Source organism: Carassius gibelio, chromosome A18, assembly GCF_023724105.1.
Source record: "Carassius gibelio isolate Cgi1373 ecotype wild population from Czech Republic chromosome A18, carGib1.2-hapl.c, whole genome shotgun sequence".
NCBI classification, from domain to species: Eukaryota; Metazoa; Chordata; class Actinopteri; order Cypriniformes; family Cyprinidae; genus Carassius; species Carassius gibelio.
Genome location: NC_068388.1, coordinates 21944202 through 22084431, shown reverse-complemented (window position 1 = coordinate 22084431; position 140230 = coordinate 21944202). Strand labels below are relative to the sequence as shown.

At 37.9% G+C, this 140230-nt stretch overlaps 3 protein-coding genes, 1 long non-coding RNA gene and 1 pseudogene across 8 annotated transcripts; 3 read left to right on the top strand and 2 right to left on the bottom strand.

The window, feature by feature from the left end:
* Positions 1-23791: 23791 nt before the first annotated feature.
* Positions 23792-80702, top strand: LOC127933820 (B-cell CLL/lymphoma 9-like protein). 4 transcript variants are annotated; one of them, XM_052530835.1, is made up of 9 exons: positions 23792-24167; positions 63466-63530; positions 64683-65088; positions 72476-72598; positions 75198-75369; positions 75707-75791; positions 76145-78563; positions 78688-78945; positions 79140-80702. In XM_052530835.1, exons 3-9 carry the CDS (start codon positions 64773-64775, stop codon positions 80321-80323), a joined length of 4557 nt encoding a protein of 1518 aa, XP_052386795.1. In that variant the 5' UTR covers positions 23792-24167; positions 63466-63530; positions 64683-64772; the 3' UTR covers positions 80324-80702. The 4 variants fall into 4 exon arrangements, with proteins under 4 accessions (XP_052386795.1, XP_052386793.1, XP_052386792.1 ...); XM_052530833.1 differs by having other exon boundaries at positions 23793-24167; positions 79137-80701; XM_052530832.1 differs by having other exon boundaries at positions 23793-24167; positions 72473-72598; positions 79140-80701.
* On the bottom strand, positions 42347-59831 carry LOC127933822 (uncharacterized). The gene is made up of 2 exons (XR_008147575.1): positions 48747-59831; positions 42347-42810 (listed from the first exon to the last, which is right to left on the bottom strand). It is a non-coding gene; the product is annotated as an uncharacterized LOC127933822 (long non-coding RNA).
* Positions 80703-82564: 1862 nt separating the features above from the next.
* LOC127933821 (C-X-C chemokine receptor type 5-like) lies at positions 82565-87282 on the bottom strand. The gene is made up of 2 exons (XM_052530836.1): positions 87119-87282; positions 82565-86496 (listed from the first exon to the last, which is right to left on the bottom strand). Exons 1-2 carry the CDS (start codon positions 87173-87175, stop codon positions 85423-85425), a joined length of 1131 nt encoding a protein of 376 aa, XP_052386796.1. The 5' UTR covers positions 87176-87282; the 3' UTR covers positions 82565-85422.
* A 1948-nt stretch (positions 87283-89230) lies between these two features.
* LOC127934599 (probable ATP-dependent RNA helicase ddx6) lies at positions 89231-100776 on the top strand. Of its 2 annotated transcripts, none has more exons than XM_052532086.1 (14): positions 89231-89349; positions 90982-91557; positions 91636-91699; positions 91795-91899; positions 92436-92565; positions 92686-92832; positions 92933-93027; positions 93132-93254; positions 95271-95399; positions 95519-95635; positions 95835-95898; positions 96767-96868; positions 96996-97180; positions 97289-100776. In XM_052532086.1, exons 2-13 carry the CDS (start codon positions 91361-91363, stop codon positions 97169-97171), a joined length of 1449 nt encoding a protein of 482 aa, XP_052388046.1. In that variant the 5' UTR covers positions 89231-89349; positions 90982-91360; the 3' UTR covers positions 97172-97180; positions 97289-100776. The 2 variants fall into 2 exon arrangements, with proteins under 2 accessions (XP_052388046.1, XP_052388045.1); XM_052532085.1 differs by lacking the exon at positions 89231-89349 and adding an exon at positions 90070-90209.
* Positions 100777-105896: 5120 nt separating this feature from the next.
* On the top strand, positions 105897-112709 carry LOC127934414 (trehalase-like; annotated as a pseudogene).
* The last annotated feature ends 27521 nt before the right edge of the window (positions 112710-140230 follow it).

The following is a 140230-nucleotide window of genomic DNA, read 5'->3' as shown; positions in this document are numbered from 1 at the left end:
CTTTGAAGTTTCCCACAGCCTCCCATCCACACCTCCTCTGTGCTCTCTGCGTCTCTTTTTTGTTAACCATAAACAAACATGCAAGTGTTTGAATGACCTTTGACCCTCCCAGGCTGGGTTGAAAGGCATTGATTGTGTTGACATCACATGAGTGTTCTTGTTTAGTTGCTTAGTGGAGCTCATTGCTGCGGTCTCCTTATTTCAGCTTAGGATGTGGTTTGTGCTCAAGTTGACCGTCTACATAAGCAGATTGCCAAAAAGTGTATGGTGCATTGTCATGTTTCCCAGTCTTTTTAACAGCTGATTTCAGGCTGGCTGAATTGAGATGTGTTTTCATAATAATTCCATCTGTCAAGGGATATCATATCGTTGTTTTCTTTTTTTCTTTTATTTCTTTTTTTCTGGAGATACGAGAGCTTGATGTACTAGGGAATTATATTGTAAATTTCAGACCCCAAACATCCTCCACCATCCATAAAGAGCATTTACTGACACTAAGCTTCAAAAATGTCTCCTCCTGAACTTTTGCTCTGATCACTGACAACTACAATGATGATAAAAATGTATATTTTCCCTTAAAATGATCTTGATCTAATGTTACCTTATCCTGACTACACCCTTCCTGTAAAATTCAATTCAAGTTTATTTGTATAGCCCTTTTACTATACAAATCATTGAAAGCAACTTTACAGAAAATTAAGCTATAGAATAATAATGTGCATTTGATCAGATACAACTGCAGGAAGGCTATTCCAGAGTTTGGGAGCCAAATGCGAAAAAGCTCTACCTCCTTTAGTGGATTTTGTATAGGAACTACCAAAAGTACAGCGTTTTGTGACCTTAGGGAGGATGATAAGCGTAGCGTGATGAAGGTATGCAGGAGCTTAACCATTTAGGGCCTTATAGGTAAGTAATAATAATTTGTAACTGATAAGGATCTTAATAGGTAGCCAGTGCAGAGACTGTAGAATTGGGGTAATATGATCATATTTTCTTGACCTGGTAAGGACTCTAGCTGCTGACTACCTGTAGCTTGTTTATTAAAGATGCAGGACAACCACCTAGAAGTGCATTACAATAGTCCAGTCTAAAGGTCATGAATGCATGAACTAGCTTTTCTGTATCAGAAACAGGTAACACGTTTTGTAGCTTGGCAATGTTTCTAAGATGGAAGAATGCTGCTTTTGTAATATGGGAAATATGGTTTTTCATAGACAAGTTGCTGTTTAATGTAACACCCAGATTTTTGACTGTAGAGGAAGTAGCAGTACATCCGTCTAGTTATTATTTTATGTTTTTTCTTGTATACATTATGAGTGATTTACAAGTATGTGCCTTTTCAGTATTTCCATATGGGGCAGTAGCAGGAATCGGTGCAAATTATTTATTTTATTGTCAGTTTTCGCTGTTGTCATGCTGGGCCACTTTATTTTTATTAATAAGTCATTGATGTCCCCATTTCAACTTGTGAATCAGAGTATAAATTAGCTAAATGTTATAAGAAAAGTTAATAAGATATTTATTGTACATGGTCTAACTTAATGTTCATGAGCTAAGACTGACATGTCACGACATCATAACTTGTCTAACCATGACTGAGACGTTGAACCTCTGAGTATTTAGCCCTGAGTTCTAAATAATGTAGGCTGGTTGGAGTACTGTAGATGGTGGCTAACAGAGATGGCCATTTTAGTCTCACAGTCCTCAGTAAACCCAGTCACTGACTTCCAATTACAGTGCCAACACTGCCACCAGACATTCAGGCCTGCTGGTTTTTCCCTACAAACCCTTTCGACATCATGATGCTTCCATCTGTCATTCTTGGTTGGAAAGAAAAATGAAGATGGAGGAAAGACAGGAGGTCTTGCTGTTGCCAGATTGTGGTGAACCGTTTAGCGCACTATCCAGACCACTTAAAGGTGGTTTCCTGAATTTTGGCTGGACCTACGGTGTCTGGATTAAAAAAAAATGTCCCTTCTGCTCCACTGGGCTTCAGCTGGAAAACCAAAGCCAGGATCTAAATAACAGGAAAAGGTTGGCTCAGAGACCTGAAGTATAAGAGACCACACAATGATATTGAAGATTATTCTCTTGGACCTGCGAATTTTCTTCATTATTGTGAAGATGACTTTTAGAGCGGTGGCCAGTATAGATTGAGCCACAAAAGCATTCTTGTAGTCCCTGATCAACAGAGTTTACATGTCAGGTTTTGGAAATGGTACGGTTCATTGGAACCTCAAACAAGGTGCTACTAAAAAAGTACCAGGTACCATGTACTGTACCCAGTAAACCGTATCAAGCCATACCATGCATTGGAAAAGTGTCATAATAATGTTCAGTTCCGTTTCCACGGAATAGAAAAACTAATCAAATGTATGCCTTGAATGCAGTGCGCTTTGGATAAATGTGTTTGTAAACTGTATAAAAGTGGCCAAGAGAATCAGAACCTTTTGGCAAGGTGCTAAATCTACAAGCAATTCTAAAAACATACATTCTCAGAAAAAAAGGTACAAAAGCTGTTACTGGTGCAGTATCTTTTCAAAAGGTACACTTTTTAGGTAGTAAAATGTACCTTTAAGGTACCAGTATGGACTCTTAGGTACAAAGGTGTACCTTTTGAAAAGGTTCTAGCCCAGTGACAGCTTTTGTAGTGTAGGCAAATGGTTGATTAGGGATGGAGCTAAACTCTGTAGGTCTGTGGGCCTACAGGACCAAAACTGCCCAACCCTGCTCTACTGAGAAAAGCCAAGAAACATTGAATGGGAAGAGGATACTGAAGAAGAAATAGTGACTATGACACAGAGAGAAAGAAGAGAGATGTTGACAGAGGTCTCAGGTCATTTGATGAAATGAAGATAAAGTTGAGGACCTCCTGATAAAGACCGGCTTCTTTCTGAAGTCGTTTTCTACTTACCCAGCCTCAACCCTGTCCTGTCTCTGAGAGGACCTGTTAGCACCCTGTCCAACCCCCTCCTCCGCCCACCATTCTTTGCCTGTCTCTTTGGCACCCCCTCAATGAATGTAACACTCATGAATTAGTCCGCATTTCTTTCTCTTTTCTTGTCTCTTGTTTCGGAGAGTGGCCTGATTTGACTCCGCTTCTAAGCCACTTATCCAGGACTCTGGCCCTGTCCCAGACCTCTATTATTTTAAGCAAATGTCAGCCCCATAATCAGCGTTGTACAAATAAACTACCATTTTCTTGACCAAGATCTCCACTGCCGACAGGAAATGTATGCAAGACTTAGCAGATCAGCTGACGATTGGTTTGTTATTCCATATGAGGTTTGAATTATGTATGGCTATCACTATATTTCTGTTGTGTGGAAAGAATAAAGGCCTCGTAAAGTTTATTTACAAGCTTTCTTTTAATCCTGAGGTCTGACCTGCATCTGTGTTTCTGCTCTTAATTAGACCAATGATGACAAGTCACTTATACATGCTGACAGGACAAGCTGTTACCTCAGTCAACCATCACAACATCTTCCAATCGCAACTGGTGCTGTGTGCAAGTCAATTTCATTTTTATCCTTACCTCGAGGGGTGGGAGAGGAGCGCAATGCCAGTCAGTATGGTCACTTAGATTATTTTTGCCAGGCGTGATATAACTGTTTTTCCTGGAACAATATTCCTATCAATCAAACATGTATTTACAAATGTGCATTACTTATTTTTTTCTGTGGCAAAGAAAAGGAGACAATTGACTGAATATACTGATGGATGAATTCCATACAGTGGTGAGACATACAGTTGTGGAGTACTTCAATTACTTAACACTATAAAGCAAATAGGAGGGTCAGCAAAGACATGTGATTCACTGACCATTTTCAAGTGCTCCAACTGGTTTTGGTAAAAACAACCCAATATATAACACATTTGAGAGTAAAACTGTGGCAGCTACCATTGCTTTCCTGAGTGTCATTAAGTGCCTCACACTCCAATCCAGGATGTTGCAGATATGCACTCCTCTTTTTGCATTTTTCTTCCTCTTTCTAATCAGGCATCAAAACGTTTTACTTTAAGCCCACTTGAAAATTATCTAGTGCATGTACCTTTTTGTTGACAAATGTGGGTGCTTTTTTAAGGATCTCATTGTACTGCCACTGTCCCGAATTTACCAAAACCATATATTATGGAAGAGTTTGGAATGACATGATGGTGAGTAAATGATAACATAATTTTCATTTCTGGGAAAACTGTCTAAGGCATATCATCGTATCATTTCCTCCCGATTGTGGATGGGTTGTGGTTTGCAATAGGGTTAGAACTATGTTTGTAGTTCCAGAACCATTTCCCACAGTACCTGGCAAAATCACAGTCATCAGTATGGTGAGTCATATCAGAGGTAGCAAAAGGACTGAACAATTGAAAGCATAACATTTTGGATGTGCTACAATTGTGGTGGAATCACAGTGCCTTAGCATAGCGATGGTCAAGGCTGAATTTCCCATCATAAAAATAATGTGACCAATATTTATATCGGTAGTTCTGGTTTTCTGACTGATCTATTGCAGCATGGAAGCCCAGACATGGTGGTTTACAGATCCGTTACTCAAGGCCAAAAGCTGTTTATTTCCCACACTAAGTTACTCTATGTTCCTGATGGTAAGCTGCAAACAAAATATTTAGCTATGCAGATATTCAGAGACAGTTTGACTGTGTTACTTGTACCTCAGATGGAATGATGGAAACTTAATGATGGCTGTGTCAGTTGGATGTGAATATCAGATGTTTTGAATGAAAAATGTGATTACAGAATTCAATTACAAAGTCAATGACTACGTTTACATGCAGCCAATAACCCATTCAAAACCGGAATATTAGCAATAACCCGGTCGCGCACGGCCATGTAAACACCGGCAAAAACCCGGATATGCTCATATTCCGTTTTTAAAAAACCGGGATATTATACCTGGGGTACCCCTTTTCTAACCCGAATATTTGGTCTTGTAAACGCATTTCGGCATATCCCAATCAAAATGTGTGTTCGGCGCATGTTCTATTCGCAAGGAATCTTGGTCTTTTGAGTAGAGACGGCGCATAAAAAAACCTGCGTGCAGTATAGCGGAAGTAAACAAGTCGAGGTTAACATGGCGAGACGCAGCACAGCTCCACACATTTGGAGCGAGGAGGAGACCAATTTTGTTGTTGTTGTTGTTGTCTTTGGATACAGGAAGAAGAATCGGAAATGAAGCATATTGCGTCTTAATGTTGTCCGTACATCCAGACGCTAACCGTGCGTCGCAGTTTACATCGGGATATTGGCGACTGATTACACATTCCATGTATACAGGAGTAACTCTCTCTGCTCACGCATGTAAACGGGTTTTTTGTTTTGTTAATGTTTCAGAAACCCGAATAGTGACCTTAACCCGACCATAACCCGAATTTTAACAGCTTGTAAACGTAGTCAATGTGACCAACACAGCAATGAACAGCAGTTTATTTGCATTGAAAAGTCATTTAATTCAAATGTGAATATGTTTATCTTAGGGAGTTTCCTAATTAAATCGCAGTGAAGTTATACTAACTATAACAGCTGGGTGTAGTAAAACCGAACCTTAGGCAGTTCATACATGTCGTATAAAGCCTTGGCCTCATCCAAAACCCCCCAAATCACCAAAGTGGTTGAGTTGGTAACCAGGGAAAGCTCTCCGAGGATGCTGGCTAAGGCCGGGAGTTTGGACCCCCAGACGTAGTTGTAGGCTAGAGGCTCATCTCACTCCCGGGCCTGGAGAAGACCCAGATGGACAGTTTGGGCACATCGGATCCACAATGAATGTGTACAGTGCTGTTTACTGTCGCCTCCACAAGTTGCCTGATGTACTTGATTTCATCAGGGTCTGGAATATTCTAGACCTAAGCACACACAAAATAACTTCATTTGTCAGAAGTTCCAGAAATCATATAGCCTAAAAGTAACCTGTTTTGTACCTAGTATTTTTAACAGAAATGTAAAGAATTATGCAGACTCAATGAAAAAGAAGTTTTCTTAATACAATGAATGAACCCTTAATGGGGTTTACCATATTAAGATGAAACAGCTAGCCATTTACTATGCCATTTATCTTAATAACCCCCTATGATCAGACACTTTTAAATCTTTAACTTTAAACTTAAACCTTTACAGGTGTGAGTACCATACTTAATATTAAATAATAGATATAGAAGACATCCAATCCAATTAAGAAAACAAAACAAAAAACAATCCAGTGATGTTCTAATTGTCTGGGTTTGGTTTAATCATAAACAACATATGACTGTGTTAATTACTTAAAGGCATATTCAGAACTTCCTGTTCAGCACATGTCTACTTATGTCTCCCCTTTACAAATGAACTCTCTGTCCCTTCTGCTTTAGATCGAGAATGTTCCTGACTGATTTCTGCACAGAAACCTAAAACAGACATTATCCTCCATCATTGCTGCTTCTTACCTTCTACAAAAACAAAGAGGAACTGTGCGATCCCCATGGTGCCACAAACTTCAGGAAATTCTGAAAGCAGACCTACACACAACAGGCATTTGGAAAGTTTCTCTTCTGTCCCATCTAAACCAGAACCTTCTTATGAAGAGACTTCTGGGATTCAGGTAACTGACAGAGTACTCCATCTCACTTACTTTAAATAATTTATTAGTGCCTCACACTGCCCTGGTGTATCTCGTATGGTTTCTTTCATTCTCTGAGGCAGAGAGAGCTATAGAGTATCTGGAGGTGACACTGCACCATTCATTATTGAGCAGGCCGAGGGACAGAATGATTGCTACCTGCTCAAATAAGAATAAGTTCAGAAAAGTTCAATGAGAAGAACAAACATTGCAACATACTATTTACTTTGGTAACTAGGTAACAATCCCTTCTGGGAACATGGATTACTAGAAGTGTGAATGTTCACACTGAAACCAGTTCACACTGAAGGCAGGAAGTAGAATTACAATGAATTCAAATTCAAAATCATATAACTGTAATCAAAAGAACATTTTTCAAGACAAATTCCTTGTTGAAAAGACTTGAAATCAAAATGTTTCTAGATAGATAGATAGATAGATAGACAGATAGACTGTAATCCTCATTTACTTCATTAACTGACTTGTTTTCTTTCTTATAATACATGTTTTACAGGCCTGTGGGAAGTTCTCTTTCCTCCCTTTTTCAAAGATGTGAGCTAGAGGCTTTCCATCGTTACACCAACACTCTAATTAAAAGGGGCTTGGTACTGCACTTCTTCAGGAAAAGTTGGCCACTGTATTTTTAGAAAAAAAAAAAAAATATGGATGAGAAACACTTTCTAAAAAAAAAAAAAAAAAATGAAAACCAACATGGCTTCTGAGGTCAGTGAGTTATCCAAATGGTTGAGCAGAGGTGTATGCCACATGGTTGGGATATTACAAATTATAAGCCCACACCCATCCATCCACCCATCCATCCATCCATCCATCCATTTTTAAGGTCTAAAATGTTCAAACTTCTAGGCTTTTAAGTGAGTTTGTCTATTTATCATTCATTCTATTGTTCAATAAAAAATTTTTTATCACTGCTTAAATTTAACATTGCAAGTCTGATGATTCACATATATTGCATTGAACAGAATGTTCTTTGAGCATAACACCACAATTCTGCAAGTTAAAAAACAACCCCTGCTATTTTATTTCAGCAGATGCTGCATCACACAGCGGCAATGATGAAAGCTAGATAAAAGGCAGAGATTCCAAAGCGGAGTTGATTTGTGATGAGAAGGATGAGTGGGCCTGCTTTTGATAGGGCGGACTGGTCGACCAAATTCCTTACCGGTGAAACACATCCCTTATTAAAAGCAGTCTGAGACTGCGGAGGCCAGACACATCTGCTCCAGCAGACCTGAAGCCCTGGGAGGGGAGGAGAGTTAGAGGGAGGCTGGAAAATGTTAGCAGTAGAAAAACAAAATGTTTTGAGGGTGTTTTTTTTTTTTTTTCGAGAGGGGGGAATGCTGATGAGAGGAGATATGATTGCAGAGGTCGGAGTGGAAGGTATTACAAGTCTCTGAGTCTTATCTGGGGCCTGTTTGCTGGGTAAAAGCTTTCAGGTGTAGTGCCCTTTCAACACAGATCCGACTGTGCCTGGCAGGGGATTGGCAGCACTTTAGAGTGAGGCCCAGATTTCGATGAAGAGCACAGGTCTGTTGGAGTGTATTAGATGGCAATAACCTTTTGAGAATAGTGTTTCTAGTAATTCTAGTAAACAAAATAGTGTTTCTAGTAATTATCTAGAAACTCCTACATCATATCATTTTTGATACTGCACAGCAGAGGCAATAATCACTTGAATACATTTAATTTAAAATGTATGTGTGTTTTAATATCGCTGGACCAGTGATTTTAATAAATGATTTGTTTTTAAAAGTTTGCCGTGTGAAACCGTATAATGAATTTAGCGTGTGGCCTCAGCTAAAACGATTGCAGAAAATGTTGAGTATGTGCAGATAGTCTGTGTGGCATTGATGTATCAGGCTAAGCTCTGCGTGTAGTTATCGTGCAGCGCTGCGTAGTCTCCTTCTGGGTTCTTAAATATTTAACCTGGCATTTCCCCTAGCCGAGAGCTCCTCTGCTTTTTTTGTGTTTTCTCCTTCTTTCTAGTGTCCCACATTTGGGACTGCAGTCTGCGTTCACACAAGTGCACACTTTTTTTGGTCTTCTAGCTTATAATTGTGTTAGATAGGGAAGAGGTCAGGTCTGTTTTATTCAACATCACTGCATGAAGAACTATTCTCTATTCTCATTGTCTAATTTTCCCTTGCTTCCTCTCATCTGGTCTCCTCCTCTTCCTTTTTTCTTCTTTATCTCATCATGTCTTCTTCTTATATAATCTCACCTTCTCTCCCTCTTTGCTCGTCACCTCTCAATTTATCTCCCCTGGTCTCCTCGTCTCCTTTCTTAAATTGTCTCATCTTGAACTGCCTTCTTTCATCTTGTCTCCTCTCCCTTGTATTATCTCATTTATTCTTCGTCTCATCTCATCTCCTCTGTTGTCCTATTGTCTTACTTTTCAATTTATCTCATCAACATTGTCCCCATATTGTTTCTTCTGCTCTTATTTCCAATTCTTCTCTTTCTCATCTCGTTTTCTCATTTCGTCTCTTCTCTTCTTTTCTAATCTAAACTATTCAACTCTTTCTTTTGTCTAACTTTTCTCCTCGTCTCACAGTCTTTTCTTGTCTTCCTCATTGACTCATTGTCTTGTCCTCTTGACTTGACATGTCTTCTACTCTTGTCTCATCAGTCCTCTTCTCTCATCTCATTTAGTTTTCCCCCGTCTCTCCTTGTGTAGTTGCATTTGTCTGTTCAGCGTTGGTTTGGTCATCTAGACCCTGTGTCTGAAGTTAGAGACAGATGCCCGAAATACAAGCATGATGAGAAAAGAGAGGACGCCTGGCAGCAAAAGTGGATGGCATCGCAAAGACATTTTCATAACTTTCAGCCACAGAAGGATTACAGTGGAGCCCAATGGCTGATGGGAAATTCCAGCAGCATCGGATTTATCCAGACTAGCTTCAAGGAGGGTGGAGGACAGGCCCTGCTTATTCATTCCTAATTCTGTCATTACCATAACTGCTGACAGCTCTGTGTTTTGTTCGTACTGTACTCACAGACCACATATCCCAGTCATGCTCAGAGTTACAGTAGACTGTTTACTAATATCTTTGGCTGCCACTCCAAGGGCAATAACGCAATACTTCTCACAGGCCCACTCCGGCTCTTAATGATGGAGAGGGGCTTGTGGCCTGTCAACAAAGTGTGTCAGGCTCTGAATGGACGAGCTTAACTGCTTCTCAAAGTGCCGTGGATGTATTTGTGGCCCTGCCAAGCAGTGGACACACTAGAGTGAGCTTTACAGCACAGCTGACCAACCATCGAGGGAGCGAGAGACCCGTGGCATGGTGGGACCGGCCTGTGTGCGTATATGCGCCAACCACAAAACCCTGGAGAGGGTTCGCTTGTGTTTCGGTGGAGTGGTTGTGAAGCGGAACACAGGTTCACGTCAGGGATCATGCACACCAATGTGTGTATAAGAGAAGAGGGCGGTCCGCCTGACCTGAAAAGAGACAGATGGGAAAAAGGCACCACAGAGGCCTTCTGCAAACAACATGTGGAAAGGCTTTGGCCTCTAATGTAGCGTGGAGCATTTATGTACTGCATGCAGACAGCTCTACTGTCCATCAGAGAGAAGACACTTCGGCACTCGCAACTATGTCTGCGGTTGAGAGGTTCCTCTTAATCTTACCGACCCCCAGTCGGATAAAAAGACTCCTTCCGGGCCGTAGCCTCAGCGACTCTGCTTCAGCTGTTCACTGTGTGCAAGTGCTTACCCACAATCCTCCCTTAATAGGCCTCGTTGTTTTCCCGTATCTTGCCAAAGGAAGCTGAAGGGAAGGAGAAGCTTGTGAATATATATATATATTTTTTCTTTTGGTTTTACATCTTGGCGCTCTGCTCTTGGCTCTAGCTGGCCCAAACATATATGAAGCATTCACAGGCTCCACAGTAGGATTTCCTGCACTTGTGTGATGTCATTTTTCTCAGGGTCCGAGGAAAAACTAGAAGCTCAATTTGCACTCTGTGGAAAAAACGCTGGGTCCGTTTAGACGTTTTGCAAGTGTGGCCAGTTTGCTTAATCTTTAGTACGCTCCACACACTCTCCTCACATTCTCATTGACCCCTCTGTGATCCCACAAGATTTAAGAAGAGTTTTACAATCCCTCATTCGGTCAGTAGGAAAATATGGTATCATTCTCTAAATGACTTCCTGAACTCTCTCTGATGTCTATCTCGTATCTCCTCAGCTCAGTGCAGCCGGCTCTATTTTGCTCCCAGAGCTGCTTGTTTGGGTCTCAGAGCCAGTGAGCAATTATGTGCAATTAGCCTTTACAATCCAGTGTTGCTTCTGATGATCTCATGGATAAATGGCGTGGGGATAAAGAGAGGATTTTAGGCTTTGCGTTGAAATCTGAAGGATAGCTGGACGGAACAGGCTTCAAAGAGATCAGGCTGGTGCAGTCCTCTCAACACCTGGCTAGATAACAGATGAAGGACACCATGAGGAGACAATGCTGAGAACAACTGGCACAGGACTACAGCGACTGGCCTTGAGCCAACGTGCATTTTTACAGGTTACTGTGTATGTTTCTGTCCTTTATTGTAGTAAATCATTTTCAATTTGTCCCTCATTTTGTAAAAAGCTGTGTATTTACAACAGAAGTCCAGGGGACAAGTATAAAAAACTGTGAATGAATGTATAAAGTAATAGAACAGTCACATTTTTGTCCATATTTACTTATACTTTGGAAAATGTGATTATGTACGCAGAAAATTTTTATGTACTGTAGACTGAAAATGGTCTGTCATTTCTCAGTTCTTCACATGCAGACTGCATTTTGTCATTTTTATTTATACTTAGTCAGATATAATTAATACTTTTGTTTAATACTTTTGTACACACTACTGGCCACCGTGAGTATGTGATTTTTTCAATCATAACTGCACTATGTGGGTGGGTAAGTATCCTTTAAAATATCTAAATCTTTAAAACATCTGATCGCTGTCTTTTTCACTTTTTTACATTATTTATTATAAAACCATTGTAGCAGTATAAGTTGTTCATAACACATTTTGAGAGACACTTTAGTATGAAGAAAACTCCACCAACAGAAATCAAAAACGGTAACATACAAGCAGAAATTCTTTCTCCTAGAAAAGTAGTCCCACTTCAAAATGACAATTTAGACAACCCTTTACAGTAGCTCAAATATAAAGCATTTACACTGAAGTATTCATGTAAATATTTAAACAAACATCACAGTTTCGCTTTGAAACCCTCCACTTGGCTCATACACTTACAGTGTGGGTGTAGCATGACACCATGAAGCTTGCTCCAGATTATTCCTTCCACTTAAAACTGTACAATACTTCTGAAATAATTTTTGCTATACTCTAATTTGGATTTTGAAGGTAGGCTTTTCAATACAACATTATATTAGATTTATTTATAGAATTTGGAGCTTTGGAATGGTTTCTTGAGGCAATGTACAACAGAAGATCCGTCTTTTACTTTTACCATATTCGCTTGCAATCGAAGAGTGAGATTTTCACATCAGCTTCTTAGGCTGCCACTATTTCATCACACACACACACACACACACAACGAACACCAACGGATTTGCCCTGGAAAGCCACCATTGCAAAGTTTTCTCTCTCAATGGAAACCAAACCACATCGATTCCCATGACAGTGTTTGAAATGTACAAGGATAATAAGCTTTCTTAACACTTAGAAGAGCAAACAAACATTGGTGCACAGACGAACAGATGAGTAAACAAATTATCCTTAGGAATGCCCCTCAAGAACGCGGCCACAGAGAAAAAGGACGTCTTATTTTCTCTCACACGCTTTCGCTCTTTCCATCTGTCCGTGGCTGGAGGTACTGGTTTACCGACCTGTTGCTTATGCAGCTTTTTTGTGGGAGTCAAAGATATTATAGCATTACATTTTTTTGAAAAACAAACTTGAACCCTGTTGTGACTTCTCCATCTGGGAACGGTAGAGGGCTTGTCTGAAAGATAAAAACGATATGAATGGCTTCTGGCAATGCCAACAGACAATCTGGGATCAATTACAGGGACAGCGTTCTTAAAGTAAAAAAGGGAGGAGGGTAGGAACAGACTCAGTGCTACAGTCTCACCCACACACACACACACACACACACACACAAGACTGCTAATGCTATCTGTGTCCTGTAGCTTAAATAGTGTGTCTAAGGCTGTGGATTGGTTGGTCTGTGGGTAGTTGCGGACCCTCCCCGTGACATCGGTCCCCATAATGAGGTTCTGCAGGGAGTTTCAGAACAAGGCATCCCAGGCCAGCTGTATTAGTTTGTTGGATCATTCTCACTGTTTTTCAGTGTCTCATCGCCCATTTTATAATATGTACAGCTATAAATAAAAGCACAAATATGTGTACAGTATGTAAACTTACAGATTTGCAAATGAAAGACATTAATGCTTTAATGAAACACTCACATTCATCCCTAAAATCTAAAAGAACACACTTACACTGATCTAACTTACACTGGTGGTGTCACAAACTGTGGAACATATGCCAGGCAGCCCAGGAGCAGTGCATTGTGGGAGCAGCAACGCTTAATGAAAGGAATACGAAAAGCACAAAGTAAAAACAGAGGGAAAAGGAGGAAAAGAAGAAGAAAGGAGGAAGACAGAGAGAGACAAATGAATCTAATGCAGTCCAGATTGCTAGGAGCGCTCCGTTCCAGATAAGACATGCTGCGACAATGTTCATAAGTGTGAAACCTGGTAACACAGCGATTTAATTTAACACAATAAAGATAGTCATCACGATGGAGTAAAAAAACAACAACAAAACAAAAACAAACAAAGAATATATATACAGGTGCTGCTCACATAATTAGAATATCATCAAGAAGTTGATTTATTTAACTAATTCCAAGACACAAGGACAAGACACAAAAGGTCATTGCAAAAGAGGCTGGCTGTTCACAGAGCTCTGTGTCCAAGCACATTAAAAGAGAGGTGAAGGGAAGGAAATGATGTGATAGAAAATAGTGTACAAGCAATAGGGATAAGCGCACCCTGGAGAGGATTGTGAAACAAAACCCATTCAAAAATGTGGGGGAGATTCAAAAATAGTGGACTGCAGCTGGAGTCAGTGCTTCAAGAACCACTATGCACAGACATATGCAACACATGGGTTTCAGCTGTCGGATTCCTTGTGTCAAGCCACTCTTGAACAACAGACAGAGTCAGAAGAGTCTCGCTTCAAAAAGGACTGGACTGCTGCTGAGTGGTCCAAAGTTATGTTCTCTGATGAAAGTAAATTTTACATTTCCTTTGCAAGTCAGATTTCCAGAGTCTGGAGGAAGAGAGGAGAGGAACACAATCCACGTTTCTTGAGGTCCAATGTAAAGTTTCCACAGTCAGTGATGGTTTGCGGTGCCATGTCATCTGCTGGTGTTGGTCCACTGTGTTTTCGGAGGTCAAAGGTCAAAGCAGCCGTATACCAGGAAGTTTTAAAGCACTTCATGCTTCCTGCTGCTGACCAACTTTATGGAGATGAAGACTTCATTTTCCAACAGGACTTGGCACCTGCACACAGTGCCAAAGCTACCAGTACCTGGTTTAAGGACCATGGTATCCCTGTTCTTAATTGGCCTGCAAACTCACCTGACCTTAAGCCCATAGAAAATCTATTGTGAAGAGGAAGATGTGACCCGAGAATGCAGAAGAGCTGAAGGCCACTATCAGAGAAACCTGGGCTCTCATAACACCTGAGCAGTGCCACAGACTGATCGACTCCATGCCAAGCCGCATTGCTGCAGTAATTCAGGCAATAGGAGCCCAACTAAGTATTGAGTGCTGTACATGCTCATACTTTTCATTTTCATACTTTATGTTGGCCAAGATTTCTAAAAATCCCTTCTTTGTATTGGTCTTAAGTTATATTCTAATTTCCTTAGTTGTCAGTTATAATCATCAAAAAATAAAAGAAAAAAATAAACATTTGAATTATATCAGTCTGTGTGTAATGAATGAATATAATATACAAGTTCCACTTTATGAATGGAATTAGTGAAATAAATCAACTTTTTAAAGATATTCTAATTATATGACCAGCACCTTTATATATTAGGCTTATTTGGCACCTTTATGTAGGTTTGGTGCTGCCATATGTTTAAGCCTACTGAACCATAATTTAAAAACAACATTGTCACATAGTTGCATAATAAATATAATCTGAAAAACTGTCAAAAATACTTTTCAGAAATATGACATTACAATCATCATTCATTGCATCTAAGTAGCACCATTTATAAATACAGTGCGTCTAGAGTTCTTGTTCCGAAAAAGTTTGAGCCGTTTTAGGAAAGTCTCTAGCGCCATCTTGTGCTTATACGTGTAATTTGGGCGAGATATTGGGCAACATTTTTACCCCCAGTTTATGCTGGACTCCACCTATGCTGGAGAAATGTCTGACATATATAAATGCATAAAAAAAAATGACACATAAAAGTTACATACTATCTACAAACATAATATGCATTTCGACTATAAAAGTATATATATACATATTAATACATATATATATATTAAGAAAATACTTTTATAGTCGAAATGCATAATATGTTTGTAGATAGTATGTAACTTTTATGTGTCATTTTTTGATGCATTTATTCCTACTTCAATAGAAAGACGACTATTGTCTTGTGCTTATGCAAAATGTTGTTTGATTATGTGACTGTTATGATAACACATATACTGTATAGGCAGTTTATTTTAATTAGTGATGTGGTGGACCAAATAATTCATAATAATGAGCAAAATGCTGTTATACCACATCACTTGTTAAGACAGCTCCCCATTATTATTCTAATACTGCTCTGGTGATTTCTATTTTAAAATATTTAAAAATGTGTCACATTATCCTTCAGAATTCATTTGAATATGCTGATTTGGTGCTCAAGAAACATTTCTTTTTCTTATTGATATTAAAAACAGTTGCACTCAATATCATTTATACTGAGATAAAGTATTTTCAAAGGAATTTAATAATTTGATTCAGCAATTGATAAAAAGTGACAGTAAATACATTTATAATATTACAAAAAAAATAAATGCTGTTCTTGTGAACTTTCTAAATATCAAATATTACTAAAAAACACTGTTTTCTACACTAATAATAATAAGAATCATTATTCATAATTAAGCACTAATAATAATTGATAACAGCTGAGCAGCAAATCAGTATATTAGAAAGATTTCTGAAGGCTCATGTGACACGGAAGACTGCAGTAATGATGCTTTGCATCACAGGAATAAATTACATTTTTAAAATATATTCAACTGGAAAACACTTCTTTAAAATTGTAATAATCTTTCACAATATTACTATTCTTACTGTATTTTTGATCAAATAAATGTAGCCTTGGTGCATAAGAGACTTCTTTCAAAAACATTAACACATTTTATTATTCTAAATTTTGCCTGAGTATAATTTAATTTGGCAAAAGTTTTGACAGTCCCTCACAAATCAAATCCTAATGTATTATTCATTGACAAAATAACAGACTCAAACAGCATTATGTTATTCTAGTAAACACACTTATATGCACATGCAGGTGGCAGAACACTGTCCACCTCCAATAACATCGACTGCTGGGATATTCATCAATTATTTAGTGCTGCATCAGCCCTGAAAAACCTTACATTAGCCCAGTTAACACTAGAGTGCATGAGTGTTAACGTGCTAATCAACAGGTAATTTCACCACAACTGGTCAGAAGTGAAGAACATGAACCATTCTGCACACCTGCACGTAGAACGCTTCTCGTTTAGATGTGAGATTCAGATGCTTTTATATGGCAGTGGATGAGAGCAGTAGCAGGCTAATGCGGAGTGCTTTCAGAAATGAGGGTCACTGATGGCGAGAAGCAGGTTAAGATGACTTACACACACAATGGCAGGGGTATTGTTGTCACCACGGAAACCATTAGTTGCCAGGCAACTGACCTATCAAGGCAAGACTGTGAGCGTGTCAACTAATGATGGGATTCCAGCAGCTCAGAGTGTTAATACATCTGCGTGATGTTGGAGTGTGAGAGAGAAGGAACAAACAAATGAAAGAAAGCAAGGAAGGTGGGGGGAGAGTAAAATTGCTTTAAAAATGTAAAAAGATCAGAGATTTGGAGGCACTGAAACTTGAAGCATGCACAAAATCTGATTTCAGATATTGAGAAGAATGCATTTAAAGGAAGTGACTCAGTTTGCCTTCAGCAAGTGTTATGACTGAATGTCCATTAACGCCAGTCTTTGTATGAAGTGTACCTGGCCTTGGAAGTGTTCCAGCCTTGAATGAACCCTGTCATCAGTGACATGTCCTTCACTATTTGAGGACAAACTGCGGTGAGTGGCTGCTATTTCTCATCAATGAAACAACCACAGAACAAAGACAGAGTGGCAGAAGAGATTCTATACGAAGTCTTTGTGAGGTCTATGGAGTAGACTTCCATAGAGTCAACATGAAATCAAAATGGATGCTATTTACTCTCTTAAATGCATGGATATTCATTTGCTCCCTCATCTTACAGCTGCGACGCACCAAACTGACCTCAAAAGCAGAACTAGTGCCGACAAAAGCTGACTGTGTGAACGCCACCACAAACTTAATTACGATTGGGAAACTCTGAACTTTCTTTAAAACCAGAGTTTCCAAGCTGGGGGAGTAAACATGTCAGGTGCAATGAATGTAGCATCCTAATTGATGGTACATTTGTTAAAACCAATGAAAGCGCATTACAATAAAACTACTTTACATGTACAAAATATCATTGTATTGTACAATTACAATAGCAAAATATTACGATTTAATTGACAAAGCCTTCATTTAATTAAAGGGACAGTAAGTAGGAATTACTCCCATCTAGTGGTGAAATTGTATTTTGCATTCAAACTAATTTTGCTCTCCAGCGCCTCGCTTTTTCAAATGCGCGTTGCATCTACGGTAGGCGATATGCACCAAAAAGCTTTGACAGGATGTATTCTAATAGCACTTCGTCGAGTTTTCCTTCAGGTGAACAGGTGTGTTATTTCAAACAAACTGCAACATGACCATAAACAAACGAATGTTACAGTATGAATTACTGACTGTGGAAAACATGAAATATTGTAATTAGTAGTTATGTCTTCTTTATTCGTTATATTTTCTGAATAATGTGCATTGTTAGATATAAAAAAAATATTGTAATATAGATTGTAACACTGACTTACCTGTCGAGAAGAAAACTGGCCACTTCAGTGTCTCTTTTGAAATCTTTATCAAGCATTAGCTCTTTCCACCTAGAAAAAGCTTCCCCGACATTAACTCTTGTTTTCTGTAATCTACGGTCACGTTTCCTTTTACGTTCTATTTTTGACTGTTTCGGCGACGATGTTTTCTTCTCCTGTGGCGCGGCATATGTATGGTCCATAATAAGAATGCAATCCAGACTTTTAAACTTGCCGGTGCAGTTTCAAGCGCCTCTCACTGCTCTGCACCTGCGTTTCTGGCTCTGACCGAAAACGCGTTGGCTTAGTACTTTTTGTCCCTCTCTGCTATTATAGTTTTGCAAGATGGCGGAACTACATGGAAGCCTCCGTCGACCTACCCGTCCCATGTATATAAAGATAATAAATTCTTCATTTACGAGGATTAGTTTAAACATTGGCATAGGTATTTGTACACCATTGAGGGCATATTTATGAATAAAAATATTGATTTTAGATAATAAAATACCTAAAAAGTTACTTATTGTCCCTTTAACAGAACCTTCATAAATTGAATAAAAACAATAAGCAAAACACTTGAAGTTTTAGAAGTGGAGTTGAAGAAATGGTACAGAAATTTAGAAACCGTAAATCACCATTTTGCTCAGAATGAAGTGACATGAATGCACATGATGCCATAATTATGACTTCCAAACGTGTAAATATATACTTGCGAGAGAACTTGGAACAGATCATCTCTGTCTGTACCAGCAGGTGGCAGTAGTCAATATTCGTTATATAGAAAATGCAGCAATTGATTACCATTTTGAACACTATTCATGTCACTTGTGTATTGGAATGCTAAAGTAAGCTTGCTTGATAGCCTCATTGACTGCCGACACCAATACAAGATGCTCAATTGGCCAAAAATACTATTTTTTTTGGCCACTTGAGTATGTTGAATTGGCGTTGGGTGGTCAGTGAGAGAGATCACTCTGATTGGCTGTTCATCTTAAAGAATCAGTGCTGTCTGGTATGAAGAAAGTGAAGCTGCTTTATTTGTGGTTGGTATATTCACAGTTCTAGTTTCGGTAACCCTTTTTAAATGACGAATTTAGACTACTGCCACCTGTTGGTATAGACAGTTATTTCCCTCTCATGGCCATTGGCTGTAGTCTGTCGATAAGTTCACACTGTAAAAACCAAGCTGACAGATTCTCATGATGACCCAACATTTGCTTTTTGGTAAATCATGTACTGTCAGATACATTTGAATCATGCCAGAATAGCATAGTTACAGGATTTAAGCCCAGAATATATTTATTGGGTTTTTAATACAAACTCTAGAGGCAGGCTGTCACAAGCGGTTTCCAGAGGTCCACTGTCCTGCAGAGTTTGGCTCCAACCAGCTCTTTTTAGCCCAAATGTTTTAGCCGAAACACAAGTGACATGAGGCAACAACACTGTCAACTTTCAATGCTGCTAGGTTTTTTTATTTATTTATTTTTTTATGTCGGTTTGGTGTGTTATGGCTTTTACAGATAAGAAAGAAATGGAACAGACATTACAACAAACTCCTGGAGACACAGCAACAATAGATGCCAGCCCCCGAAATAAGAGGGGGTTATGAGATACTCGCAAGTTTAAATAAATACTTATTGGTAATAACTTCCAAAGAGAAACTGGACAAGGGTTAATGTATGTGTGTTTTTTTGTCAAAACTGAAGTATACTTTAAGCTTAAGGCTTTACAAACAAGGGGTCACCTAACTTTGCCACTTGGACACCACAAACTCCTCATACTTTCAATCTCTTCAGCATCCAGCCCTACATTTTTTACATAGAATACTCTGTCTTACACAAAATATGTCAAATATCATTTGAGTGAAGCCTAAAATGAATAATCAAAGTGATTACTATACTATCTTATCATCCTCCAAATGTTGCCTGTGCCAATTTCGAGTAATTCTAAAAAAAAATTAATAAAATAAAATATGCTGGCTATACACATATTGTAGACTCCAAAATATTAGTCTTATTACTACTATCAGATTCTCAATGCTTAATAGCTTGAGTTTTCCATTGGGACTCATCCAACCTGCGCTCTCTCTTTCCGCCGGTGGCTGTCTGTGATAGAGTTATTTCATTTTTCTATAAAACACTGATGTGGGGGAAGCTCCGAGCCTCCAGAGAACTCCCCACCACTAACAAGCCAAATTAAACTCGGGAAAGACAAACAAGGCAACAAAGAAACACAGTTACTAACACACTCACGCTTCTCTTTAACCCACCTTAGTTCCTCCCAAAGCTTATTAAAAGCACTTGGTAATTACTTAAGTCACTGATTTGCCTGCGTAATTAGATGCTCTTTCTTCCAATTGCTCCTGTTGCACCAGCTATTCTCCTGAGATTTGATATATTGGTGGCTGGTGTTATTCAGGTTTGATTATTTTATGCTGATCTGATTAATACGTGACTTTGACAGTCATAACCATTTCCTTTCTGCCTCAATCATACATCACTCTTCCTTTTTTATCATTCCCTCACTCTTATCCTCTCCTCTTCTTATCCAATTCCATCAGACTCGCGGAGGGTAAACCAATTTACATTCTTGTTTTGGTCTTCAGATCTTTGCCAGTTTCCATGACAACACTGCTTCCGCACTCTTTCTCCTCCTCAGGATCTTTCATTCCCCACTGTTTTGCTCTCCTCCTTTACTCTTGACCCGTCTCATTTTCGTTCTCTTTATATTCTGTTTGCTTCTTGTGTCTAACTCTCATTTCCTTGCCTAATTGATGCGCTTGCTGTCGTGGCACACAGCGGCTGACGGTAACAGTGGAGAGGGGGGATGCATCCCAAACGTCTGTATTAACACACATCACGCTCTCTGTGTGTTAAATGATCAGTGCCGGGAGGAAATGATTTGGGCGTCTCTCTGTCTCTGTTTCAAAAGGCTGTCTGGTCTCTGAGGCTTTTATTTGCTGCTGTTTGCAGACCGAGGATGATTTTATATGGCCGATATAATTAAATAACTGTGTGAATGATATTAATCATCACATTCATTGGGTACAGGCATATAAACTACTCATTATTCAGCATAAAAAAAAAAGATATTCTGTTACTCTTCCAGAGAGATAGTGAAGTCATTTTAAAACCTCTTCCCCTTCCATATCTTTTAATATGCTTTTAAGCATTTTCCAGAAATGTGGCCATGTTTATCTAATATCATTACTTGGCTCTCTTGGTGTACTCGTCTCCGATTGGCCAATCGTGCATTCTGTGGTCAAATAATGGCCGCTAAAATATTCAACTGACCGCTGTCCAAAGCAACCCATTTCCTACATAGCTAGTTTCATGTCTCTGGTAACACAATGTGGTCACATACTGTAATTATTTTAAATCAAATCAATATATCTTGTTTTTATCTGATATGCAGCCATGTAATAAGCAAGATGATGCCCATTCAGTTGGTCATTATTGCAAAATGAACCTCTTAAAGATCACACACAACCCCTCTATCAGTGTTTATTTTACGATAATGACCGACTGACTGTACATTACACCTAACATTGTTTCTGTTTAGGGCCAGGTTAACCTCAGCAACGCATTCATTGCGTCCCAATTAACATATGCAGTATTTCATTTAACACTGAAAATTTCAACAAGAATTGCATTTCAAATGCTCGGATGATGCACTTATTTTACCCCCAAAAATGTGTGGGAAAATACCTTCCAAAATACATACATTAGATGGTTGATTACATAGTGCATAGTGTACTGTATGTAACAGACACAACTATTTTCTACCTACTGTCGATTGTCAAACTATATGGTTTATAAGAAAAATCCTTGACTTTAATTGCATGCACAAAAATCTTCTTTTGAGTTCTGTACAAAAAAAAGGACATACAAATTTAGAACTATATGAGGGTGAGTACATTTAAATGTCTGTGAACTATACCTTTAAAGCGACAGTCCAACCAAAAATGAAAAATCTGACACCGATTACTCACCCTCATATCATTCCAAACCTGAATGACTTTCTTTCTTGTGTAGAACATAACAGAATAACGTGACAGATATTCTAAAGAATGTCGGTAACCAACATTGAATTCAACAGTTGCCAACCAATCACTGCATTCCAATGCATTCTTGTTCTCCACTGACTTCCATATAATGTAATAGAATTCAAAGGGAACCGAATTAGTTTGTTCGGTTGAATTTAACGTTGATTATCAACATTCTTTAAAATATCTTCTATGTTCCACAAAAAACAAACATAAAACAACAACTATAGACTATCACTATAAAGTGTGTGTTTAAGTTAGTAGATGTCTACTGAATGCCAAACTGAACATTAGGTTTGAATCCAACGATTTTTACATAAGTTTGTATATCTACAAAGGTTCTTACTGTCATTCTAGTATTCATCTCTCTTTCTTTCTCATTTTCTCCTCAAGGCTTGGCACTTGTGAGTGTAACACGAGACCAGATCTGGGAGACAATGAAAAAGAGCCCAGTTCTTTTCAGGAATACACTTTTGCCAGTGCAATGTCATACAGTATATATATATATATATATTTACATTTGTAAACTAATTTGTCCATTCAGCAGGGTTTACTACACAAATTTAACATCATAATTAGAATCCAGAATTTCTCTAGGTTTCATCATGCATATGTGATTAAAATACATGTTTCCTCAGGGTAAAAAAAAAATATAAACACAGCCAGCTCATAAAGGAGCTATTTGTATGCGCACAATTAGATTAGCTTGTGCTGGAGTTTAGAGAGGGGTTGATTTCTCGGTGGTGCAACTTTTGGTGCATTTAGTGCAAGTCTGTCGGATATGAAACTATGGTTAATTCACTTTGGGATGCACATTTACATAATCCTAGGTTTGTTTTAGAAGCTTTGCCTGCTTTGACAACCTAACAGTAAAAAAAAAAAAAAAAATAGCCCCTACATTCATCAGGGCTTCACTAATGGACTTTTAGGACTTTTAACAGTTTCCTGCACCACCAGAGGGAGTGCTCACCTGTGAAAGTGATGGCTGAACACCCAGTGTTGAGGGTCCAAATGTATCAGAGGGTCTCATGCCTACAGGGGAGAGAGCGCTGATCTTGGCAGATGTCAGATGAGGAGTGATCTAAGAGGTTTGATACATCTGAAACCTCTGTTGCCAGGTCTGGTTATCTGTCTCAGGCAGCACACATGAGGTTCGTTCACCCAACCACAAATTCATAACTGTGTTCCTCGAAGTCTCAGTGAACCGACAGAGAAACATACTCCAATCATTCAGCCATAAATGGCTCCTTTGTTATTCTAGATTAAAAACATAATCTTTTAATAAAAGTAAGGCCTTAAAGAGGCCATATTTTGTCTGTCTTAAAAGATCATGGCAATGTGAAAGGTGTGATTGGCAAAGTGTTGTAGACAAAACAAAACCTGGCCATAATTGAGATCATATAACAATTATAAAGTAATGATTTGTTTACATTATGGCATAATCACTGCCACACTGAATGCCGCATTACGCACTGAATATTTTTTATAATACCATAGAATAAAAATGTATATATATTCTATTGAGGAAATACTTTATTTTATTGTGGTTTTATTTGAATGTTTAATATATATATATATATATATATATATATATATATATATACACACACACACACACACACACACACACACATAATTTTTACATTAAAATTGTAATTCTTATTATTACACCTTTTAAATATTATTTTATATAGGCTACATATAGGCTATATATTTTTTTCTCTCAGTAAAACCCTTTGTAAACATACATTTTATAATGATATCTAAAAATCTATGATATTGTGAATTTTCATTATTATAATTTAAAAATGTATGCTAATTAGATGATGTATGATTATGATCAAATATGAGAGGAGCTCATTGAAACAGCAGGAAACAGTCCTCATATAGCTCTGGGTGAGTGAGTGAGCGAGAGAGAGAGAGAGAGCGAGAGAGCGAGAGAGCGTGTGTGTCACTCAAATGTGTGTACAGTGAGTTGAGTAATGAGCGCGAGAGCTGCTGTCTGTCTGAGCGCCTTCTGCTACCTCTACACTACGGGCTGGAATATGCAGACAGCGTCTCCAACAGCGGAGTCATGATCTGCCGTCTTCCCCGGAACTCGTCTTACGCTCGGAGCCGAACCCAAACAACATTTTGAAGCATCTGATATTTAACCAGCGGCTTTACTTCGGGGCATCGCATTGGTCGCTTAACACAGCCGGGCAGGATCTTGCGCAGTGGCGGCGGACACCTCGGGTGATGTCGGCTGGCCGTCACTTTTGACATCGGCCTCCGCTCGCAGACACACGGCGGAATGGGGTAGGAAAGCTCCCCGCACACGCACCCACACAAGCTCGGCGTTGAATGCCGTGACAGCGCGGCGCGTACTAAACGCCGAAGCATCAGACCACCAGTCGGCTGCGTTTATCGCGGCGCGTCTGTAGTGTAGAGCGCTCCGGCGCTGAACTCGCAGTCACAGCAGCAGCTGTAGGGATCCTGGAGTTAGCCTCGCCTGCTAACTGCCCTCTCTTCAGTGCAATGGATGCTAATGAGCTGACGATAGGCTCTGAGTAACGTCGGGCCCGTCTCCATGTGTCCGTGAAAAGCCAGGAAAGACTTGTAGCTGCTGTTTAAGAGTGAGTTAGGGCGTTTAGATGATCGTTTGAAGGTCTGGGTTGAGGGAAACGAGCTAGCCTGTTACAATGTCGCTACTGATTGGCAGAAAGAGGCAGGCACTTGAAGAATGTGACGGTGAATGTGGCCGCTGCTCACCATCACGGTCACGAAGGCTGTAGTTATACCGTCATAATGTCTTTAGAAAAAAAATTGTTTTGTTACAAAAGTGTTCTGCAACCTGTCAGAGCATGCATACTGGACATTAGTTTCTCTTTGAATTTTGAATATTGTGCAGATGAGAACAGTGTACAAGCAGCTCCACTTGAATGTTTAAATGTCCTTGCATCACACACAAAATATCAAACCAAGAGGCAGTTACTGTAAACAAAGACAGCAAAAGCACAGTTTGTAAGCAAAACGTTACAGGAAGTGCGTTCGGCATGTTTTGCATGTTTGTTTGTCAAACATTAGTGGAACATGTTCTTGGTTAAATGGAAGCTTCTCTCTTGGCTTCATTTACTTAAACTCATTTCATTCCACACCAAACCTGTATGACTTGCTTTTTCCGTGGAACACAAAAGGAGATTTTTAGAGTGATGTACAGGTTGTTGCTATGAATGGAGATTAAAGCTTTCAAGCTTCAAAAAGGAGGCCAGTGGATCAAAAAAGTGATTCATATGATATTCCAAAGCCATATTACAGCTTTGTGTGAGGAACAGACTGAAATTTAACTCCAATGAGCTGTTAAACGCTGTGATTGGATCATTAAGTCAAATGAGACTTAATAAGACCGTCATTCAAACTGGTTTTATGAAATGGATCAACACATTGATTGAAATGATCATTTCATTCACGAACCATGCATTTTCTCTAGTGAAGGTGTCATCTATTTATTAGAGATTTTTAAGGCTCTTGACAGCCCTAGTTCTAATTCACATTCATTACACTGAAAAGAGTGGCCAGGACATGTTTCATGGAAGAAAGAAAGTCGTATGGATCTCTAAACTACATTTATCTAAATACATTTTTTTGGAGTTATTCTGCTAGGACACCTGTGTGAACTCGAGGGGAACTGACGTTAGACTAATATCCAGTGAAAAGTAATCACAAAATTATTTAGTAAAGTGTAGTTCTAGTTTAAGAGAAAAGTATCATTTGTTTGCCATTGCCACTTAATTATATATTTTGTGTCTAATGGGGTGAAATTAAAATGTTTTTAAAGGGTCCAAATGCCTTTTGGTGTCACTGTACCATAATTAAAACCTCAGTATATTATCACGTGATTGATTTATTGCAGGCTCTACAAAAGCCTAATGACCTTGCAAAGGAGATGTAGTCATATTTATTCTGACCGCAAGCTTTTTTAATGTTAGAGTGACTTGGCATGACAACTAATGGTCTTGAAGGAATAATTCAACCATGGTCAACTTTGGAACAAGATTATTTATTATCAGCAAGATATTCTGCAGAACTGGATGGGGCCTGTCAAGCTCCAAACCCTTCACTACAATGAAGGCCCTGTTTACACTAGTGCTTGTCTACACTTGCGTTTTCACTGCAGTTCAGAAACAATCTCCGTCCACGCTACACAACTGAAAACGCGTGTCACGCGACCATTCATGCAGGTACAACAATGAGCGTGATGTCATCGTTCACAAGGTGGTTAAGGATACGCAGAGCTAATGTGTGCAGCCATGCCATCTTTTTCAAAAGTCCGTTTTGGTCCGTTTAGACTAAAACCCAACCCTGGAGTTCTCAAACTAAAACGCGGTCTACAGCATTTTCGAAAGTCTCTGTTTTCGAAGGTAGAAAACGCCAGAGTAGTGTAAACAACAAGCGCAACCTTAGCAAAAGTTATGGGTTTTAAAATGAAAATGCACTATTGTAAACATAGCCTGTGCACTACAGTACATTCCAATTACATTTCAACTAAATTTCATTTACAATCCGATTGATAAGCTATATATGAAACTCGTGAACCTCAAAATAAGGCATATAACCCTTATACACTTTCATTGTATGGAAAAGAGTTCCTGGTACTTTTGTAAAACATCTTCTGTGTTATATGGAAGGAACATTCCTAAAAATAAAAGTTCCAAAATAGTTTTTTGCTTTCTCAGTGATACCATAGAAGAACAATTTTTGGTTCCCCAAAGATCCTTTCAGTGGGCCGTTCTAAAAATAACCATTTGTTTCTTAGTATGAAGGACATTTTAATAATCTTTTTGGCAATATAAAGAACCTTTGGACCAATGGGGAGATTCCATGGATGTTAAAGGTTTTTCAATGAGCTTTATTTAATTTTTTAGAGTGAAGACAGTCATGCAGGATTGGAACAGTGTGAGATCATGAACAAACGGTCAGAAAAATATAAACTTTTGGGTTAAAAAATTTCTTTAAATATTAAAATGAGACATTTTGATGAGAAAAGTGCACTGTAGGTCTTGATTTAATCTATTGTGAATTGATTGTAAGATTGGGGGCTTGATGACATCACATGAAAAGGCAGAGAAATTTTTCTTTTTAATTTTTTTTATTTGAAATAATGTGTGCCACTGAATCAGAAATATGTATTGAGTAAAAAAAAATGAATAAAAGTTTGCATTCTATTCAAGCCCCTCACTGAAGGGTGCTACCCATGTTCCTCTAATTCTCTTTTTCCTGTCGGATCTCCAGGGCCTCAGTGACGCAAGCTGATTAAGTTAGTGGTGTGTGTGATAGAGGCAGGGATAGTGATACTATGAGCTGACCCCAGATCAGACAGAGCTGATAATCTTGCGGTTTCTCCTGACAGTTTTGGCTTGGAGGTCTATTTCAATCAAACACGTCTTTTCCCAAATTTGCCTCCATCATAAGAACCCGACAGACCATCAGTAGTAGTCAGCAGTGTGAGCGGAGAGAGAGAATGTGTGAAGTGTATTCTGGCAGTGTTTGGCTGCTCTTTAGCCCACTGGCCACACAGGCCATTAGCTAGTGCTGTGAGCGTGATATCCTACCACGCTATTTTTAGAAGCTCACAGAGTTTGCAACTTGATCTGAATTGTCTTTGAGGCTCAAGGCTCACAGTGTGCTCTGGCCCACATTGGCTCAACACCTCGTAGACATCAGCGAGTGTTTTAGAGCGAACCGCTCGAGGGATCTGTTTTTAAAATGATCTAGATAATATATAGTGTTAAAGCTCCAGTTATGATGTCACAGAGATGACGGAAATGTGACGTCAGCCTCAAATTGAGGTCATGGTGCTTTAGCCATGAGTGGTGAATGTGCTGGTTTTGTTAAGAAAATTCGCCATCCCATGTCTGACACTTTACAATATAGCCTTTGCATAGCCACACTTTAGGGACTGTACCGTACAGACATCATAGTGCATTAGTAAGTGTTTACCCAACTAAATTTTGCTTTTAGACAAGTCATCGGTCTTCATTTACAAGTAACTGTACAGTTACATGACCCCAATTTCATCTAATTTGTTATGCAAAAAATAAATTTACATCTATTGGATTCAGCATTTCGGATGGGCTGGGAAGATCATTCCACCAGCCAGGAATGGTAAATGAAAATGTTCTGCAAATATAGGGCTGTCACTATTCCTCGATTCAATTTGTGTACTTGATTGCATTTTGCCCATGTCGAGTAATCCACAAAATACCGGAAGTGGCATATTCCACGGACGAGAATCCATGAAAAGCATTGTTAAACTGTCTTCCGAGGCTTCATGATATATTAAACCAGGAGTGTCAAACTCAGTTCCTGGAGGGCCGCAACCCTGCAGGGTTTAGATGCAACCCTAATTAAACACACCTGATCCTGATAATCAAGTCCTTCAGGCTTATTTGGAAACTACATTGTTTGCGTGTTGGAGCAGGGTTACAACTAAACTCTGCAGGGCTGCGGACCTTCAGGAATTGAGTTTGACACCCCTGTATTAAACCATAATGTTTTAAAACAAGTACTGTGATTCAGTTAAATAAATATATGGGATATAGGGCTGGGATAAACGATTATTTTTTAAACGATTAATCTAGAGATTATTTTTTCGATGCATCGATTAATCTAACGATTAATTTTTTCAGACCGATTTCGATTATCTCCCCATTAATTGACTACTAACAATTTATACATGTTGATTTACATATCTGAATCAAAAAAACATGAATTCCTTAACATTGCAATATATGTTTATTGCTCTTAAAATTACAAAATAAAATACTGACTAAGAATGCATTACTTTACAAACCTTGAAGCCTTGAAAACACATAGCTTACTTAAACAAGCTTACTGAACACATAGGGCCTAGCTTACTGAAAAAAAGTTCTTTCAGATGAAAATAACAACAACTTGATGTCTAGGATTCAATAAAAAAGGTCACCCAAAATACTTGTTTAGAGCAATTGAAAGAATACAGTAACCAATGTAAACTTGAGGGCTTTAAGCTAATACAGAGAGCAGGGCTTAAAGTATTCCGGCACCGTGCCGGATCTCCGGCGTGTGGCCATGAGGAAAATAATAATATTTGAGAGCCTGCTCATGCAGTTTAATATTTTCGAGCCAATTTATTTATTCTACCAATCATATGAGAGGAACGCAGCTTTAACTAACGTTACAAGCCTATCAGAAGCAGAGAAGGGCGTGTCCTTGCAACACAGTATGATTGACGCCCATATGTCAATATTATTAGCCGTGTTTCCACTATCGAGCTAGGACCGGGCGTGCTAGTGCGTGCCAGGGCCAGTCGCGTTTCCACTGTCACTTCCGGGGCTTGATCGTGCCTCGCCGGGGCTTCCTCGGGGCCAACGGCCAGGTTTTTTCGGCCCGACGAAATCCTTGGGCCAAAGCGGGCCAGCTGGGGCTAGAGGAGGAGTTATGAACAAAGGCGGAGTTTCTCCGTGTCTGGAGAGCGTCAGCGCAGATCATTTCAGAAAGATAACAGCTTTAACACGGGTATTAAAGACTTTTAAAAATCAGTTGAGCTCAAAACTCACTATTAGTCAGCAGCAAGTGTTTGAAATAACTTGATCCAATGTGGATTATTATCACTAAACAAGGCAGAAATATTTATAAGCGATGTAAAAGACTATGCACGCTAAACATTAAAATTACCATGGTAAATGCAACCACTTGGAGAATTCAGACATCAGCTTCTTATTCTCTTTAACAACTGTGTATTTATTAAGTAAGTTAACATTTTATCTGTCGTCTGGTTTCAAGAGTTTAGCTCCACGTTGCGTATCATCAAAATACAATAATGATTTTTGTTCATGGGCTTTTATAAAAATAGAGAGTCTGCGCTGTGGATCATAACAGAAAGATAACAGCTTTAACACCAGCATTAAACACTTTTTTTAAAATACGTCAAGCTCAAAACTCACTTTCAGTCAGCAGCGAGTGTTTGAAATAACTTGATCCAATGTGGATTATAATCACCATATAAAGCAAAAATATTTATAAGCGATGTAAAAGACTATGCACGCTGGGCATTAACATTAAACATGGTAAATATAACCGCTTGAAGAAATCAGACTTCAGCTTCTTATTCTCTATCACAATCGTGTAATTATTTAGTAGGCTAACTTATATTATCTGTCACAAGCCTCGTCTCGAGAGTTTAGCTCCACGTAGCCTATCATAAAAATATAATAATGTTTTTGTTCAGGTGCCTTTATAAAAAAATTAAGATATTATCATTCACTCTTATAATGTGACGTATAGGCTACTGTGACTACAAATAAACAGAAACAGACTCGACTGAATAAGCAGGCTATTTTCATAAGCGTTAAAAATAAATAAAATAAAATAGAAAGTGTATTTATGTGTGATTAATTTTGAGTCTTGATAAATTACATCAATATGATCAATGTATCACGTATTCTATAGTTAAAACATCTTTGTTTTTGAATTTGAATATATAACAAAGCATGCAAACAAACGGCCGCTTTTATCATGTTGGTTTTGTGATCGCGCATGTTCCAGAGACTTATTTCTTAGTTTTCTGATAACTTCTCTTTTGATGGTGAAATAATGAGGTTGCATAACGTTGTTCTGAGAGGCGTGCAAAGGGCGTGTTTTAGTGACGTGCAGCGGTGCTTCAAGCTCCACTATGGAAACCCTCCGCTACTCTGGCCTCGGTGCTACTGGCCCGAGGCTATTAGCCCCGCCCGGCCCGCTTTAAGCCCTGGCTCGCACTGGCCCGAGAGTGGAAATGCGGCTATGTCACGTTTGGCTTGTCGGAGAAAAAAAAATGGAGCGCAAGTTTATGAAGCCTGGGGATGATGTCCTAGACTCCTAGCAATAGATAAAGTACTCAAAAATAAATGGCGCTTTTTGGCAGTTGGTGCAAGAAACAGAAAGCCCTGGGCTTGTTTCTGCATGATTTGCTCGAGGAACTGTATGCCAGCAGCACCAGACTCCGGTTATAGAGCCGCTGCCCGTGCACTCAAACTTACCACGACGTGCCAGGAGTAGAGACCTGCGCGGGAGGGATTTTTCGGTCCCGCTCCCGCAAAAAATGTGTTATTTTCTCCCGCTCACGCCCGCAAAATACCGCGAGTATAAACGTATAGCAGTTTTTCTTCTTTTTTTTTATATACATTGCATATTCTTCCTGCTACTCTTTAATTTTTTCACTTGCTCCCCTGTTGAATATAAATTAAAAAAAAGAAACGGAAAATAAACAAATGTTTCGTTTTATTTGCGTTTAATTAAAAGTAGGAACATGAGCAAGGAACAATTAGAACATAAATACAGTAAAAAAGTAAGAAATGTAAATAAAAAATATATACTTATAATAATTAGGCTATATAGCCTAGTATACTATAGTTATTTTATTTTGTTAGATATTTCCACTTTGCGGGAGTCCCGCAAATAATTTTATTTTCCCGCAACCCGCCCACAATAATATCTTGCCGCCCGCGTCCGCATTCACCCGTCAATGTCCCGCTCCGCGCTCGGTGGCGCTGGGTACCGCGGTACTCCCGTGGGAGTGCAGGTCTAGCCGGGAGCAGCTGACACACCGTTGTCTATGACTGACCATGTTTGCGATTAAAAAATACGTTTGTGCACATTTATACAAGAACATGATTTGTCATTCAGAAGACAAGAAAAAAAAAAAAAAAAAAAAACCTTAACTAGCCGGTTGGTTTCAAATCAACATGCGAGTACATCCCAGAAAAAAAAGTGATAATAGCCTTGATTTCACTTCTAATCTTCAGTTTAGCAGTTTAGTTCTTTAAGCACTTTGAGCACTTAATTATTTAAGCACTTTAAGCACTTGTTATTGTTTAGAAGATAACACTTTATTTGACATAGTACTTTTAAATAAATGGTGCCAAACATAATCATTGAAGAGATTCATGTCTATCTCAGTCTGTTTACCAATTTTAAGCACTTTAAACTCTTGTTACTGTATTTTTTTGTTATTATCGTCAATATTTGAATTAAGTCTGTCTTTGGAGTTTCTCTACAAACACCCCCCCCCCCCCCCCCCCCCAAAAAAAAAGTTCAGGCTCAGGATTTTTTTCCACTTTAACCCCTGAGAGAGTGCTTCTCCAAAAAAACAAAAATGAACAGTGGGAGCCAGCAGCCTGTCATGGAGAAAAAAAAAATCTCTGAATGCTCCGCGTGAAACTTGAAATCCGTCCTTTTTCTATCGTGTCTAATGATTTTGGTTAATATGCACGAGAGAGAGAGAGAGCTAGCAAGACAGCGCTCGTGTAGTTTGAAGACTGTGAGTGCGCGAGCACGCGTGAAACTTTGGTGTTTCGCCCTTTTTCTATTGTGTTTAATGATTTTGATTAATATGCACAAGGGAGAGAGAGAGAGCAAGAAGCGCTCGTGTTGTTTGAAGACTGTTAGTGCCCGCGAGCAGCCGGGGCTTTCTCTCGTACGCGCCCTGTCTATTCTACATCACTCACCGATCGAATAAGTCTTTGACAGCCGCCAAAAAGAGAGATCAATGCAGAAAAACCCATGGATTGGTTATATAACGTTGGACAGAATGTTGATCCGGCCATCGCGTACATTCAGCGCAGATAAGGTTAACGTTTTGCAAATGTTTTTTAGAGAAATAAAAACAGGTCGACGAATCGATGCGCATTTTTTTCGTCGACGTATTTTTTTCGTCTACGTCATCGATGACCTCGACGTGTTGTCTCAGCCCTAATGGAATGCATATATTACATGCATGTAGTTTACATACGTGCATCTTAGAGCGGCAACGTTCACAGTAAATGCTGCTCCACACAAACTGTTATCATGTGTGGAGCGTCGCAAACTTAATCTCTGCGTTTTGTTGTGAGTTTGTGTTCATTATAATGCTAATCTGGGAACGCAACTAGCGCCATTTCAACAGATCTGTTCATTGAAACTTCATTGCCATTTCAAAATAAACGTTTTATCCCTTGCTCTTAGTTTACACATTTTGATGACCTCAAGAAATTACATTGGCTTTCATAAAGAAATGACCAAATATTAAAGATTAAGTGGACATTTGAATTACATGTTTAGTCAATATTAAACCGTGATTAGATTGCGCAGTAAAGTGTAAAAAGTCTGTTGTTTATAATAAATTATTTATTTTACCAGTTTTGTTCAATAAAACCATGTAATTATTTGATTTTGATACTTTATTTTAACTAATTATTGCCTCATAGCTATTGTAAATGTATTTTAAGTAATTTTAAAGAGTATTGTTCGCTGAGGTCTATTCTTATTACCACAAAATAATTTATTATGAGTATCCGATTAATCGATTACTCCTCAGAACAATCGACCAACTAACTACTTGATTACCAAAATAATTGTTAGTGACGGCCCTACTGGAAAGTGATTTTGTGCCTCTGTGATAGTGCCACGAGGCGTCGCTTACTTGTAGCTCTCAGACTTCTGGAGGGGATGTAGATTGGTAAGAGTGAGTGGTATTAGGTGGGTGCTGAGCCTGCGGCTGTTCTGTATGCAAGCATCAATGCCTTGAACTTGATGCAAGCCACAAGTGGTAACCAGTGCAGTGAGATAAAGAGAGGTGTGATGTGGGCCTTTTGGGCTCATTGAAGATCAGTTGTTGATTGCAAGTGAAGGAAGTCCAGCCAGAAGAGCATTGCCATATAGTACAGCCTAGAAATGACAAGGGCCTGGACAAGAAGAAAAATACAGTTCCTACGAACAAAGACTTGAATACTTGTTCCCTGATGCATATTTTTTAATGTTTTAATTGAAATAATAATGCATATTACTGATAAAAAATTAAGTTTTGATATATTTATGGTAGGAAATTTACAAAATATTTTCATGGAATATGAGCTTTACTTAATATCCTAATGAGTTTTGTGATGAAAGAAAAATCGATAATGTTTTTTTGGCTATTGCTAAAAAATATACCTATACGACTTAGGAAAAATATTTTTCTTTTTATTGTGGACAATCTTATACAGTGTGTCGTTGACCTTTATGGGAGCAGTCATGGTTCTCAAATGTATTCTTATTCTCATTACAAGCTGTCAAATCTGGATTGCTCTTAATGAGAAATCCTGTGTCCACAGTTACTTAATTAGCATAATACACAGACCATTTCCATATAAGGGCTTTCCACATGTCCTCTCCTGTTCAGCCATTCAAAACTCTCTGCAAACAGGTTTCTGATCACTCCCTCCGGCTGTCATTGGTTAAACAAGCAGATAGTCCTCTCAAGCCCACACCATTCATGCACTCAGTGTTGCTGTGTCCGGCCAGTTGGGCTTCTTAAATAAACAGAGCAATGTTTTGACAGCAGCACAGAGTCACACTGTTTGCACTTTTTCAGAGGAATCGACCTCGAAATTCCATACTTATAGTTGTCTTTGAATATCTCTGGATAATATATAAAAAAAAAATGATTTCTTAAAAAATGTGTAACTCCTTTGTGTAAATTTAGAAGGCTTCATGTACTGGTGTGTGTGTTACAGAAAAAGGTTCTTCCTGGACACTGAGTTTACTGTGGAACTGAGTGACCTGAGTTAACCTCACGTTCAAACCTACAATTCACCTCTGCTTCTGTGGAAACATAGACTAGACTAGACTACATTGTGACGTCACATTTCAGTTCGAAGGAACATTTATCTGATAATGCACTTGAATTGTTGAGATTCTTTCTGATTGTTTTTATAGATACAGTGAGAGATGAATGGGGAAATCACAGGGGGGGGAAAGCAGGAAGTGAGATCACTGAATGACACTAGCTGAATACGAACTGCGCAGACGGTGGTGTTGGAACAACCTGAAAAGATGGGAAGATATATTGTAAATCTGACAAGCTTCTCCTCACTAGTATGACGCAGATGTAAATGTCTGATTGTCTTGATTACTCATATGAGAGATTTCAGAGAGCCCAGTCACTCAACATTTTTGTAAAACACTGAATTCTAAAAGTTAAGTTGGATCTCAAAATGCATTACAAAATGTCCATAATAATTTATGTATGAAAAGTGTATGTATTATTTAGATATTATATTAAATTTATATATAAATAAATAATTTTAGCAATGGTTAAATGTAGATGAGCTTGTTCCTTCATCAAAACATATTTAGAGAATTCAGCATTACATCACTTACTAACCTCTGCAGTGAACGGGTGCCGTCAGAATGAGAGTCCAGACAACTGGTAAAAACATCCCAATAATCCACAAGTATTTCTGACATATTAGTTCTGCGCATATTTCTCTCTTTATTCAGACAAGACGACTTTTCCACTGGACAAATTAAAGGGTTAGTTCATCCAAAAATGAAAATAATGTCATTAATGACTCACCCTCATGTCGTTACAAACCTTTAAGACCTCCGTTCATCTTCGTAACTCAGTTTAAGATATTTCTTATTTAGTCTGAAAGCTTTCTGTCCCTCCATTAAAACTACGACTTTATTCAGCATTGTCCTCTCTTCCGGGTCTGTTGTGAGCGCGTTCAGTGGCACTGCTGACGTGTATTATCTTTGTTATTAGGCGCACCAGAAAACACGTCAGGAACGGGCGTCACTGCAGCATCGTGAACACACTCACAACAGACCCGGAAGAGAAGACAATGCTGAATAAAGTCGTAATTTTTTTTTTTTTTTGGACCAAAATGTATTTTCGATGCTTCAACAAATTCTAACTGACCCTCTGATGTCACATGGACTACTTTGATTATGTTTTTATTACCTTTCTGGACATGGACAGTATACTGTACATACATTTTCAATGGAGGGACTGAGAGCTCTCGGACTAAATCTAAAATATCTTAAACTGTGTTCTGAAGATGAACGGAGGTCTTACGGGTTTGGAACGACATACGTGTGAATCACTAATGACATAATTTTCAATTTTGGATGAACTAACCCTTTAATGTCATATAGAGTTGGAAATTTGTAGATTTCACTTCAAAACATGTAGCTTTCCACTTCACAAGATGTTGATTGGTGAGCTGAAGTCATGCCAATTACTTGTGGATTATTGTGATGTTTTTAGCAGCTGTTTGGACTCTCATTCTGACGGCACCCTTTCAATGCAGAGGAGAGAGCAAGTAATATAATGCTAAATTTCTCCAAATTGGTGTATAAACAAACTCATCTGCATCTCGGATGGTGTGAGAATGAATAAACTAAACATTTTGGGTGAACTATCTGTCTTAGCATTGAATGTGTCCCTGAGGAACCTATAGTCTTGCGAAAAGTGGTTAGCATAAAAAAAAAAAACTAATAAAAACATGATCCGACTTGGATGGAAGCTTTAAAAATAAATAAATTCATATCAATTTAAATAATGTTCTTAATTTATTTTTATTTTTTTCCAGAAAGATGGCTAGTAGCTGGAGTAGTCCCTAGTCTTATTGATAAAATAAATAGGGTGTCCATCCATGAATGGGCTAAAGTTTAGCTCCATTGATTCTGATGGGGATGTCAGGTTTTGTGAAGTCTGCACGCGTCTGGGTTAGACACGTCTAGGTTGCCGACCTGTGCCCTATTCCAATAACGCTGTAGAACCAGAACAGACCTCTTCAGGCTGGCCTGTGCAAACATTTCACAACCTAACATACTGTGTATCCTCTCACCTGAGACCGTGTGATGCCACACTTCTGATCACCTCTGCTAAGGGACAGCGTTTGTCCCTGTGCCACCATCTGCTTTCATGTTGTTTAAAGAGTAGTGCATCCTCGCAGGCACACAGACAGGCATCCAGGGAAGGCATATTCACATCGGGAATATTAAAAACAAGAACCGCAGGACTACTGTATGTTACGTCATAGAACTATGAATGCACCCCCTCAGAATCACCTCATCATAAAAAAACAATGATAGCATGGCGATGGATTTACAAGGCAACAATGTAATCCATTTTATCACAGTACAGGCAAGAGGAAGGTGAAATGTTTCATCAATTGTATATCTGTGTTTTGGGTCTATTAAAGGCCGTTTGTAGTGCGTTGGAAGGACAGTAAGATCCAATGTTTGGAACAAAGTGCTTCTTATCTTGGTTAGGTGATCTGAGCTTCCAGATGAGTTACAAGTCGCAGCGCTAAGGTGAGCTATGAAAGAATAATGTGATATTGAGAAGCTGTCAGCATGCTGAAAACAACAGCACCGAGCTGTTCGACTCCGAACACTCCACAGTCAACACTTTAGGACAAACTCTTTGGCTGGATCGAGCTAGAACTCTGCCCTACATTTAAGGCGGAATGGAAATTATTCTGTGTGTGTACAAGATTGCTGTTGAGTTTGTTCCTCCAGCGCTGCAGTTGGCTGGAAGGCAGAGTGTGTGTACACTGGCTTAATTTAAAACTTAAATATTTAGCTTTACGCACCAATGATTAAATGCAATTTCTCTCATAAGAGAAAATTTACTGGAGTCTTTCCCCTGTAATGATGATTGATGATTTTAGATTTACAAAGATCTAGAATTGTGGAATGGTTAAAAGTCATCCCCCCAGTTTCACAGACGAGGCTTAAGCCTGGTCCCAGACTAAGATGCATGTCTGGGCTGTTTTAACTGAAAGAAACTTGCACAGACTGATCTTAAGATATGCAAGTGCAATTATTTTGTCTCAAAATGCACACAAGTAATGTTATTTCCTAAAGACATGTTTAAAAGATAGCCTACTTAAATTGAATAGTGTGTGCCATGCAAAAATAGGGTAGTACTTTAACAAAAAACATGGTAAAAGATTAATCTTCATTTGACAATTCAGCCCTTTCAAATGTCAAATTTGTTGTAATCACTGACATGACACTCTTTTTATTTTTTTCTCCTTCGGATCTATTAATTTATTTCAAAAAGACATTAAAAATTATATTTTAAAAAAGTATCTTAGTGCCTTGAACACACACCTTTTATGATAAACATATTATTAATGACTGATTTATTTATTTATTTTCAAGGCATAAACTGTCTGATAACTTAATGAATAAAAAAGACTTGTTAAATTATTATAAATATTTGAAAAAAACAAAAACAAATGTTTGCCCAGGAGAAATGATGTGGTACAACTAATGTGCAGAAATGGTGCAGGAAAAAAAAGAGCATAAAACAGGAAATTATTTCATAGAGAGGACCACTCCTTTCTATTAAAATAGATCATTTGACCTTTTATGTTGTAAAATGTTCAAAAAACATAATTATATTTATGAATTAACAATGCATATGATATTTGTAAAAATATACATTTTAGCTTGTGTGTGTGTGTGTGTGTGTGTGTTTATTTTATATATATATATATATATATATATATATATATATATATATATATATATATATATATATATATATATATATATATATATATATATATATATATATATTAGGGCCGGGACTCGATTAAAAAAATTAATCTAATTAATTAGAGGCTTTGTAATTAATTAATCGAAATTAATCACATTTTTATTGCATAGAAATATTTGACCTGAGAACAGTGAGAAGTAATTTTTTTTCACATGGATTTATAGTATACCATTGAATAATGACTGAATACATAAGCTTAAGCAACAAAATATTGTTTATTTTTGTTCAACCAAGTCTAGCAGACCAGTGCAATTTTTGCCATGAAGTGTAGCAATAGCATATTTAGAAACAATTTAGAAATAGTAATTAATTAATCTTAGTTAACGCGTTATTTTTTTTTGTAATTAATTAATCTCAATTAACGCGTTAAAGTCCCGGCCCTAATATATATATATATATATATATATATATATATATATATATATATATATATATATATATATATATATATATATATATATATATATAAGAAATGATTAAAATATGTATACTGGTAAACACATGTACTTGGTAGTTACAGAATAATTAATGTTAATCATTTGTTAAAAATAGTATAAATGTTTGCCAGATCCATAACACAATCATGAACACAAAGAGAGATATGTTATTTTTTCTTTTTCTTTCTTTTTTCTTCTTCTTCTTCCTTTATCCTTCTTCTCCCTTCTTCTATTTTTTTTTGTGTGTGATTGAAACAAACTTCTAAGCATTAAAGCACATCTACAGACCAGAATATCAGAGACTTGGCAGATGGTTGTTTTGACCTCCCGCAGACAAACACCACTCACACTTTCTTCAGAAAATGCCCAAATCTAGTTTTCACTTGCATGTCTCACTTTCATGCTGAACACTAGATCTAGAGAATAGAGACTGTACATCCACGTCTCTGTCTCACTCTCACCATTACACTGTCTGTTGTTACTGCGGCTGCAATTTGCTCTTTTTTTTCCTTGCTCTAGTTGGCTGATGGCCCAGAGTGATACAACCCAAAAGATGCAACCCTTGACCCCTGTGCAAAGTGAGCCGAGCTCTTCCCTGTCTTTACAGAGAGAGAATGAAACAGAGAAAGAGACTGCAGAGCTCACAGAGGGACTGCACGCTGCTCTTCTGTGGCCATGACAGTCTGTTTATACTGTACTGTATGTACTGCCCACCCTCTCTCTCTCTCTCTCTCTCTCTCTCTCTCTCTCTCTGATTTTCGGTTCTCTTGGGGGTCACATGGTATGTGCTCCAAGAAACTCTGTTCCACGATGTGATCATACTATATACACCCAAACCAATCATTATTGTTTCCCTCGTAACCTTTGTATTTTTCTAAATGGATGCTTACCAGGCCAATGCAGCAACAGTGGCTGGCCAGGGACGGTTTGCTTTAGTAAAAGGAAATCACAAAATGACACACTTTACACAGCCTTATGTAGCTTTTCAGCTCCGTGCTCATTGTCTTCCGTCGTCTGTTTGCATTTTCACAGCATGAAGGTAAAGTCGTATGAATTTTTGAATGAACCACACCGTTTTAAAATCTTCCTGGTCTACTGACATTTGTTGTCACATCTGCTTTGAACATTACAATGCACGTGATAACTTTCGTTAGCAATTTACGCTATTTGGCTAAATAATGCTAAAATGTGTGTGCTTAAATTGTTTGCCGGTCATAGGGATGTCAGATTTGTGACAGAAGCAGTATTTTCTGTCAGTTCTTTTTCAATGAATTAGTCAAAAAGATTACAGTGATTCACTGGAATTTATGAATGAGAATTTGCATTAAAAGAAAAGAGTCGACTCTGAATCATTGAAACGAATCGCAAGACGTTTCATATCGACGTCAGCATGAAACATTAGCATACCGCCCGCCCACTTGTTGCTCTTGTTGCTCTTTTCGCTTTGGTCTGAATGACAATGAAAATTCATTGTTATAGCCAGTAGCTGCCACATTTGGAGCACAAAATTAGTGTTTTCCCTGGTAACGTTGTGCACAAAGCAACACTGGCTGCTTTATCAGACATTACAGGCATGATGAAATTGAAATGAGACCAGTCGGACCAATCACAGCAGATTAGCGTCAGGCAAAGGAGGGGTACTTCAAGAATCTTCATGCAGCTATTTAATACGAAACGGCCACAACTGTATATTGCAACTCTATACTCTATGCCATAAAAGAGGTGCATATGAAATAATTATATGTTTACTTTTCCTTTAACAGTTTCTCAGGCTGCATCTGTTAGGGTGTTTATATTGGCTTCTTTGTCTTTGATTGCTTCACTCCTCCTTCCTTATTTCCCTTGTTCAGACCTCTGCAGTCTGTCCTCCCTTCCTCTTAAATAAACAGTATTCTTTCACTTTGTTGGGGCATTGTTTCTTGGCATGGGCAGTGTTTTCGAACGAGCCCGGCTGCGAGATAATTTCCCCCTGACGGCGTCCGTTCTCTGTCTCTCTGTTTGTTGTTGTGTCATCATCATCCAGGCCGCTTTAGGCCTCGCGTTCTTCACTCTCCTCTCACGCTGCTTTTATTTGCCAAGACTCACGTCGTGCGTAGTTGCCACAGCAACCCGCCTAAACCCCCAACAGGCTGATTTTTTGGCTTTCACCTGTGCGAAGTCCCACAATGCACTGCACATAGAACAAGTCATCTACAGTGCACCAAAGAACATTTCCTAAATTATACAAATTAATCTCTGAAGTGTCTATTACATCTTCCTCTTTTTTTTGTTTTTTTTTGTTTTGTAAGTGCCAATCATGTTTATTACAACATGATTACGATTAGTTTGCATTTGCAGATATCCTGGCATGAGGCGCATGTATCCAACTGATTCTGAGAAACTGGAAGAGAAGCTTTCGGTAATTACAGATAATTAGCAAATTGGCTTTTGAGAAAAGTAATCACCTGACGCCGCAAAAGAAGTTTGAAAGCGATTATAATTTGTCGTGAGTTGCTGTTGATTGTTATTTATCAGAGTTGTTCAGCAGGGTGTCTCGGATGTTCAGTACACACTCCTGAGTCTCCTCAAAAGTCAGAATTATCCTTTACACAAGTATGCAAATGCAGATGTGACTCTTTGTGTTTGGTAAATGTATTGCAAGTACCGTTTTCTGGAGTAGATTTACAGTATCTGTCTTTCTTCCTCTCTAATACTTAAAAGGAATAGTTTGCCTGAAAATGAAAATTTGCTCACTCTCTGGCCATTCAAGATGTAGAAAAGTCTGTTTCTTAATTGGAAAAGATTTAAAGAAATTTAGCACTATATCACTTGCTCACCAATAGATCTTCTGGAGTGAATGGGTGCCGACAGAATTAAAGTTCTAACAGCTGATAAAAAAACATCACAATAATCCACACCACTGTCAATTAACGTCTTGTAACGCAAAAGGCTGCATGTTTATAATAAACAAATCCATCATTAAGAAATGTTATCCTAAAATAGGAGTCCTCCAGTGAGAAGTCCTGTCATTTGAATCAGCAGAGAAATATGCCCAGATTAGTCACAGCTCAATCGGTGGATTTTTGATGTGAGAGGACAGTGGATGGACTTTTTTCAGTGCAGGAAGTATTATTATGGATTATGAAGTGGTATTTTAGACAGAAGCGACAGTTTAAAGTTAGTGCCTTGATGGATTTGCTTCTTAAAAACATATAGCTTTTCTCTTCACATGATGTTAATTGATGAAATGGTGTTGTGTGGATTATTTGCGGATTACTGTGATGTTTTGACTCTTATTCTGACGGCACCCATTCACTTCTGATACAATATTGGTGAGCAAATGATATATAGTGCTAAATTTCTCCAAATATGTTTTGATGAAGAAACTTGGATGGTCTTGGGATGAGTTCATTTTTTAGCTAATTTTTTGTGTGAACTATTTCTTTAATTTGACTGGGTGTTGATAAAGTATAGATTTTTTCTGTGTGAGACTTCATGGTTGTGATGTGAAAAGATCTTAGTTCTTTTGGATTGGCAAGAGACTTTTGAGAGGATGTCTATGGACCATCAAGCTCCTTTACTTCAAAAATAATAAGGAAAACCGTTTCAAGAAAATTACCATTTTAACGTGCAACTATCCACATTCAGAAATGTGGTTCTAAAGACTGTGACACTTTTCTTCCCATATATATATTTTTTTAAATCCTTTACCATGAATGATTGGAAAAGTAACAGGAATTCATTGGCCAAAAAACCATCTATATCTTCAATGCCATTTCAGCAAAAATCATGCAGATTTTTCAGATGGCATTCGGTGACACATCAGCGAGGCTCCGGACAGAGAAATATTCTGAAGAAAATGAGATCAGTGTGATTGAGTGATTTCTTGATGCATGCAGCCTGCAGTTGGCATCCTAAAGTCTCAGCATTTCCAAACTGCACCAAGCTTCTCCTGGAGGATGGGGGAAAAGGGTTCCAGTCTGGGTAATTTCGACATTTTCTGATAGTCACACACTCTTTCATCTGCAGTCTTGCCGTGTCCCTGTAGCTGCTGTCTTACTCATATGAAGGTTGCACTCTTGTAACCTTTTGTACTACTCCAAACTGCACTGCGCTCACTCCCACGACAACAGGCGACTGAAAAACAAGCGGCCTGTGTGGTGTATTTTGCCGGTTCTCCCAAGGATCAAACTCAGTCAGGGATTTTTCTCTCAGAAGAAAAGACTTTATTTTAAGCAAAACAAAGTCGAGAGCTTGTTGCAAGAAGTTCTCTCGAAATGCTAGGTTGCATCTCATTTTATACCCCATACAGGGCGTTTCCAAATAGTCAAACTTTTCCTTAGGCTTGCAATTTTGATCCCTCCCTAGGGAGACGCTATGGTAAAGAGAAGAGACCCATTGCATGTTTTTCCAGATGTTTCCTGAGACTTGCTATGGTAAAGAAAAGTGGTGGTCCGGATGTTTTTTTTGCAGACATAGGCACATTCCTTTCACACAAAGGCTATATGATTCTAATGGAATAAAACACGTATGTATATATATGACTAGATTCATCTTGATCATACTTGATTGAGCAAAATCCCACCAATAAAAATCTTCCACATATTCTCCCCTTTGAGACTTAATAAGTCTCACATTTGATTATTCTTATCCAGAGTGCTACTCCATAATCCAGTCATATTAGTTACACTACCTAGTGACTAAATAAGTCACATTGTATTATCCCTAGTGACTAGATTATGAAATTCCACTCTGAGGGATTACTGGACCAAACATCTCTCTCCTAATTTGACATGGAGTGAGTAAAAGATCCAGTCTCCCTAACCCCTCTTTAATAGCAGACATTGTTAAAAACATGAATGTGCAATTGATTCAGCATTTGCCTGGTTATCACAGTTTTGTATAAAAGGCATAAAAATACATACACATCATACATTGAATATCACAAGATTATAAGAGTTGATCTTCAGCTTAGATACCTTATGTATAAATTTCCCATTATTTTGATATCTTTGAATTTAATTTGCTTAACTGTGGCTTTGACTAGTGACCTCAATATAGGAAGTATACAGTAAAATAGTAAATATCCTGTCATTAATGCCATTCCTAAAAACTCTCCCTATTTAATTATAAACTATGCTCCACATGCTCCCAACTGTAAATCAAACCAGTCTTACATTTTATTATCTTTTCCAACATTTTCTTTATCTATCATTCTTAGCCTTTTCAATTTGATCAGTTCTTCATTAAATGCTCCCTTCTATAAATACAGCATTTTCCCCAAACATAACACATACTTTTCCTTCTTCAATTCACAAATCTTGAGCTTTTCTATTTTGCTCCTTTCATTCTATTTGTTGCATCAAATTGCTCTATTTTCCCTTCAAATCTTCCTACATCCATATTTCCCTTCTCATAACCTTCAAATTCTTCATCTACCATTACCTAAAATTCTCTTTCCACTTTTTCTTTTCTATTTGTAGGCTCATATCTGCACCCAAGTATTTTGATCTCAGTAGCAGTCCCATCATTCTCTCATTCCATCTTCACCAGGGAGACTCTTTGCGAGTCGTTGCAATGGTCTTTCCCTCGTTGGCAAGGGTGGGTCGTTACTAGCACGCCCTTCATCCCTCACTTCATGCTGTGTGGAGTTGTTGAAGCTGGTTGGGGTATTTTAAGGTTAGAGATGTGAACTCAGGTGTCACTCTGTAACCGTTTTTCTGATTCATGCAAGGCTCTCGAGATCATTTCTGCACCCTCACTGGTTCTCTTTGATGGGGCGAAGCATTCCTTGGCCTTACTGGAACTGCTGTCATCTGTAAGTGGAAAACTTAAGAATTTTTTGTTAGTGTTATCAAGCATGCTTATTTGTTCATCTGCTAGTCGTCCTTCTTGGTGTGACCTGTGGAAATGTAATGTGGGTTGAGGGCTGTCTTGGCCCCTTTTTGAGTTTTCACAATTCTAGTGCTGTCTTTACTATTTTTTAATCCTTTTAATTTTAATTCTCAGCAATTTGCTAATTCAGTTATTTCTTTGTTTTGTAAACTGAGTTCCACTATATTAATGGATAATTTATCTAGGCCTATGTTGCTCAGTAGCATAGGCCTTTTGCCCTGGAAAACACTCAACCCACTGCATTTATTTTAACAGTCAGAAAGATAATATTTCATCCTTTTGACACAATCAGCTCCTTCATGATATGCTGAAAAGGAAGTTAGATGTGGGGTGGACAGAGCAAGCTTGCTTTGCTCTGCCTTCCCGTGTTATACGCTGCGCAGGTGTGGCACTGTTTTTCTTTCTGCCACAACAAAGACCTAGGTACTGACCAGGAAACTTAACCAAATTCATCCATGGTCATTATTTTACTGGGCATAAGTTTGCCCTGTGGGCCCACATTCATATTTGTATACAGCTGTTTGGGCAAATTGATTGAATTGCCTCAGTGTCTCGTCAGACACTCTCTTTCATGCCATACAACACCATCATTCATACTTTTTCACATACTCTCACTCCCTCCTTGACTTGTTTTTTTTTTTTTTTTTTTTTGCCAAAAACTTTACTTTTCTTTCTTTCTTTCCTTTTTTTCAAAATATCATAGATGAATTTGTTTAGAATATTAGGCCTAGGCATTGAGCATTTGAGAGAGCCAATTATCATTTCTCAAATGTCATGTGTTTGTCTAATTTAAAGTTTAGTCAAATACTTTTTTGTTATTGCTCATGAGCGACTCTGAGAAGAGGATTGGAGATCTCTGCATATCTTGGATCCATGGCCATCAACATTTCCATCTTGTTATCCCCAGTGATGACAGTATATGTGATTTCATGATTTTGGAATAATCTTTTATTCATTATTATTTTATTCAGTTTTACCTTAGAAAATTACCTTAAAACAAAATGGAGTGACCAATATTTCTATTTTCTCAACAATAAATATTTTTCTATTTTTCATCAAGATACCCTTTTTTATTTATTTATTTATTCTCTTCTTTCCCAAAGTGCTCAGAATTGTTGTCAAGTATTTAGTTGTGCATTTCCCCCTAGTTGTTTAATAAACAGTCTTACTATGCCAAATCCAGCTCCATGTTTATCTGATTGGTGAGTCAAGTACTCACTTCTGTCTGTCAAAGTTATTATTTTTCTTTAAGACATGAGGCTGGACTGGAACCTATTGAAAAGCAGATTGAGAGAGTTAGTTAAAACACAGAATTTAAAGAAATGCTGTGAGACCAGTGAATAATCAAGATTAAAACATAGTAAATAAAATAATCAAATAAAATAATTAACATTTGAAGCAGTCTCTATAGTGTTCATTGAATATGCAGCACCTGTGCACAGAAGGCATGGAAGTCCTTCTGGTTAGATCATCAGTCTGGGCTGTTGTACTGGGTCGTCAGTCTGTGATGGCACTCAAAGATTTGATGTTGTGGTGTACGGTCTCCGTTGTTTCTCTGCTTCTTCTCAGTCTGGCTTCTGGTTTCTTTCTGCCAGAGTTTTGCATTTCATAATGTTCTTTTCACCCTCAGGAAAAGTCTCAAGTGAAAGATTCACCTTTTCCTGCTTTGATTCAGTCTTCTCCTTGCTGAAGTGTGTTCTTCTCTTTCAAGAGGGGAGGGGAACATCCATCAGCCCCTCCCTCTTCTTCTCTCTGCAGTTGTGTTTGCTGCTTTGCCATTCCTCGACAGACTCCATTTCATTGCTTTCCTTTGTCAAGGCACTGTTCCAGAAATCATCTGAAAGTTTAACACTCAGAGACTGCATTAATCAAATGTACCTATGTAACTTCTGACCAAATTGTGTCTGAGCAGTCAGCTCTTTTTCTAATTTTCACTTCTTTCAGTGGTCCCTTAATAAAAACTAAATCATCTGGTTGAAAACAGCAGTTCTCTTATTCTTTGTTAGTAAAGCAAGTTCTTCATTGCAGGAAAATAGCAAGCATTTTTTCTTCTTTGCAAAATGCAGAAATCAGCTACCTTTATTATCTAAGTATACTGCAATAAAATAAAATAAACCTTTTTTTATAACAGCATGACATGCATATGGTAAAATAAAGACTTCAATCATAATTTTTCTTCTATATTTGCACACATGATTTAGAATAATCTAGTATTTGTGAGTTAATGTTTCCTAACCAACATAAAATAATTCCTATTGTTGTAAATAAAATAATTAAATTTAATTCTCTAAGCAACTAGTTCCCTTCCTATTGTAAAATGCCTATAGCTTTTGAATCCAAATGTCTATTAACTTGGTCACCCAATCTTGCTTTCATTCCACATTGCACAAGTTATTTCTTTTATTTTTTACATTTACACAAGCCCAATCTCTGAAACTCTGTAATGGATTAACTTTCATACTGTCCCAGGGATAACAAGAAACAAATTTTAGATGTCTTCACGTATTAAAAAAGTTTTAAGCACGTGCATCTTTTAAATTCATCTATTAATAAAAGTTGTTCAATAATAAATGCATATCTTATTTTAATTAATTTATCATTATATCTATATTCCACCATATCTGCCCTCTCTATATTAGTCCATTTCTTGGAACATTTGTATTTATTTTTCTCTAAAACAACAATACAGTTGACTTTATTGTTTTAGGGCTCCTGCGTTCCTTTCTCAACACCAGCCACCCCCGTCTCTGTAACTTGATCACTCCCAAGTGATGGTCCAGGAGGGGAGAGCACCTCTTGCTCCGCCCATGTAATACAATTTTACTGTGGAAACGTCCTCCTTTGTTCTCACTCCCACTACACTGGGCTCAGAAAATTTTCTCCCCTTTGCCCCAGACATCCTAAATGCAAAAATCTATTATAGATCTTGGTTCAAACTTTATTGATGCTATTTTCCTAAACCCATTCACCCTTTCTGCACTCTATTGAGCCAGAGTGCTTATTCTTGCATACTTTTTCCCTTCATTTAAGGGATAATCAGTCATTAATTGTCCTTTTATTATCAAGGCTCATAATACATTCATCCCTCTCAAGTGGATACTAGTTGCGTCCAACTCCACCCAGCCACCCTGAAGTGACGGTCCAAGAATGGTGCGCAAATTTTACCCACCCAACACAGAATTTATTTGTTCACCCATTCATTTGTCCGGACACAGAGACATCCACACAACAAAACACAGCTCACCTAGAGCTCCTTAAGGGCCCACCTATTTCAGTCCTTCGAGAATTTCACTTATACATTCTCAAAGCGGTATCCGTGGGACTTTTCCTCGCGATTCCTTAACTAATCTGCTTATCCGTTTATCACTGTCCTACCTGGCACAGCTATCCAATAAACACAGACCACAGCATGCCATGTCTTTCTGCCTACACCATATTTGTCTTAAATCGAGGTTGCCTTTCAAGGCCTTCCCATTAATAACCGAAATATGTGCATGCAGTTATTTCTTCTGGAGTAAAACCCCTCTTTCAATTTAGATATCATATTATTTTTCTAAATTTGGAAGAGCAGATTTTAAGTGTCCTTACCACTCAGAGCTGACCAGTCAACAACACACACTAATTATATAAGACAAAATGCTTACCTTATTCTATGGTGGCCACCACTGTGTGTGTGTTGCTCATCAGTCAGCTCAAGAGCAGTCGTCCACTCTGCTCCTTTCCAGTCCCATCTGGGGTGCCAAATCTGTGGTGTATTTTGCCGGTTCTCCCAAGGATCAAACTCAGTCAGGGATTTTTCTCTCAGAAGAAAAGACTTTATTTTAAGCAAAACAAAGTCGAGAGCTTGTTGCAAGAAGTTCTCTCGAAATGCTAGGTTGCATCTCATTTTATACCCCATACAGGGCGTTTCCAAATAGTCAAACTTTTCCTTAGGCTTGCAATTTTGATCCCTCCCTAGGGAGACGCTATGGTAAAGAGAAGAGACCCATTGCATGTTTTTCCAGATGTTTCCTGAGACTTGCTATGGTAAAGAAAAGTGGTGGTCCGGATGTTTTTTTTGCAGACATAGGCACATTCCTTTCACACAAAGGCTATATGATTCTAATGGAATAAAACACGTATGTATATATATGACTAGATTCATCTTGATCATACTTGATTGAGCAAAATCCCACCAATAAAAATCTTCCACACCTGTTGCAGCAGAGGAACAATGGACTGACTGAAGATGGAAGGCACACAGCTGGTCAGAGACAGAAAATGACTAGATACAGACACTGACAGTGGGACGTTTCTAGGTAAACCCTCGATTGTGATGAAAACAGGATTTTACAATCTATCTCTTTTTTACTAAAATGCCCCACTGGGTGTGTTCGGCTCCATTATTATCCATATTTACTCATCTGCTTGTTATTCAACATTAATTTTAATGCCTACGTGCACAAAAGTGTTTCAATCTGTAATGTTCCAACATGATTCAGCAGGAAAGAGATTTCTGTGACCTACTGACCTATAATACCTCCTTATCTAAGCAGCCAGTATGTGAAACTAAAGACTATTATTCATCAAATATTTTAATTTCATCATTTTCACATCTGATCTGTCTCTGCATGACATAACACATCCTACCTGCAGATGATGATAGACTGTTTAATCCAAGCACTCAGTCCTGTAAGCTGCCCTCGATTAGTGCCTGACAGGCTGCAAACTGCCTGCAAATCACACAGCCAAGCAAGACTTTGTCCCGCCTTCAGCCTTCCTGGATTGGGCGAAAATTCAACCCTCCTGTCAAATCACTGAAATATGTAAAATCTTTTCCCCTTTGGGCTCTAAAGCATTTCCAATGGCTGTTTTGTTGGGAAATTGGATTTTGCACTATAATAAATGGCAACAGATTGGATATAAAAGTTCCTTTGCCAATCCAAAGTGCAAATATCGTTCTTATTTTAGATAATGCTGAACATTTTCCTTTCGTTTCTTATCGCGTACACTAAACACATTAGCAATTATCGCAACATGAAAATTTGGAACCGTCAAAGGTTCACCAAACTTGTGATTCATTCATTCCTTCATTCACTCACACATTTTATTCTATTTAATTTTACCTTTGCCTTTTTATTCACATGAAATAAAGACTAATCTGAAACTAACATTCCATTGTTAAATCTAACTGAAACTGAACTGATTTTTACACTAAGTTTAATATTAAAATACAAAACAAACTTAAATTAACCTTAGTCCCACCCTCAAGTCTCTATGGTATTTTAGTTTTTAACATGCTATGCCAATTTCTTTCTTTCTTTCTAAGTCCAATCTTTCTTCTCAAAAGACTGATTACGAAGTTTAATACTTAGAGTTCAGCATTTGTCGAACATCAAACCCTGAGTATGAGCAATAGTAATTGTAACGCTCGCCTAGGCAAGCCCTTTGTGTATCATTTATAGAGCTGTCAAACATAACTGATGCTCAGTCAAATGTCAAATGCAATCTTACATGCAGCATGAATAATGGGTTTGAACATGGTTTAGAACATGTTTAATGGCTCCCTCTTCACACACTTCATTAGGAAATGAGCGGAACACATACAGAGACAGAAATAGAGAGTGATGGGGAGTGTGTGTGTGTGTGTGTGTGTGTCGGGGGGCGGGTGTTCAGATGGTGTGAAGTAGTCCCCGCTGCAGAGGAAGGGAAGAAATGAAAGAAAAGTGAGAACGTGTTAGTCACCGTTTGTGTGTGAGAGAATGGCCGTGTTTGTCAGACGTGGAATGAAAGCATGTTTGACTCAGTTGGTTTCAGCTGACGTGTTGGAAATTGGGTTTCGGCTCGGCAAGTTTCATGTTGAAACAAGACACAATCCCGTCTTCTAACAATCATGCCTCTCTGTCTTTCTCCCGTTCTGATGAGTAGCTGTTCTGTTGAATGCTGAGTCATCAGTTGTAATCTGGGTGTGGGGCAATATTTTATGCCGTGGTGCCATTAGAATGCTCAATCCTGAGTGATGCGTAAAGTTTAAGTGAAAGTTTTTTTTTTTTTTTTTTAAGAAAATAAAGTAGGTCATAATTGACTCATTCATTTTGTTCCAGTTATCTATTTTAATTGTTTCCAGTTGCTTCCATTTATTCCTTATGTATAGTACAAAAAGATACATTTTAAATTTCATTTTTTGAATAGCCTCATGTTGCAAAAATACCATAAGAGTTTCAAACATGTTTCTTTGCGTGTTATATTTCAAGCCTTCTGAAGCTGTAACATAACTATAAGAAACTAGACAAATTTTGAAGTAGGTATATCCTTTTTTTAATGGATCATTCTTTTGGAACAAATCAAGATGAAACTTGTTTGAATGCGACTTCTACAACTATGACTGACACAGTTTTATTTTATATTTTATTATTTTTTTATGCCTTGCTTTTGACGTTGTTTTGCCTTTGAGGGAAATATTACAGGAAAAATACGGAGCTTTTGAAAGTATGTTTTTGCACATATCTAGTTTAAATATCTAAAAACTAAATATTAACGTGTCCACAAATAAATATTAATCTTAAGCTAATATTCTTGTCATCAGTGTCAACCAGCTGACTATACCAACCAGTGTGCAGTAAATAATAGCATTTATTTTGGTGTTTTAATAGAAGAAAGAAAGTCATACAGATTAGGAAAGACATGAGAGTGAGCAAATGATGACAGGATTTTCAATTTTGGGTCAACTATACCTTATATACCTTACATAACAGCAAATTTCCCCACCACAATTCTTTACTCCAAATCATAGACTGAAATACTTTGATCTGAACTTTACAAAATTTCATTTTTCATATTTGTTTTTCTAATTTAATATCAGATTACCAATTCTGGGCTGAGTGTACAGTAGTGAAAAGACCTGACTGGTGGCAGTGATTACTCACTTGTGACTTGGACACACTTATGTGCTTTTAAATGCCGGTAGCAGGTGAATGATTAGGGCTTTCAGCATGGCTGACAGCTGGAGTGTGTATAACTGGCCTTTATAGCGCTCAGTGGTGTGAGCATCAGGTGATGGAGTGGGATTAAAAGTACAGTGCGGGTGACCCTTTGAACTCCTTGACAAATAGGAGAGAGTTGACTATGTATGTGTACATACACATTCGTTACAGTAACTGACTAGCCTATGTCTGATTTGCACTGATTATAAGAAGTGTGTGGGTAACAGCTCTGGCGAAGTGTGGTTTATTTGTGGGAAGCAAAACGGTTTACGGAAAGTAGTTGCCAGAAGTTTGTAAGACATTTACCAGAACGTCATCATTTTGTTTGGTTTTCGACAGCCTTGTTAATGCATGAAAACATTTGATGGTTATCTGTCTATTTATTTGCAGTGTTAATTTTTATTTATTTATTTTCATTTAAAGTTGAGATGAGATCAGACATGACCATTAAGAATTTTTCAAAATTGTAACTAGAACAGATTTTTGGAGAATGTTTTGTAAAAAACTTACTTTTTCAAATGTTCACATTTAGATCACTCTATTACTTGCTGTTTCTTTGTAATTACTTGAAATATTCTTGCAATTTGTGCTAGATTTTTTTTCTGTGTACTCATAATACATACACCTGGTCTTACTGTACACTATTTATTAGCATATTTATGGCAAAAAAGTTTATAGTAGGGCTGCACGATGTGTCGTTAAAGCATCGATATCGTGATGTACGAATCCACGATAGTCACATCGCAGGATGTGCGATGTAGGCTGTCGTAGTTGATCCGTTATTCATTAACTGTACGGGCCAGCTGCTCGTGATTTGCGTGATTCGTGATTGACGAATGTGATTCGTGGATTAATTGCACAGCTTAACCATCATAGAGTGAAAGTTTATCATTGACAGGAGTGAAAACCACATGCAAGTTAAACAGGGCAGAGAGAGCGCGCGCGCGAGAGAGACAGAGACAGAGACAGAGACAGAGAGAGACAGAGAGACCGAGACAGAGAGAGAGAGAGAGAGAGCCGTCTTCAAACAACAGGAGCGCCGTCTTGCTCTCTCTCCCACGCGCATATTAATCAATTGACATGATGGTGTCGATGTTTAAATCATTTACAATGAGATTTTTGTTTGTAAGAAAAAATATCGTAATGTATATCGCAGAAAAATTAAATATCGCAATGTCATTTTTTCCCCAATATCGTGCAGCCCTAATTTATAGCCTTGTTGAATCGAGTTGGCCTCAAAAACTACTAAAGTCCCTGATTACATGTATGCCATTTGCATATAATAGTATATAACCAAAGTTATTTACTATTATATATGACAAATTACGTTAATTATATGTTGTCACAATTTTCTTTTTTTCTACGATTTGTAAGTTAACTGCTCAGCATACTAGCATACTGCTAGTTGATTAGCCTGCTGTACCTCTTATTAAAATGTTCAGTTATACATGTTCATACATATATGTATATTTCAGGACATATTTTTATTTAAAACATTTTTTATTATTATTATTTGCAAAAGACCGCAAATTTTTATAACATTTTCATGATCGAATCAGTTCCTGATGGTTAAAATCAAGTCCCGTCCTACATTTTTTGTTGTTGTTGTTGCTTAACATTAACATTAGTGTTCCTGTAGCTCAACTGGTAGAGCGTTGCTTTAGCAAGCAAGCGCAAGGTTGGGGGTTCGATTCCCCGGGAATACATAATAGGTACAAATTTATAGCCTGCATGCACTGTAAGTCGCTTTGGATAAAAGCGTCTGCTGAATGCATACATTTTATTTAATTTAATTTAACATTAGATTTCACTTGTAAATGCGTCATATTGTGCTGCAAATATAATTTCAGATCGACAATATTATACAAATTCAAAAAATGTGTCATCCGACTGGAGAACAGCTCTCATCTCGCACCATTTTCTCAGCTCAATTAAATCTGCCAGCAACATTGATGAAGTTAAGTTGCAGCTTGCAAAAGTCAAAGAGCTTGTTGTTTTGGAAACAAACAATTTGGTCTGCCAGAGAGTCTAAGTGGACAGCCTGGGACACAGACGGCCATCAGACCCTTTAATTCTTCATCTCTCTCTCTTCTTTCACCCCTCCCCACATTTCCACTGGCGCCGCACTCAAATGTAGTTTGTTAAGCCGGGGCCAATGTCATAAAGCCTTTACTGTGTGTGTGTGTGTGTCTGTTTGTGTGTTGTTAACGTTTAACTCCTGTCACACACTTCGGTCTCAGTATTGACCCTGTATTGCCTACAGTACGCCTCTGTGTGCATGTGTGTGAGAGATTTATGTGTTTACGCAAGTATAAGAGGGCGAGAGGTGTGTGTGTGTGTGTCTTAGGAGAGGGCCTAGATATTTTCCTATTACTTTTCTCCTGCTCTCCTTTGAGCATTTGGGGCTATAAATATACCTCAGCATGCTAAAAATATGCAACAGTGTAAGTTGTGTGTGCGTGTCTGTTGGAGACTTGCTTCTAGATTTCAAAACTACATGGGTAAGAGTGTTAGCATTAGGGTTTTATTCAGAATCCAGTTAGTTTGTTTCTGTTAACGTCCATATTCACTCATGTAGAGAGAACAGTTTACCAAATGACTCTGTAGCAATGACATCTTAAAATGTTTACAATCTGCTTTATTTGCAAACAAATGACTTTTGGGGAGGTTCTGTCAAATTTAGCTCATTTCTTGGTACAAATTTGGGGATCGTTCACCCAAAAATGAAATTTCTCAGGCCGTCCAATATAGGGCTGAACGATATATAGTTATCATATCTATATCTAGATATGAATTTTCAAGATATTAATATCGAAAAAAGCTGAAATAGAAATGATATAGACGATATAGATTTCCCCTCTCCGCGCTCGCCCTGCATACAACTCTGGCAGTCACAACAAACATCAGTTTTACGAGTGCCCTGGACTGCACCGCTAAAGCCAGCGTGCACACACTAGGGACGTAGGAACTATATTGTGAGAGGGGGGGGCGGCGTTTCCATGGTGACGCGTCATTGCTTGTCACGTGACACACCACAGCAGCAACAGCGCTGAATGAATAATGATCTGCTTTTATATAATTTTTCCTTTTTTATTCAGAATATTCACAAATGTGTTAGTTATGGCATGAAATATCTGATATTCCGATTGTCAAATACATGCAAGTGGAAGTATATTGTTGTTTAAACACCTTTATAACGATCGCGTTAGTTGAGCTGTTTGCGCGATGGGCACCACCGTGTTAGTTTGTGCCGCAGACGCAATTCAGAGAATCGGATCTGTTGGATTTACAACCTCTATGTTTACAACACGTGAATTCATCCACTTCTCCCGAAATACTTAAAAGTAAGTGGCTGTTGAACTGTACAGAGACAGCGGATAAATTAGAAACAAAGAAATGAGTGCGGGAGATAATACGGCCGGTGGCAGTGCAGAATCTGACTTGGTGCCAAAACATAAATCATCTTCCATAATTTGGAAGTATTTTGGATTCAGAAAAGATGATGTAAACCAGAGTGAAGTCTTGTGCAGGTCGTGCTTAGCAAAAGAACACGTAGTCATATCGTATCGATATCGAGATATCTGGCATGAAAATTGAGATATGAAATTTTGTCCATATCGTTCAGCCCTAAATATGTAGGTGGCTTATTTTCTTGAGCAGAAAAGTAAAGATATTTAACTGAAAAGGTGTTTTTTGATGGTTCGTAAAAGTGGCTGCGTGTTTTTGAGAATGAAAAAAAAAAACACATTAAGGAACACAAAATTAATACAGATGGCTGCTGACGAAATGTGGAGGTCTTATGAAGCGAAATGATCAGTCTGTGCAAGAAACCAAATGTCTTTCTGACAGTTCGTGTCAGTGGTTCAGTTCACTAGTTCGTTCACGTATGCTCATATCATCGGCTCACTGTCTTTGCTCTGAGTCAGAATTGTTTTCTCGGTTCAGCGACTGTTGGAGGAACTGGAGCACTGGGTGAGCTGGCAGGAACCAGCATCATAGGATCATACACGCCATTAATTTGGCTCATTTTGGAGTGACTGTCAGATGCTCGAAAGTGAGTTTTGATTTAGCAACTTGTAGATCTGTGCTGTTTAAGCATCAAACTGTTTCAGAGGGTTCAGTCTGCACTCATTCACCAAAAAGAACTCTTTCAAAAGAATGATTCATTCACGGAACATATATCACTTTGGACCGTTTGCATGAGGCTCTGGATTCCAGGTAATAATGTTGTAAATAATGTAATGTTTCTTGCACAAGTTGCATTTTCTGAATCACCAAAGACCATGGTTTCAGCTAAAAATCTTCTCGAAGAAAAAGTCACCTACATCTTGAATGGCCCGAGGGTGCCAGCACATTTTCATTTTTGGGTGAACTACAGTATGTAGTCTGGGCTTTGTATGTTGGTGGTCCTCTCTTTTGCCAGCTTCAAACATGTGCTTCAGCATCAAACATGTGCCCCCCCTCCCCCAACAATCAATCATCTCAGACATTAATTTTGCTTCTTTCAAACACAAACTTTAATCTTTGGAATGTTTCTCAGGCTGACGTCAGTTTCATGTTCTCAATTCAAATGCCATTTATGAGGGACAAACTCCCATTTCGAGCTCTTGTTTTCTCAGATCAGTCTCTTTCCGATTTGTTCTGGACTGTGCAAATGGGATCAAAGTGGCAAGTGGTAATAGTTGATTTTTCAGAAGAAGCTACAAATACAACCAAAAAAAGAAAAGAAAACATGGTTATAGTTAAACCACGGTGACCACAAATTAACCATCTAGTTTTGCTACACTACCCATAATTTAACCATGGTATTCATAGTAAAACTCTGTTCTTACAACTGGTAACCAATATGGCAAAGTACTGTGGTTACTACACTTTTACTATAATTCATTTTTGCAAGGTTGGGAGGGACATTCTCATTTTGGAGAGCACTTTCTTTTGAGGGGATCTTTTTAATGTTTTATGAACAAGAAATAAAGACCCCATGAAATTACAACTGACCTATTGCAAGATTTATTAAATATTTTAGTGGATTGAAGTTTGATCTTTTAAAGTAAATTATTTCCATAATAAGTTCTCGTTTTAAAGTAGGCAGTGGCTATTTGCACTTTGTGTAAATAGCAATAGATTCTATTTACACTAAGGGTAAATAGCATTTTTTTAGCGATAGATGCTATTTACACTAAGTGCAAACAGCAGCATTTTTTAGTGATATGCTATTTACACTAAGTGCAAATAGCCATAGATTATATTTAAACTGTTAAAATACTAATAATATTTATAGGCTACTGCTTATTGGAAATAGTGGCAATAATCTGCACCTCATTATTGTAGTACATTAAGTATGCAATCATAGCTTGTGCAAAATTTCATTTTAATTCAAATTATGACATGGATGCCACCTTATTGGGACAATAAAGCCCTCCCTAAACCTACCCTAACCCTACCCGATACTTTATTTTCAACTTTTTTATTATTTTATTTAATTTCATTGAAAATAAATGCTTTTCTGATGTGATTTGAAATTTGAAAAGGGCAAAACAATTCTCCAAAAGGCATATTTAAACCTGGGTCGATCGCATCAAAATGAGTACGGCACACGTGTTACCATCATCTGCGCCACTGGAACTATACACTGTTGATTGTCTGCTGTAATGTTGATTTGCTCAATCACACGTTGGTGGGATGAGTTAGTGCAAATAGCCTCTACCAACAAGGCGGGCTATTTGCACTTAGTGTAAATAAACTCATTTTAAGGACTTTTTTTTAACAAGGGACTATATGTATAATCATCACTGTCATTGGCACCAGCCATTACAAAACATATTGGTCAGCCTCTAATGCTAATGCTTGTAGTTGAGGTAGTCAACCTGACCTGTCCACGCTAGAAGATGAGCACAAAGGCTTTTGCGATCCATTATCATGAGAAAATTTCCTGGAGTTAATGAGTGATGAACACTGTGTGTTTTTTAGTTAATGACTAATTGGTGTCCAGCAGGTTGTGTGTGTGGTAACTCCTCCCAAATGTCAATTTAAAGGTACATTTTGTAATTATTATTTTTTTCTCGATTGTAGTACACTTATTTTACAGGTGCGTAGACTAAAAATTATAAAAACTGACTGAATTTGGGGAAGGGTTATCGATTTTACCAATAAATGTAACTATAAAAAACAAAAACAAAAAATACTAATGCATAACTTGCCCTGTACCATTTGTGCTGCAAACATAAATACAGTACTATACAACTGGCCAGAACACCTTAGCAACCACACAACAATAAATAAATAAACACCCTGAACACCTTAGCAAATGTACAAGGAGTAAAAACCATTAACATCTAAAGTAACATCACAACAATGTTTAAAAATAGCTCAGAACACCTTGGTAACTACACAGCATTGCATAAAAGCCACTCAGACCACTCTTAACAGCAAAACAAAACAAAACAAAAACATGTGAAAAACACTCAAAGTACCTTTGCGACCGCATAGCAACAATCTGGTTAATGCCAGTTCACACCAAGAATGATAACTATAGCTATATAGTTTTTATAATCATTTTAATTCTATAAAAAAAGGGAAGTTGAAATCACAACTACAGGATATCTATAACGCAACAGAGAGACAAAGTCACTGGAATCACTTTTCACTTTTATTGTTATTTTTACCAGTTGGTGAATGATTAACGACAACAGCCAATCAGAATTCACCCAATTTTAAAGCGCTTGAGCATTTAAAGGGCCAGAAGACACAATGGCAGCATGTGTTTGTAATGAACAGTATGTTATTGTCTGTTGTGTGACTGTGAATGCTAAAATAGTAATTGTTAATGGAGTAAACTGATTTAAAGGGATAGATCACCCAAAAAATTTAAATTTAGCTGTTGATATATTCACCCTCAGGCCATTTAATGTGACCCTGGACTACAAAACCTTAAGTTTTAAGTGTATATTTTTGGAAATTGAGATTTATACACATTCTGAAAGATTAATAAATATTATTTCCATTGATGTATGGTTTGTTAGGATCTGACAATATTTGGCTGAGATATAACTATTTTAAAATCTGGAATATAAGGGTGCAATAAATCTAAATGCTAAAGTGCTAATAAAGTTCTTAGCAATGTATATTACTAATCAAAAATTAAGTTTTAATATATATATATATAATAGGTCATTTCCAAATAAGTATATTCATGGAACATGATCTTTACTTAATATCCTAATGATTCTTGGCATAAAAGAAAAATCTATAATTTTGACCCATACAAGTTTTTTAATTTTTATTTTTGTCTATAGCTAAAAACATACCCCAGCGACTTAAGACTGGTTTTGTGGTCCAGAGTCACTAACGTGTAGCTGACCTTTATTTTTTTTTGTAAAATGGTAAAGAAGATTTTTAGCTAAAAGCGTGGTCCTTGTTGATTCATAAAATGCAAGTCAATGGCTACCATCACTTTGAGAGCCAAAAAAGCATAAACAAAATGAATACCCATGAATCCTGATGATATAGATATAGGTCTTATGATGCCAAAATATTAGTCTGTCACCTACATCTTGGATGGTAAATTACCAGCAGATTTTCATTTTTGGGTGATCTCTCTTTAACGCGCCCAGCGTCATGGCACGGAGCTTTGCACAGGTAAACACCACTCATATGTTTTTCAGAAAATTAAACTATTTTTGCATATTAGTTTGGTGACGCTGTGGCGCAGAAATTACACTGCTCAAGAGAAAGAGAAAGGAAAGAGTCTGTTATTTGAGACTGAGAGGAAGAAAGGGCGCAAATAACTTTATAGAGGAAGGAGAGGGTGTTTGTGAACGGCAGCAAGTGGAAAAAAAAAAGTTTCCCGTTGAAGAGACGGAGAGTGCGATGGAGGGGCAGAGGTGTGCTAGTGAGGGGGTGGCAGAGGGACTGATAATGTGTCTTTTGTTTTTGAGGTCAATTGCTTGAATGCCTCTGGAAAGGAAATATGTGTGGGACCCCGTTACCCTTCACGGAGACGCTTCACGTCTGTGAAATGTTTGTGTGCATGTGCAGTATGTCCCAACGATTTATGACTGAATATTAGAGTTTGGGATTGAATTAAAATTAATTTATAAAGTACAAGCTTTTAGGCCTGCATAATTAATCAAAATGAAAAACAAAATTGTGATATGACTTTGCAAAGGCTGTGATTTAATTAAATAAGTAAATGCGCTGTGTTCCGAAGTAAAATTTTATAATTATGATATTGTTTTAAATATGGTGACAATTTAATAATTGTATATGTGTATCTTAAATTAAAAATATATTCATATCTTAAATGTAATTTCACAAAGCAAACCTTAATAAAAAAAAAAATATATATATATATATATATATATATATATATATATATATATATATATATATATATATATATATATATATATATATATACTAATTTTATATATATATATATATATATATATATATATATATATATATATATATATATATATATACTAATTTTGTTTACTTTTTTATTTTGTAATAATAATAAGTAATCACAGTATTTTGACAAAATTCTTCAGCCATAAATACAGAATTTACAAAAACATCGCAGTCACAATTTCATTTTATAATTTGCATAAACACTGGTTTGTGTGTGTGTGTGTGTGTGTGTGTGTCTGTGAATGTCTCTTGTGCAACTGGTGTCAGGGCGTCCTGTTCAGACCTGTATATATGACATGTACCACATGCCTCTCCCACACAGTCTACATGACAGATCTGCAGTGACAGCATGCATGGGAACTCCCTCAGCACACACACACACACACACAAGCACACACACAGTCTTGCAGGAGAGCTCTGCAGGTTATGGACAAAGGCAGGTGGCTGCTGGGATTGTGTGTAGTTCTTCTTTAATTTGCATGAGAGAAACCCAATCCTTCGCACATTTCAGTCTTGGCAAATGTGCCCAGGTGTGTGTGTGTATGTGTACATGCGTGGATCTGGATCTACAGTAACTCTTGGAATGTGGTCAGTTGGTTTCTATTTGTAAATGTATCTTCAAGAGCCCTGGAGGTGGTTTGATGAATGCATTTTTTGTTTAGTTTCCTGTTTTTTATGTTAGGGCTGCATTCATCAAAATCCTGAAAAAATGGTTTAGTGTGATTTATCAAATTGCAAAGAGTGCGGTTTAAATAAATATGTGCTGCTTGTTTCATAGTGAGCGTGATTTCACCAAGTACAACATGTTCCTGAATCAACATCCTTGATCCCGGAACAACATTCTTAATCAACCAATAAGAATAGGTATATATCTTTTCAGGATATATCTGTTTTAGGCTTACAATCAGGGTTAGGTGCTTCTACACTCTTGTTAATCAGCTATTATTTCACACTGATTTTAGGAATGAATTATGGGTAGGGTTAGGTTTAGGGGTAGGAATTAGGTTAATTCTATATTTTTGGACATTAATGTTGATCTAGGGTCATCAAAAGATGTTGATCCAGGAACATGTCTTACTTGGCAAAATCACAGCGACCGTGTTTCATAGTGAAGTGTGGTACTGTGTTCAGTTATGCTTATGCTCGACTTCATCTCAGAGCTGTCCAGCACTCCATCTCTGCATCTCCTCGGAGTTTGTGTACTTTAATGTGAATGAGGGAACCAAGCGGCAACCTCCCGCTCTCTCTCGTGCAGCCACCAAGGAAGTGACTAAAATTGTAATTGTGGCTTCAGCAACCAGTCATCGCCACTACGTCCATGTGTTTAATACAGTCTATGGTAGGAACGCAACATGCACCCATAATTGTAGTGAGAAACACTTGTCAACAAAAGGGAAGCTGTAAGGGTTACCTGCAGTTGTCCGTCAAAATAAAAGTTTGATGGTTAAATAATCATAAAAAAAGACAGACAGACAATGTAAAATAATGTAAAATAAATTCATATTTCATATTATTATTATTATTATTATTATTATTATTATTATTATTTTTGTTATTATATTTGTATTAGAAATAATAATATTAGTAAGATTTTTCAGTAATTATTATTATCGAATGAAATATAAAAATTACAGATTGTTAGTATTTATTAATAATAATAATAATAATAATAATAATAATTATTATTATTATTATTATTTTTAGTCATATCACACTTTTTTTTAAAGGTGAAGATTACTGTTTTTTTTCTAGGCTTGATTTGTGTTTATGAGCTGCAATCGAACATGTGTTCATGCTTTGTTTTTGTTTTTAAACACATTATTTTTCACACAATTTACCTTTATTTCACACCTATTTTTCCCTTTTTAGACAAACGCCTCGATTTATTTCCTGTTATTATGAAGCCCCTCCCTCAGAAATATGCGATTTAGCTGAGATTGACAGCCACTTTCTTGTTTTTAACCGACAATGTCTCTTTCAGTGATCTAGGCAGCTTACTAGGTTTTGAAACAGCCGACTCTAGTAGCTCATTCTCTCAACTCTGTAGCCCAACTGGAAGATACACTGCACTGAACATTTTTTAATGCACAGAAACATTTTGGCGATATTCTAAACAGTTTTCGTATTCATTAATAATGTTGTAGGATTCACCAGTATATGTGTATTATTATTTTTTTGTGGTTGAGGGAACATGTGGGGAAACGTCCCTTTCAACACTGTATCACTGAAAAAATCTTGGCTCACAAACTTTTATGCCGCCAACAACCGAACGTGGGACGTTTATAATACATTGTTTTTACGCGTCTCGTCACGCCAGAGCTGTCAAACATGAGTAGCGATACAATGTTGTTTCTACAAACAAAAATGAACAGCGTAACAACTTACTAGCCACAGAGCTAACTTCTGAAAAAGTACTTGAAGACTGGAAATAAAATGCATCCCCCGGACAGCAGTTATTACACATGCGACCGATAATACTGTTTGTTAATTTGCTTATCATGCTGTTAAAAAAAATAAGATAAACACAAACTGTCCATATAATCTGAAAATGTTGCAGAATGCTGGAGGAGAATGAATTTACCGTGGTCTGACAGAGATGTGACAGTATGTGGAAATTTATGCGCGATAACAAATTCAACTCTTCACGCGATCTTTTATATCATGGGCACGTGCTATAAAACGTACTGTAAATAACCAACAAATATATCACTCCGCCAGCGGCACTAACTTCAACTGCAAACACTGTACTGGGAACAACGCCGCTGTTTCGAGCTCGGTTTACACCGCCTTTCACCACGGAGCTGCTTTGGATGATATTACACTTTATTGCGTGTTGTACACACACCAGGGATCTAAATGAACTTTTTTTGTCCACCGACCGGGTGAAACAGTATGCTATTTTCATTTACCCTCCACGGTGGCCGGTAGGTGAAGCAAATTTACCCCCCACAACACAAAATCACCCGCATTTGGCTGTTGGCGGGTGCTAATTTCCATCCCTGCTGTAAATGTTAAATGGGTTTATGCTAAAGGATAATTTAGTCAAATCAGAGTCCATCAGCACATACAGTAGATGGCATCAGAGCCCTTTGAGATTTGTAGGAAAAATGCAAATGTGTAAATATTAATAGTAGACTCAAAAATATGTAAATACCCCTTATTCATTTGCAAACATTGATATGTTTATGACTGTATGAACTAGAAGAAGAGGGAGTGGGAAATGAAAAAGAGAGAGAGTGAAAATAAGAACTGTTTGATGAAAAATGAGACAGTCTGGATATTATTATTATTGAAGGTGGGGAGTTTTTTATGGTTTCTGCTCACTGTGGGTGGAGCAAATTAAACCAGAAACTTACTTCTGGGCATCAGTGAGTCCAAAAATAATTTACAACCCCATTTTTAGGGACAGTTACACCTCTTCAAAAGTCTTTCGCTCTTTCAAAGGTTGTAATTTTTCTCTAGTCATTATGATAAAATGGCTCGTTATTTTATGTTTTTATAATGAAAGAATAATTAAATCTCTGTGGTGTGTGTTACAGATCGGCGTGTGTGCAGTGAGGAGACATCGGAATGCACTTGTTTGTTGGACCTTCATCCCAGTGAGGTGCGTAAATCCTCAGCAAACCCATAGCATCCTGAGATTGTGTCTGCACTAAACATGTAGAAGGTCATTTACATTTTAATACAATTATTTCTCTAATCTTTGAGCTCCTGATGTAGTTTCATCTGCTTTACAAAGGCTGGCTGTAGTGCCGAAAGGACTTCCCAGTCAGTGACACTGTTAATATCTAGCTCTTCTACACAATTTAGGATGGCTTAGAGGGCTAGGGTAACTGTTAACTGTCATTAAGAGTGTTTTGGTGAAGGACGAAGGACAGATGAAGAAATGTCTGAAATGAACAGAATTGTTGAGAGCTTGTTTCGCGAATCATACACTTTCCTTGGATGTTATAGGTTGAGAGTTTGACCAAAGTAAGTAAACAGAATATAATAAAAGCATGAATGGCTTTTTCCAAATATGCCAAAGAAAGGAATAACTTTATCTTCGTTAGTTGCCTCAGTTGTGCAAAACAAGACTGCACCACTTTAGTCACCGTAACATCAGAGGACAGTTTTGAGTCAAAAACTACATACGAACATTACTAGATAAGGCTCCCAGACATGAGGAGAGATTATTAATACTAGCACTACTGGGGACGCATAATTATAACCACTTCAAGTCATTCAACTGCAGAAAAATGTTCAACATCCAGTTTTGATTTCGATTAAGTGACATAATATGGGATGTATCAATAATACCAGTCTTAACCGGGACATACAATTGTGTATTTTTTTGCATAGCAGTGGAACCTAATGTTATAACATAACTGCCATGACTGAGGTGCCCTTGAGCAAGGCACCGAACCCCCAACTGCTCCCAGGCCAGGGTGTGTGTGTATGTTCACTGGTGTGTGTGTGTGTGTGTTCACTGGTGTGTGTGTGTGTGTGTGTGTGTGTTCACTACTGTGTGTGTGTGCATTTGGATGGGTTAAATGCAGAGCACAAATACTGAGTATGGGTCACTATACTTGGCTGTATGTCACTTCACTTCACAGAAACTGTGTGTGTTACGTCTCCAATTCAATAATAACTACCTCCCAGTCCTACTGTGTGCTTTTGATATAAGATGAAGTGGGTAACATTTACTGTATGCATGTAAAAAAAACAAGACAAACTCTTAACCCTCTTTCATATCTCTGTTTCATTCTCTTTTCAGCTGTCTGTTTGCAGTCTCACGGACAGACAGACACAACATACTGTTGCAAAACCAACCCCGTCAGTATCCTCTCCATCATCAGCCAATCAAATGCACTCTGAAAGTAAACTATCCAATCATGGCAAGCAAGTGACAAGTGGGGCCCAATCACAGCTCCCCAATGTAAACCAAGCGCTGCAGCAAGGACCTGCTGGCAACCAGGGGTCAAAGGGCAGTGGGTCTGGGAACCATGGAGTCAAATCCAACCAGATTTCTCCTAGCAACCCTGGACTGAAGAGCCTCAACCAATCAGGTGGTGGAGTTGGTGGGATAATGAAGACTAAGGCAAAGAGGGAAAGGAGTGTCTCCATGGACACGGGAGACCAAAGAGAGTCACTCACCCCTGTTTTGGAGCCAGATGCCAAAGGTAGGCGTAATGCTGCTCTCATCCTTAGCCCGAATGTCCACGGCCTGCCCACAGACTGTCTGATGCTTTATACTGTACACAAAATAGCACAAGCTTTCTCCATAAAACTGGAAGACTTTCTGAATGTACTGTATATAAGCAGTAGGAATATATTATAATATATATATATATATATATATATATATATATATTTTAGGAAAGAAGATTAAGAGAGAAAATAGAAGTATTAGCGCAAATTTACTGCCGTTGTAAAAAAAAAATGCAGTGAAAACAGTCATTTTGTGAAATAATGTTAGAATTTTAAAATGTATAGTAGTTCTGTGTTGACAGCCACATTTTCAGCATAATTATTAATTTGGTTTTATTTTATTTTAATTACCTAATGGGTCCTAAAATAAAATAATAGTATTAATTGGCTTAAAGAAGAAACATTAGTTTGTTTCAAAAACGAAAAAAAAATCTAGTTTGTGAGATTCTGAGATTGATTATGATATTAACACTATTAATTTGTTTTAAAGTAAATATGATCAAAATAATATTTTATAATTAGTTTGGGCTTTAATAGTTTAATTTTGTAAAGAAAATCATTCCAATATTATGCTTATTAATTTACACACCTTCCTGTTTTAGAAAGGGGGTCATGCTTCATGCTTGTGCTTGGGATGAGGAATTGCTTGTTTAGACTCTTTTCCTGTCTAAGTGGCGAAAGTATGCAATGAAGGGGACCAGATTTTATATCAATAAATTAAAAGGAAGACTACAGGAGACTAACACACACACACACACACACACACACACACACACACTCAGTGGAAATAGAAAAGGATCACCCCTTTAAAATAATTACATTTTGTTGCTTTGCAGCCTGAAATGAAGATGGACACAGTTTTTTATTTTATCCAGCTGTATTTACTCAGTGCAACTTATAACATCCAAGTAAAAGATATAACATTAACATGTCTGAGAGAAAAAAACAATGATTTTCCTCCAGAATTTGACAGTATTTTGCCCCATATTTATTTTTCCTTCTATCCTGACAAATGCTCCGGTCCCTGCTGCAGAGAAACACCACATAACAGGATATTACCACCTCCACGCTTTACTGGAGGAATGCTGTTATTCGAATGGTGAGCTGTATTGGATTTCTGGCAGACATATCATCTGGTGTTGAGGCCAGATCATTTGATTTAACTCTCCTCTGCCTCAGAATCTTCAGGGTGTGTTTTGGCAAAGATCAGTCGTGAGTGTATGTGGCCTTTCTTGAGGAGAGGCTTTTTTCTTGTAACCCTCCCATTCAAGCCACATTTGTCACATGCACACAGTGACCCCTCTTCATCATAAATTCCTGCAACTGCTTCAGAGTTGCCGTAGGCCTCTTGGTCGCCTCTCTGATCAGTTTCCTCCTGCCTCTTTCATCCAGTTTGGAGTGACTTCCTGATCCAGGGAGGGACTGTGTAATACCAAATACCTTCCACTTCTTAATAATAAATTTCACTGTGCCTCTAGGCATTATTAAAGCCTTATGAATATTTTTTTTTTTGTATCCACCTCCTGACTTGGGCCTGTCCACAACTTTATCCCAGAGATCTTTTGATGGGTGCCCATAGTTTGTTTGCTTCAGTTGCACTACAAAGCACTGAAAGGCTCCAAGAAAGCTCTTTTCATGCTGAGCTGATCAAGTTGGCCACAGCTGATCACAGTTGAAAGTCAAATGGTTTGTGTGCTACTGAGAAGGAGAGCTTTTCAGAGTAATTTTTAGGAGTGGGGGGGGGTCCTTTTTCCAACTCAGTGATTAATATTATTATTATTATTATTATTATATTTTTTATGTTGGTGTTATATCTATCACTTGGATGTTATAAGTAAATACAGCAACCAAATGTGATTATTTTAAAGTGGGCTGATTTAGTTTTTCTGTACCCACTGTATGAAACTCAATAGGTAGTGGACATCCAAACTCAACACTACACATATTCATTTTACTCATGTATATGCATCACTATATCTCTTGATCAACAATCAAAAAAGGCCACATTTCTGGAATTCCCCTTTTAACTGGAAACACAGTAAAGATGAAACCGGCTGTTTTCAGCAAACCCCAAAATGCCCTGACCTTTCTGAGCACACGTGTGTGTGTGTGTGTGTGTGTGTGTGAGCATGCTTATATGTGTGTATCATGTCAGATGTTATGCTCCTGGAACAGCACCAAATGCTCAAGTGCTTGTGTTTTCCTGTTGGTTGTCCTGTTGTGTGTGTCACTCACTAATGGAGCGGTGGGTTGAGAGAGATTCTGCGCACAGACAGGAAGTAGAATAGTGCGAGGTGGAGAGACTGAGGGACACACACACACACATGCACACACATAATGTGGTTTGGTAATGCTGTCAAAAACATGTCCATTATTTACAAGACTGTAATTGGTCTGTAAGTTTAACATTTGGATTTATTGTTTTATTTTTTACCCATTATGATTAATATTGACCATTACATTTTCATTACTGTAATATAATAATTTAGGAAGAGTAAAAATGTACCCCACACGTTTTTTAAATCATAAAGGAATGTACATACTAATGTATATATATATATATACATACACACACATACATACAGTTTTGGATTTTGTTTTCCCTTAATTATAAAATCCTTCATTTAAAAACTGCATATTGTGTTCACTTGTGTTATCTAATATTTAAATTTGTTTGATGATCTGAAACATTTGAACTTTTTAACAGAATGGTCTATTTTATTATATTTCAGTGTTGCAAAAAAAAAAGGAATAAAATGAATGCATAAAATTTAATATTTTAAATTGTTAAAAATGGCTCTTACAACGTTCCAAAATAAATGATTAAATATAAAAAAGCTTTCCCAGGAGCATCATGAAAGGAATCATTCACCTAAACGAAAGTGCTGTGATCATTTAAGCCCTGTTCAAACCACCAATGACTTTTCTTTCGCTGCATGTCAGCGGTCGCTGTACTGATCAGACGCTAGTCTACGTTTCTTGTTCTGGTTCCCCTAGTAACAGTTATAAATGCCACTACCAATAAGATGTTATTCAGTGTCAGTCAGTCCATGTTAACCAGGTTTTATTCCTCTAAAAATGAATATTCTGGAAGGAACATTTTAGATCTAAAATGCAGCAGTGCATAATGTGTCATATCAATGTCAAGACATGCGTGCTCTTTGACACTGTGGCCGTCTGTCTACATCCATCGTGCGGTAGAATGTGTGAAAGTGAACGGGTCTTCATTGGCCCTGTTGCGATAGTGCGAACTAGAGGTGTTGAGAGTGTGGTGGTTAGAAGATCTACACAAAATATAACTTCTCATTCTGTTCTGTCATCTGGCTTGAACTATGACCGCCACTTGTTGCTGACAGCCAGACTGCTTCTGTCCAATACAAAAAGCAATAACCGCTCTTCTCTTCCTGGATTGCAGAGGCGTGTTTTTCTTTTCACCGTGTGTGTGCCGTTTCTTTTTGTTTGGTTCGTTGTGCAGTTCTTATTTTATTTCCATTTGCCCGGTGCTTTGTGTATGCGATGTGTGTATTAGAAAGAGAGATCAGGGGAAATAACGGGGCAGTAGTGTGATTTTGAGAAACTGAGTCATCCGGGCTTCCTGTAATAGCACTGAAGCTCTTTTGTGTCTGCATACACACTCTCACTCTTTCACACAAACACTCACACCTGTTTGGCTTTATAAGCGCATGGAAGGTAGAAGGTGGGGCTATTTATTTTTTTTAAATATAATTTATTATTATTCTTTTTTTATATATAAATGAGTTTATGGAAAAAATATATATATATATATATATATATTTATATATATATAAATTCACTTCCGAGAGATGCTGCTGCAAAGAATCAGTGGATAAAATTCACAGCAGTACAACACCAATATTTGTGTGTGTGTGTGTTCTTGTTATTTTACTGATGACTGCTTATCTTAAAGATCCCGTTTTACGCGCTTTTTTTAGCTTTGATTGTGTTTAAAATGTGCAATATAACGTGTTCATGTTTCACGTGTAAAAAAACAGTATTTTTCACACAATTCACCTATCTGTATACTGCTGTTTTCACTGTCACAAAAACGGGCTGATGACTTCCTTGGTCTATGAAGCCTCTCCTTCAGAAATACGTAACGAGTTCTGATTGGGCCACCGGTTCCTGTGTAGTGATTCGACAGCAGCTGAGAGCAGGCTGCCCTCCTGGTAACGCGATTGGGCTAGAACGCACGTGCTGGAGATGTATTTATAGTCACAGGAGCATTTTTACTGACGAGATGCGCATGAAAACCGCATTTGTTTTTTTGCACATCCCTAACATCTAGTTAACAAAGCTAAACAGCATTGCCCTTTGTTTAATAAGTTACAGAAACTGTTAAACGCACCAACTTAAATAATAAAATACACTTACCAGTTGTGGTCCATAAACAACGCCTTCTCCAGACAAAGAGGGAACTGCTCCATCTTTTAAGAATAATCTTTGTGCGAATACAGCATTAAACTGATTGAGATTGAGAAAGCTGTCCTCAGCAAAATGAGCTGCACATAGTTTTACATGTGCATTATAATTTTCGAGAACCGAGTTAAACATAAATTGTAACCATTAATCTCAAAGTACAGCGTTCCTGGGAAGCCCAAACAAAGATGATTGGACTCAGAGATGAAAAAAAACAGCGTTTCAATGACATGGCGACAAAAACAAACAGCTCTTCCTTCTTCTCCGTCGGAGCGCAACAAGGCCACACCCCCTGTTTGTGAATTCATGTGGGCGGAGGTTAGTCAAAAAAACTGTTTTAGTGACGCCATTCCTGCAGGAACTAGAAGGATGTAGTCCAAACGGGTCGTTTTTTGTAGGCGAATTCTGTTAAATCAAATATCTCGCTTGGCATTGAACTTTGAGCTTTAGAATTTTACAGATATTATTTATACTCTAACAACAACATTACACACTAACTAAAGTTTAAAACATGGAATCACGAAGAAGGGGACCTTTTAAAGCTGCGGTAGGGAACTTTTGACGCTCTAGCGGTTAATAAACAGAACTGCTTGCATTTTGCAGAAGAACATTGTAGCCGGAACTACTTCTCTCTGTTTATTGTCTATGAAGAATCACAAAGGTACTGGGTTACTCCGCCGCGGTACCCCCGAAGCAATCTAAAATAGTCCGAATATAAACACTTTTTATAGATGTACCCTAGTGATTCAGGACAAGCCAAAAACACGGTTTGGAAAACGGATTCATGGTGTACTCGCTTAATATATACATTTTTCTACATTTTGAACACAAACAAAGTTACGGACCGCAGCTCTGATTGGTTGTTTTTTACCGGGAGCGGATGACTTTCTGCAAAATGGCAATAGGACACTGGGAGGAGCCAGAGGAGCTTGATTTTTTTTCACAGATTACTGTCTCATATTCTTATGTCAGGACATAATGACAGGTTTAACAAATATGTAAAAAATATATTTTTACAAAAGTTACCTACTGCAGCTTTAACTCGGGGAGTTCATTGTGGGATTCACAAAACTCTTGCTCTTGAAAGATGGCTCAATACCCAGCTTATCTGGAGCAGCTGAATTATGGCAATAATCATACGGTTTCTGACACACACTGAACAAGCTAGACCAGTCACAACAGTTGAGACCATCTGACCAATCAGAGCAGAGTGGACCCACAGGAAGGAGGGATTTAGAGAGACTGAATCTTAGAACTGCTTCGAAAGAATCATTTGAAAATCATTGGAAAATGAAGTGATATCAGATGCATATTTTGAAAAAAAAAAAAAAATGTTTGCATGCATGTAAACCTGTTGTAGGTGACTCCCAAAACTATATAAGGAGTCTTAAAAATGGCATAATGGGGCACTTTAATTCAACTTTCCATGAATTCAAAAAAAAAAAAAAGTCATGGCATTAAATGCTGCATGCATTGCAAAAAATGAATACTTCTGTATTTTTTTTTTTTTTTTTTTTTTAGTACAAATATCTGATATGCTGTTGTTTTCTGAGAAATTTGTCTAAGTGAAAAAAAGTTTATGGTTAAACAAGAACAAATATCTGCCAGTAGGGTCATAAAAACAGAAAGAAAAAATTATTTCCCCTTTGAAAAGGTCATTTTTCTAACCTCATTGGCAGATTAATTTAGTTTTAAAACCCCTTAAAATTAACTATTATTAATTGTTTGATTACACTAATACATATGATCATGTTAAACTATAAAACGAAGTAAAGATAAAGCATAAAATAGAAAACTTGTCTGTCTGAAAACTGAAAATCTCTCTCCCTCTCTCTATATATAATCATAGTAGTACTGATCAACAATTAAATATTTGTATATCATATTTAAATATTTTATTTTTAATATGTTTTACTTTTTATTATTATTGGAGTATACTTATACATTTTATCATGTTAATCAATGAATACGAAGGAATTTTTTTTTTTTTTTTGATGTTTTGTAATGACCTTTGTTAGTTTTTTTAAAAGATTATTTCATTATTAAAATGTATTATTATTATGAATGATATTCAATAATCATATTTTTTTTATATTATTACAAATGATTAATATATATATATATATATATATATATATATATATATATATATATATATATATATATATATATATATATATATATATATATATATATATGATTTTTTTTTTTTAAAGGAATGATTAACAACTGTCATGTAATTTATTTGTTAAGATATGAGGGAATGTCTGATTTTACTTTTAGTTCAGTTCTAACTTTGGTTAATATAATAACCTTGGTTTTTAAGAGTAAAGAGGGTCAGAAGTGATCACTGTCCAGCTCTTTATCATATTCTCTGTAAATATTGTTCATCCGGTAGAAAAGCAAACAGAAAGACATTCAAATGAAATGCAAGTCATTCACTTCAGACATCTGGACTGCCACACCTGGAAAGAGCCAATGATTGAAGAGAAAGTAGACCAGAGAGAGAGAGAGCTGACACACTCATTTACGTAAACTGATGTATGCTGGGAACAAAAGAGGATGCAGAAAAGGTCAGCTCTTTATCTCTGCCCGCCGCCAACACGGACACCACAACCTAACACTGTGCTCTCTCTCCCTCGTGTACTCCCTCACTGTGTCTGGTATTCAAGGTTAGGGGATGTTTCAAGGCTTTGGAGGCCTTGTGTCCTCCTCTCATGCCTCTTAAATGCCAAAACATTTCTGGAGTACTCTGTCTGTAGTATGTGAGAATACTACTCATTTTAAATGTGTTTTCCGAGGCAGTTTGTGGGCATTTGCTTATATCAGTGTGGACAGAAACCATGTTGTCTTACATAAATATGATTCGAAATATGTTTACATTTGTTATGTTTTGGTTTATTTCCCAATGATGTCCAGTAGAGGGCGTGATGCGCAGCAAACGCCGGTGTGTGCTGGAGAGAAAACAGCCATACAGTGGTGATGAATGGTGCTCAGGAGCCGAAACTGAGGAAGAGGATGAGAAACCCCTTTCTGCAACGCACCGTGAGTTCACACACACACACACACACACACACACACACACACATTAAGTACAGCCTGCCAGTCAGAGCCTGTTCTTATAAAGCTTAATGAATGCTTCTTCCTGTAGACTGTTTACACAGACATCTGGTTGATGTTGTTGTCGTAAAAAAAAAAAAAAAAAGCTAAATGTTGCAATTCAGCTCACATCAAATGTAAAAAAAAAAAAAAAAAAAAACCAAGATAGGACTGAATTTTTTAAATTGAAAACACTATACTTTGTGTTATATTACACTGGCATTAAACAGAGAAAACTGGATAATGCTTCAGAATGCGTGTGTCTGATACAGCAGCTGAGGGAGGGACGGCAAATTTGACATCTTTTTCTCCTCTGACCTATAATAAATGTTTTAAGAACACTTTATTTTAAGGAGAAATTCTCACTATTAACTAACATGCATATTACTAGCATATTGGCCTAAACTTAATTACTTTATTAACAATTAATGTGCAGCAAATTAGGAGGCAAAATTCATAGTCAATTGTTGGTTAATATAGCGAGAATTGGACATATAAAATATATATTTTTTCCTTTTTTCTTTTGCTGTTGGAACAAAGAGAAACAGAAATTATATTTGTTGTAGTTTCTATTCTCTACCGTAAAAGATGACTTAACTATGACAACTTTTGAGAACCTTGTAAATGTGAAGGGTCTATTATGAATACATGTATATATATAAAAAAAAGTATTTTAAATAGAAATGATCTGATAATTACATTTGTCAGACAAAATAAAGAATAAATGCACTACTAGATAAGAAAAGGCATCAAAACTTTGTTGTCTTGAAAATCCTGACCAGAATTTTTGTTTCATTAGCTTGAAGTTTGAATGTAATGTTGACAGATGGATGGATGGATTATGTCACAATTTATGCAATTAATGCAATTGAAAAAAAAAAAACAATTAGAAATTCCTTTTAAAAATAGTCCGGAATATTCTTCCATAAATCCTATCAGCTAGAAAACAGATAGCGATCTGATTCAGAGCAGTCTGAATGTCTGAGTTTGTTGCATATAGCCTGAAAGCTCTAAGAGAATTACAGTCAGAAATGTTACTCTTAGAACAATAATAATTGTAAGTTTAAATAGAATAACTGTATGTTAGCCAAAAAAACTTCTTTTATAAATGCACATCATTTAAGATTTTGGCCAACTGTCAGATGTTAAAACAATCATTTGTCTTCCACTGTGAATCCTTACACTCAAACTCTCCAAGACTGCTTTAGTGTCATCTTCAAAGCTTTACATTCTCTCTCTCTCTCTCTCTCTCTCTCTCTCTCTCTCTCTCTCTCTGTGTGTGTGTGTGTGTGTGTATGATTGTGCATCTGTCGGTTGCTGACAACAATCCTGGAGTGTGTATGCGCCCTGCTATTCTGTACCAGAGAAAAGTTGAGAGAGCCATTTGAAGACTTGTTTGCATGGCAAACAAAAAACCGATAGGAACACAAACAGCCCTAGTAACGGTTATGAACTGTTCTGCTGTTTCCTAGTCATTCCATATTAATATCAGTTTTTATGCCACTTCAATAAAATTATATGTATAAAATGCAGCAGTGTATAATGGATCATATTAAAGATGCAGAAATCAACAAATGCGGATTTTATCTATACTGACAGCATTTCAATTTCATTGGTTCTCGTGTGTATCATCAGTATAGTATGTCTGAATATTAAAGTGTATGAAACTACCAATGCAATAAAATAAAGATAATTATGGTGGAGTGAATCTGCGTCATAAAAATACTTATTTTAAACAAATTATAATTTTGATAATTCACCCCAACAGCTTCTCTAAACTAGTATGGGTTTAGTATGCTTCCCAAGGCATTCATCAACTACAGCTATATATATATGAAAAGCAATTGAAATATTAGAAATGTGAAAGTATATTGTTGCCATCTGACTGTGAACTTGCCATTTAATAGTATAAGAGATGCCAGTGAGCCTTAAAAGCTATTGTGCCCTCTTGTGAAGTAAACTCAGTCTTCCTCATCTGTGTATAGACACGTGACTGAAGGTGTGTCATGAAACATTACCTGCACAAGCGCAACACAACACCACTGACAAACTCCGTATTGCGATTTAAGGAAAATATCCCACTCTGTAACCTTGGTCTTGCCCGACTCATTTCAAAATTTTAAAGACATTAAGATGAATCAAAGTTTTCTGTTCACAAATATACAACCACATTTACATGTATTTTGTGTGACATTCACGAGACAGAACAAGGCCTGTTTATTTTTTCTATTTTGTACAAATCTTCAGTGTTTCGTATCTGCCCACATAAATTCATGAAATAAATGCTAAGCCAACTAATGTTCATAATGGAACGGAAGCTCTGGGAAGTTTTCTGTGGGATTTAGCTCCTCCTTGTGGTTTTCTGGAAGATTTTTTGGTAGTAAACAAACATTTAGGTTTTTGGATTGACATTTTTATTTCGTCTATAAAACACTTACATATGACATCAGGTGAAAAACCTATAAATACTGTATGTAACAAGATTATTTTTCAACCATTACAAATATTTTATCACTCATTCACTTTTTTTGTCTTATCTTCTCAGGTGAGCATGTGATGTGTCCTAGTCAAGGCCACCCTGGTTCATCCACAGGCCATGTTAGTGATCCAGGAGGTCCAGCATTAGGTTCTGTCCATGGACCTGGTATTCGCACAGATCTGCATCCTCGGCCCCCTCAGCAAGTAGTGTATGTCTTCACCACCAGCCTAGCCAACAGGTCAGTATGATTTTAATTTTTTTTTTTTTTTTTTTTTTTTTTTTTTTTTTTAACTGAAGTAGTTTCAGTGCTTGCAAGACCATTTTGAATGGGATATTTACCATACATTGCCATGTCTAAGCCAGAAATTTCCATTAAAGCCACAAAAAAGGAGACGATTAATATGCACGTTTTATCTTAGCAGCCAATTTTTCACTACACTCTGAACAGATATAGGAGTGTTCTTTTACAAGTCATTGTTCCATGACTGAATAGAAAACTATGAAAATCACAGGAAACATTTTTTTTTTCATATCTTCTTTGTTAAGTAGATTTAACAACACCTTTTTTTCTGCAGTGCTGCAGAAGCAGTGATGCATGGCCACACAGAATCCATCCTTTTGTATCACCAGCAGAATGTCCCTCGTACCAAGCTGGAACAGGTCTGTCTATATGTTAGACACATGGTGTTACCTACGTGCCTTCCTATTTTTGTTATATTAAGTTAGACAATTACATGGGTTTGTTTGTTTGTTTGTTTGTTTGTAATAATGAGCCATGTGTGTATGATCTTAAAAAACTAAACTAGAGTGGAAAAATTGCAGGTGCTTGGTGGCATGAGGCACCGTATTTGTTTAAATTGCTATTTAAATCACAATGCTCATCTTTGTTCCTGTTTCTGTTTTGATGAGAAACAATACAGTTCAAGTATTTTGTGATGTATTGAACTGAGATTAATAATGGCATTAACAACACCCCTTTCTTTCTCTATTATCATTTTTATCTGTCGGAGCAGTCTTCTGTCATTGGAAAACTCTCCAACCTGACAGAGCAGATCAGCTCTAGTCACAGTCCGCCCATTGGCACACCCAAATCCCAAAGCGGTACACCCCGGCCAGCTTCTGTTGGTGGAGCAGTGGGAGGACATCTTCCAGGCACCAGTACTCCTTCTTCCACAGGCCATCCAGATGGTGAGACAGCCCAAACCCACCGAGGAGGAGGAATTTCAAACAGCAACAGCCGCTCTGCAGTTCATTCACTGGGCCAAGGAAATTCAGGCCCACTGTCTGTGGGAGTTTCAGGACCAGAAGGAGTGGACATGCCAGGTACGATTCCTCACCATGGTGCAGGTGTGTCTCCATCGTCTAGTCCCTCTGCATTATCTGCACACCATCAGAGTGAACAGGGCCAGCATGGAGGGCCAGGAAACACACATGGCCTCTCTAAAGAGCAGCTGGAACATCGTGAACGCTCTTTACAGACTCTTCGAGACATTGAGAGGTTGCTTCTTCGTAGTGGAGCCGGTGCAGACCATGAGGAACCAAGAGGTCCTAATGGCAATCCTAATGGCACTAATATCAACAACAATAATAGTAATGATGGAGTCAGAGGTTTGGAAGATGGTGAAAATGGTATGGGGAATACTGCTAATTGCCATAGCAACAATGCCGCTATGCCTGGTATGGCCCCTGTTGGTGGAATGAAAAAGTATGAGGAGCCGTTACAGTCTATCATCTCACAGACACAGAATCTTGGTGGGCCTGGTTTGGATGACTCACTGATGGGCCCACACCATGGTATGCCACCACATTCCCACCACCTCTCCTCACCCTCAGGGTTAGACATGGGGCCACTTCTGGGACCCGAAGGTGTAACACCAGAGCAACTAGCTTGGAGGAAGCTACAAGAAGAGTACTACCAGGAGAAAAGGCGGCAACATGAGATGAACCCCCACCAGCATACCCAGCATTTCCGCATGATGCCTGAGATGGGCATGCCTGGGGGGCCTCCAATGCTGATGAGAGGACCCCCACCACCATATCATAGTAAACCTGGTGATCAACAGTGGGGGCCAGGGCCAATAGTAGGGGGTGGAATGGGAGGAAATTCACGAATGAAGGACATGCATCAGGAAAGTCCTCGAGGGCCAAGATTTCTTGGACAGATGCGAGGTCCTTCAGGGGGTGGGGGTTACCCAGAAAGTCCTGGAGGAGTTTTAGGTATGGAGGGGTTGGGGCCTCAAAGACCTCCAAGGCCAGGCATGGGTTGGTTAGATGATATGCCTCCAAACATGGGTGGTGGAGGCCAATTTCATGGGTGCTATCCTCCAGGGGGACATGGGGGACCTCCCCAGCCCTTTCAGGGTGATTTGGATCGCCCCATAACACGAGAAGAGATGTTCCGCAGACTCCATAGATTGGACTTGCAGCAAATGTCCAGACAGCAGCAGCAGGCAGGGCTTGGAGGTCCTAGAATGACGGATAACACTGGGGGACCTGGCTTCCCCAATCCTGGAATGGGAGGAGGCCTGCCCTCCCGTGGTGATCCAATGGACTTTCCTGGTTCTCGGACTATAATGGGCTCTCCTATTGGTGGAGTAGGCAGTGATGGTGGCCCCACAATGAGAGACATAGTTGACTCTTCTTTAGGGGGTAACCTGGATATGGTCATGAATATGAATCCACAGGGACAGCAGTTGTTGGCTCAGAAGTTGAGGGGGGGTCCTGGAATCGGTAGACAATTTGGGGAGATGTTGAACCCTGATGACATCTCCCGCATTAGGGCTTTACAAAATGGCCGGGGTGGTGCTAACAAAGGAATGATCCCTGGCCCAGATGGACCTCTTCAGTTCCCCAACCAGAGCTTTCCTGGTAGTCAAGGTGATGGCTCATATATGCATCAGCCAGGTCCTGATATATTTGGACCAGACCAGCCAGGTCCTCCCCACATGAGCAACACCTCAAGACTTAGTCACATTCCCATCAACAGTGGCTCAAGGGGTACTGAACTTGGTGCCCGACATGTTTCCGACCTGCCCATTGGTGTTAACCCAATGGGTTCCCCAGCTATACCCCCATCTCACCAGCTCAAATCACCCTCACTTAGTCAGGAGCCATCACCCCTCATGCCTTCACCTTCTGCAGTAGGCCTGAAATCCCCCAGCCAACTACCACAGAGTGGTCCAACTCACCCTCCTCTACCAGCAGCCTCTGGGGCTGGAACACCCTCTTCAACCTCTATCAAGTCCCCCCAGGTAATGGGCCCTTCTCTTGGTCTTCACTCACCATCTGGCTCCCCTGGACACCTTAAATCTCCAACTATGCCTGTTGCTTCACCTGGCTGGAATGCTTCACCCAAGACTACTATGCCTAGCCCTGGAAGGCCTCCTAGTGTCAAGGTCACAGGCAATGGAGGGAGCAGCTCCACTGATACAGGTAAAGGTACAAGTACTGATTCATTGAAATATGAAAAACTTTTCAGATTTTTGTGGCTTTGTGAATATTTATGCTTTAACATGAATCACATGTTTTTTATATGTAATTCTTTTGTTTATATTAGGCATGTCCCTGCCACCTAGGAGTTCCAACTCAACGCCCATCAGTCAGCCTTCCAACTCTATCAATCCTAGCATGTCTTTCACATCCTCATCAGATGCCCTTCCCTCCCAGAATCCTTTATCCCTTATAATGTCTCAGATGTCAAAGTATGCCATGCCTAGCTCCACTCCACTTTACCATGATGCCATCAAGACAATCGCCACATCAGATGATGAGATGCTACCCGACAGACCCCTCCTTCCTGGAATCAACATGTCAGGTACAGATTTTACAGTACATTTTATCACCTGTTTTAGAATCCAGAACTAACACTGTATCATGAAAGTGATAATATAAGAAAAAAAATATCCAGATCATTTTCTGATGCCCTGTTATATTTAACCTCTACAATTGTTTTGTTTGTTTAAAAGAGAAGTTTCATTAAAATCATTACATGTAACCTTTTTTCAGTAGGCAACATGGTAATGGGACCTAACAGTGGTCCACAAAGTCCAATGGGATTGGTTCTTCAAGGAGGCCCACAGCTATCCCACGATCCTTCTGGACCTATGCTCCCATCCCCTAGCCCTATGGGAATGCCAGGAATGACCTCAGCAATAATGGGAGGTGGAGGGGGACCTCCAGATGGAATAGGGCCCTGTAATGTTTCCCCAATGCATCTCCAAAACCAGATGGGAGGATTCCCTCGCATGCAGGGACCTCTTCACTCCCCTATTGGTGGAATGGGGCAGCAGTACCCCCAGCGCCCTGAAGAGGTCTTACCACCCCAACAGATGCACCTTCTTAGCAAAGGCATGTCTCACCAGCGGCCTGCTCATCAACCAGACTCTTTTCCATCCATGCCCATGGGTGATGGTCCAGACCTGAGTGAGGTCATCAGGCCAACACATACAGGCATTCCCGAGTTCGATCTTTCACGTATCATTCCTGCAGACAAGCCCAGTAGCACCCTGCAGTACTTCCCTAAAAGTGAAACCATGTCCCAGCCACAGCAAAATCCTCACCAGAGCCAGCTGCCTCCACAGGCTTCTTCTGCTCAACTGCTCAAACAGCTCTCCTCATCTGGACCTTCCCATAGCAACGTCCCCTCCTCCAACCCCCATATTGCTAACCTACAGAACATGATGGCTGAGCAACAGCTACCCCTACACCCTTCACATTCACATTGTGGGATGCGTCCTGGTATGGGCATGCCTCAGATCGGCTCCAGGGGCATGGGATCAGGAGGTGGGATGGGGCCTATATGCCATCCAGGACACATGATGGGCAGGACAGGCATGTCTCCACAACAACAGCTCCAGCAACAGCATCACCATCAGCAGCAGGCCATGATGGCCAATAACCTCTTACAACACCCATCCCACCCTCCTCGTGGCATGCTTTCTCCACAGCAGCATTCTCATAATCTTGTAGCCCAGCAGAATCTAATGATGATGCAGGCTAAGCAGCGAGGAATGGCTCTTCCTGGGGAGCACTTTGGCCAGCAGGGCGCCCTTATGTCCCCTCAGGGGCCTATGATGGGACCTCCACATTCACAGTCGGGCATGATGGGTCCCCAGAGTCTTAGACAACGGAGCATGTCACTGGATAGCCCATTGGGCTACGGGCCTGGAAGTATGGCCAACATGCCCTTTTAATTCGGCTTCTCTGTAAAACTGTAAAAACTTTTTGTTAGCTTAATGGCTATTTCTCATTTGGACATGTTTTTATTGCCACTGACTAACTGTGGCAATCACTTGCTAAAAAAATTGGTTTTAATAATAATTTCTTTATGCTGAAGTTCCCTTTGGGTGAAAATAAAACTATTGAGGGTTATCATTACAGTTAAATAACAAAATATGAAGCCATTTTTTAAGATACCTGTAAAATATGTACATTTCAGATCAATGTGTTTGATTGCAAAGGCTAAAGGAAAAAGCCTCTGGGTTTCAATGCTATAATTACATTCTGGCTACCGAACTGTTGTGGATGGTAATATATAAATATCTATATATAAATATAATATATAATTTAATAATATATATATATATATATATATATATATATATATATATATATATATATATATATATATATAGTTGCTGTAAATAAGATGCAAATTGTGCTTGTTTGCAACTGTTCTGTATACTGTGTTTTATTAGAAATCTAATAACAAATATGAAGAAAAAAAATTGTTCACATTGTGTTGACCTTGTTTGATGGGGAGGTGACATTTTGGCTCATGATCACATTAAAGGGGTGGTTGATTGCGATTTCACTTTTTTAATGTTAGTAAAGTCCCTTTCACACTGCCATTACGGAAAATACATGGGTAATGTGTCCCGGCAATTGTTCCCGGGTCACTAGATTTTGCCAATTCACACTGCCAGTGAATACCTGGAATATGTGCGTGCGTTCACACACAACCAGTAAAGGTCCTGTAATGACATGTGATATCAGGATTTGACGTGTGATGTATGAGTCGAAAACGCTAGGCACGTTAACTTTCACTTAAGCTTGTGAACGATCTCCGCTTCAGCGTGGATAGTGAGGAGCTAACTGATCTCTGCCTCATTACAGTTTGCACATATTTTATTTTTTTTCCGAACTTTGATCTGCCTTCAAAAGACCCGGTTGAAGGGTCACACGATAATGTGCGTCATCACTACGTCACACCCTTTATGGCATTAGTTGAGACTTTTGTTCACACAGAGGTTGTTCCCGGACCTAACCCGACAATGTTACTAGGTCCCCAACCCAGGATCAATTTTCCTGGTCCAACGTGCAGTGTGAAAGGGGCTTTAGTGTGTAATGTTGCTGTTTGAGCATAAACCATATCTGCAAAGTTGCAGCACTGAAAGTTCAATGCAAACTGAGATATTATCTATCTATTAAAATTCTGGCAATTTAATGTCTACAAAAATGGCTCTTAGGGACTACAAGAGTTACTTCCCAGGTTTGTGACATGACAAACCCTGCCCCCAGGAACATGCAACAAATTGGGTTAAGCCATGCTGTGCTGCTTTAGAGAAGAGTTACAAAAATAAGGGTGCACCTAAAAATGTCTTCATATATATTTTTTTACATTTACATTTTTATGCATTTAGTAGACACTTCTGTCCAAAGCGACTTACAGTGTATTCAGGCTATAAATTGTTTTTTAACCAGTATGGGTTATTTAATCGTGATTCTGTCTTCTAATGGATTCAGAAGTTTCAAAATCAATGTTCAAAAGCAGCGGTTCTCAATCCTGTACCTCATGTCACTCTATTCTGCACACGTTCTGCATCTCTCTCTCCCGTCATCCAGATCACCAGCACAGCTTCAACAATGAACTGTTCCATTTATACACTTATTTTCACATAGCTGTAGAGCTCCGGAAGGTTGACATCACACAATCTAAACTCCACCATTTTGAAAGGCCATCAGGAGAGCGCTAGAGCGGCTGTAGCATTAATATTGACAGTTGTACAACAATAATTTAAAACCAGCCCTTTTAGACCTTACAAACCTTATTATTTCAACATGGTGGACAGCTGCTGCGCGCCAGAATGCCAGAACAGGCAAGGGAAAGCTAGGGTTGCCAACCGTCCCGTATATTGGGCTAAATTTATGTGTCCTGTACATGACCTCCTTTGGCGCATTTCTAGCCCCCTCATGCAGTGTTCATTAAGTTTTCTTCTGAACATCCTGAACATAACTAATAAGTGTTGAGGAAGGCTGCAGAATCCTCTGCTGGCTGGTCGCTCCAAGTTCACAATTAAGCAGAGCTCGCACTAACGCAAGTTCTGTCCGTGTTTTGACTTCAGTAAGTCAGTTTTGGCAAACATAATGCGTGACTTTTTCATGAATCCAACATCCAGCCACATAAGAAAACATGCAATCTGCCTGAGACATGATCAGTAAGGGAAACCATCTTTTATTGCAAAATAGAGAAAGAACATTTTACATTTAAGTATGCTTCTTAACCTTGCAGCCTACCTTAATCGTAATACACACAAAATGAACAATAAAAAAGTGTCAAGCACCAAAAGCAGCCCATATCAAATAAGTTATCTTTAATTCAAAACTCTGCATTTTTAAATATGCACGATTGTCCTATAAAGCAAAGGGGAAACCATTATATTGTGTTCCTATAAGGATCCCCATATAAAACTAAAATGGTTCAGTGCAATAAAACATGCTAACCAACACAACATTTGGGATTAAACGGGTAAGATTTCATGAAATTTATGATGTCTACTGTACTCACAGTTATGCAGTTGTGTTGGCTGACTATAAGGACAACTTGGGTCGTTTACGTTGACTAACAACACAGTTGACTTACCCTTTCAGTGACAACACAGCAGGTTGAATATTCATCGCAAAAAAAAATTGACTCTGTCCATTTGTACCCCTCCAAGGTTTTGTAGGCTTATAAAGAGTCTCCAGAGTTACCTTAGGAGGGAAAGTTGATGAGGTACAGTAGTTGAAGATATCAGGATACTGCAGGTCAGGAAATCTATCCTTTAATATATTGTTCCTTTATTGGTACACGTTAAAAGCACCACGGGGTATTTCATATTCGCTCCCGGCTGTCCCTGCGTTAAATTTGGAGCTATATGAGAAGCATTATGAATGGAAGTACGTGCAGTTGCTGTACTGTATTAAAACTTTAGTCAGGATAAACCCGTAGCCTATATTAAAAGCTGACTGAAGCAGTAGAATTTACAAATGCAACAACAACAAACAAAAACATTCCATTTAGAGCAGTGCTTGCACAGTTTCTGCATGAAATTCTTACTAATATCCTCAATTGAGCTCAAATTGATAAGCAATATAGATGATGCCATTGTTTACAATACAACCGGAGCACATTCTGCTGAAGTGTGGGGCAGAATGCTCAGACGCGCATTAGAGACTGTTTAGCCAACCACAATACACTGGACTAGCTAACCAGTCAGAGCCCATTACGTATTTCTGAGGCAGAGGCTTCATAAAAGCAGGAAATGATCATAGCGTTTATACACAAATCCGGCAAAACACGGAAGCAAAGCAGTGCCGCCATTACTGTGTGCCTTGCTGCTTAGGGAGTAGCAGAAGTAGCGTTGGTCCCGTAGGCCGCTGTAGCAAATGTTAGATGTATGATAAGTTATTTTTATTTATTTTTTTTAGTACGTATGCTGTCCAGTTATGCCGGAAAGAGCGTGTTGTGTGGTTGGCTGTTTAACAACAGCACAAAACTACAGGCCTGGAATAAAACAGTTTGTTAAATTTATGAACCTTTGTTGCACATTGACTGCCCATGTTTACGGCCATACAGATTACACAGAGTTCCTGGTCGAGCGGAGGAGTATTCATTGTTTGAATTTCGTAATGAAATTGACGGAATCTGAGAGCTGAGGGGTTTTTTTTTTCCTATAGCCTGCTCTTTCTCGTCTGTCGATCTCCATGTCCTCTTTGCTTCGCGATTTTTCTGTGTGTGAGAAAATGGATGTGTGGCGTGAGTGTGTGTGAAAAGCTTGTGTCTGACATTTTATTGCATTTGTATTAGTTTTTTGAAGAGTTAAAAAATCTGTGGGTCTTAACGCAATTACAATCGGCAAGTTGGTCAGACTAAAAGGGGAAAAAAATAATTACCGTATTTTTCGGACTATACGTCGCACCTGAGTATAAGTCGCATCAGTCCAAAAATACGTCATGACGAGGAAAAAAAACATGTATAAGTCACACCGGACTATAAGTCGCATTTATTTAGAACCAAGAACCAAGTGAAAACAATACCGTCTACAGCCACGAGAGGGAGTTCTATGCTGCTCAGTGTAGACTACAGGAGCACTGATCAGCATAGAGCGCCCTCTGGCGGCTGTAGACGGTAATGTTTTCTGTTAGTTCATTTCTCTTGGTTCATGTCCAATTAATTTTGATAAGTCGCACCTGACTATAAGTCGCAGGACCAGCCAAACTATGAAAAAAGTTATTTAATAATAGTTATTTGATATTGTGAAGATGTGAACATATTAGCAAAACAGCTAGTAATAACAGTGTTTGGTTTTATTGTTAATTGTCATCAATTAATACACTTCTTAATTACGTTACATATTTTTACATTATTACATTGTTGTCAATAATCTACCCAATGTTGCCTTTCACCAGACATTTTCTTTAATGAGCAGGATCCGCATTCATTTAAATCTCATTAGAGGGCACCGGCAAGCGTCACACTTCGCAGGCACGCAGTAATGGCGGCAGGCAAGATGGCGGCGCTCATAGAGTTTACGGCGGATTTGTGTATAGGAGAAGGGCTAGAGGGGTGTGGATTAAAGGTGAATTATGTGTAAAATAATGCGTTTTAATTTAATTTATTTATTTATTTATTTTTTAAATAAGCATTAACATGTTAGACTGCACCCCATAAACGGAATCAAGCCTAGAATAAAAAAGTCAACCAACCCTAAAAAAATTTAATAAATCAGATTGATAGAATTATATCACTTTTTATTTCCAAATATTTGTTACAGAACCATTTTTTATCTGGTATATAATAGAATCCATTCAAAACACAGGGCAAAGCATTATAGAATTTTAGGTATTTGCTTATTAATGAAATTTAACCTTTGACTAACAGATTGTCCAAATTAATAATTATTTCATGCGCTCACATTATGTGCATATAGTCATGTGCAGCGACTGGCTCAGTGTGCAGGTAAAGCTGCAAATCACAGATAGTTGGTGCTTTAAAGAAGAAAAAAATACGTACAGAAATGCTCAGCTGCTATTAGATATATTGGTTACTTGTTGTGGTAGAAACAGCCTCTGAGACAGATACCTTGTTCAAATGTTTAATGCGCAGACCTGACAGGCATACACGCAGACACTTCATCTTTGCGAGCAACTGCAGGAGGTCTCTTCGAAAACGGACCCCAATGAAGGCATACAAGATTGGATTCAGACAACAGTGGGAAAAGCCAATGCTCTCTGTTACTATTATCGCCTGTTCCAGTTTGCTGTGAGCATGGCAGCTCTGCTCAGCACCCAAGATCACCAGGGTATGCATAAAAATGGTGATGTTATATGGTAGCCAGCACAGGCAGAAAACCAGTGTAACTAGTAGGGCCAGTCGAATCGCTCCCTGTTTCTCCAGACTTCTCTGGCTTTGGCAAAGAGTGATGATTACAGACGTGTAGCAGTACCCCATGATCAACAGAGGCAGAAAGAAGCACATCAGGTGTGTGATGAAGCGGCTGGTCAACTTCCAGTTGTTTGCATGGATGCCATGGTTGCTGTAAGAACAATAAAACCTGGTAGAGTTGTTCTCTTTCTCCACAGACAGGAACACCATATTGGGAATGGTCACAAATAGACATAGGAGCCAGAGCAGTGCACAGGTGAGGTGAACGGTCTTAGGTCGACGGGTCTGGAGACTGGGGATGGCGTGCACAATGGCGAGGTAGCGATCGAAACTGATGCATGCCAAAAGCAGACTCCCACACACCAGATTTAGGCGATTAATAAGTCCCAATAGCTTGCACAAAAAGTTTCCAAAAGGCCACCCAACTACCCCTTCGGTAACTGCAAATGGTAAAGTGAAGAGGAGGAGCAGGTCAGCCAGTGCCAGATGTAGCAGATAGATCTCTGTGACGCGCAGGTTCCTCCGGCGTTTTAGCAGAATGGTCAGGAGGAGGCCATTTCCTGTTAGGCCCAGGAAAAAGACCACACCATATACAAGAGGTTGGAACACAGAGTGAAACAGATGCAGTGGGATATTTTCTTTTTCGCAGATGTACAGTACTCCATCAGAAGGTCCGTCTGTTACATTTTCATAGTCATTAAAAAGATCATCCGGAAAATTCTGAAAGTACACATTTCAGCTAGATCAACAACAGAAGATTTTTATTTTTCTAGACACTGCAATATTTAGATGTATCTCAGATGTATATCAGATGCCCTGCATTATAAATCAATCTAACTGATTATTACTATTATTTTTTGTTCATAATTTGCACCCTTGCTTAATCATTTGCTATTTTTTTTTATTACTTTTTTAAAATGGAAACAATCAAGTTGCATGCAGCAAACAGTTGTATAGACACTTGTACAATTTACAGGAAGTGATTTAAAGGAAATCTCACTTCCTGTTTTTTTCAGTATATAAAATGAAATTAATAATAAAATTATTATTAATAATAATAATAATATAGCAAATATAATAAAATATAATAATATAGTAATAATTTGATTAAGACAAATACAATTATTCACAGGAAACAATCTAAAGATATTTAATGTGGACATTATTTTTGTTGTTGTTCTCAAAATGTACAATTAATTTAATTTAGTATGATTTTCTGTTTATTTATTACTGGATGCAGATTAAATCATAGATGACTACTAGTCCACAAGAAAAAAAATAACAACCATACATTTAAAATCTAACCATTAAAATAAAAAGTTGAAAGTTCGGAATTACTCACTTCATAAACAACTTTATGTGTTATTTGCTCCATGTTTGTCTTGATGTGAGTGACCATTGTTGTCTCAGAAGTGTGCGTCCTTCACTTCGGGTTTAAAGGAAAGCAGTGTTTCAGTGATAAAACCCCACTGAACAACCAACCCATGATTCACACTCTGAGTTTCAGGGCACGCCTTTTCAAAATATACCTAAAAAAGGACTCGCACTCACCTTATTTGAATTCTTAACAAAAACAGTGAAAGAAACCCACACATTTCCTTTACAGAAAATCACATCCCCCGCTATCCTGCAGTTCAGATTTATACAGTACTAATTGACATAGTTTTAACACTTGCACTAAACTCACACATTTTGATCTTCATTGAGTTGATCATTATTGATGAAACCTGCAGCGGTTTTCTTTTTACCACTTGGCTGACCAAACCTTAGCACCTATCTGTTTTCTCGGCAGTGAGACTTGGTTACAGAAATCTATTTAAAATCTCCACTTTATTAAATAAGTAACTTTGGCATTTTGGTTCTGGCTGCATACATGTACATATCCATAGGCTATTTGTCTGCAAAATGTCTAAGTAAACAGAAATTGTGATATGAATTATTTTACAAAACTAACATTTGTTACAATTGTTTTATGTCTATTTCTTTTTTTAATTAAAAAAGTAAGGGCAGATAATGAAGGAAAAATCATTGCACTTTGGCCACTACATAATGCTCATATTTCTTTCATTACTTTCCAGATGTTTAAACAAAAACAATAATAAACTTTTGAGAGGTATAGTACAAATATAACCAATGGAAATGCATTTTTAACACATAGCTATGCCATTTGAAAGTCAACTGTCCATTGTTGTTCAAAATTTTGGGATGTGTATGTTTTACGGTTCCAAAGTCAAATTATCATTAATTAGAAATATTACAAATCTCGATTCTACATAACATCTGATAAGTAAGATGCACCCCAATGTTACAGTAAGTGCATCTTCCTAAGCCAGGCATCTGTTTCACTATTACTCATAGGTGTACCTTAGATGTTCACTTCAGCAAAACCTCAAGCAACCACCCACAACACTCTTGCATTATGGCAGCGAGTTTTGCACGGACAAGCACAGCTCCTTTTTTATTATTTTTTTTATTGTCACGCCCAGAAAAAGTACGACTTTTTTTGTTTTTTGTTTTTTTGTTACAGTTTGTGAAAATGATTGCTACAACCAGGAATACATTATGAGTGTGTGAAGCTTGTTGGAGTGGCTCCAGTTTACTATCTAAGGTAATAATAATAATAATAATAATAATAATAATAATAATAATAATAATAATGATGATGAAAACGCATACTGATAAAATGCACATTACTTGATTGTACACTCTTGTTAACATGGTAATGAACTTCGTAGCTTTAACTATAATTGGACTATAAAATCCATCTACCCATTTTCCAACAGCGTGTCCTGTGAAGTTAAAACCCAAATTCATCAGTACCATAAACATCAGTCTAATTGGTAAGGAAGAGTAAATCAGCTCTTTAAGGCAATTAATTATCTCTGAACCCCACAGGTGTCCCTATCAACAGATTCCTTCTTTGTGCACACCAAACCTCTTCAACACTTATAAAATAAGTCATAATAATAAAAATAATTGATGAAAGTATGTTTTTAGGCATTCAAATTGATGTCAGACAGCTTTAAACCACATTACCTCCAATTAGCCTAGCCCAAACATGTTGAATAAAATGACTCGCATTTCGGGTTTCTACAAAGAGCAAAAAAATATATATATTTGTGTGTGTGTGTGTGTGTGTGTGTATATATATATATATATATATATATATATATATATATATATATATATATATTCCTCAGGTAAGAATGAAACTGTGTTGCCGTGTAATTATGAATAAAATTCATATTTGTAAAAGAGGAGTATAATTGTGATGATGTCATACGCCTACAAAGGACGCAAAAAATAAAACTGCAATTCATGTATGCAATATAGATTGTTTTAAAAACAAGCTATATAAAATATGGGAGCAGTAGTAAAAATGTTTTAGTAAAATAATTTGAAATACGCCTGGTGTTTTTGTGGATTAAATGGGCCTCTCATGTGACTGATTATGGGAGGGTTTAAAGATGACTGGAAGCCATCTTACACGCTCGCTTTACACCCCGAGATATATGTCACAACTCTACACCTAAAATTCGCAAACACACAGAAAGAGATTCTCAGCCACATTTGGTAAGGTCACATAAAGTTACGTTTATGGTGTACGCGGTGAGATTTTTAATAGGTTTTGTGGCTTTAGCGTTAACATATTTGTCTGTGGAGTCTCTTGAATACTCTACTCACTTACAGCATTCGGGGAATTACTTTAGTAAAAGCTAAATCTTTTTTTATCCAATGTATTATCATTTATAAAAATCAGTGCTTCGTAGTTTATAACGTTAATGATGAATATGTGACCGTTGATTCGCGTGCGGCCTGTGTGTGGACGCAAACGCTAACGAGCTCGAGCACAGTGCTAATGTTTTCCTTTTTTATCTCGCACAGTTCAAATATTACATTCTACTGACAACAAAGCCAACGTATTAAAGTGACATTAGTATAAATGTATTTCCTAGTTTGTTAAACTCTGTTGAAATTTCTTGATGTGAAGCCGCAAGCGGTAGCTGCGTAAGTTAGCTAAACATTAGCATGAGCTGAGTGACAGCGAGTTCCACGTTGTGTGGAGTCAAGACGGTTAAAATGTAACGGCGTTAACCAAACAACTACAAAGTTATATTGGTTACACCGAGATACACTGGTTTGCTGTGTTCGGTAAGTGAGTTTCGTGAACTATGGACTTTCGGTTATGTTAAGCGAACTAAAGTGCATTTATATTGTCTACTTTTATCCGGTTTCCCCAGCTGTTTGGCCAGAGTGCCACTGCACCTGTTTTACAAACTCAACATCAGAAGTCGTCCACTTAATGTAAATGTGCGCGAAATCTGTGAATGGTTTTGCATCAGCGAGGCTGTTTTAAAATTAGGCCTTTCGTTTTGACTTTCTGCCAGGTGCTGCTGCCAGGTCAGATTTGACATTAAATGTAAGGTTTGTTGGTAAGTTCATGTGTAACGTTACAGATCTTGCAAGTTTTTCCTTTTATGGAGTCTTTCAGTTTGATTAACGTTACCAGAGATATTTTATTTTTATGCTATGCCTAGACTGATTTAGACCGTTTTGCTCCTTTAACATTACAATTTAGTGAAAATGTTCTGCTGTAATACCACACAATACATTACTAGCATTTATCTGTATTAGTCATGGGTATAATAGCCAGGACACATTTTGCCGTTCTGCGACTTATTCAATCGTAAAACCTCATTTAAGGCACAACCTTGCTTGTCCCTTTCAAAATTTACCAACTCAAAATAGTGATCTGTGAGTCAAGTATATATACTGTATGAAAACAAGTGTGCTTTTTAACAATCAGCAATAATTTAGTTAAAATATTTATTAATCTATAATGCTAGTTAATAAAATGCAGCTATTCATTAATGTAAAGTAAGCTGAGTTTCATAAAAAAACTTTTTTTTTTTCATTTTGATAATGTATATTTGGAAATGCTGAAATTAACAATACTTATTGCATTAGGTTTTTTTATTTATTTATTTATTTTTTATCTTTTTTTAGTTAAATCTTAACTAAAGATAATTACTAATAGATTAAACTATTGTTATGAACTAACTAATGTCCCTAGCTCTGTAAAAGTTGTGAAAACCCTGTCCTACGTAACTGTTCTAAAATCTAAGAATCTAAGATTTTCAATTTTAAATCTAAAATTGTGACATTTCATATTTTGTGCTTTATGATGGTCTTTCTCTCACACAGGTGGGAAACCTTTCAAATCCTTGATGTTGAATAATTGGAGAGAAAGGAATGGACAGACGAATTGAGAAGACCACTGGCTTCCTTGCTCCTGGTCTGTAAAACTTTTGCAGAGAAGGGATTCACTCATTCATGGAAGGATAACTGGAGCTAATCTTCTGCTTATATCTGTGACCTGTTGCTTGAGTGACATTGAGATGTTCCACAAGAGACTTGCATATTGAGGAACAAGGAACTGGTTATTTTTTTCCCCCCTTTTTATTTTTTTGTGTATTGGACACTGAGAAAGCTGTGGGAAGGACAACTTGTGTATTGTTTTGCAAGCCCATTAAGAAAGTATTATCTCCACTGTTGTTTTTCACTCGCTGAAAATATTGAAGTCATGAGTACAGCCCGAATGGAAAATCCAGTGATTCTGGGACTGTCGAATCAAAATGGCCAAATGCGAGGCTCTGTGAAGCCGGCAGGTGGTCCTGGTGGAGGGGGGTCCCAAACAACACAGCCAGCCCAGGTCAAACCCTCCAGCACCGTCAACAACGGCAACTCCCAGCCTGCACCCACAGCCAACACCATCATCAAGTAAGTCCTTTAGGGAAGAGTAAATGATGCTGTGATGGTGATGATTGGGATTTGATGTCTTTTTTGAAACCTTTACAGGCCTGGGGATGACTGGAAGAAAAATCTAAAGCTTCCTCCCAAGGATTTGCGCATGAGAACTTCAGTAAGTCCATCTCTAACGCATGTATTTGTCTCTTAAAGTATCCTCTGAACCGGAATCCTTCTCTGATGTCCTGCTTGTGGTCGTGACATTTACAGGATGTGACGGCAACCAAGGGAAATGAGTTTGAGGATTATTGCCTGAAACGGGAGCTGCTTATGGGCATCTTTGAAATGGGCTGGGAGAAACCGTCACCCATACAGGTAAAAAAAAAAGCGATTTCTCCATTTAAGGAGAAAAATGGACATTGGATGGAAAATATTTCAGATATGAATCACACTTGGCTAAAGAGATCTTGTATACCTGTACAAATCAATCTCAAGTTCATGTAATACAGGCTCTTTTTTTCAATTGAAATGCTTGATGAATTCTAAGCAGCTCTGGAGAGGAAGTTCAAGTTGTCATAGTGAGATAACAGGTGCTGAGAACACGATGAGTGTTACGCATGATTGAGCATGTGTAGTAGATGAAACCGTGCCAGTCATTCACACCAGATGTACAGAACATACAGAATTACTATTGAAATAGTCTACATAATAGCAGTCGATGTCTATGAATTTGTTTAAACTTTCACTTTAACTGAATGATAAAGTCTCTTACAGAAACTGGCTTCAGACGGTTTAGTTTTTTAAACTTTGTCTGTCAGTGACCATACAGTTTGCATCCTTTGTAAGACCAGAGAAGCTTGTTTTTAATCTGACCCGTCTGCTCATTACGGTCTTCTCACTCATACCTGCAGGAGGAGAGCATTCCCATTGCGTTGTCTGGCAGAGACATTCTGGCCAGAGCCAAGAACGGCACAGGAAAAAGTGGCGCCTACCTCATTCCCTTACTTGAACGCATAGACCTGAAGAAAGACTGCATACAAGGTCTGTGACTTCTTGGTTTTGCCACATTTACAAGAAGTTGTTAGGTTTCTTGAATATAGGCTTTATACACTAATTCATTATTGCTTTTAAGTGACTTCAAGCTTTAAATGCTTTCTGCAGCATTGGGTATTGTGCCCACTAGAGAACTGGCTCTACAGGTGAGCCAGATATGTATCCAGGTCAGCAAACACATGGGCGGGGTCAAGGTCATGGCAACAACAGGCGGAACCAACCTCCGTGATGACATCATGAGACTCGATGAAACAGGCAAGTGTTCATAATCTGGTTGGAAGTGTTTTTTGAGCTTATTTACATATACCCTTACGTAAATGCTGGATCTCACTGGATTTAACTTTTCCCTTTGTAGTGCATGTTGTCATCGCCACTCCAGGAAGAATTTTAGACCTCATCAAAAAGGGAGTGGCCAAAGTCAATCAAGTTCAGATGATCGTGTTGGATGAGGTATGAGAATGAGGGCTTTATCTTATTGTTAGGCTAATTACGGAGTTAACTGCCATAGATTAATACTCGTATCTCTTGTATGTTCTGCCCATGTTACCGAATAGGCAGATAAGCTCCTGTCACAGGACTTTGTACAGATGATGGAGGAGATTTTGAGCTTTTTGCCCAAACAAAGGCAAATTTTGCTGTATTCTGCTACCTTCCCACTGAGTGTGCAGAAGTTCATGGTAAACCCACTGATTTCTAAACAAAGATGTATAAAGTGTTTTATTTATTATTTATTTATAATTTAGTTTTTAAAGTATGCATTTTTACATTTAAAACCACTATGAGCATGCCACGAACTAGTTATCAACTTATGGTAACACTTAACACATGAAGGTAGGGCTGGGCAATATGACGATATATCGGACGGATGAAATTAAGTTTAACAATTCATATTGTGCTCTATTTATTTTGTGGTGCCGCAAAATACATTGTTTACGGCAATACTTTTTCATTATTTGATTGATGGCAGTCTACATGCGTTACACGGGGATGCAGGCAGATGTGTGAATAACAGCATGCGCGTACTCACACCATGTTGCTGTGCGCGTGGTCACGAAAACTTAATGTTTGCAAGCACTGCAGTTTAAAACGACTGATTTTAGGACGTTGAAACGCAAACAACCGAGCTATATGCGTGCGCTGTCTAAGCCGCGTATCAGCTGCTAATAGAGCTCGTGAGCATTTTTGCTGCGTGGCTTTGAATGATTGCATAAACTCTTATGTGTCCAAATGGATGTATCCTCATAAACGCAGTCATTTAGGTCATAAGGGAATGTAAACCGTTGCGAGCAAAAGCACATGCCGTATTTTCCGGACTATAAGTCGCACCTGAGTATAAGTCGCATCAGTCCAAAAATACATCATGATGAGGAAAAAAAACATAAGTCACACTGGACTATAAGTCTCATTTATTTAGAACCAAGAGAAAACATTACCGCGGCTGGAGACGGTAATGTTTTCTCTTGGTTCATTTCTCTTGGATCATGTCAAAATTAATTTTGATAAATAAATCACACCTGACTAAGTAGCAGGACTTATATAAAATTATGAAAAAAAAGTGCGACTTATAGTCTGGAAAATACGGTATGTCTGCCATTCATGAAAATCTCTCACTGTGCTTGACTAAATCACTTTTGTAACTAGAATAAGAAAGTAATGATAATGCTTATAATTATACATAGATGGATATAACTTGGACAGTGACGACTAATTCATTTACACAATGTATTTCTGAGTTATTGTAGTTTTTGTCCTATTGCTTGTAACTAGTTTAATCACTGACTGTTTATCTCCAGTGAGCTTGTTTATTATCTTGCATTAGTTTGAAAGACATTAGTGACAAGGATTATGAAAATTCTATTTTTATTTTTTATAATGACATAAGATTGGTCATATCGCCCACCCCTACATGAAGGTTATGATTTGCTCTTCAATGAGTCTTTCATTAAAAAAAAAAAATGAATACATCTTTAATCCATCAAGTCATTAGTTAAAAAAATTCACCCTGTGGCTGATTTGATTTTGGCAAAAAGCGTAATCGTAATTTTTATGAAGATTTTAGAACATGGCTAATTTACTTTGGAAATTTTACATTTATTTATTTCTTTTATTTTATTTTTTTTTAAATGAAGTGAATTTTGTTGCACTTAAATATTTAAATTAAAATTAAATTTATGCATTTAGCAGACTCTTTTATCCAAAGTGACTTACGGTGCATTCAGGCTATCAATTTTTACATATCGTGTATATATTTCAAATGATAAATGTACACTACTAATGTTATTAGTGTACACTAATAATGACTATAACTATAAATTGTTGCCATGCAACCAAAATAAAACTAAAGGACCGTTAGAAGTGCACTGCTCTAAAGAATGAGGGGAATTGATGATGAAACAAAAGCATCATTTCAGTTTTCTTAAGTTTGAAAGCCAAAATCAGATTTTATCAAATGATTAAATGCCCAGCCCTTGTAGCTTCACTGTTTATTCATGTGCGTATGCACTGTATGCAATATAATGGCATGTTGCCTCTGCTGCCTAATGTTCTAGAAAACGCTGATCTGTACTTAATTGCATGTTTGCTGTATTTTAAAGCCTGATAATATAATGATCACTGTATGAACATCGTATTTTGTTCAAAGGCTATCATTGTGGTTCAGAAAGTATTTATTTATGCTATATTTTTGTGAACAGAACACCCATCTGCAGAAGCCCTATGAGATAAACCTGATGGATGAGCTGACCCTGAAGGGGGTTACTCAGTATTACGCCTATGTAACAGAAAGGCAGAAAGTCCATTGCCTTAATACTCTCTTCTCCAGGGTAAAAATCTTATGATCCTTGTGCATCCCACATTTTATCAGACTAAGATTTGAAAATTAGCAAAGCGGTCCTCCTGTATGTTGCAGACATCTTATTTAATGTTTGTTTGTTGTTTTCAGCTCCAGATCAATCAGTCTATAATCTTCTGCAATTCATCACAGCGAGTGGAGCTCCTGGCAAAGAAGATCTCTCAGCTTGGATACTCCTGTTTCTACATTCACGCCAAGATGAGACAGGTGGGAATAGAGAGGGCTTGTGGTGTTACCACACTTCTGTTGGCGCAATTTTGAAATGGAACAAGTTTTTATGTAATGAATTTGAGGATGTTACAGGATTTGTAATTAGTTTGGTTTTATAAACCAGACAAACTGTTTACATTCTGAATTCTGTATCTTGGTTAATTTAATGTTAATACAAGTTTTAATTTTCCTTTAGGAACACAGAAACCGTGTGTTCCATGATTTCAGAAATGGCTTATGTCGAAATCTTGTCTGCACTGGTAAGTAGAGTTGAGAATCTGGATGTTTCAAGGTGGCCACGGGTTCTTAAGTCTTAATGATTAAATAATTTCTCCAGTCTGACAGACACTGTGAGAGTTTAAAGGGGTCATATGGTGCTAAAAAGAACATTTATGTTGTGTATTTCGTGTAGTGAAATGTTTACGCGGTTTAAGGTTCAAAAGACACACTTTTCCACAATGTACATTGTTTCTCCTCTCTGTCTTGCCTTTTTGAAACGTGTCAATTTTTCTAAGGTTCATAGCTCTGAGAAGCCAGGTGTACGCCAAATTCCTCAAGCATGAGATGGAAATGTTATGCCCCTCACATACTGTGATGCCGAGACCCAGTGCGATGAGACCAAACCATTACAAACAAGACATTTGTCGCATCCAGTGGGCACATAATTACTGATTATAATGACTTAAGGCCCCGATATACCTCAAAGTTTGTTTTTGTTCTTCATTTGGGGCTAAAAAGGAGTAAGAAAAGGCTGAGCATCAGTATACTGTTTTAGAATATTCCATCACCCCAATGTTGAGCTTCGATAGTTATTAATAGAGGTCAACCGATAGAGGATTTTGCCGATACTGATAGCTAGGTTGGACCACACTGGCCGATGTCTGAATTTTAGAACTCTCCTGTGCACATTCAAGCAGGCGCTTGAGGAGGCTTCTTCTTGCTTTATGGCAGATTGCAGACTTAAAAGTGCATTAACGCCACCAATCTCTCAAATGGACCATGACACTATCTTCCAATTAGGAGTGTCAATGGTCCACTTGAGAGAGATCTTGAATCGCTTCTTGAGTTGAGTGAATTAGTACATCCTTAATTATTCTAGATCTTGCTTTGTCTCTTTTCTCTGTTTAGATCTCTTCACAAGAGGAATTGATATACAAGCTGTGAATGTGGTGATCAACTTTGATTTTCCCAAACTTGGGGAGACGTACCTCCATCGCATTGGTAGATCTGGTGAGTAGGGGTTCGTTTAATTCCTGCTCTGAGATCAAGTAATGTTGCATTGATGATTTCGCTGTTTGACAGTCAGACTTTTGAAAGGTAAGCTTTGTTAAATGACATTGGACTTCTCTTCCCACAGGCCGATTTGGACACTTGGGCCTCGCCATTAACTTGATCACTTACGATGATCGCTTTAACCTGAAAGGTATTGAAGAACAGCTGGGTACCGAAATTAAACCCATTCCCAGCAGCATTGATAAGAGTCTATATGTGGCCGAGTACCACAGTGAGAGCGGAGAGGAGGTTAAACTGTGAGCAGGAGAGGTGAGTTCAATGTTCTGTCACTCTAGAGCTTACAATGTGCACGTTTGTTAGATTTGGTCTCTTTTCTTTCTTTTTTTTAACATGGTTTTTCTTTTCTACCCCATCCAGATCACCAATCCTTTGTCCCCTATCCCCACCTTTTTTTTTTTTTTTTATCTTCCCTGTGTCTAGGGAATTGGGGATTTTTTTTTTTTCTTTCACCATCTGTCTTTTCCCACACTTTTTTTTTTTTTTCTATTCTTGTTTGGTGCCACTACAAAGGAGTGATGTTGTGATGGCCCAATAATCGGGAAGGCTCATGGCCTACTAAAGGACTGCTGCACCAATATTTTCATCCTGAAGACTTGAGGAGGGAAAGAGGGGACATGAGGATTTATCGCCCATGGAAAAGAGACTACTACTCGCTTGCAAGCACATTCTCAACCCTCTCTGTTCCTCTGCTCATCTTCATGTTTCTAGTCATTTGAAACAAGTGCCTTAACAAGCAGTCTAACTTGTTCAAAAAGTAATAACCTGATGATTTTTCTTCACTCATAACTCTTCATTTGAAGACATGGTCTTGTTTTTCTCTCTGGCTTTTGGTATTGCTTGTCTGTCCCCTCCCGTTTAACATAAGAGGAATAATTTTCCATCTGCCACCTTGTTTTTTTGGGGCAATGAAGAACAGGATTTTGCAGTGGGAGAGAGGATGGGGCAACGTGTGATTTGTGCAGTCTCTGGTGTACTTGACTATGGTGTGAAGAGAAGCCCCCGGAGAACTGAGATGATATCAGTGGGCATGATGACAATAATAGGGGCTAATGTTCCTGTGGTAATCTTTCTAAAGCCCCGCAAGGCTCTTAATGGCTTTTTTTTTTTTTTCTTCATCCACTCGTGGAACATGCCATGCCTCTAGAGACCCATAACTCTTTCCCCCTCTGTCTTCAGCGGGTCAACATTAAGAGACTTGGCCAGACTGAGACCAGCCTTTTTCCTTGGCCATGAGGACTCCCACTTCAAGACGAATGTGGATTTTCTTTTCTCTTTCTTCCCCTTTCCTTGTGATTTCAGTGCGGTAGGCATTCTATCCTAAATGTGCCATTTATACAGATCTGGCACATTGTAAACATTTTGTAAATACTTCATTTATTATTTTTTTAATGGATCATTTTAAAACGAGCTGAAAAGGCTTAATGACCATTTGAGAAGAATGTTAGAAAGCTCTTTTAAAATCAGGATTCTGTCAGCACTGGGCGGCACTATTTTGGTTTTGCCCTTTTCTCCCCAGTGGGAAATAAGTTTAGCAGATGGTTAAAGTTTTTCCAGGTAGTGCACCACCCTTGTTTTGTCAAAAAAAAGGGCTTCTTTAAATCCAAGAATACTTTGTTCAGAAGGTTTGAGTGTTGGCTTCGAAGCGTTTCAGCAGATGGTGCAGATGTTCGGATTTGCACTTGTTCACTCTAAATTATTAACTATGACCCGCTCCCCAGTGCTGACAAACGTACCTGACATGGGTTGCTCAAATAAAAGGCCTCTTAAGGGTTGTGAAAAAAACGAGGCTTATTTGCTTTCCAGCCTTTTGCTTGTAACTGTGAGGCACTCAATAGGTTCCCCTAACCTGGGTGACTCTAAACATAGAGGTAACTTAATATTTTCATCTTTAATAGATCTACTTGCTGCAGTGCAGCTCAAATTGGCCATGTGCAAAAACTTTGAATTTATAAGTGAGATGTGTAGCTGTTACATGGGCTGTGTTTCTCTGCCGCTGGCACTAGGACGTTACTTTAAGCAGACTGGGGTGGGAGGATTGAAAGCTTGGAAAAATGGACAAAAAACAACTGAATGCCAAGACTTCTAAATGATGGACTGACAATGTAGTGGCAGAGACATGCAGTGCATCGTGAGTCGGGAGGCTTTTTTTTTTTGTTTGTAATGAGACCATGTTCTTGAGATGCTGCACAGAATTAACAGAAGAATCTAAACCTTTGCAGTGTGGGCTGCACTTAAGGTTGAACTTTAGTTCAAGGGTTGGGCAATAATTATACGTTCTGCACATGTTCTGGGAGCACTTCCTCGGTTAGGGCAGAGGTGTATAGACCGAAGGGGAGATTTATTTTTATTTATTATTGTATAATATTTTATTCTATTTGAGGAAGTATTGTGGTAGGGACAAGGGGTATTTAACGTGGGCTGGGTATTTGAGGTATCTGGGTATTTTTTTTTTTTTTTGGTGCTGATAACCAAATGACTTTTTCTTTTGCAGCAGAATATTTATTGCACCTCCCCCAAACACTAATAGCCTTTTTGAGTGTTTTTTTCTTCTTTCATTTCTGAAGGTTGACAGGGGCTTGCTTGAGACACTTTAGCCCTTCTGCTGCTTTTTGAATAAGTTTAGTGCTTTGGCCCGTGATGTTTTGAGGGTTGCAACTTTATGGGGTGGGTTGGAGGGAGGTTGGGGGGGGATAGACTTTTGTCTTTTTTGTGATTTATTGGCATAGAATTGGCTTAATTTAATGTTTGAGTTTAACATCGATGTCCCTATTTAAAAAAAAGTCTAATGCAGGTGAGTTTTAATGCATGGATCGGCTTTGTCTACTGCGGCATGTTACTGTTAGTTTTCCCTGATGCAATTAAAGTTTGTTCTAACTTTATGGTTCGTTACCAAATTGTAAGCAAAGGTTATTTATCCCATATTCTAAAACATGCATATTTTCCCAGTGACATTGCTTGAATCCAAGCTTGTATTCTCTTCTCTATAACATATACCCCTCGGTGTGTACATCACCGGTGTAATCAGCTTTGATTTATTTTGAGGGTTGTTAAACATCTGCCCATAGAGAGGAGTATATGAGTTTCTGGGCTCTTTGGCAGCAGCCCAGTGTTTTTCAGTAACCACTTGCTGTGAAAATCATGGTGCGTTCCTGAGATGCTGTAAAGTGGCATGTGATTGGATGTGCTGTGGTCTTTGCCAAGTTGGTTGGGGTTTCTTTTTATTCATTTTTATTTTTTGGTTTTGCTTTCTTTTTATTTGGAAGAATGTGGTGGAGAACATCTCACCGGTTTAAAAGTTTTCTAAAGCAACAAAATTGTAATCTTTAAAATCCACTCATTCTTCATTTATTAACTTTTTTTTTTTTTTTTTTTTGATTTATGTATTGGGGTGGGTGGGAGGTTATTTTTTATTTTTTTGCTGCCCTGATGTATCTCTTCCTGACTCTAACACTTTGCCTTGTTCTGTTCAGTGTTGGAGTACATGAATACATCAGTCTGGGTTAGTGGGTGGGAGGGAAATGGAGAGAATTGGTTTTCAAAAATTCAAATAAGTTTTGGAGTTCAGGGTAAGGAAAATTGGATCTCTAAACTTTGCCCTTAAATTGGCTAAATTAAATTCTTTCTCTTTTTTTTTTTTTTAGCTTTTGGGTACTTCTGATTAAAATGAGAAACCAAATGTAAGAAATCAAGTGTTTTTGTTTGTTTTGTTTCCTTTTCAATTTGAACCGTTTCAATTGGCATTTTTCTCAGTGATGCTACAATTGTAAAGATGTGTTAAAAAAAAATCCAATGGTTAACATCTGTGATAGTTTTTGTTTGAAAATAAAGCTCACTGAAGATCCATGTTTGAGGTGTCTTTTTCCCAAGTTTCTTATGACCGATGACCCACGTTGTGTTTATGAATGTAAGATGAATAACTTGTAAGACCTCTCAAAGTAAAAGTACACAATTTTATTAGTCTGTACATTTTAGTATCCAGAACAACTTTATTTCCTATAGTCATCTTGTGTAACATTTTCATGCTGCTGCTAATAACAGCCTACATAATGATATCTGACCGCTAGGTACAGGCTAGTCTTGTTGAAATGGTTTAATCCCTGTAGAATGATTTTAAACCTATCCCTCTGATCATTGATAAACAAGGGCCAAAGAGTTTTAAAACTGACTGTCAATATTTTAGCTCATCAAAATCCTCAGTCGAAGTTCAGGAAAACTTTTCATTCTCTCATCTGGGGTCACACTCCTGGGACCTTGTGACTGGTTAGTTCACATAACTACCTTCTTAGTCAAGGTTTCTTTCCCTAAATCGGAGCGGTTTATCTGCATTATCCAATGAGATGGCTACCTTTTAACACGGAGATTAATATTTTGGTTATCATTTGATATAAACGTGTTTGTCACTTGGATTGTGAAATTATTTGCTAAATTCCTTATGAAAGATGAGCTTGGAAGATGGTTCTCTCTGTGTTTAACAGCTGCTGGATGGTATTCTCATGGCAGGATAGTATTATTATTGACTTTGATATGAAATTGACTTTACTTGGACAATGCTGACAGCACAGGAGTTCCAAGAAAGTCATCGAGACAGGAACTGTATGAACTGAAGTTCCTTAAATGATTGCAGATTTGAATTACAGTTTTTTTCAGTCGCTAACAAGTATTTGTCCATGCAGTTGTCACATTTTCAAAACTCTAAACACAATTAGCACAGCATCTATCTATTGTGGCCATACCATTCACACATTTCATGTCATTTTCACACAATATGGAGTCATTGAACACATTTCCACAATGCTTACATTTTCTGAACAGACAAGCTATACCTCACAACAAAATTATGGATCGTTTTTGTAGTATTTACAAATGTTAACACACAACATCCCACAATAGCAAAAACAATCTTCCAAACCTTAGATACAGTATAAAAACCTCTGCTTCCGCGATGATATCAGTTCAAAAACAATTTATCTTAGCTGATTTATGTTGTGTAAATTGGGCCACCCACAACTGATTCCAATCTGGCTTAGACTCAATGGTAGGGGTTATTTTTTTCTATTACATTGACACTTATACAATAAAAGGAGGATTTTGAAGAGTGATATTTTTGGAATCAGAAACAGAAAAAGACAAACACTGTAATGTATGGACGAGGAAGAGTAAGAGCAAGGGGCTCAGGGAGAAGAGCAGGCCCAGTGAGAGGAGCAGGAGCAGTGAGAGATGCAGGAGCAGTGAGAGGAGCAGGAGCAGTGAGAGAAGCAGGAGCAGTGAGAGATGCAGGAGCAGTGAGAGGTGCAGGAGCAGTGAGAGGAGCAGGAGCAGTGAGAGATGCAGTGAGAGGAGCAGTGAGAGATGCAGGAGCAGTGAGAGGAGCAGGAGCAGTGAGAGGTGCAGGAGCAGTGAGAGGAGCAGGAGCAGTGAGAGATGCAGGAGCAGTGAGAGGAGCAGGAGCAGTGAGAGAAGCAGGAGCAGTGAGAGATGCAGTGAGAAGTGAGAGGAGCAGGAGCAGTGAGAGGAGCAGGAGCAGTGAGAGGAGCAGGAGCAGTGAGAGATGCAGGAGCAGTGAGAGGAGCAGGAGCAGTGAGAGATGCAGTGAGAGGAGCAGTGAGAGGAGCAGGAGCAGTGAGAGATGCAGGAGCAGTGAGAGGAGCAGGAGCAGTGAGAGGTGCAGGAGCAGTGAGAGGAGCAGGAGCAGTGAGAGGAGCAGGAGCAGTGAGAGGAGCAGGAGCAGTGAGAGATGCAGTGAGAGGTGCAGGAGCAGTGAAAGGAGCAGGAGCAGTGAGAGATGCAGTGAGAGGAGCAGGAGCAGTGAGAGGAGCAGGAGCAGTGAGAGGAGCAGGAGCAGTGAGAGGAGCAGGAGCAGTGAGAGGAGCAGGAGCAGTGAGAGATGCAGTGAGAGGTGCAGGAGCAGTGAAAGGAGCAGGAGCAGTGAGAGATGCAGTGAGAGGAGCAGGAGCAGTGAGAGGTGCAGGAGCAGTGAGAGAAGCAGGAGCAGTGAGAGGAGCAGGAGCAGTGAGAGATGCAGTGAGAGGTGCAGGAGCAGTGAAAGGAGCAGGAGCAGTGAGAGGAGCAGTGAGAGGTGCAGGAGCAGTGAGAGATGCAGTGAGAGGAGCAGGAGCAGTGAGAGATGCAGTGAGAGGAGCAGGAGCAGTGATAGAAGCAGGAGCAGTGAGAGATGCAGTGAGAGGTGCAGGAGCAGTGAGAGGAGCAGGAGCAGTGAGAGAAGCAGGAGCAGTGAGAGATGCAGTGAGAAGTGAGAGGAGCAGGAGCAGTGAGAGGAGCAGGAGCAGTGATAGAAGCAGGAGCAGTGAGAGATGCAGTGAGAGGAGCAGGAGCAGTGAGAGGAGCAGGAGCAGTGATAGAAGCAGGAGCAGTGAGAGATGCAGTGAGAGGAGCAGGAGCAGTGAAAGGAGCAGGAGCAGTGAGAGATGCAGAGAGAGGAGCAGGAGCAGTGAGAGATACAGTGAGAGGTGCAGGAGCAGTGAGAGGAGCAGGAGCAGTGAGAGATGCAGTGAGAGGAGCAGTGAGAGGAGCAGGAGCAGTGAGAGGTGCAGGGGCAGTGAGAGGAGCAGTGAGAGGAGCAGGAGCAGTGAGAGGAGCAGGAGCAGTGAGAGATGCAGTGAGAGGAGCAGGAGCAGTGAGAGATACAGTGAGAGGTGCAGGAGCAGTGAGAGGAGCAGTGAGAGGAGCAGGAGCAGTGAGAGGAGCAGGAGCAGTGAGAGGAGCAGGAGCAGTGAGAGATGCAGAGAGAGGAGCAGGAGCAGTGAGAGATACAGTGAGAGGTGCAGGAGCAGTGAGAGGAGCAGGAGCAGTGAGAGATGCAGTGAGAGGAGCAGTGAGAGGAGCAGGAGCAGTGAGAGGTGCAGGGGCAGTGAGAGATTGTTTTTATTTTACCCCCCCCCCCCACCTTTTTTTATCTGGGCTTTTTGCTGTTGTTGTTTTTTGTTCAGAATGCTCTTATGTGTTTCATGGATATTTTGTTCACTGTAAGCAATACTGTCAAACATTTTCTGTTCTATCATACTGTGTTTATACTGTACCTCCTGCAGTAAACAGTAAAGGAAAAAAAAAGCTTTTTACTGCAATGCTTTTGAATGTGAACATTACTGTAGATTTGGACATACAGTTCCTAACCAAGAAATTTAGTGTAAAACAGTGAATTGCATGTTTTGCATCCAAATACCTGTAAAACTGAGACTGAAGTCTATGCAGTTTTTGTAATGTCAACAATAGCCAGTATTTTGAAACCTGGTGTACTTTGATTGACTGCATGTACCTTTTGAGGTGAAAACAAGTGTTATTCTTTGAAAGAATAATTAAATTTTGAGTCAGATTTCCAGTGTTTTGGTAAAGTTGGTGTGTGCAGAGAAAGATGTGTTCTATTTTGAAATGAAGATTTAGTATATATTTAACAAAATGTGTTTTTGAGAAGAAAATTATCCATTTGGCCAATTGTGTTTTGCAGGTGTTAGTCTGTGTTAAGAGTTTAGAAAAAGTATCTGAAGTATGGTTAAGCGCTTGTTAGCGATTGAAAAAAACTGTATTGGTTGAATGCTAATGAAGTCATGTCATTTTTGTTCCCTCCTCCATAGACCGTAAGAGTGTTAGAACTGCGGGGGAAGGAGCACATTACCCTTCCTTTCGGCAGACTCAACACCAAAATAAAAGTGCTTAGCAAAAACATGCAAACATGGAATACAGTGAATATTAATCAAGTTAACAGACAGACAAATCTAACCCTAAACCTTTAAAGACCGACTGTTTGTGAGTTCTGTGGTTGTCAGTCAATGGAATGTGCTTTTGTTGAAACCATCTGTTTGCATTATTTCAAATAATTTAAAAATGGATTTCATGGTGAAAAACCACATTACCTATGATAATGAATATTAAACCAGTTATATCACACACACACACACACACACACACACATATATAGGGCTGGGGATTACTTTTTTATCTAATTAATTACATGATGTGCTGATTAATCTAATTAATCACACATCAAATTTGGAGACATTATTCAGAAAAGATTTATCATTTGTGCAAGCATCAAACAGATTACAAAAAGTAGGGTCCTCAATAAATATTTTGTTTGATAAAATGTATTACATATAGCCTACTCTTTTGGAACATGTGAGTAAATGATGACAGAATTGTCATTTTTGGTTTGGCCAGAGAAAACGCCTGCGCTTTTGGATCATGTTTAGATACGGCTTCTTTTTTGAGCTATAGAGTTTTAGCTGGCAACAGCGAATGGCACGGTGGATTGTGTTCACCGACAATGTGTTCTGGAAATATTCCTGAGCCCATGTTGTGATTTCCATTACAGTAGTATTCCTGTATGTGATGCAGTGCTGTCTGAGGACCAAAAGATCACGGGCATCCAGTATGGGCAATACATATAATACATGATATTATGCACTGTAGATGATGATAACTTCAAACTCTTTGCAATTTTTCTTTGAGAAACTACTTTCTGATATTGCTCCACAATTTTTTGATGCAGCATTGGGGGAATTGGTGATCCTCTGCCCATCTTGACTTCTGAGAGACACTGCCACTCTGAGAGGCTTTTTTTATACCCAATCCTGTTGCCAACTGACCTAATAAGTTGCAAATTGGTCCCTTGGAATCGGGTTTGTATTCTAAATGGTGACTTCAACTTCTACCAAAGTGATTTTCTGGTAAGATATCTGTACTTTTACTTGAGTATGACTTTCAGGTACTTTATTCACCACTGTTAATAATCATGGCTGATGGTGAGTAGCGAATGTCACTGGTCTCTGTAATTGACAACTTACGTGTGATGCTGCATCCACACCACTAGGTGTCAGTGAATGTCCATGACTACCCTCATGCTGGTGCACACACCATGCATGAATAAATATCAATACTGTCAAATCTGATTTCAGGGTGGCTGAACACATAGCAGCACCCTGACAACTTCCCACAACACCATAACATCATAATGATTAGTTCTGCACTGGCAACAACCACTCTTTTTACCACTCTTTCACATATTTTTTTCTTCAGAAGATGTAATAAGGTGTTTTTGTTCTTCTGGGACTCATATTGGGTAATAAATGATCTCCTTTGGTCTGAGATGACGGAGACAGCTCGAGGAATGATTCGGAACTTTCAGTAGCTGTTGGAAAGGTGCACTTATTTGTCCTGATTTTCACACATACAGATACAAAACACATCACACATGTTCAGTTTCATGAGTTCAACACATTACCATTAAATAACAGATATTTGACTCATAAATGATTGAATGTGATACATTTATTTATTAACGTTCACATAATATGTATGTTTTTCTAAAAATCTTTGGATGAACAAGCTTTTTTCTTCACTTTTAATAATACAAAAAGACTTAAGCAGTAAAACACTCACTTACTGTTTCCCTTCACGTCTATTCAGATACGACTTTGTCCCAAACGGTGGTCGAGTTTATCACGAGCAGCGTAGTCAGCCTCCTTCATTCCCCTAATGGTGAAAAACCTCTATGTGGTTACTAGAGACAAAGACTTCCTCAGGTAACCTTCCTGACTAAACTGCCCTCCTGCAGGTTTGTTGAATATTGAGGTGCTGCCCTGAACCGCTCTGAACAACACCTCTGCACCGCATGTGTTCTTTGTGTGTTTAGGCAGGTTTTGCCAGCACTGGATGCTTTGAAAGCCTTTGGATGCAGAATTGCTCTCTTGTTGTGTCGATGAGTGGACTCACATCCTGAACTGATATAATGTTCCGGTGGACAGGCCTGGACTGTGTGCTTTAATAACATGTCAGGGTCACCCCCAAAGGCAAAATGAAATTTTATTTTGCATTAAGAAATTTTAATAAGTTTAATTATTATTACGATGCTTCTCAATTCTGTAATGAAGTAACATATCTGGACGCATTGCAGTATTTAAATCTGTGTATTTGCAGACCCGAGTCTTGCAGTGAAGATGTAGAACTGGCTGAAGGCCTGTCAGCATGTAGGAATCTAGGTGCTTTATCGAGGCCAGTATGCAAATATTTGGACTCCTTTTACCTATTAAAGGAATAGTTCACCTCAAAATGAAAATTTGCTGCAAATGTATTCACCCTCAGATCAGTCGATGTAGATGAGTTTGTTTCTTCATCAGACCAGATTTGGAGAAATGTAGCATGGCATCACTTGCTCATCAATGGATCCTCTGCAGTAAATGGGTGCCATCAGAATAAATAGTTCAAACAGCTGCTAAAAACATCACAATAATCCACAGTCCACTCCAGTCCATCAGTGTATCTTTTTGTGAAGAGAAAAGCTGTGAAAAATGTTCAGCTGTTTGGACTCTCATTCTGATGGCACCCATTCATTTACAGAAGAACCATTGGTAAGCATCTAATGATAAAATTCTCCAGATCTGTCCCTATGAGGAAACAAACGAATCCCTGAATTTCTGAAGGTGAATAGATTTTCAGAAAATATTAATTTTGGGTGAACTGTTCCTTTAATATTCTGATGCTTACGTGTACCACAACAAGATCATTAAAGGATCATTTTCCTTGTTCTTATGTGTGTCGATGTGCATGAATATGAATATGTTTGTGTATTACAGAGACTCAGGAGAAACTTTTGATAGAACTGCCATCTGGTGCGGAGTCAGGCTGGGATTTCTCTTCTCGCTGGTACAGTACATATATCGACAGCACAGGCAGAAACAACGGCACCCTGAGCGACACACAGACAAGCCCCATCCTGCCTGCTGACCTCAGTGAGCATCTGCTGGCCTCTTTCCACAGGATTCTGGGTAAAAGAGTCAAAACACACTTATGTGTATGTGCTGTACACACTCCTGATTTTAATGAATATTCATATTATTTGTATTATTTTCCCTATGTCATGTTTTCTCCCTATCACTGTGCTAGTTCGCTAGTTCCAGATTTCAAACAAACTTTGACAAATGATTTAAACACATCCTTTATAATACTGTAATAATACACTATTTTTCAAGTCAACAATCGATCACCTCATTAAATTAGATAAAACACTTGGCATTTAAGGCAGAATGTTTCACACAGAGGGAATTATGCTTTCCTTGATGGTCCAACTATATCATTTAATTAATTTATCCTTCTAATCAGTTTATTGTCACCTGTCTTCTCTGTGTGCTGAAATTAGACATTTATTTAATAGATACTGTATGTATTTAATAATATTCATTTTCTTTTTTTATCTACATGTATTCAAAAATGTCTTAATTTCTGTATACATTTTTTTGGAGGATACTGTGATGAATAGAAAATTATGTAGAACAGCATTTATTTGAAATAGAAACCTTGTTTAATGATGTAAAGACTTTTGATAAATGTAATGCAAAAAAAAAAAAAAAAAAAACACCTGAACAGTAGTGTATATTTTATATAAAAAAATAATAATCATAAGACAGCAGAGTTTGAACAGTGTGTTTTGTGTGTTATATTAAAAGCAATCAGGGATATTTTCTGACATCATTTCCTGTATTTAAAGCTATTGAAAGTCTACTGTGGGATGCAGAAAAAAGAGCCTGGTTTGATTTCAGCCTGGTGAACAGGAACCAGCACCTGTCCTTCTACCCACCTAACATGACACCTCTCTGGGCACAATGTTACTCGAACCCAGAGATGGCGGTGCAGTACCGGACGGCGAGCCTGTCACTTTACAAACATTGACTTCCAAATTAATTATATCAATTACTGACCTTTTATAGTGAGTGATTTTGTAGGCAGGCCACATAGACGGTATACAACATATGCAGACGACCTACAGATCTCTCTCTGGGTCTCAGGTCTCATCTCTGACCTAATGCTGCTTTAATAACGCCTTCCATCCACACTCACAAAATAATATTAAAATTTCTTTGTATCAAATATATTCCCTCTTGAGTAACACTGCACTTCACTTCCAATTTTTCCTCCTTATTAATCTGTCTAAAACACAAGAGAACAGTATTTATAGGTTTCACAGGAACAAGTGAGATCTCAAAAAGTGGGAGGATTCTTTCCCATCTTGTTACTGAAGCAAACGCCATGCTCAACAGCAGATGGCAGTCTTTGCACAATATTTCTGCTTTTCAAAAAACTTCTCTCTCCCCTTTCTCTGTTTGAGGCAGTGGAGGTCTGGACTATCCAAACGGGTTTCCCACTTCTCTTAGTAAAAGCGGAGAGTAGTGGGACATATATATATGCTATGTATTATTATTATTATTATTATTTTGCATAGCACTTTTCACCATGTTTAAAAGCAGCTTCACAGAAGGTCACAATGTTAATGTTTGTAACATATTAATAATTCATGCCATATAGGTGCATTAAGCAGTTTAGAGCTGGGTGATAATAAAGTTTACATTATGCAGGAATACATGCAATTAAGCAGTTGAGATTTACTTTATTATATTGACATAATTATAGTTTGTATAAGCTGGGCTGGCTGAAAATACAGTTACATTTCGTAATAAAAAAATAAAATTAAACAGGCTGTTGAAATTTGCTGTATAGTATATATTGCTTTATGTGATTATGTGATCATATATGTGTATGTATATATATATATATATATATATATATATATAGAGAGAGAGAGAGAGAGAGAGAGAGAGAGAGAGAGAGAGAGAGAGAGAGAGAGAGAATCTTATATAGATGTCATGTACTTTTAAAGCAACAGACAACTGTGTAAATTTGGAACCCTGGTAGACTTAAAAAAAAAAAAAAAAGAATAAATAAAATTACACAACAACAATAAATTAAGTAACATTAATACATAGATAAAATAAAATATTTGTACAAATATTTTAGAAAAGATGACAAAACTGAAATCCATACATTTACAGTTTTTACATTAGATCCATGTATACGAGAAGTTGAGAGGTTCGTCTGTCCATTGTGTGAGAAGGATTCCAACGGTTGACTAGCAGCTAACAGTAAACATCTTTATTTGACGGTCAAGGTGAGGTCCCAAATGTCATTCATGAAAAAATGGAGTGGAGTCAAACATATCTCAGTAGCCAACAAATAAGATGTCCTGTGAGTCCAAAAAGTTGAGAGAGAGGAGCAAAAAAAAAATTAATAAAAAAATGCAGACATGTGCCTAAAGATTCTTGCGAACAGAGATTGTACTTAAGATGCTAGATTCATGTAAAAACCCCATGCAGAAATTTCCATTGAATCATTTGGTGGTTAGGGTTTTTAGAAGATAATTTAAAAGTTCCCCATATCTGATCCGAAAATAAAACATGCACCTCCTCATTAAGATCCTTAGCCCAAACAGTTAATAGATAAAGGTTTGTATGAATGCTCAAGAAGAAACAGATAGATAACTGAAGCAGAGGTAAAACCTGTACATTACTGAAGCACCGACATTGGTCCCATAGTCACATATTCACTAGGCAGTATCTCTATTGAAAAAAAGAGAGAGAAAAAGAGAGAGAAAAGAGTAATATAACTTAAACACAAATAAAATAACAACATAATCAGTAAGCAATGCTGCAAGCTCAATGAAAGCTTCTAGTAAATATGAATTAAGAAGTGAACATTAAAGTGAATAGTAAAAGAGACAGTCAGTTAACCATTTCGAGCATCTCTTCTCCGATTAGACAGCAAATTTCCAACTGAGGGTCACTGAGAGTTGGTGGATGAATGGGATTTGAGAAAAATTCTTGCTTCTTCTGGGGAATAGAGTGTTTTAGGTTCACCTTGATTGAGAATGGCCTTCAGTATTGCAGGATCAAGAAAAAAATTCTGGATGCTAGCTTATCTAATTTCCGTTCTAACTGGCACAAATGCACATCCTTTTTTTTCATGGTGACAGGGGAAAAATCTGGAAAGAAAGACAGTGTTGCTCCGTTGGAATGTTAGTCTGGCGGCCCACAAAAAGAGCTCTCTGGCCATGTACCACTACAGTTTAAAGATGAAAACCCTTGGTTTAGTGGGATCTGAGGAGAGCCTTGTCTCTTTGCCCAACAGAGACGGGAGCCACATCGATAGCGATCTTCAAGATGCCCATATAGGGTCGTCCTTTTCGTAACCTTCAGGCAATCCAACCAGACGCAGATTGCAGCTCCTATTGATCCTGTATACCCACAACCTGTTGCTTGAGCACGACAACTTTATTTTGTTCTCTCAAGTCCCCTGTAAGGAGATCCAGTTTAGAGCATAGCGACTGAACAACTGACATTTGAGAAGCAAACTCGTTCCGCATCACCGTCAACTCAGTTCTGAGAATGTCCTCAAAGTGGGCCACAGTATTCGCCATCTTGTCCAATATATCGCCCGTGGCCGGTGGCTTGGATTTCTTCTTAATCAGAGAATTAACTCCTGCTGTTTCCAATTGTGTCCCATCAGGGGAAGTATTATTAATTAATAAAATGTAAAATAAAATGAAAAAAAAAAAGTACATAGCTCTACTCAAGTGCGACTAGGTTCTTGAGCATGTCACGTGACTCCTCTCATTTACTTATTAAATACATGTTCTCTGTCTTATTTTGCACAGTGCATCAGAATATTTGTCAATATTATATGATAATTTGATAACTTTTTGGTGAATATGACATCACCTAGGACTAAATTGACCAGATGTCTTTAAAAACCAGGACAGACACTATTTTTCAAGCCACGCTCTTTTGATTGGTTGCTACAAATAAACATTTTAAGCTGCATCACCATGATTCACACTTTACTCTCATGTAAAAGCCAGCAGCAGTGTGATGTGTAGCCATATGTAATGAGAGTGGGTGGGCTGTGTAGTTCTTTGACCTATTAATAGAGGGTTGGACTCCCAATCGAAGGGTTGTGGGTTCTAGTCTCGGGCCAGATGGAATTGTGGGTGGGGGGAGTGCATGTACAGTTCTCTCTCCACCTTCAATACCACGACTTAGGTGCCCTTGAGCAAGGCATCGAACCCCCAACTGCTCCCCGGGCGCCGCAGCATAAATGGCTGCCCACTGCTCCGGGTGTGTGCTCACAGTGTGTGTGTGTGTGTTCACTGCTCTGTGTGTGTGCATTTCGGATGGGTTAAATGCAGAGCACAAATTCTGAGTATGGGTCACCATACTTGGCTGAATGTCACTTCACCACTGACCACGGTAATCTGGTCACCCTTCCGGGGCCGAGAATGCGCAGGGTTTTGTTTAATGTTGAACATAGCCAAGCTCTCTAGGCCAGTGGTAATAATATTTTAAATACAGTGGTGAATCAACACAATATGCCATTACATTTGTACAGTTTTCTGAATATAAAAATTTAGTTTTTCTTTCGCTAGTTTTGTTCATAGCTTTTGAGAATGAGGGAGTCATGAAACTTTATTGCAATTTGCCAAATTTGACTAGCCTCAATCGTTAACTTTAAAATCCACTTCTGTCAGTTTTTTTTTTTTTCTCTCTGAATGTCATATTTTATTTACTGTTTATTGGAAGGTGCAGGCTGGGGGTAATACATCAGCATCAAACACACATTTTGCAGATCCGCTACTTTAGTTATAACCTGAAGCAGTGAGCCTGAAGAATCTTCAGTCTGTTCAATGTGTGAACTAAATCACATTATTCCCTTCAAAATTCAATTACCTGCTGTCACATCTTGTCTGTGAGTTTGTGAAGTGACTATTACGATGTGATTAATGATGCTCAGTTGTTGGTGAATTTGCCATTTAAATGACCCACCCTTTTCTCACCCCATTCATCATGTCTTTGCAGGTCTCTCTTGGCTCAGCTCAGCCTACGCTAAAGAGCTCGCCTTCAGTTTGGCCCAGCACTGGATTCAGACCAATCATCAGATATAAGGCCTTGTATGAGAAGTTGTATTTTGTATACAGCCCCATCCTACGGCTGTCCCTTTAACAGTTTCTGCATTAGTTTAAAATCACCATGAAATCAATCCATTCATGATGAGCAAACAGCACAGTCACCAAACAAAAAATGGAACAACAAGGGCATTGGTTCTGGAAGTATTTTTACTGGTAGTATTTTTTTCCACTTATGTTTCCCATAGGGATTTAAAAAACAGCTGAAGCATTATCGTAACATAACGAACTTTTATTTGAAACCAAAAATTATTTGAAAATCTAACACAATTACAAGATTGTGTGCTTAACCACTTTACAGAGGGAAAGAACTACAATCCCAATGAAGCATTGCAAATCGCAATGATAATTATCTGTAAAAACAATATATTTTATTTAAAAAATAATGCATATATATATGTATATATATATATATATATATATATATATATATATATATATATATATATATATATATATATATATATATATACATATATGAGAATTCTGATTGGCTGAATTTTGCACAGCATTATGGGAAATCTACTTTTCACCATGAATTCCGGTGTTAAACATTATTAAATTGAAATAATGCAAACAGATGGCTTCAAAGAAAAGCATATGTCATCGATCCACAACCTCGATGCTAACAACAGGTCTGTCTTTAAATGTTTTAAAGTTATTGTTAAAAATCGAGGTAACTCTTTTCTCACTGTTAACTAATTGCTTATTAGAATGCCTAGTATTAACACATTGTCTGTTTATTAGTAATCACAAAGCACATATTCTGCATGACCATATTCTACATCCCTAATCCTACCAAACTTGACAAGTACCTTATTAACTAATAATTAAGCAAATTTGGGGTTTACTGAGGCAAAATTCATAGTTAATGTTTTGTTAATAGCGAGAATTGGACCTTAAAATAAAGTGTGACCAAAATTGAGAAAATGAATGACATTTTTTTTTTACTTCCAGAACCTGACTGCTGCACTCTATCTTCAGCTGGTCATGTGATCTCAACATGACAGCTTCCTTGTGGTCACCTGCTCCATGTAAAATTCCATTCTGAAGAGAGTCACAGAAATGTTGCTTATAAATTATTTTTATGACTTAGTGTTCACTTAACTTGCTCACTCTGCAATTTTCTTCAGCCTATGTCCTTGTTACAGTACGATGTCAACAGTGATGGAAATCCCAGAGGAGGTGGCAGGTTTGAAGTTCAGGTATTAATGGTCTGTTCATATTTACATATTCAAATTCATAAACCTGCTTCGGAGCTCGGAGACATTTTAATCTCTGGAGGAATTAGGGGTAAATTAGAGTTCTTCAGCTCAGCAGCACCATTCTTGAAATATAGAATCTCATTTTCTCTTGGACCCTGCGGACCAATGGAGTGTCTAGAGAAGGAATGGCAAATTAATAGAACCTCAGAACATCAATTTCAAAGTTCATAGAATAAGTTTCAAAAGATATATCATAAAAAATCTTTATATTAGACTTGAACATACTTTTACTGTTATAAGTAGTGCTATTTCAGATCCCAAACCAAATGATAATTCATTCCGCACATGTGCCATCCAAACAGACCACCATTTTAAAAATGTTGCGAAAAAAAAAAAACATAAAAAAAATAAATGTATGCATTTAGCAGACACTTTTATCCAAAGCAATTTACAGTGCATTCAGGCTATAAATTTTTACCTATCATGTGTTCCCAGGGAATCGAACCCCCAAACTTGCGCTTTATAGCACAATGCACTACCAATTGAGCTACAGGAACACTGGAAAAATACGTAAGTGTTCCTTAATTGTCACTTAGGGACTTAATTCCTGAGTTGAAAAGTGAGTGATAATGCTTCAAAAAGAGCTTTCCAGATAATCACCAGTGTTTGTGACCCCCTTCTCACTGCGGGTTCTGTGAATGATAATGACCCAAACCCATTTTGTGTGTATGTCATATGGAACAATGGGGCTCCTGAAAACATGAAATGATTCAGTCAATGTCTATCTGAATTGCTTTCCCCCCACTCCCTCCTTGTGTGTCTTTTATACAGAATCAGTTTGTCATCCTCATACTGTACCTTTTGGTGCTATTGAGCTATATGGGTGAATCTCACATATTTTACACCCCCCCCCCCCCCAAAAAAAAAAAAAAAAACATTGTTTCGAGTCATTTTATCTCTCACTAAATACGTTTTACACAGATAAAAGCATAGTCCTGTTAATTTCATGAAATAGTAGTTACATATTAAACTCATCAGTTAATATAATTTAATGGAACTGAGCTGGAATTTACAGAGATTAATAAATTCTGTAACAAATGAATTGGTCTTTGTTCATTTTGTAACTAATTCATTCAAGTAACTACTGGGACCTTATTGTAAATCATTACCAATAGTGTTCATATAATTTATTTTAAATGATGTACACTTACCTGAGGACTGCATGTTTTAATAAGATTTACCCAGAATTAACTAGTGAAATAATAACCCTTTATGAGTGAGTGTGATATGAACATGTAGTAGCTGATATAATCCGATGGAAAACTGTAAAAAAAAAAAAAAAAAAGGTTCATTGTCTTAGGTAGTAATTAATGTCTAAGCAGTGGCAGGATCAGAAGATTATTGTCATGACTAAAACTGGGCTGACATTGCAAATGGTAATTTGCTCTAATCTAATTAGAAGGCTTACTGCTGATCGGAACTTTGCACATGCTCTGTGTACAAGGAGTATGATCATTAAAAGTGTTTCTGTTTGATGCACAGCCTGTGTGTGTGTGTGTGTGTGTGTGTGTGTGTGTGTGTGCATGAATGAATGTGAACAATACAAATGTGAAAGTGTATTTTTAGAGAAAGCGTGTTTGTCGGTTGACATTTGCTTTCTTTTTTAGTAGCTGGGATTTATAGTTACCTTTTTCTTCTAGGTAGTGTGTGTGAAGGTCACAGGCCAGATCTGAAGAATAGCCAACGTGTCAGTTTCTTTTTTTTAAATCAAGAAAAACATTTCCCAGAAGAAAGAAAGTGTGAAGATGAAGTGACTGTAATTCTGCAGGGGTTACTCATCATCATACCAGAGCACAGCGGTTCCTGAAGTGTTTTCTTTTATCTCATTACCTATTTATTCTCATCGAATTGAAATTGGACAAACAGTTCGATAAGCCATGAAACATCTTCACCAGAGCTGCCTGCCAGGTCCGTGGTCTGCGTTGGTGTGGAATTGTGTATTTTAAATCGTGAGTGGCATAAAATCTTCATATCTCAATCCACTGGATAACATATTAAACTCACAATTTTCAAGAGATGATAATTATATTACTTTGTTCACCTTTATAACAAAAATACAAAAAAAAAAGCTTGCAAATATCTTAATCACTTAATAACATTATAATTGGTGTTAAAACTCAAACTCATTATTAAACTCGTTATTAAAAGTTTCTGAGCTCAAAAGGCACTGCAGAAATGATTCAGAACAATGTGGAAGGGTTTTTTTTTTTTTTTTTTGACCTTGTGACCTTACAGTTACCAACTTAGATGATAAAGTTGAAGAGTTTATTGATTTATTTTATGTACAAAGATACATACAATTTGCCTTTCATTGGTTAATCTTCACACAAAAAATGTGTTGAACGATGGTAAAAGTGACTACACCATACATTTCACCTAGAGAATAAAACAATGGTTGAATAAATCCCGTAGACTTACATATTTGCACTGAAAAGCGCCAAGTTTTTCTTCTGAAATCAAATTATTTTTTGCAATTCCATTTGGCGCCACTAGTGATACCGAAATACCTCACTTCAGTTCCTACACAACTACACTAGTAATAACCTGTTGAAAATGAATGTTATGCTGCTACAGATCTCAGTAGGCCAATGAGTGGTCCATTTGAGATTATAAGGGTGTATCCATATCAATGTTATTAAATGCGGATGTCTGCGGCGGCTCGCTCGGAATCAGCTCATTGTGATAAGTCACACATTATGAGCGTCTTCAGCACGAGGAAAACCTAATCAGAGAGCTGAGAAGAGGCAGATCCGTTTGTAAGAGAGGAATGGGAGCTGAGGAGAGGGACAGTTTTTCCTTGTGGGAACATTATTAGAGTAATGACTCCCTGATGTGTGTGGTGAATAAGAATAGAGCTGACTGTGAGCCACCATAACGCTTTATTGTGGTGAGTTCAAACCATGTCTGATCATATTGGCGTGTATTTGATTGCCAAATTGATTCCTTTATCAAAGATGGCCACATGCTATTCTCACACAACAAAGCCCTTGAAGTCAGTCATTTTAGGGTGTTCAGTGTAGAAAATTGTGGATTACAGACGCATAATGGCCAAACTTGACTAACACTTTCCCACCATGTCTAAGTTATGGCACAAGATACTGTATGTGCTGATGAATACATGGTCGTGTCGCATAACAGTTGTTCCAGATGTGTAGATAGCAAAAGCATAATAGACTTCCATTATTGGCACCCATTGTGAAAAGAAAGTGTGCTTCATAGTATTGAATGTGCACTTCAAAACTTAACAGAATATATTTTTAAAATACTATGCTCACAGATAATATCAATGAAGTAAAAGGCTGCTTGCGTTTACTTAGAAAGTACACGTTCACTTTTCTTAACACACTTAAAGTAAAGTTTTAAGAAGTGCACTGTCATAATGTCAAATTAAAAGTTTTACTTTTCAATTTTAATTTTTTGGGTTTAAATGTTATTTTGATGTGTTGTCTAAAAGACTAAAGCACATGTAAAGTACTTGATTATAATTTTTTATTAATGTATTAATTGATATTACATTTACAGTTAAAAGGGGGGTGAAATGCTCGTTTTCACTCAATATCCTGTTAATCTTGAGTACCTATAGAGTAGTACTGCATCCTCATAACTCCAAAAAGTCTTTATTTTTATTATATTTATAAGAGAAAGATAGTCTGTACCGATTTTTCCCGGAAAAACACGACCGGCTGGAGGTGTGACGTGTGGGCGGGGCTAAAGAATCACGAGCGCGAGTAGGCTTTTGCGTTTAGAGCATGTGGAAGCTGTGACAAAGATCCAGAGGCTGAAATTCAACAAGAGCAGCATCAGCAAAGGCGTCTATGTGGTATGTACTGAAACTGTATATATTTGCTTAGTGGTTTTGGAAAATGACTAAGTTCCACTTTATGTCGTCTTTTTTTTTTTTTTTTTTTTTTTTTTTTTAGCTGTACATGTGGAAAGTGCAGTTTGATGACAACATCGCATGTTGTTTACTTGATGTGCTCACGCACCGATAGCTAAGTTAACAACACTGAGATATTTGAAGCAGTTTTACTCACCGGCTGCGGATCCAACACACGATCGTGACCCTTTTTCATTGGGATTGCATTATCCTTAAGAAATAAACGATGTGCAAATCCGGCGTCAAACTGGGCCTTTTTTTTTAAAACAAGCATCTTCAAAATGCAGGGAACAAACACAAGCACTTACACAACTCAGTTGATGCTCTGTAAAAATAAACTCCATCCACTGTTCCCTTAATGCTGTTTCTCTTTTGGTAATCTGTGCAGGGTTGTCTTGCCCTGGCAACCAAAAAAACACACTCCTTTTGTGAGTTTTCGTGACGCCCTCGCTCTGATCAGTGAAGTCTGTTGTGCTCTCAGTGCTCTGCTATACGGGAGCGTGCGCTCTTCCGGCAGAAGTGCCTTAGGACCCATATAAGGAAATTCCGCTCCATTTAACGTCACACAGACCCATACTCGAAAAAAAACTTAATGCATTTTAAATGCACTTTTGCAACTTACGGATGTGTAATACAGTATAAAGGTTTAAATACATGACTTACATGTATCTGCCAGTGGAACTGAGAGCTCATGAGCCAAAAGATTTCTAGAGAAGAGTCTAGAGTTTTGAAGATTCACGATTCTTGATTGAGAAGGTTGAGAAGGTCTCCTGGTTCTGCCCTTTATCTGTTTTTATAATCTTATCTGTGTTCCTGCACAATCACATGGACCTCATTACATCCATCGGTGGCTCAGGGTTCCTCTACAGGAAGAAATCCCTCCCTCACCCTGCCACCTCTCCCACTCCGACCACACAAATAGATGGAGGTGAGAAAGAGACTGCTTATTGGAAAAAAACAAAAACAATCTTTACGTCCCTCCACATGCTAATCGGATCAATAGCTCACTTTTTAAGCATGGATACACAAGAGCTGCAGCACATATTCAACTTACTGCAGTCCTGTGTAAACACACTTGTGCACGGCTGTTCATTTGATCACTTTCCCTTAAGTGCACGGACCTCAGATGCATTTGAATAAACCACGCTGGCACAGAGACATCAGGCAGAGCTGCATTGACTGGCAGTGGAAGAATTCATTACAATGGAAGGGATTAGAGACGAGACAATTGCTGAAAAAGTAGATTCTAAAAACCAATTTGAATCTAAATACACACACTAAATAAAGCCATCGATCTGTTCTAAGTTTGTTATCGCATTCATCATGTATTAGTTTAGTTTTTGAATATCACTATGCTTGTGTTGTGGCCATTGACATGCATGGTGGTTGTTTTCGACCTGTTTGTCTCTTTTTAAGTTGACTCTGAATGGAAAGCATTGATATTCCAAAGGCCACTTCGCCTCAGCTATTGCTTTATGTTAGATGAGCAAAACACCAGGGTTGTGTGCCACTAATCAAGTTGAATTGGGAATTTGATTTACGAACTTCAACTGAATGTTAAATGAACACAGGATGTAGAATTATAATTTTTTGTTTTTGCAGTATAAACTAGGTAAACATGCTGTCATAACCTCCACAAATGAGTTTTTCCAGGAACTTTAGATGTTATTAATCATAAAAATTGAAACACCTATCTAAACAAATCCACGTTTTGCTGCTTGTTGAGTTTACCAAAGCATGATGCATAGAGAAAGGATACAGAATATTGTTAATATTGCCACCCCTTGTGAAAAAGAAGTGTACTTTAATTGTATTTAATGTACTGAATTTTTATCATTGTGTGCAGTCCACTAAACTATGTCAACATAAGTTTACTTATTTCATTTGTGTTTGATCTACATTAATCTTTTGTTGTTGTTGTTGCATTAACTGAAACTAGATAGTCGAGTTTTTAGTTGTCAGCATGCTTTACTTAAGAGTAAATGGACTGACCTGTTAGTGTTAACCAATGAGTTATGTTGGACATTTAAAATAGTTTTTGATGTGTATGTTGTTTCATTCAGTGAACAATATTTGTGGTAATGTCAGTGCAGTGAAGTTATTAACCTCTGCCTTATGTGCTAACAAAACACAACATTAAACACTAGTAGGTCTTTCCATTCACTCAAAAGTACAGACATGAATATTATATTATATAAATTTACTCATAATTAAGCTAATACAAAAACAAACAAACAAACAAACAAAAACATTGACTAAGAAATATGTATCTCTAAAATAAAGATAAATTAATTTAGTGCTTCCCTTTACCTTAAAAAAGGCTTTTTTTGGTGGACCTAACTGTATTTAATTTATATACTTAATTACATTAAGTTATTACAAACTAAATATAAAATATTAATAATATAAAAAAAATAATAATACTTTTATGGACTATGATAGTAGAACACTTACATTTATGTATACATTTACTGTTAGGAAGAAATTAATACACATTTAGATAGCATTAATTACGTAACTTTAAAACATGTTTTGGACTAATTAAAATCCTCCAGAGTGTGTTGATTTTTTATTTTCTTTTTTTTTGGGGGGGGGGGGGGGGGTGGGGGGGGGTAGGGGAGGGTGTGGTGTGTTTAATTAAAATTCACACTCGTGAATTGAAATGAAGCAAATTACGCATTTTGCATAACTCTTTAAAACAACTTCCCCTTCTTTTTCAGCCCCACAGTCTTTCTGAGAACGTCTTATAATTTGGTACATTTCCATTGCCAATCACATAAGAGGTTCGTCATTGTTTTAGCTCATGTTGTTCATTTTGCTGTGATGGTGATTTCCTCCATTATCAGTATAAACATCAATTTCAAGGTAAAATGGTCTCCTGTTTATTTTTGCCGCTAGCTGTTTTGTGCAGGCAGACACACTGAAATGCCACATTTAACAACAGCCTTTGACAAGTTAAATGATAAGTTCCAACCACAAAGTGGAAATGTCTGCTTTCTTGGAAAAGCACGCACTTCTTTAGCCTTAATGCCTTTAATGACCCATGTTATGGCCACTTAGCATGACGAATTGTGCAGGCAGTCAGCTTTTGCCTTTTCGCATGGTCAAAACGTTTTCAACAATTTAAGCTTTCTTGGTCCTAACAAACCAGTATACCTAATTTTCACCCATCTTTAGGTTCAGTATCAATTCCCTGCAATAAGTACATCTTTATTTGTTGTCATAGTACTCATTTGTTACTGTGCCATGTAAAGATATGTGTTGTTTCTTGCTTTTTTTATGGAGTGCACTTCTCCAGCTGATAAAACCAGTTTATTGATGAGTTGGAATGAGCTGAGTAATCTTGTGCGATTCCCATTCAGTGGAAGGCCACTGTGATTTAAAGCTGCCTTCACCCATTTAAATAGGTTTGTGATAGAGGGTGATGCATTGTGTGCTGGAGAAGGTTCACTGTTGTGTGCATCTGATATACTGAGTCATTTTTAACTTTCTATGATAAAATATGCAATATTAACACTATATTGTATTATAACATAATATGAGTAGTATACTAATATGATCTAACATAGTATTATAATACAAATATACAGTATTGACTATTGGTGGCAAACAAATTTTGTGTATAAAAATGGATCAGAAGTATGTTTAGTTTAAAAATTATAATGGCAGCATGTGATATGGTGTAAATATAGAGACAATAACAATATGTCAAAAGGGTCAGCAATATATTTTTAAGTAAAACATTTATATATATATATATATATATATATATATATATATATATATATATATATATATAAACTATTGAATGTGCAAAGGTTTTTTTTAACTGTACTTTCAGATAATATGATTTTAATTAAATAAAAAGCCACTTGAGTGCACTATTTTACACTATATTTCAATGTGTATTTGAGTAATTTTTAGGTGGATCAAAAACTATTAATTTAATATGAAATTAAACATAATATTTTTGTCATATAAATAGATTTTTTTTTTTTTTTTTTTTTTTTTTTGTAGAATCGATTTATGTGATTCATCATGTTGCATGAAAGCATTCCAAATTCAATCTGCTGGGGCCACTTTGGCATCACTTTATGCCATCACTACTGCATAGTGCTTTGTCATTGTGTTGAAAATACCATGTCAGAATAGATGCTTTCGTATTGCAGCAACCTGTACTGCGGATGTACTGCGGTGTCTAATAGCAGTGCGTCCAACGCTGACAATAACACACCCATCCCACTGGAGGAGACAAGTGTTGTGGAATCATACAGTGGTGGAAGATGTGTCAGTTGAACAAGAAAACAAGGGGGAAAGGGTCTGGAGGGAACAACAGGGAGGAGACAGAATGAACCGCACTTATCACAGCTGCACAGATGGTGCGGTAGATGAGACGGGAGTGCAAGACAGACAGATTAGGAGGGATAGCAAGAGAGGGGTGAGATACAGCAAGAAAATGTGTGTGTGACAGCATACTTAAAGAATGGTGCTTTAAAGCTCCTTGGGAACAGTTTAAATCAACATGGGCTCATTAGAAAAAAGTGCCTCTATATACATTTTTGTGAAAATGCAAAAGCGTACCAGTTCACCGCAGTTTTCAGTAGTGATGGAAAGTTTGGATCATCAGCAAAATGGATGAATCTTTTTTTCCGAGTCATTTCGTTCATTTTTATCAAAATATAGTAAAATAAGATCTGTGGTTATCAAAAGCAGATTTACATTTTTTTTTTAATTATATATATATATATATATATATATATATATATATATATATATATATATATATATATATATATATATTAATTCTCAAGGTGTTTGCTAAATAACTGACTAAATTGGTTTAAAGAGGTTGTCGGGGACATTAAATAATGTCATTACATCAAATAGGAAAACAGATCTACTAACTAGTTTGCTTTCACAGCCTTGTTGTGTTTAAGATCACACACTTGCAATCTATTTCTCTGGAAAAAAAAAAAAAAACACTTAAGAAAGAAAAGAACAATCAATAAAACTGAAAGAGTTTAATGGTAGTGATATGGTCATGTGGCAGTGTTGTAGCTTGTTAATAGCCTACATTTAGCTTTCTACTTCTGGTGATTAATAAAAGTTGTGTTCATAATTCACACTGGTTGAGCTAGAACTTCAGATGTTCCATCAAATAAATAATTTTTTTTGAAAGCACAGTGATCACACTCTATTAGAAGTCAACCTGCAGGCTTACTCATCAACTGTCTCTTCGTATTAAACTTGGATATGAAAAAAATAAATAAATAAAACACTACAAAATTCACCTCTAAGCTAAAGAGAAAAATTCAGTGGAATTCAAACCAAGATCCCAGCACATTAATGAAGACAAGGGGGAACAGGTAAGAAGAGAAATATGAGTTTAAGCAGGTAAGCAGAATAATTCAAAGTAATAAATGGAGCAACTAAGAATAGTCTGAAACGTGATCTAGATCAGCAGGGTCTATCTTGTATGAGAAACAGCATAAACACAACCCATTATTCAGGTACTGTCTGTTTGAATGGAGCTAAAAGTCTTGTTCCCTGTCTTTGTGCTGGTTAAGTAGTGCTGAGCCTTAACCTCCTCTGGATGTCCAGCAGATACTTTCAGTGCTGCAGACGGTCAGTGTTTCCTGAAATCACACACTGATTGAGTAGGTACTACATTTGAAATTTGAACTTCTTGAATACTGGTAGCATGAATGAAATTCAGGCATTCTTTATCCTCCTGTTGTTAACTATCATGTGTCCTACCAGTGCTATTCGCTTTGCTTCACTGCCATCCATAAATCTTCTCCCATGGCCTCATAAGATAGTAAAGTGTCCACTGAATGCACAGTTCACAATCCTGTTAGAAGTAGTAGGTCATCCGAGTACTCTTCGCCTACTGTTTTTCAATAATTTAGACTCTATCTGGAGACTAGTTTTTTGCATACTATATAGTATATAGGGAAGTTTTACATTTGGGAAGCAGTGTGTGTCTGGCTCAGATCTGTCTGCTCACTCTAACATGGGCTACACTGAGCAGGGATGATTTTCATGAGTGAAGCTGAATGGTTTTTGTCATAGCAAAACCTGCTACCATGATGTTTTTTTTTTTAAGTGGTTTCTAAGGTGTTTTAAATGGTTATTGGTGCATTGCGTTGTAGTCAAAATTCAAATCCATCTATGATATAAATAAGGCTCAGGTTCAGTGTAAATCTTTCACTGCACATTAAGCTGATTGCACAGAAAAGTATATAAACACCTGTCCTTTAAAAACAGATTATCATTAATGTTAAGTTTAATGATTACGCTAAGCACTTTATTGAAATTTCCAATCTTTTCTATTAAAAATGGTTCCTTGGATACATTGCCCAGGTTTGACGTCATTGTTGTAACGTTGTGTTTGTTTTTGGACACACGTAAAAATATGTGTTTCATGTCAGAAAGTAGTGCAAAATAACTTTTTCAAAAACAGTGTTAGTCATACTAAAGCAGTAGAAAGCGCTGCTAATTAAGCCCTAAATAATTATTGCAAGTTTGCACAAGAATAATTTAGTTGACAGAAACATTCCTACCCCTCTCTCGCAGTCTCTCTTTTATTTCATCACTCTCATTTCAAATGCAGAGTACCTCAGCAGATAGCTAAAAGTGGTGAGTCGAGCACCTCCAACTGCCAGAGACCTGCCGCATCCTCATGGGTTTGATTAACGTGATGGCAAAGTTGTCTCGTCAACACTACACAGCATAGGAGTCCTCAAGAGTCTTTTCAGTGTCATCCAAATGATGAGCACCAGAGAGGCGAAAGTCACAGAAAGACAGGAAGCTCACCCACCTTCCTCTTTGATTATGTTTTAATCAGTGCTGTCCAAGTGATAATCTCCTCATCTTTCTACAAGTAGTCCTTCTCCTTTCCAAATCTTATGAGCTCCATTAATTGGAGGTCTTAGCCTTGATGGATGAATGGCGCTTAAAAGAGGTATTAGTCCTTCTGATTGAAATCATTCCTCTAGGTATCATTGTACAGTTTGACCCAAAATACTTCAAGTAATATTTAAAAAATTCTTGCCTCCAGCTTACATCTCTCAGTAATCTGATGTAATATCAAGTTAGAGGGTTCGAGATTGCTATGTTCAGTTTGTTTACACTCAGTCTGGCTTGCTTTAATTGGCCATATCTGATATAAATTTCCTCTTTCCCAGAGACATTCGGGAGCTAACCAAGAATTTACTAATTAAATTGTGGTTTTACTGTTAAATGAGGTATTGTTTCAGGTGATACTGCCAAAATCCAACCTGTCTCAGCACCAACGGATGTGTCTGGAGTCTGTCAGTATACAGGGACACTTGAATCGTCCTTGTCGGAGCTGAAACTAGTGGATTTTCTATCTGCCTCTAATTTAATGGTGGAGACAGTAACTGCCTGAGGACTAGAGCAACTGATTTTTCCTCTGCTGCTTATGAGTTCCTTTCTCAGGGTGTCTCTTCGGATGGTGTTCCACCAGTCTAATGGATTGGGATAGAAATGGTAATGTATCTCCCCGGCATCGACTCTGAATTTAAAGTGGTAGGATATCCCTCCCTCAGGTAGATTATTGAGAGAAAGCTCTGGGCAAGACAGATTTTCTGGCAGTCTGGCAGGGGTCCTTGCCTCAGGGGTTGATTGACTTGGAGACTACTAATGTTAGGAACCACTAAATCACACATTTCAAGGGATCCATGGGAAACTCAAGACAACCGTGGCTAGTACGAAGAGGCACTGGAAGTTCCCTCAGGGAACACAAAAGGTTGACTAATACCAGAATAGCCCAGTGTGACGGTAGCTGGCAGCGCTGCAGTGATGTTCAGCAAGCACAAAATGTTTGACAAATTTCACAATGTTGCAATTTTGGTGGCAGTTTGATTACACAGTATGAGAACATATGGAAGCAACGAGAGGCCATGGATTATTGTTCTTTTTTCTTTCTTTCTTATTTTAACTTTAAAAAACAAAGTCCGCATGAACCACAATTTGCGACTCACTTTACTTCAGAATTTTAACATATTTCCAAGTTAAATGGAATATTGAATGAGATCAAATAGGAGGCAGAATATCACTCCATGTAATCAGCATCACTCTATAACCATGCAGACGAGCCAGTCTCTTGAGTTGGCTGTCCTGTTCAGTCACCACGGTGTCTATGAAGATAAAGTAGAGGCCTAAAGTTATTGGACACTGATTTGTAAGTGATTTATCACAGATGAACACAGAGCTTTCACTCTGAGTTAGTTCCTAAAAAAAAAAAAAAAAATCACTTACTTTGGATGCATTTACTGCACTTAGAAATCTCTGTTGTCACCAAAAACAAAAAAAAAACAAATCGAGATCTCAAGAAAACAACCTTTGCTATGTGGAGATCACAAGAAAATCAAGTAGAATAGTTTGATCACAATAAAACAAGAAAGGAAAAAATAAGTCAGCCAACATTAAGATACATTTTTTTTTATTAAGGAACCAAACCCAAACTAAGTGAACATTATCTGCACATTTTAATGTATCTTGACCACAGTAAACAGTTATGAAACATTATCTGTTTCACATTTAAACATAAAATACTACTGCTACAACAACAACTAATACTGTACTAGTACTATTACTAAAACCTTAAAGCATTTATTTTGAGAAAATACTTTTGAACGGGCACATGAAAAACATGACTGACTATAGCAGCATGCACAGGGAGTCAGGTAAGACTTGTATTTTTACATTTACAAATAATAATAGTAACTAATATTAATTATATTGTCAACTATGAGATTTAAATTCAGAAAGTCAAATTATTATTAAATTTAAAAAAACAACACTGGACTCTCACTTACTGTAGATTCATCATATATATATATATATATATATATATATATATATATATATATATATATATATATACACACACATTCACACGCAGGTAGGAATGACAGGGTAAAACAAGAAAAGAAATACAGCTTAAGTAGGTTATGGGTGGTACTAAAAAATGAGAGAGACTGACTGAGGAAGCTGTGCAAAAACTTCTGAATAGGATGTCAAAAGTAAGTGAATATCCAGCCGCAGGTGAAGCGCGTTTTTCTCTCAGGGGAATCTGTGATGTGCTGTGCCCGGTGTCAGCTCTAAATTTACCATCTGTCTTATTTCATTCAGGTAAATTAAGGTGAGCTTGAGGGCAAACATGTCTATCTGTGTGGGTGATGTGGTTCTTGCTTTGGTGTTGTGTAATGTTCTGATAGCAGGGATGAGTGGCTGTTGTCTGAGGCTCAAAGATAAGGAAATCTATACCTGGAGAAATCTGTGTGTAAATAATATGTCACTGATAAAACATCTACTGATATACTTGCAATGTCATAATACACAGTTGCTTTTCAAGGGCCATCAATGGAGAGTGATGCTTTTCATCTGCAAAATGGTATGAGCAACAGCCAGCAGGGTCTGACTGGCCCATGTTAACCAGAGAAACCTTGACCTCACGGTCCAGATTCTTATATAGATTAACCATGTGAATCGGGATGAAGACATCTGTGGGGAGCTGTGAGGAAGCTCGGGGTCACTCTGGACTACATTAGTCATATGGCTGAATTAATAATTTTTAATAAGGTTACACTAGCTTCACAGAAGGATGAATCTCACCACCCTCCATGTCTGATTGAATGGGAGGTTTTATACAAATACAGCTGATTCCAGTGTGTGGTGGATTTCTACATGTGCACTGCATACTTAATCTGTTTGCTGACCTTCTTCAGGTGCCCATGGAAGCAGCAGATGTAAGCTTGCGTATAATGTCACAACCCACGTTTTTACTTATCTAGGTCAAGTTTCTATGCCACTGCTTGCCATAATCCAGCTGCTTCCAAAAGTTCCTTGAAAATGCTCAAATATTGTCAATTTATACATATAATTAAAAACACTTATCACACTGTGGGGAACTCTGAGTTTAATTTTTCCTTTCTTTTCTTTTTTTTCTTTTCTTTTATTATTTTTGCCTATTTTCTAACCTCAAACTACACTGCCGGAGGTATAATGGTTTTTAGCATCAAACAGCTAATCATAACCTGATTCAATGCTTAGTCCATTAAATATTCATGTGATTTTTCTTAGTAACTTTCATAAACTGTGTTTTGATTAAAATGTCAAACAGTATCAGGAAAGACTCCTTCTGGTCTGTCCTGTTGTAGTTAGACTTAGTACATGTGAAATGTGTTGTCCAATCCTGATTCTGGAGCGTGTTCCTATGGTTTACTGTAGCTCCAACACAAGTGCAGTTATGAGACTCAGACTTGTTATGCACTTGGGTAAATTTGCACTCTAACTTGACATGGACTCGGTGACACAATGACGTACATCCAAGTCAACGAGATGGAGGGAAGTTAGCGAGAGAAGGGCATAAAAAAAATTAACTAGAACGCAGCTCATTTTAGTGCTCAAGTATACTTAAATGTTTGCATTCCCCTCCATGCTCTGTTTCAAAGTAAGTGAAACTATAAACTTATAGAACAAGATGGAGCCCAGCATTATCAAACCATTAAATTAACCTTTATTATCAATTTCAAGTATGAAAAATAAACCGACTGGAACAAGATTACAAACAGAACTGCCATATTAAAATCCCTAGTTGATAAGTTTAATAACTAGTCAGCACACACCCTACACAGCAACCAGAAAAAGTAAGAAAAATGCACATGCTCAAGCAAGCTTGTGACAGCGAACTCACACAAGCGCTCTATGCTCGCATGTGCTTACATATGGAAAAGTCTCTCCCCACTAAGCTTCAGTGCCTCATGTTCTCATATTTGTACCAACGCCTTAGCGTTCTTCCCTCATATCTCATTAATCTATGTACTCCAGTGAAGTGTGTCTCTACAGCGGGTGGAACACAAGGTTGTAAAGGCAGCATACATTACACAAGTGCAGCATCTCTTTATGATGCTCTTGTGACAAAAGCCCTGTTGCGTATCAAGACTTCTGATCTCTGCCAGAATGCACTGAGGGGGAAAGCGTCATTTACCTCCGCGGCATCAGGAGCCGGTGTGGCTCATTGACAACATTGTCTTGGATAATAAATGTCAAAGGCTCAAGGTTTATGATGTGGTATATGACAATATGCGCTTTAATTCATTTACATATTCTTGCTTTTATGGCGTGTTCAGGAGACTGTGAAAATGTCTTGCTGCCAATTGTTTTGAGGCCTACATGAAGAAGTGTTCCTTAAATGATTGTTCTGCCATCATTTACTCACTCTCATGTCAGTCTCTCAACCTGTATCATTTATTTTCTACTGTAGAACATTAAAAGAAGATAGTGGGAAAATAATGTTTATGATGCTCTGTTACATACAATGAAATTGAATGGGTGTGGATTATTATCAAGCTCCAAATATGATATATAAGCTTCATAAAAAGTATGAATAAGTAATCTGTACATCTTTGTGTGAAGAACAGACCAAAATTTGGTTTCCATCATAGCTCTTTTTTATCAGTTACAAGACATGTGACAACTAGTGGCATTTTGTGTCATTATTGAACCTGCCATGAACCTTTGCCCAACATCTCCATATGTAACCAAGTGGTTTTTGAAAAAGACTTTTCATTGTGGAGTGAAAATGTAAAAAAATAACTATACTTACAATGGGTTCCACAGAAAGGAAATGAATAAAGACTTGAAAAATCTGTTCAAAGTTTAGTTTCCATTCCATTCCTGACTTTTCCTTCGAAAAACAAGTTGTGACATTTCCACAAAAATAAATAAATGAAAAGTGAACCATAACTCATTGAAATGATTTACACAGCAGGTGCTGTGACATGGTGTCCCCAATTCACATGCAGAACACCCGAGGCAAGGCACTGTATGCTTAAAAACACATGGTGTTCCTGTTGTCAGAATATTCCTAATGCATGGAGAACCCGCCTCATTTACCATCTGTATTATTATGCTCATGTAAACTCTTGCTCAACCGTGTTTCTGCCGTGTGCTTCCCTTAGACTCACAGAACAGCCGATCATACACACCTTACCATCTGCAGGAGAGACATACTGCCAACCCCCCACACCCCCCTCCCAGACACCACCCATCAGAGTGCTGACAGCTCCGTAAGAGAGTGGCAGGGATGAGGCGAAACAGGTTGGTGGATAATGGTAGAGAAAGTGAATTGCATTATTGATTTAAATGTGATCACATGGTCTCGTTCACAGCTGGAGAAGGTATGATAAAGAGCACAGGGGCTGCACATTAATGTCGGTCTGCTGGTATCAGATTCTCTGCTCAGATAATGTTCTGCAGAACATTCCGGCTGTATGGCGATGTGGGAAATGAACCACAAATTACACCTAGACTTTGGTTTGATGAAGTGCCTGTGAAGTGCTGCCTTAAATGCTTTGCTAAAAATGTGTCCTGGATGGAAAATTCTAAAAGGAAATTTGTGCAATGATGTGGCGACTGGGTGCTTTCATTGCAGCATAAATTTGGCAGTTTGTTCTCTTTACTGTAGAAACTGATTGTAAAAGGTGTTTCATTCCTGAACTTTTCTCTAGCACTAGGTCAGAATTATTGTAGACTGATTATGTTACTTTGTTGTTTATTATTTCAAGCTATATATGAGGATTCAAGGCAACAGGGACTCAGTGTTTCATTAGTAAACTAAACTGAGATTGAGGTTCAGATCACGGGGGCTTCCACATTGCAGCTTTTGTCTTTAGAGTTTGGTTTGTTTTGTTGATGTGAACGTGCTATTTCAAACTTGACTGTTTTAAAAGGTTCTGCAGTTCAAGTGAACTCTAGTAAGGTTCTTCACAGATATGGATGTGATCCATACAAGACTTTAAGGATCTGCCGCTATCATCTTAGTGCCAGATAGCACAGCACACCTTCAGGGGTCTAGTGGAGCCCATGCCTTGCCAGGCCAGGGCTGTTTAGGCAGCAAAAGGGGGACCAACACAATATAAGGAAGGTGGTCATAATATTATGCCTGATCGGTATATATATATATATATATATATATATATATATATATATATATATATATATATATATATATATATATATATATATATATATATATATATATTAGTGCTGTCAAAATTAGCGCGTTAACGCATTCGATTAATTTGAAATATTTAACGCGTTAAAAAAAAATAACGCAATTAACGCGGTTGCAGTTTTTTTTATTTCCAGTTGTGGCCTATGTGTGTTCAACTTGCAAAGAAATATGGATAAGACCAAGGAAGGACTTTTAGACGGAAAGTTTCAGTATAAAACTCTGCCGGATTACTCTTCAGTCTGCCACAAGAAACAGCAACATTAAAATCATGAACTCAAATGTCATTGTTTAAAAAAAAAACAATGACTGTAACAGTGCGTAAATCAGACCTTTCTGTAACGCTAACGTTAATAAGCTTAAACGAAAATAAATAAATAATTGTGTAGCGGAGTATTTTTTGTACACAGTGCCGCGAACTGTCAATCACTCCTGTGCGCGTGCATCACTGTCCTCCTCAGCTGCAGCAACTTGCGCTCTCTCTCTTCATCAAGCTTTAAAACAAAAAGGGGACAAAAAGATCATATTGTCTTTGTGCATAGGCTATAGATTAATTAGATAAATGAATATCTAAATTTGTGCCTTGCCGTCTACGGTATTTTTTTAGAACTTAGAAAAAAGATGCTGCAGCCAATGAGCAGCCAGCGGGGGCTGCAGGACGACTCAACCTCCGCAGACAGTTTTTAATGTTTATCAGACAATAAATACTCAAGATTTTGCTTTAGTATAACTCACAACGAGTTTCACACACCTTCTCCGGCCACGTTGAGTTGTTGACACTTAACAGTGGGAAAAGCGACACATGCGCTATTCACTTGTATAACTTAAGGGTGAATGGGTAATGTAGTTTCTGCTCTGGGTGGGATGAATTAGGAAGCTTGCATTGTGAAGGGCGCTCTGAAAATCGGCAGTGCAGGTAAAAGATTAAAACCTCTATTAAAACAGATGTCCAAATGAGCGTACCGGTACGCTACAAGCACGTTCTGGGCGCATGGAGAGGTGGCGGTACGCTCAAGAGCTATATTTGGAAGTGGCGGTACTGAGTACCTGTGCACAGTTGCCCACTTAAAGCACTGGCAATGACTATACTTTGGAATTTTTTTGCAGTCCACTTAGAATTCAACATGGAAATCATTTTAGTTTTTTATTGGCATTGATTGTTTTGAAATTCAAATGGTACTTACATGCCTGTGTTTTTATTTCTGTAATAAATATGGCTTTCAAGCCAACAGTTAATTTGGAGGATATTGATGGTTTATGCAGGTATGTTGTTTACATGAGAAAATCTGTGTTACAAGTTAAACAAAAATTCCAATAAACAATCATATTTTGAATTTAAATAGTTTCTTTGTCTTGAGTTTACATTAATTATTTACATTTTACATTTACATATCCAAAAAGTTTCAGTCTTTTAATTGCGATTAATCGCGATTAATCGCGATTAATTTTAAAAAATTGTGCGATTAATTAGTTAATTTTTTTTAATCGATTGACAGCACTAATATATATATATATATACTCAAGGTGGTGCTCCTATCAGTGCCACAGTCATACTCTTATTCAAACTCAGAGAAACCAATATTTGTGGCAACATTTGTTCAAAATGATATTATGTTGCTTCTTGCATGTTTCATGACACTTTTAAAGTGGAATATCCAGTAAGTGGTTCTGTTAATGTACTTTAGAAAATGATGTACCACCTACCGTACACTAAACCCTACCTTAAACCTAACCAATAGCTGTAACGATAGCAAAAAAAAAAAAAAAAAAAAAAAACACACACTGGCTGACAGTTACCTCCCTAGAGCAATAACATATCAAAAGCCATATGGAGATGGTTATGTGATCATAAAAATGTTTTAGTTTACAAATCATGAACTATGGTAAAAGTGTTTTGAGGTCATAACATAAAATTATGCAAGGGTTTTAAAAAAATGTAAGTAGAGGCATTTTTCAAAGTACAGCGTGAACAGAGAACAGCAGTGGAGAGGAATCAAACTTGGGTTTTGACTAAGTAATCAAACTCATCTGAGAGTGTGTAAGATCCCTCAAGGGGACACTTTGTGCAACTGTGAGAGACCGCAGAGGAGCGAGCCATAGATCTGCCAGCAGTTTGTGTCTTCATCTGTCTCCGTCCTGGAGCAATGGCATAGTGAGCCTGGTGCTTCTTGTGTAAAAGATGCAGGATCAGCATCAGCCCTTCTGCTGGTCTATCGGCAGTCTTCAGTCAAATCGGCTCACCAGCTGGCCCTACAGGTGTTCATGAAATTAACTTGGAGTGAGGAGACATACCTCAATAGTTCCATATCCTGTTTATACCACAGTGGTGTCACGTCCTAATAAAAAGCACCATCATGATTGCCGGCAGCCATTTTTTGCCTTAGTCCTCTTTTGTCAGTCAGTCCCTTCTGACAAACTTTAAAAGAATCTCTCCTGAAAAAGATAACCTTGTTTTAAAAACCTGCACACCTGAATACAAGGGATGCTTCTGTGCTGGAGCCCCCACTAGGCTTCTTAACTAGCTTAGCCAACAAGAAGTGATGGTTGACTGCTGGTCTCTTCAGCAGTTTTGTGTCTTAATACAGAGACAGTCCATCTGGACAAAACAGGGGGTAAGTGTTCTGCTTTAAGAGAACGGAGGTAATAGTAATTGATTCACCCTTGCAAAACCTACCTTGAGTTTAAACCTACACATTTACAGTTACTAACCCAGTCCGCCACACTAAACCCATCTTACACTCATATTTTCAAGTTTTAGTTTATGTCTTCTTGTTCAGTCAGTTGCATGCTATATCACATCTCAGCATGACTGAGCCAAATCTAAAACCCCACTTCAAGCTGCCCTGAATGAAAATTTTAATTCTCCTAAAACTTGCTTTCCAACTAATTCTTCTGCAAACACATATACTTAAAAAAAACAGGTTTGGCCATACACACACACACACACACACACACACACACACACACACACACATGCACAACATTTGTAAGTTAATGCAAAGTCTGAGATATATGATCTCCGTAGGAGTTAATGGAAGACTGTGAAAGGCGTCTGTGCTTGGGTATCTGTATAATAGCAGCACTTGGCACTCTCCATGTCTGCCCGACTCACAGTGTGGGGCTACAAGTGTTTCACAGAAAAAATGGTTACATTTAAACATCTTTAATTTGCCATCTTATGGTCAAGCAAGTATTACATTGTGATGACTAATGTATTGCGAACAAAAGCCTGATGTTCCTGTAGAGAGACGACAAGACGGATTGCTGATGAATTCTCTGATGATTATGGTGAATCAGCACTGTTGCTGACACATTGTTCTTCACAGAGCAGTCTTTTCTTTTCTTTTCTTTTCTTTTATTTTCTTTTCTTTTCTTCTTTTTCTGTTGAAGTGAAGTTCCTTACAAGTACAATGCATAGATGGTTAACGAGAGGAATGAAGAGAATATAAAAATGAAGTGGTAAGATGAAATGGTGAAAAGATGAAACCATGAAATGGTTTGATCTCTGGCCAGTGAAGATGTGGGAGTGTAATAAATGCTGAATGTATGCATGATGGAATTACCTGCTTGATACTCTTCTCACTTCTTGACTTCTCCTTTCTCATCATCCCTCTTTCCTCTTTCCAACAATTTGTCTCATCCTCCAGCCCTCAAATGGAGTTTCTTCTTCTTCTTACTTTCCTTCATATAGGTCATCTGTCAGCAAAGTCACACACTGATCTCTCTAGTGCAGTGCTTAGGATGCTAAACCAGTTGACCTACAACTTTGTTTTGAGTTCAGGACTGTTCCTATCAAAAATGATAACTATAATGATATTATAATTGCTAACATTATATTTATTCTAAGCATGCACTGCAGTCTTTAGATGTGTCTTTATGATAGAAGTGGTTTGATTTCTCTTATCTTCTAGTTTTGCATTTGCATATTATAATCATCAATTATTATCACCAGCAGTTAATATATTGTCTAGTTTGCTATTTTTTTTATTTTTTGCTAGTCAGGAAGCAGTCCTTTAGACAGTAAGGCTCTGTCTGGCCAAAAGTGAAGTGTTGGAAAGCCCAAACACAAAACACAACTAACATAACCATTTCAGAGCCACAATTCAAGAATAACATCTACTGTTTACCATCTAAAGTAGCACCAATGTGCAGAGAACAAGCTCAACAGGACATCTCAATTATTATTGTGTAGAAACAGCAGCCTGTGCCAGTGATTTGTGAAAGCATGCCCAAATGAGACCGTTGATGAGATCACTGTTCTGTGTGTTGGGTTAAGCTGTGGACTGCACGTATTGAACAAGCAGGAAACCTACTTAATCACACCCAGCCAATGCTCCACACAGCCAGCCGTGAAATTAAATTGGTTTATTCAAAATAAAACATTTGATCAAATGAGCAGCAGTAGAGACCACATCATTCACAAAGACACTGTTGATTTACTTTTTGTTATTTGTCTTATAAGTTAACACACACACACACACACACACATATAATTTGCTGAATATTTTGGTAGCACATTTTGATAGGCAACTCTTAAGTATTCTCCTAACCCTAACCTAACAATCTACTAATACTATAGTGGGACCAAAATGTACTTAACCTCAATCCATCAAAGATGTGTTTTTATTCATCAGAACAGATACGGAGAAATTTAGCATTGCATCACTTGATCACCAATTGATCCTCTGCAGTGAATGGGTGCCGTCAGAATGAGAGCCCATGCATCTAATATAAACATCACAATAATCCACAAACAATCCACACAACTCCATCAATTAATATTAATTCAATCCAATTCAAGTATATTTGTATAGCGCTTTTTACGATACAAATCATTGCAAAGCAACTTTACAGAAAATTTAGTTTCTACAATAATTAGTAGTAGCTTATAAGTAGTGACTGACAGTTTTATGTGCATATGACAGGAATTTACAGAAAAAATGTAAACAAGATGTAGTCAACCAGATGATGAACACTATTAACAACAATTATAATGTGATTGCATAGTAAGTAGCAATATGAATCAAAAAGCTACACGTGTCCTACATGTGTCAGTCCAAAATACATAATAAAGCTTTCAGCTGTAAAAAAAAAAAGTTGTCCGTATTCCTCTCCTGATTCCTGAACAGATTGCTTTTTTACTGGAGTATCTTATGTAGAGTACTTTTAGTAAAAATAAAAAATGGTTTGAAGTTAAAAATGTCTTAATAATGGATTTATTTCTTACAAACATGCTGCTTTTCACTTTACAAGATGTTAATTGATGGACTGAAGTGGTGTGGATTACTTGTGGATTATTGTGTTGTTTTTATCAACAGTTTGGAGTCTCATTCTGACGGCACCCATTCACTGCATATGCTATACTGGTGAGCAAGTGATGTAACGCTAAAAAAATCGGTTCGGATGAATAAAAATCTACATTTTAGATGACGTGAGGGTGAGCTGCTCTTTTAATACAGTAGAAATGACTGGGGGCTTACTATCCTTGGTAAAGGCTCTTGGTAGTGGTTTTCATTCTCATTATAGGTAGATTACAAATATCTCGACTGCAATAATGCTTTTTTGTTTTTGTAGATTAAGTGTGGTTATGACGAAAAGAAACAGTAAGAGTTCAGTAAGTTCAGTGTATGATGGTATAAGTATTTTAAATTACCTGCATACATAGATGTATGTTTTTTTTGATAAAGAGCCTTTTCATGCATAACCTTTCGAGAGGAAAGCCAATCTCGACCAGGCTCGGCTGAGTGTTGTTTATATGTGCTGTTAGCAGTAAAATGTCAGCATATCGCCATCTCTCAGCAGCCCCTGTAGTTACTGACCCCAATTTATGAGAGACGCAGAAGAGGTGCATGATGTTGGAATCTGTTATTGCAATGTGTTCAGCATTTTGCAAATCTTATGTTCAATGACAATGTATTAAAAATTATAATCTTTGCATTCATTATACACAAAGCCTTTAGGGATAATTTTATTAGCAACTATTAATGCCAACAGAGAAATCTATAAAACAGGTGGTAAAGTTCTCCAACGCCGTTTTATTTTGATAAATAATAATAATAATAATAATAATAATCCATGAGTTTATAAAATTCATGAGAGGCTACTTCACTGACAGTTAAGTCACTCATGCCTCATATTTTTAATATTTCATATTTGACTAGTTAACAAGGAACATCTGGAACTAATAAAAGTCAATGGGGACAGGAACTGGAAGGACCAAATAAGGGCAAGGAAGGAGCAAAACACACAAAACAAGGAACAAGGAGTCTGACAGAAAGTGTCCTGCTCTACAGTTTCCAGATTCTTCTACCTACAGCCAAAGATAAAGTGTCTCTCATAGCAATAATTTTCACTCCATGAGTGCATCACGTGTTGATGCTGGAGCAATGATTTGATTCCAAACACAGCACTTCATCTTTAGAGTTCTCTGCTCCCTGAGACAGGGAGAGAGAGAACAGCAGCAAAGTCTAATGAGACACATGCTGAGACATTTACATCTATCATCGTGTTTATGAGACTAATTAAGTATCCAGATTCCTTTAAGATATGTCTCCATCGAGTCTGCAGTAACAATGATACTGCACTGTGGAAACACTAAGCAGAAAGCTGAAGCCAGGGGAAATATCTTCCCATTTATTGGCACAGTGTTGAAGTTGAATTGACTAAATATATGAATCGAATGAATAGTTTTTCATTAAACCTCTTCTCCCCAATACTTCCATACAATGAAAATATAGCTTCAGCTTGCTTCTAATTTCACTGCATCCCAATTTGCATATTTAAAATATACCTTTAAAATCTGTAATCTTTTTGGGAAGAAAAAGTACCCATGCTTCTGAGAGCGTAGCAGAAGAATAGGCATGTTTTGGTACATACAGTACTTTCATGTCATAATTGAATGGGCTTCAATGAGCTGCTCTGTCACTCTCTGCTCTGTCTTTTCCAGAACTGTCCTCATGGCATTTTTTATAATGATCTAAAAGTTATTGGCCAAAGAAGGTATCTCTATACTATACAAGTTCACTTTTTTTTTTTTTGCAGATAAAATATATCACTTGAATTTTTAACAGGTAAAATATTGATAACCAATCACTCTTTACTTTATCATTGGTCATTCAACAAAAATTACAATAATTGTCATCATTTACTCAACCTTATGTTGTTCCAAACCTGTATGATTTAATTTTTCTGCAGAACACCGAAGAAAATAATTTGAAGAATGTTGCTCACCATTATTGCAGTTCCCATAGATTTCCACTGTAATTTTTCTTTGAATAAAGTTGGTATGGGAGCCAGACTGTTTGGCTAGAAGAAATGTTCTTCAGAAGAAAGAAAGTCATGCAGAATTGGAGCAATATATAGATAGTGACCCAATCATGAAAGAATTTTCAATTTTGTGTAAACTATCCCTTTAAGACCCTTTAGGAGGTGTTTAAGATCATAAATTCTCTTTTTAAAATTTATGTTTACATTTGACACTTATACAAATATAACCCAAACCACTAAACCTAACCATGAAATGTCATACACATAATGTTGTCCCATCATATTACTTATAACAAGGTTTAATCAGGGGTGGGATTTGTCATGATTTAATAAAACCCCATATATTCTAACTGTTTAGGGAGAAAGCCATATCAATGGTTTACATTCTGCAATTGTGTTCTGCAGATGACACAGACTTCCCATACAGAATATCTCAGAGGAGTAAGCCTCCTTTCTCTATCTGTGATTTCAAATGAAGCCTATCTTTCTCTCCAGTTCCCGCTGCACCATTACTTCACTGATATTGTGAAGATACGTCTCAGTATCTCTCCGCTAAGCAAGGCAAATAGCAGAGCGGGTCTGTGGCGTGTCATTTTAATGGTGCTTTCTGTCACTCTGACACCACTTCATGTCTAATCTATATTGAGTTTGATTTTCAACTGCCATTAAAGTGGGACATGTCAGCAGCAGCCAAAAACAACAACAACAACAGCTGGATTGAATCGCCTTTTTACATGGGAAAACGCCAGAAGATGTGAAAAAAAAAAGATCATAAGTTGCAAAAACAGCTAAATATGTTGTGTGTGGATGGCCGTCATTTGACCTTTGATAGTCACCTCACTTTTGCCTATGATTATCGAATGTGAACACTTCAGCGGCACTGCTCACATCTTCAGCCATTACTTCAGAATAATACACATGTTAGCTTTCCCCCTCGCCAGCCCTAGCTGAAGAAAAATCTTTCCTGATCGTATAAAATAATTAACCAACATAATCTGAACCGATGAATTATTCAGTAGCCATTCACAGGAATTACCTCACCATTTCGAGATTCAGAAGTCAACCGAAGTAATGACCTCAGTGTGGATGGTGTAGGAAAGTGTGACTCTGCGCGGCAAGTGTAGTGTCAGGTGTATACGTTATAGGTCAATAACACTCATTATTTCCTTGGTTAAAAGCCATGAATAATGCAGTCTTCCCATGTTCTCTTTAAATATTTCCAGAAAGCTGTTAGCCCGTGTTTCAGAATTCATGCAGAAATGAGTTGCTGCTGTAGTTATTAGGGGTGTAACGATACGCGTATTCGTATTGAACCGTTCGGTACGACGCTTTCGGTTCGGTACGCGGTACGCATTATGTATACCGAACGGTTCGTTGGAGTAATTAATTATATTTGAAAAAAAAAAAGAGAGAGAGAGAGAGAGAGAAATATAATGATATGCGTTCAACAAGGTAGCCCAATAACCCAAACAACGTAACAGGCAACGCCCCTGACACTCCCGAAGAAGAAAAAAAACACCATCTTATATGTTTATGTTAGGCTACTCAGCAGGCGCTCGCACTCAGTACGCGCTGAAGGCTCGTTGCAAAATAGCCAATGCGTTTAACAGACTAGAAATGAGAAGATCCTCCAATAACCAACAGGTCTGGTGTTTGGGTGCACTTTGGATTCCCTTTAAGCTATAATGGTGATGGCAAGAGAGTGGTGGATAAAAAAAACAACGGTATGTCGCATCTGCAACATGACAGGGTACACCAGCGGGATTACAAAAAAACAAAAAAAAAAAAAAAACAGCGGGAATATCTGGGATATATGCGTCAGTACTATCTGGGAAAAGACGAAAAAAAGGAGAAACATGCACGCAGCAAACTATCCCTGCAGCATTTAGACACTATATAGCTTACAGGGAATCCAACCCAAACACCAGACCTGTTGGTTATTTTAGGATCTTATATTTCTGGTCTGTTAAATGCATTAGACATTTTGCAACGAGCCTTCAGCGCGTGCTGAGTGAGCGAGCGCCTTAGGGGCCGTTCACATATCGTGCCT

What these genes read in the sequence shown, in the direction of transcription:
- LOC127933820 (XM_052530831.1), top strand. Translation starts at nt 64,773, where the DNA reads ATGCACTCTGAAAGTAAACTATCCAATCATGGCAAGCAAGTGACAAGT. An exon ending in TTTGGAGCCAGATGCCAAAG is followed by an intron (nt 65,089 to 72,472) that starts GTAGGCGTAATG and finishes AATGATGTCCAG; the next exon opens with TAGAGGGCGTGATGCGCAGC. An exon ending in TCCTGGAATCAACATGTCAG is followed by an intron (nt 78,946 to 79,136) that starts GTACAGATTTTA and finishes ACCTTTTTTCAG; the next exon opens with TAGGCAACATGGTAATGGGA.
- LOC127933821 (XM_052530836.1), bottom strand. Translation starts at nt 87,175, where the DNA reads ATGGTCACTCACATCAAGACAAACATGGAGCAAATAACACATAAAGTT. An exon ending in CACATAAAGTTGTTTATGAA is followed by an intron (nt 86,497 to 87,118) that starts GTGAGTAATTCC and finishes GTGTACTTTCAG; the next exon opens with AATTTTCCGGATGATCTTTT.
- LOC127934599 (XM_052532086.1), top strand. Translation starts at nt 91,361, where the DNA reads ATGAGTACAGCCCGAATGGAAAATCCAGTGATTCTGGGACTGTCGAAT. An exon ending in GAAGAAAGACTGCATACAAG is followed by an intron (nt 92,566 to 92,685) that starts GTCTGTGACTTC and finishes TGCTTTCTGCAG; the next exon opens with CATTGGGTATTGTGCCCACT. An exon ending in TTCACGCCAAGATGAGACAG is followed by an intron (nt 95,636 to 95,834) that starts GTGGGAATAGAG and finishes ATTTTCCTTTAG; the next exon opens with GAACACAGAAACCGTGTGTT.